Here is a 144179-nt window from a genome sequence, read left to right on the forward strand (position 1 = left end):
ACGTCATCTTACTACACCCGCACTACTACATCTGTACAGACCGCACCATCTTACTACACCCGCACTACTACATCTGTACAGACCGCACCATCTTACTACACCCGCACTACTACATCTGTACAGACCGCGCCATATTACTACACCCGCACTACTACATCTGTACAGACCGCGTCATCTTACTACACCCGCACTACTACATCTGTACAGACCGCGTCATCTTACTACACCCGCACTACTACATCTGTACAGACCGCACCATCTTACTACACCCGCACTACTACATCTGTACAGACCGCGTCATCTTACTACACCCGCACTACATCTGTACAGACCGCGTCATCTTACTACACCCGTACTACTACATCTGTACAGACCGCGCCATCTTACTACACCCGCACTACTACATCTGTACAGACCGCGTCATCTTACTACACCCGCACTACTACATCTGTACAGACCGCGCCATCTTACTACACCCGCACTACATCTGTACAGACCGTGTCATCTTACTACACCCGCACTACTACATCTGTACAGACCGCGTCATCTTACTACACCCGCACTACTACATCTGTACAGACCGCGTCATCTTACTACACCCGCACTACTACATCTGTACAGACCACGTCATCTTACTACACCCGCACTACTACATCTGTACAGACCGCACCATCTTACTACACCCGCACTACTACATCTGTACAGACCGCACCATCTTACTACACCCGCACTACTACATCTGTACAGACCGCGTCATCTTACTACACCCGTACTACTACATCTGTACAGACCGCGTCATCTTACTACACCCGCACTACTACATCTGTACAGACCGCGTCATCTTACTACACCCGTACTACTACATCTGTACAGACCGCGCCATCTTACTACACCCGCACTACTACATCTGTACAGACCGCGTCATCTTACTACACCCGCACTACTACATCTGTACAGACCGCGTCATCTTACTACACCCGCACTACTACATCTGTACAGACCGCACCATCTTACTACACCCGCACTACTACATCTGTACAGACCGCGTCATCTTACTACACCCGCACTACATCTGTACAGACCGCGTCATCTTACTACACCCGTACTACTACATCTGTACAGACCGCGCCATCTTACTACACCCGCACTACTACATCTGTACAGACCGCGTCATCTTACTACACCCGCACTACTACATCTGTACAGACCGCGCCATCTTACTACACCCGCACTACATCTGTACAGACCGCGCCATCTTACTACACCCGCACTACTACATCTGTACAGACCGCGTCATCTTACTACACCCGCACTACTACATCTGTACAGACCGCGCCATCTTACTACACCCGCACTACTACATCTGTACAGACCGCGTCATCTTACTACACCCGCACTACTATATCTGTACAGACCGCGTCATCTTACTACACCCGCACTACATCTGTACAGACCGCGTCATCTTACTACACCCGCACTACTACATCTGTACAGACCGCGTCATCTTACTACACCCGCACTACATCTGTACAGACCGCGTCATCTTACTACACCCGCACTACATCTGTACAGACCGCGTCATCTTACTACACCCGCACTACATCTGTACAGACCGCGTCATCTTACTACACCCGCACTACTACATCTGTACAGACCGCGTCATCTTACTACACCCGCACTACATCTGTACAGACCGCGTCATCTTACTACACCCGCACCACTACATCTGTACAGACCGCGTCATCTTACTACACCCGCACTACATCTGTACAGACCGCGTCATCTTACTACACCCGCACTACTACATCTGTACAGACCGCGTCATCTTACTACACCCGCACTACATCTGTACAGACCGCGTCATCTTACTACACCCGCACTACTACATCTGTACAGACCGCGCCATCTTACTACACCCGCACTACATCTGTACAGACCGCGTCATCTTACTACACCCGCACTACATCTGTACAGACCGCGCCATCTTACTACACCCGCACTACATCTGTACAGACCGCGTCATCTTACTACACCCGCACTACTACATCTGTACAGACCGCGCCATCTTACTACACCCGCACTACTACATCTGTACAGACCGCGTCATCTTACTACACCCGCACTACTACATCTGTACAGACCGCGTCATCTTACTACACCCGCACTACTACATCTGTACAGACCGCACCATCTTACTACACCCGCACTACTACATCTGTACAGACCGCGTCATCTTACTACACCCGCACTACTACATCTGTACAGACAGCGTCATCTTACTACACCCGCCCTACTACATCTGTACAGACCGCGTCATCTTACTACACCCGTACTACTACATCTGTACAGACCGCGTCATCTTACTACACCCGCACTACTACATCTGTACATACAGCGTCATCTTACTACACCCGCACTACTACATCTGTACAGACTGCATCATCTTACTACACCCACACTACTACATCTGTACAGACCGCGTCATCTTACTACACCCGCACTACTACATCTGTACAGACCGCGCCATCTTACTACACCGCACTACTACATCTGTACAGACCGCGCCATCTTACTACACCCGCACTACTACATCTGTACAGACCGCGTCATCTTACTACACCGCACTACTACATCTGTACAGACCGCGTCATCTTACTACACCCGCACTACTACATCTGTACAGACCGCGTCATCTTACTACACCCGCACTACTACATCTGTACATACAGCGTCATCTTACTACACCCGCACTACTACATCTGTACAGACTGCATCATCTTACTACACCCACACTACTACATCTGTACAGACCGCGTCATCTTACTACACCCGCACTACTACATCTGTACAGACCGCGTCATCTTACTACACCGCACTACTACATCTGTACAGACCGCGCCATCTTACTACACCCGCACTACTACATCTGTACAGACCGCGTCATCTTACTACACCCGCACTACTACATCTGTACAGACCGCGTCATCTTACTACACCGCACTACTACATCTGTACAGACCGCGTCATCTTACTACACCCGCACTACTACATCTGTACAGACCGCGTCATCTTACTACACCGCACTACTACATCTGTACAGACCGCGCCATCTTACTACACCCGCACTACTACATCTGTACAGACCGCGTCATCTTACTACACCCGCACTACTACATCTGTACAGACCGCGCCATCTTACTACACCCGCACTACTACATCTGTACAGACCGCGTCATCTTACTACACCGCACTACTACATCTGTACAGACCGCGCCATCTTACTACACCCGCACTACTACATCTGTACAGACCGCGTCATCTTACTACACCCGCACTACTACATCTGTACAGACCGCACCATCTTACTACACCCGCACTACATCTGTACAGACCGCGCCATCTTACTACACCCGCACTACTACATCTGTACAGACCGCATCATCTTACTACACCCGCACTACTACATCTGTACAGACCGCGCCATCTTACTACACCCGCACTACTACATCTGTACAGACCGCGTCATCTTACTACACCCGTACTACTACATCTGTACAGACCGCGCCATCTTACTACACCCGCACTACTACATCTGTACAGACCGCGTCATCTTACTACACCCGCACTACTACATCTGTACAGACCGCGCCATCTTACTACACCCGCACTACATCTGTACAGACCGCGCCATCTTACTACACCCGCACTACTACATCTGTACAGACCGCGTCATCTTACTACACCCGCACTACTACATCTGTACAGACCGCGCCATCTTACTACACCCGCACTACTACATCTGTACAGACCGCGTCATCTTACTACACCCGCACTACTATATCTGTACAGACCGCGTCATCTTACTACACCCGCACTACATCTGTACAGACCGCGTCATCTTACTACACCCGCACTACTACATCTGTACAGACCGCGTCATCTTACTACACCCGCACTACATCTGTACAGACCGCGTCATCTTACTACACCCGCACTACATCTGTACAGACCGCGTCATCTTACTACACCCGCACTACATCTGTACAGACCGCGTCATCTTACTACACCCGCACCACTACATCTGTACAGACCGCGCCATCTTACTACACCCGCACTACATCTGTACAGACCGCGTCATCTTACTACACCCGCACTACTACATCTGTACAGACCGCGTCATCTTACTACACCCGCACTACTACATCTGTACAGACCGCGTCATCTTACTACACCCGCACTACATCTGTACAGACCGCGTCATCTTACTACACCCGCACCACTACATCTGTACAGACCGCGTCATCTTACTACACCCGCACTACATCTGTACAGACCGCGTCATCTTACTACACCCGCACTACTACATCTGTACAGACCGCGTCATCTTACTACACCCGCACTACATCTGTACAGACCGCGTCATCTTACTACACCCGCACTACTACATCTGTACAGACCGCGCCATCTTACTACACCCGCACTACATCTGTACAGACCGCGTCATCTTACTACACCCGCACTACATCTGTACAGACCGCGCCATCTTACTACACCCGCACTACATCTGTACAGACCGCGTCATCTTACTACACCCGCACTACTACATCTGTACAGACCGCGCCATCTTACTACACCCGCACTACTACATCTGTACAGACCGCGTCATCTTACTACACCCGCACTACTACATCTGTACAGACCGCACCATCTTACTACACCCGCACTACTACATCTGTACAGACCGCGTCATCTTACTACACCCGCACTACTACATCTGTACAGACAGCGTCATCTTACTACACCCGCACTACTACATCTGTACAGACCGCGTCATCTTACTACACCGCACTACTACATCTGTACAGACCGCGCCATCTTACTACACCCGCACTACTACATCTGTACAGACCGCGTCATCTTACTACACCCGCACTACTACATCTGTACAGACCGCGTCATCTTACTACACCGCACTACTACATCTGTACAGACCGCGTCATCTTACTACACCCGCACTACTACATCTGTACAGACCGCGTCATCTTACTACACCGCACTACTACATCTGTACAGACCGCGCCATCTTACTACACCCGCACTACTACATCTGTACAGACCGCGTCATCTTACTACACCCGCACTACTACATCTGTACAGACCGCGCCATCTTACTACACCCGCAGTACTACATCTGTACAGACCGCGTCATCTTACTACACCGCACTACTACATCTGTACAGACCGCGCCATCTTACTACACCCGCACTACTACATCTGTACAGACCGCGTCATCTTACTACACCCGCACTACTACATCTGTACAGACCGCGTCATCTTACTACACCCGCACTACTACATCTGTACAGACCGCACCATCTTACTACACCCGCACTACATCTGTACAGACCGCGCCATCTTACTACACCCGCACTACTACATCTGTACAGACCGCATCATCTTACTACACCCGCACTACTACATCTGTACAGACCGCGCCATCTTACTACACCCGCACTACTACATCTGTACAGAACGCATCATCTTACTACACCCGCACTACTACATCTGTACAGACCGCGCCATCTTACTACACCCGCACTACTACATCTGTACAGACCGCATCATCTTACTACACCCGCACTACTACATCTGTACAGACCGCGCCATCTTACTACACCCGCACTACTACATCTGTACAGACCGCGTCATCTTACTACACCCGCACTACTACATCTGTACAGACCGCGTCATCTTACTACACCCGCACTACTACATCTGTACAGACCGCGTCATCTTACTACACCTGCAGTACTACATCTGTACAGACCGCGTCATCTTACTACACCCACACTACTACATCTGTACAGACCGCGTCATCTTACTACACCCGCACTACTACATCTGTACAGACCGCGTCATCTTACTACACCCGCACTACTACATCTGTACAGACCGCGTCATCTTACTACACCCGCACTACTACATCTGTACAGACCGCGTCATCTTACTACACCCGCACCACTACATCTGTACAGACCGCGCCATCTTACTACACCCGCACTACATCTGTACAGACCGCGTCATCTTACTACACCCGCACTACTACATCTGTACAGACCGCGTCATCTTACTACACCCGCACTACATCTGTACAGACCGCGCCATCTTACTACACCCGCACTACTACATCTGTACAGACCGCATCATCTTACTACACCCGCACTACTACATCTGTACAGACCGCGCCATCTTACTACACCCGCACTACTACATCTGTACAGACCGCATCATCTTACTACACCCGCACTACTACATCTGTACAGACCGCACCATCTTACTACACCCGCACTACTACATCTGTACAGACCGCGTCATCTTACTACACCCGCACTACTACATCTGTACAGACCGCGTCATCTTACTACACCCGCACTACTACATCTGTACAGACCGCGCCATCTTACTACACCCGCACCACTACATCTGTACAGACCGCATCATCTTACTACACCCGCACTACTACATCTGTACAGACCGCGCCATCTTACTACACCCGCACTACTACATCTGTACAGACCGCGTCATCTTACTACACCCGCACTACTACATCTGTACAGACCGCATCATCTTACTACACCCGCACTACTACATCTGTACAGACCGCGCCATCTTACTACACCCGCACTACTACATCTGTACAGACCGCGTCATCTTACTACACCCGCACTACTACATCTGTACAGACCGCGTCATCTTACTACACCCGCACTACTACATCTGTACAGACCGCGTCATCTTACTACACCTGCACTACTACATCTGTACAGACCGCGTCATCTTACTACACCCACACTACTACATCTGTACAGACCGCGTCATCTTACTACACCCGCACTACTACATCTGTACAGACCGCGTCATCTTACTACACCCGCACTACTACATCTGTACAGACCGCGTCATCTTACTACACCCGCACCACTACATCTGTACAGACCGCGCCATCTTACTACACCCGCACTACATCTGTACAGACCGCGTCATCTTACTACACCCGCACTACTACATCTGTACAGACCGCGTCATCTTACTACACCCGCACTACTACATCTGTACAGACCGCGTCATCTTACTACACCCGTACTACTACATCTGTACAGACCGCGTCATCTTACTACACCCGCACCACTACATCTGTACAGACCGCGCCATCTTACTACACCGCACTACATCTGTACAGACCGCGACATCTTACTACACCCGCACTACATCTGTACAGACCGCGTCATCTTACTACACCCACACTACTACATCTGTACAGACCGCACCATCTTACTACACCCGCACTACTACATCTGTACAGACCGCGTCATCTTACTACACCCGCACTACTACATCTGTACAGACCGCGCCATCTTACTACACCTGCACTACATCTGTACAGACCGCGCCATCTTACTACACCCGCACTACTACATCTGTACAGACCACGTCATCTTACTACACCCGCACTACTACATCTGTACAGACCGCGCCATCTTACTACACCCGCAGTACTACATCTGTACAGACCACGTCATCTTACTACACCCACACTACTACATCTGTACAGACCGCGTCATCTTACTACACCCACACTACTACATCTGTACAGACCGCACCATCTTACTACACCCGCACTACATCTGTACAGACCGCACCATCTTACTACACCCGCACTACTACATCTGTACAGACCGCGTCATCTTACTACACCCGCACTACTACATCTGTACAGACCACGTCATCTTACTACACCCGCACTACTACATCTGTACAGACCGCGTCATCTTACTACACCCGCACTACATCTGTACAGACCGCGTCATCTTACTACACCCGCACCACTACATCTGTACAGACCGCGTCATCTTACTACACCCGCACTACATCTGTACAGACCGCGCCATCTTACTACACCCACACTACTACATCTGTACAGACTGCGTCATCTTACTACACCCGCACCACTACATCTGTACAGACCGCGTCATCTTACTACACCCGCACTACATCTGTACAGACAGCGTCATCTTACTACACCTGCACTACTACATCTGTACAGACCGCGTCATCTTACTACACCCGCACTACTACATCTGTACAGACCGCGTCATCTTACTACACCCGCACTACTACATCTGTACAGACCGCGCCATCTTACTACACCCGCACTACTACATCTGTACAGACCGCGTCATCTTACTACACCCGCACTACTACATCTGTACAGACCGCGCCATCTTACTACACCCGCACTACTACATCTGTACAGACCGCGTCATCTTACTACACCCGCACTACATCTGTACAGACCGCGCCATCTTACTACACCCACACTACTACATCTGTACAGACTGCGTCATCTTACTACACCCGCACCACTACATCTGTACAGACCGCGTCATCTTACTACACCCGCACTACATCTGTACAGACAGCGTCATCTTACTACACCTGCACTACTACATCTGTACAGACCGCGTCATCTTACTACACCCGCACTACTACATCTGTACAGACCGCGTCATCTTACTACACCCGCACTACTACATCTGTACAGACCGCGTCATCTTACTACACCCGCACTACATCTGTACAGACCGCGTCATCTTACTACACCCGCACTACTACATCTGTACAGACCGCGTCATCTTACTACACCCGCACTACTACATCTGTACAGACCGCACCATCTTACTACACCCGCACTACTACATCTGTACAGACCGCGTCATCTTACTACACCCGCACTACTACATCTGTACAGACCACGTCATCTTACTACACCCGCACTACTACATCTGTACAGACCGCGTCATCTTACTACACCCGCACTACATCTGTACAGACCGCGTCATCTTACTACACCCGCACCACTACATCTGTACAGACCGCGTCATCTTACTACACCCGCACTACATCTGTACAGACCGCGCCATCTTACTACACCCACACTACTACATCTGTACAGACTGCGTCATCTTACTACACCCGCACCACTACATCTGTACAGACCGCGTCATCTTACTACACCAGCACTACATCTGTACAGACCGCGTCATCTTACTACACCCGCACTACTACATCTGTACAGACCGCGTCATCTTACTACACCCACACTACTACATCTGTACAGACCGCGCCATCTTACTACACCCGCACTACTACATCTGTACAGACAGCGCCATCTTACTACACCCGCACTTCTACATCTGTACAGACCGCGTCATCTTACTACACCCGCACTACTACATCTGTACAGACCGCGTCATCTTACTACACCCGCACTACATCTGTACAGACCGCGTCATCTTACTACACCCGCACTACTACATCTGTACAGACCGCGCCATCTTACTACACCCACACTACTACATCTGTACAGACCGCGCCATCTTACTACACCCGCACTACTACATCTGTACAGACAGCGCCATCTTACTACACCCGCACTACTACATCTGTACAGACCGCGTCATCTTACTACACCCGCACTACTACATCTGTACAGACCGCGTCATCTTACTACACCCACACTACTACATCTGTACAGACAGCGTCATCTTACTACACCCGCACTACTACATCTGTACAGACCGCGTCATCTTACTACACCCGCACTACTACATCTGTACAGACCGCGTCATCTTACTACACCCGCACTACTACATCTGTACAGACCGCACCATCTTACTACACCCGCACTACTACATCTGTACAGACCGCGTCATCTTACTACACCCGCACTACTACATCTGTACAGACCACGTCATCTTACTACACCCGCACTACATCTGTACAGACTGCGTCATCTTACTACACCCGCACTACTACATCTGTACAGACCGCACCATCTTACTACACCCGCACTACATCTGTACAGACCGCGTCATCTTACTACACCCGCACTACTACATCTGTACAGACCGCACCATCTTACTACACCCGCACTACTACATCTGTACAGACCGCGTCATCTTACTACACCCGCACCACTACATCTGTACAGACCGCGTCATCTTACTACACCCGCACTACTACATCTGTACAGACCGCGTCATCTTACTACACCCGCACTACTACATCTGTACAGACCGCGTCATCTTACTACACCCGTACTACTACATCTGTACAGACCGCGTCATCTTACTACACCCGCACTACTACATCTGTACAGACCGCGTCATCTTACTACACCCGCACTACTACATCTGTACAGACCGCGTCATCTTACTACACCCACACTACTACATCTGTACAGACCGCGTCATCTTACTACACCCGCACTACTACATCTGTACAGACCGCACCATCTTACTACACCCGCACTACTACATCTGTACAGACCGCGTCATCTTACTACACCCGCACTACTACATCTGTACAGACCGCGTCATCTTACTACACCCGCACTACATCTGTACAGACCGCGCCATCTTACTACACCCGCACTACTACATCTGTACAGACCGCGTCATCTTACTACATCCGCACTACTACATCTGTACAGACCGCGTCATCTTACTACACCCGCACTACTACATCTGTACAGACCGCGTCATCTTACTACACCCGCACTACTACATCTGTACAGACCGCACCATCTTACTACACCCGCACTACTACATCTGTACAGACCGCGTCATCTTACTACACCCGCACTACTACATCTGTACAGACCGCGCCATCTTACTACACCCGCACTACTACATCTGTACAGACCGCGTCATCTTACTACACCCGCACTACTACATCTGTACAGACCGCGTCATCTTACTACACCCGCACTACTACATCTGTTCAGACCGCGTCATCTTACTACACCCGCACTACTACATCTGTACAGACCGCACCATCTTACTACACCCGCACTACTACATCTGTACAGACCGCGTCATCTTACTACACCCGCACTACTACATCTGTACAGACCGCGTCATCTTACTACACCCGCACTACTACATCTGTACAGACCGCGCCATCTTACTACACCCGCACTACTACATCTGTACAGACCGCGCCATCTTACTACACCCGCACTACATCTGTACAGACCGCGCCATCTTACTACACCCGCACCACTACATCTGTACAGACCGCGTCATCTTACTACACCCACACTACATCTGTACAGACCGCGTCATCTTACTACACCCGCACTACTACATCTGTACAGACCGCGTCATCTTACTACACCCGCACTACTACATCTGTACAGACCGCACCATCTTACTACACCCGCACTACTACATCTGTACAGACCGCGTCATCTTACTACACCCGTACTACTACATCTGTACAGACCGCGTCATCTTACTACACCCGCACTACTACATCTGTACAGACCGCGTCATCTTACTACACCCGCACTACATCTGTACAGACCGCGTCATCTTACTACACCCGCACTACATCTGTACAGACCGCGTCATCTTACTACACCCGCACTACATCTGTACAGACCGCGTCATCTTACTACACCCGCACTACTACATCTCTACAGACCGCGTCATCTTACTACACCCGCACTACTACATCTGTACAGACCGCGTCATCTTACTACACCCGCACTACTACATCTGTACAGACCGCGTCATCTTACTACACCCGTACTACTACATCTGTACAGACCGCGTCATCTTACTACACCCGCACTACTACATCTGTACAGACCGCGTCATCTTACTACACCCGCACTACATCTGTACAGACCGCGTCATCTTACTACACCCACACTACATCTGTACAGACCGCGCCATCTTACTACACCCGCACTACTACATCTGTACAGACCGCGCCATCTTACTACACCCACACTACATCTGTACAGACCGCGTCATCTTACTACACCCGCACTACTACATGTGTACAGACCGCGTCATCTTACTACACCCGCACTACTACATCTGTACAGACCGCACCATCTTACTACACCCGCACTACTACATCTGTACAGACCGCGTCATCTTACTACACCCGTACTACTACATCTGTACAGACCGCGTCATCTTACTACACCCGCACTACTACATCTGTACAGACCGCGTCATCTTACTACACCCGCACTACATCTGTACAGACCGCGTCATCTTACTACACCCGCACTACATCTGTACAGACCGCGTCATCTTACTACACCCGCACTACATCTGTACAGACCGCGTCATCTTACTACACCCGCACTACTACATCTCTACAGACCGCGTCATCTTACTACACCCGCACTACTACATCTGTACAGACCGCGTCATCTTACTACACCCGCACTACTACATCTGTACAGACCGCGCCATCTTACTACACCCGCACTACTACATCTGTACAGACCGCGTCATCTTACTACACCCACACTACATCTGTACAGACCGCGCCATCTTACTACACCCGCACTACTACATCTGTACAGACCGCGCCATCTTACTACACCTGCACTACATCTGTACAGACCGCGTCATCTTACTACACCCGCACTACATCTGTACAGACCACGCCTTCTTACTACACCCGCACTACATCTGTACAGACCGCGCCATCTTACTACACCCGCACTACTACATCTGTACAGACCGCGCCATCTTACTACACCTGCACTATATCTGTACAGACCGCGTCATCTTACTACACCCGCACTACTACATCTGTACAGACCGCGTCATCTTACTACACCCGCACTACTACATCTGTACAGACCGCGCCATCTTACTACACCCGCACTACATCTGTACAGACCGCGTCATCTTACTACACCCGCACTACTACATCTGTACAGACCGCGTCATCTTACTACACCCGCACTACATCTGTACAGACCGCGTCATCTTACTACACCGCACTACTACATCTGTACAGACCGCGCCATCTTACTACACCCACACTACTACATCTGTACAGACCGCGTCATCTTACTACACCCGTACTACTACATCTGTACAGACCGCGTCATCTTACTACACCCGCACTACTACATCTGTACAGACAGCGTCATCTTACTACACCCGCACTACTACATCTGTACAGACCGCGTCATCTTACTACACCCGCACTACTACATCTGTACAGACCACGTCATCTTACTACACCCGCACTACTACATCTGTACAGACCGCGCCATCTTACTACACCCGCACTACATCTGTACAGACCGCGTCATCTTACTACACCCGCACTACATCTGTACAGACCACGCCTTCTTACTACACCCGCACTACATCTGTACAGACCGCGCCATCTTACTACACCCGCACTACTACATCTGTACAGACCGCGCCATCTTACTACACCTGCACTACTACATCTGTACAGACCGCGCCATCTTACTACACCCGCACTACATCTGTACAGACCGCGTCATCTTACTACACCCGCACTACTACATCTGTACAGACCGCGTCATCTTACTACACCCGCACTACATCTGTACAGACCGCGTCATCTTACTACACCGCACTACTACATCTGTACAGACCGCGCCATCTTACTACACCCACACTACTACATCTGTACAGACCGCGTCATCTTACTACACCCGTACTACTACATCTGTACAGACCGCGTCATCTTACTACACCCGCACTACTACATCTGTACAGACCGCGTCATCTTACTACACCCGCACTACTACATCTGTACAGACCGCATCATCTTACTACACCCGTACTACTACATCTGTACAGACCGCGTCATCTTACTACACCCGCACTACTACATCTGTACAGACAGCGTCATCTTACTACACCCGCACTACTACATCTGTACAGACCGCGTCATCTTACTACACCCGCACTACTACATCTGTACAGACCACGTCATCTTACTACACCCGCACTACTACATCTGTACAGACCGCGCCATCTTACTACACCCGCACTACATCTGTACAGACCGCGTCATCTTACTACACCCGCACTACATCTGTACAGACCACGCCTTCTTACTACACCCGCACTACATCTGTACAGACCGCGCCATCTTACTACACCCGCACTACTACATCTGTACAGACCGCGCCATCTTACTACACCTGCACTACTACATCTGTACAGACCGCGCCATCTTACTACACCCGCACTACATCTGTACAGACCGCGTCATCTTACTACACCCGCACTACTACATCTGTACAGACCGCGTCATCTTACTACACCCGCACTACATCTGTACAGACCGCGTCATCTTACTACACCGCACTACTACATCTGTACAGACCGCGCCATCTTACTACACCCACACTACTACATCTGTACAGACCGCGTCATCTTACTACACCCGTACTACTACATCTGTACAGACCGCGTCATCTTACTACACCCGCACTACTACATCTGTACAGACCGCGTCATCTTACTACACCCGCACTACTACATCTGTACAGACCGCATCATCTTACTATACCGCACTACTACATCTGTACAGACCGCGCCATCTTACTACACCCGCACTACTACATCTGTACAGACCGCGTCATCTTACTACACCCACACTACATCTGTACAGACAGCGCCATCTTACTACACCCGCACTACATCTGTACAGACCGCGTCATCTTACTACACCCGCACTACTACATCTGTACAGACCGTGTCATCTTACTACACCCGCACTACTACATCTGTACAGACCGCGTCATCTTACTACACCCGCACTACTACATCTGTACAGACCGCGTCATCTTACTACACCCGCACTACTACATCTGTACAGACAGCGTCATCTTACTACACCCGCACTACTACATCTGTACAGACCGCGTCATCTTACTACACCCGCACTACATCTGTACAGACCGCACCATCTTACTACACCCGCACTACTACATCTGTACAGACCGCGTCATCTTACTACACCCACACTACTACATCTGTACAGACCGCGTCATCTTACTACACCCGCACTACATCTGTACAGACCGCGTCATCTTACTACACCCGCACTACATCTGTACAGACCGCACCATCTTACTACACCCGCACTACTACATCTGTACAGACCGCGTCATCTTACTGCACCCGCACTACTACATCTGTACAGACCGCGTCATCTTACTACACCCGCACTACTACATCTGTACAGACCGCACCATCTTACTACACCCGCACTACATCTGTACAGACCGCACCATCTTACTACACCCGCACTACTACATCTGTACAGACCGCGTCATCTTACTACACCCGCACTACTACATCTGTACAGACCGCACCATCTTACTACACCCGCACTACTACATCTGTACAGACCGCACCATCTTACTACACCCGCACTACTACATCTGTACAGACCGCACCATCTTACTACACCCGCACTACTACATCTGTACAGACCGCACCATCTTACTACACCCGTACTACTACATCTGTACAGACCACACCATCTTACTACACCCGCACTACATCTGTACAGACCGCACCATCTTACTACACCCGCACTACTACATCTGTACAGACCGCGTCATCTTACTACACCCGCACTACTACATCTGTACAGACCGCGCCATCTTACTACACCCGCACTACATCTGTACAGACCGCGTCATCTTACTACACCCGCACTACATCTGTACAGACCGCGTCATCTTACTACACCCGCACTACATCTGTACAGACCGCACCATCTTACTACACCCGCACTACTACATCTGTACAGACCGCGTCATCTTACTACACCCGTACTACTACATCTGTACAGACCGCGTCATCTTACTACACCCGCCCTACTACATCTGTACAGACCGCGTCATCTTACTACACCCGCACTACTACATCTGTACAGACCGCGTCATCTTACTACACCTGCACTACTACATCTGTACAGACCGCGTCATCTTACTACACCCGCACTACTACATCTGTACAGACCGCGTCATCTTACTACACCCGCACTACATCTGTACAGACCGCGCCATCTTACTACACCCGCACTACATCTGTACAGACCGCGCCATCTTACTACACCCGCACTACTACATCTGTACAGACCGCGTCATCTTACTACACCCGCACTACTACATCTGTACAGACCGCGCCATCTTACTACACCGCACTACTACATCTGTACAGACCGCGCCATCTTACTACACCCGCACTACTACATCTGTACAGACCGCATCATCTTACTACACCCGCACTACTACATCTGTACAGACCGCGCCATCTTACTACACCCGCACTACTACATCTGTACAGACCGCGTCATCTTACTACACCCACACTACTACATCTGTACAGACCGCGTCATCTTACTACACCCGCACTACTACATCTGTACAGACCGCGCCATCTTACTACACCCGCACTACTACATCTGTACAGACCGCGTCATCTTACTACACCCACACTACTACATCTGTACAGACCGCGTCATCTTACTACACCCACACTACTACATCTGTACAGACCGCACCATCTTACTACACCCGCACTACTACATCTGTACAGACCGCGTCATCTTACTACACCCGTACTACTACATCTGTACAGACCGCGTCATCTTACTACACCCGCCCTACTACATCTGTACAGACCGCGTCATCTTACTACACCCGCACTACTACATCTGTACAGACCGCGTCATCTTACTACACCTGCACTACTACATCTGTACAGACCGCGTCATCTTACTACACCCGCACTACTACATCTGTACAGACCGCGTCATCTTACTACACCCACACTACTACATCTGTACAGATCGCGTCATCTTACTACACCCGCACTACTACATCTGTACAGACCGCGTCATCTTACTACACCCGTACTACTACATCTGTACAGACCGCGTCATCTTACTACACCCACACTACTACATCTGTACAGACCGCGTCATCTTACTACACCCGCACTACTACATCTGTACAGACCGCGTCATCTTACTACACCCGCACTACATCTGTACAGACCGCGCCATCTTACTACACCCGCACTACTACATCTGTACAGACCGCGTCATCTTACTACACCCGCACTACATCTGTACACACCGCGTCATCTTACTACACCCGCACTACTACATCTGTACAGACCGCATCATCTTACTACACCCGTACTACTACATCTGTACAGACCGCACCATCTTACTACACCCGCACTACATCTGTACAGACCGCGTCATCTTACTACACCCGCACTACTACATCTGTACAGACCGCACCATCTTACTACACCCGCACTACTACATCTGTACAGACCGCGTCATCTTACTACACCCGCACTACTACATCTGTACAGACCGCGTCATCTTACTACACCCGCACTACTACATCTGTACAGACCGCGTCATCTTACTACACCCGCACTACATCTGTACAGACCGCGCCATCTTACTACACCCGCACTACTACATCTGTACAGACCGCGTCATCTTACTACACCCGCACTACATCTGTACACACCGCGTCATCTTACTACACCCGCACTACTACATCTGTACAGACCGCATCATCTTACTACACCCGTACTACTACATCTGTACAGACCGCACCATCTTACTACACCCGCACTACATCTGTACAGACCGCGTCATCTTACTACACCCACACTACTACATCTGTACAGACCGCGTCATCTTACTACACCCGCACTACTACATCTGTACAGACCGCGTCATCTTACTACACCCGCACTACTACATCTGTACAGACCGCGTCATCTTACTACACCGCACTACTACATCTGTACAGACCGCGCCATCTTACTACACCCGCACTACTACATCTGTACAGACCGCACCATCTTACTACACCCGCACTACTACATCTGTACAGATCGCGTCATCTTACTACACCCGCACTACTACATCTGTACAGACCGCGTCATCTTACTACACCCGTACTACTACATCTGTACAGACCGCGTCATCTTACTACACCCACACTACTACATCTGTACAGACCGCGTCATCTTACTACACCCGCACTACTACATCTGTACAGACCGCGTCATCTTACTACACCCGCACTACATCTGTACAGACCGCGCCATCTTACTACACCCGCACTACTACATCTGTACAGACCGCGTCATCTTACTACACCCGCACTACATCTGTACACACCGCGTCATCTTACTACACCCGCACTACTACATCTGTACAGACCGCATCATCTTACTACACCCGTACTACTACATCTGTACAGACCGCGTCATCTTACTACACCCGAACTACTACATCTGTACAGACCGCGTCATCTTACTACACCCGCACTACTACATCTGTACAGACCGCGTCATCTTACTACACCCGCACTACTACATCTGTACAGATCGCGTCATCTTACTACACCCGCACCACTACATCTGTACAGACCGCGTCATCTTACTACACCCGCACTACTACATCTGTACAGATCGCGTCATCTTACTACACCCGCACTACTACATCTGTACAGACCGCGTCATCTTACTACACCCGTACTACTACATCTGTACAGACCGCGTCATCTTACTACACCCGCACTACTACATCTGTACAGACCGCGTCATCTTACTACACCCGCACTACTACATCTGTACAGATCGCGTCATCTTACTACACCCGCACCACTACATCTGTACAGACCGCACCATCTTACTACACCCGCACTACTACATCTGTACAGATCGCGTCATCTTACTACACCCGCACTACTACATCTGTACAGACCGCGTCATCTTACTACACCCGTACTACTACATCTGTACAGACCGCGTCATCTTACTACACCCACACTACTACATCTGTACAGACCGCGTCATCTTACTACACCCGCACTACTACATCTGTACAGACCGCGTCATCTTACTACACCCGCACTACATCTGTACAGACCGCGCCATCTTACTACACCCGCACTACTACATCTGTACAGACCGCGTCATCTTACTACACCCGCACTACATCTGTACACACCGCGTCATCTTACTACACCCGCACTACTACATCTGTACAGACCGCATCATCTTACTACACCCGTACTACTACATCTGTACAGACCGCGTCATCTTACTACACCCGAACTACTACATCTGTACAGACCGCGTCATCTTACTACACCCGCACTACTACATCTGTACAGACCGCGTCATCTTACTACACCCGCACTACTACATCTGTACAGATCGCGTCATCTTACTACACCCGCACTACATCTGTACAGACCGCGCCATCTTACTACACCCGCACTACATCTGTACAGACCGCGTCATCTTACTACACCCACACTACTACATCTGTACAGACCGCGTCATCTTACTACACCCGTACTACTACATCTGTACAGATCGCGTCATCTTACTACACCCGCACTACATCTGTACAGACCGCGCCATCTTACTACACCCGCACTACATCTGTACAGACCGCGTCATCTTACTACACCCACACTACTACATCTGTACAGACCGCGTCATCTTACTACACCCGCACTACTACATCTGTACAGACCGCGTCATCTTACTACACCCGCACTACTACATCTGTACAGACCGCACCATCTTACTACACCCGCACTACATCTGTACAGACCGCGTCATCTTACTACACCCACACTACTACATCTGTACAGACCGCGTCATCTTACTACACCCGCACTACTACATCTGTACAGACCGCGTCATCTTACTACACCCGCACTACTACATCTGTACAGACCGCGTCATCTTACTACACCTGCACTACTACATCTGTACAGACCGCGTCATCTTACTACACCCACACTACTACATCTGTACAGACCGCGCCATCTTACTACACCCACACTACTACATCTGTACAGACCGCATCATCTTACTACACCCGCACTACTACATCTGTACAGACCGCGTCATCTTACTACACCCGTACTACTACATCTGTACAGATCGCGTCATCTTACTACACCCGCACTACATCTGTACAGACCGCGCCATCTTACTACACCCGCACTACATCTGTACAGACCGCGTCATCTTACTACACCCACACTACTACATCTGTACAGACCGCGTCATCTTACTACACCCGCACTACTACATCTGTACAGACCGCGTCATCTTACTACACCCGTACTACTACATCTGTACAGACCGCGTCATCTTACTACACCCACACTACTACATCTGTACAGACCGCGTCATCTTACTACACCCGCACTACTACATCTGTACAGACCGCGTCATCTTACTACACCCGCACTACATCTGTACAGACCGCGTCATCTTACTACACCCGCACTACTACATCTGTACAGACCGCGTCATCTTACTACACCCGCACTACATCTGTACAGACCGCACCATCTTACTACACCCGCACTACATCTGTACAGACCGCGTCATCTTACTACACCCACACTACTACATCTGTACAGACCGCGTCATCTTACTACACCCGCACTACTACATCTGTACAGACCGCGTCATCTTACTACACCCGTACTACTACATCTGTACAGACCGCGTCATCTTACTACACCCACACTACTACATCTGTACAGACCGCGTCATCTTACTACACCCGCACTACTACATCTGTACAGACCGCGTCATCTTACTACACCCGCACTACATCTGTACAGACCGCGCCATCTTACTACACCCGCACTACTACATCTGTACAGACCGCGTCATCTTACTACACCCGCACTACATCTGTACAGACCGCACCATCTTACTACACCCGCACTACTACATCTGTACAGACCGCGTCATCTTACTACACCCGCACTACTACATCTGTACAGACCGCGCCATCTTACTACACCCGCACTACTACATCTGTACAGACCGCGTCATCTTACTACACCCGCACTACTACATCTGTACAGACCGCGCCATCTTACTACACCCGCACTACTACATCTGTACAGACCGCGTCATCTTACTACACCCGCACTACATCTGTACAGACCGCGTCATCTTACTACACCCACACTACATCTGTACAGACCGCGTCATCTTACTACACCCGCACTACTACATCTGTACAGACCGTGTCATCTTACTACACCCGCACTACTACATCTGTACAGACCGCGTCATCTTACTACACCCGCACTACATCTGTACAGACCGCGTCATCTTACTACACCCACACTACATCTGTACACACCGCGTCATCTTACTACACCCGCACTACTACATCTGTACAGACCGCGTCATCTTACTACACCCGCACTACTACATCTGTACAGACCGCGCCATCTTACTACACCCGCACTACTACATCTGTACAGACCGCGTCATCTTACTACACCCGCACTACTACATCTGTACAGACCGCGCCATCTTACTACACCCGCACTACTACATCTGTACAGACCGCGCCATCTTACTACACCCGCACTACATCTGTACAGACCGCGTCATCTTACTACACCCACACTACTACATCTGTACAGACCGCGTCATCTTACTACACCCGCACTACATCTGTACAGACCGCATCATCTTACTACACCCGCACTACTACATCTGTACAGACCGCGTCATCTTACTACACCCGCACTACTACATCTGTACAGACCGTGTCATCTTACTACACCCGCACAACTACATCTGTACAGACCGCGCCATCTTACTACACCCGCACTACATCTGTACAGACCGCGTCATCTTACTACACCCGCACTACTACATCTGTACAGACCGCACCATCTTACTACACCCGCACCACTACATCTGTACAGACCGCGCCATCTTACTACACCCGCACTACTACATCTGTACAGACCGCGTCATCTTACTACACCCGCACTACTACATCTGTACAGACCGTGTCATCTTACTACACCCGCACAACTACATCTGTACAGACCGCGCCATCTTACTACACCCGCACTACATCTGTACAGACCGCGTCATCTTACTACACCCGCACCACTACATCTGTACAGACCGCACCATCTTACTACACCCGCACCACTACATCTGTACAGACCGCGCCATCTTACTACACCCGCACTACTACATCTGTACAGACCGTGTCATCTTACTACACCCGCACAACTACATCTGTACAGACCGCGCCATCTTACTACACCCGCACTACATCTGTACAGACCGAGTCATCTTACTACACCCACACTACTACATCTGTACAGACCGCACCATCTTACTACACCCGCACCACTACATCTGTACAGACCGCGCCATCTTACTACACCCGCACTACTACATCTGTACAGACCGCGTCATCTTACTACACCCGCACTACTACATCTGTACAGACCGCGTCATCTTACTACACCCGCACTACTACATCTGTACAGACCACGCCTTCTTACTACACCCGCACTACATCTGTACAGACCGCGCCATCTTACTACACCCGCACTACTACATCTGTACAGACCGCGCCATCTTAATACACCTGCACTACTACATCTGTACAGACCGCAACATCTTACTACACCCGCACTACATCTGTACAGACCGCGTCATCTTACTACACCCGCACTACTACATCTGTACAGACCGCGTCATCTTACTACACCCGCACTACTACATCTGTACAGACCGCGTCATCTTACTACACCCGCACTACATCTGTACAGACCGCACCATCTTACTACACCCGCACTACATCTGTACAGACCGCGCCATCTTACTACACCCACACTACTACATCTGTACAGACCGCGTCATCTTACTACACCCGCACTACATCTGTACAGACCGCGTCATCTTACTACACCCACACTACTACATCTGTACAGACCGCGCCATCTTACTACACCCACACTACTACATCTGTACAGACCGCGTCATCTTACTACACCCGCACTACTACATCTGTACAGACCGCGTCATCTTACTACACCCGCACTACATCTGTACAGACCGTGTCATCTTACTACACCCACACTACTACATCTGTACAGACCGCGTCATCTTACTACACCCGCACTACATCTGTACAGACCGCGTCATCTTACTACACCCGCACTACATCTGTACAGACCGCGTCATCTTACTACACCCGCACTACATCTGTACAGACCGCACCATCTTACTACACCCGCACTACTACATCTGTACAGACCGCGTCATCTTACTGCACCCGCACTACTACATCTGTACAGACCGCGTCATCTTACTACACCCGTACTACTACATCTGTACAGACCGCACCATCTTACTACACCCGCACTACATCTGTACAGACCGCACCATCTTACTACACCCGCACTACTACATCTGTACAGACCGCGTCATCTTACTACACCCGCACTACTACATCTGTACAGACCGCACCATCTTACTACACCCGCACTACTACATCTGTACAGACCGCGTCATCTTACTACACCCGTACTACTACATCTGTACAGAAAGCACCATCTTACTACACCCGCACTACATCTGTACAGACCGCACCATCTTACTACACCCGCACTACTACATCTGTACAGACCGCGTCATCTTACTACACCCGTACTACTACATCTGTACAGACCGCGTCATCTTACTACACCCGCCCTACTACATCTGTACAGACCGCGTCATCTTACTACACCCGCACTACTACATCTGTACAGACCGCGTCATCTTACTAGACCCGCACTACTACATCTGTACAGACCGCGTCATCTTACTACACCCGCACTACATCTGTACAGACCGCATCATCTTACTACACCCGCAATACTACATCTGTACAGACCGCATCATCTTACTACACCCGCACTACTACATCTGTACAGACCGCATCATCTTACTACACCCGCACTACTACATCTGTACAGACCGCGTCATCTTACTACACCCGCACTACTACATCTGTACAGACTGCGCCATCTTACTACACCCGCACTACATCTGTACAGACCGCACCATCTTACTACACCCGCATTGCTACATCTGTACAGACCGCGTCATCTTACTACACCCGCACTACTACATCTGTACAGACCGCGTCATCTTACTACACCTGCACTACTACATCTGTACAGACCGCGTCATCTTACTACACCCGCACTACTACATCTGTACAGACCGCATCATCTTACTACACCCGCACTACTACATCTGTACAGACCGCGTCATCTTACTACACCCGCACTACATCTGTACAGACCGCGTCATCTTACTACACCCGCACTACATCTGTACAGACCGCACCATCTTACTACACCCGCACTACTACATCTGTACAGACCGCGTCATCTTACTGCACCCGCACTACTACATCTGTACAGACCGCGTCATCTTACTACACCCGTACTACTACATCTGTACAGACCGCGTCATCTTACTACACCCGTACTACTACATCTGTACAGACCGCACCATCTTACTACACCCGCACTACATCTGTACAGACCGCACCATCTTACTACACCCGCACTACTACATCTGTACAGACCGCGTCATCTTACTACACCCGCACTACTACATCTGTACAGACCGCACCATCTTACTACACCCGCACTACTACATCTGTACAGACCGCGTCATCTTACTACACCCGTACTACTACATCTGTACAGACCGCACCATCTTACTACACCCGCACTACATCTGTACAGACCGCACTATCTTACTACACCCGCACTACTACATCTGTACAGACCGCGTCATCTTACTACACCCGCACTACTACATCTGTACAGACCGTGTCATCTTACTACACCCGCACTACATCTGTACAGACCGCACCATCTTACTACACCCGCACTACTACATCTGTACAGACCGCGTCATCTTACTACACCCGTACTACTACATCTGTACAGACCGCGTCATCTTACTACACCCGCCCTACTACATCTGTACAGACCGCGTCATCTTACTACACCCGCACTACTACATCTGTACAGACCGCGTCATCTTACTACACCTGCACTACTACATCTGTACAGACCGCGTCATCTTACTACACCCGCACTACTACATCTGTACAGACCGCGTCATCTTACTACACCCGCACTACATCTGTACAGACCGCGCCATCTTACTACACCCGCACTACATCTGTACAGACCGCGCCATCTTACTACACCCGCACTACTACATCTGTACAGACCGCATCATCTTACTACACCCGCACTACTACATCTGTACAGACCGCGCCATCTTACTACACCCGCACTACTACATCTGTACAGACCGCATCATCTTACTACACCCGCACTACTACATCTGTACAGACCGCGCCATCTTACTACACCCGCACTACTACATCTGTACAGACCGCGTCATGTTACTACACCCACACTACTACATCTGTACAGACCGCGTCATCTTACTACACCCGCACTACTACATCTGTACAGACCGCGTCATCTTACTACACCCGCACTACTACATCTGTACAGACCGCGTCATCTTACTACACCCGCACTACTACATCTGTACAGACCGCGTCATCTTACTACACCCGCACTACTACATCTGTACAGACCGCGTCATCTTACTACACCCGCACTACTACATCTGTACAGACCGCGTCATCTTACTACACCCACACTACTACATCTGTACAGATCGCGTCATCTTACTACACCCGCACTACTACATCTGTACAGACTGCGCCATCTTACTACACCCGCACTACTACATCTGTACAGACCGCGTCATCTTACTACACCCGTACTACTACATCTGTACAGACCGCGTCATCTTACTACACCCGTACTACTACATCTGTACAGACCGCGTCATCTTACTACACCCACACTACTACATCTGTACAGACCGCGTCATCTTACTACACCCGCACTACTACATCTGTACAGACCGCGTCATCTTACTACACCCGCACTACATCTGTACAGACCGCGCCATCTTACTACACCCGCACTACTACATCTGTACAGACCGCGTCATCTTACTACACCCGCACTACTACATCTGTACAGACCGCGTCATCTTACTACACCCGCACTACTACATCTGTACAGACCGCACCATCTTACTACACCCGCACTACATCTGTACAGACCGCGTCATCTTACTACACCCACACTACTACATCTGTACAGACCGCGTCATCTTACTACACCCGCACTACTACATCTGTACAGACCGCGTCATCTTACTACACCCGTACTACTACATCTGTACAGACCGCGTCATCTTACTACACCCACACTACTACATCTGTACAGACCGCGTCATCTTACTACACCCGCACTACTACATCTGTACAGACCGCGTCATCTTACTACACCCGTACTACTACATCTGTACAGACCGCGTCATCTTACTACACCCGCACTACATCTGTACAGACCGCGTCATCTTACTACACCCGCACTACTACATCTGTACAGACCGCGTCATCTTACTACACCCGCACTACATCTGTACAGACCGCACCATCTTACTACACCCGCACTACATCTGTACAGACCGCGTCATCTTACTACACCCGCACTACATCTGTACAGACCGCGTCATCTTACTACACCCGCACTACTACATCTGTACAGACCACGTCATCTTACTACACCCGTACTACTACATCTGTACAGACCGCGTCATCTTACTACACCCGCACTACTACATCTGTACAGACCGCGTCATCTTACTACACCCGCACTACTACATCTGTACAGACCGCGTCATCTTACTACACCCGTACTACTACATCTGTACAGACCGCGTCATCTTACTACACCCACACTACTACATCTGTACAGACCGCGTCATCTTACTACACCCGCACTACTACATCTGTACAGACCGCGTCATCTTACTACACCCGCACTACTACATCTGTACAGACCGCGTCATCTTACTACACCCGCACTACTACATCTGTACAGACCGCGTCATCTTACTACACCCGCACTACTACATCTGTACAGACCGCGTCATCTTACTACACCCGTACTACTACATCTGTACAGACCGCGTCATGTTACTACACCCACACTACTACATCTGTACAGACCGCGTCATCTTACTACACCCGCACTACTACATCTGTACAGACCGCGTCATCTTACTACACCCGCACTACTACATCTGTACAGACCGCGTCATCTTACTACACCCGCACTACTACATCTGTACAGACCGCGTCATCTTACTACACCCGCACTACTACATCTGTACAGACCGCGTCATCTTACTACACCCGCACTACTACATCTGTACAGACCGCGTCATCTTACTACACCCACACTACTACATCTGTACAGATCGCGTCATCTTACTACACCCGCACTACTACATCTGTACAGACTGCGCCATCTTACTACACCCGCACTACTACATCTGTACAGACCGCGTCATCTTACTACACCCGTACTACTACATCTGTACAGACCGCGTCATCTTACTACACCCGTACTACTACATCTGTACAGACCGCGTCATCTTACTACACCCACACTACTACATCTGTACAGACCGCGTCATCTTACTACACCCGCACTACTACATCTGTACAGACCGCGTCATCTTACTACACCCGCACTACATCTGTACAGACCGCGCCATCTTACTACACCCGCACTACTACATCTGTACAGACCGCGTCATCTTACTACACCCGCACTACTACATCTGTACAGACCGCGTCATCTTACTACACCCGCACTACTACATCTGTACAGACCGCACCATCTTACTACACCCGCACTACATCTGTACAGACCGCGTCATCTTACTACACCCACACTACTACATCTGTACAGACCGCGTCATCTTACTACACCCGCACTACTACATCTGTACAGACCGCGTCATCTTACTACACCCGTACTACTACATCTGTACAGACCGCGTCATCTTACTACACCCACACTACTACATCTGTACAGACCGCGTCATCTTACTACACCCGCACTACTACATCTGTACAGACCGCGTCATCTTACTACACCCGTACTACTCCATCTGTACAGACCGCGTCATCTTACTACACCCGCACTACATCTGTACAGACCGCGTCATCTTACTACACCCGCACTACTACATCTGTACAGACCGCGTCATCTTACTACACCCGCACTACATCTGTACAGACCGCACCATCTTACTACACCCGCACTACATCTGTACAGACCGCGTCATCTTACTACACCCGCACTACATCTGTACAGACCGCGTCATCTTACTACACCCGCACTACTACATCTGTACAGACCACGTCATCTTACTACACCCGTACTACTACATCTGTACACACCGCGTCATCTTACTACACCCGCACTACTACATCTGTACAGACCGCGTCATCTTACTACACCCGCACTACTACATCTGTACAGACCGCGTCATCTTACTACACCCGTACTACTACATCTGTACAGACCGCGTCATCTTACTACACCCACACTACTACATCTGTACAGACCGCGTCATCTTACTACACCCGCACTACTACATCTGTACAGACCGCGTCATCTTACTACACCCGCACTACTACATCTGTACAGACCGCGCCATCTTACTACACCCGCACTACTACATCTGTACAGACCGCGTCATCTTACTACACCCGCACTACTACATCTGTACAGACCGCGTCATCTTACTACACCCGCACTACTACATCTGTACAGACCGCGCCATCTTACTACACCCGCACTACTACATCTGTACAGACCGCACCATCTTACTACACCCGCACTACTACATCTGTACAGACCGCGTCATCTTACTACACCCGCACTACTACATCTGTACAGACCGCGTCATCTTACTACACCCGCACTACTACATCTGTACAGACCGCGCCATCTTACTACACCCGCACTACTACATCTGTACAGACCGCGTCATCTTACTACACCCGCACTACATCTGTACAGACCGCGTCATCTTACTACACCCACACTACATCTGTACAGACCGCGTCATCTTACTACACCCGCACTACTACATCTGTACAGACCGCGTCATCTTACTACACCCGCACTACTACATCTGTACAGACCGCGTCATCTTACTACACCCGCACTACTACATCTGTACAGACCGCGCCATCTTACTACACCCGCACTACTACATCTGTACAGACCGCGTCATCTTACTACACCCACACTACATCTGTACAGACCGCGCCATCTTACTACACCCGCACTACTACATCTGTACAGACCGCGCCATCTTACTACACCCGCACTACATCTGTACAGACCGCGTCATCTTACTACACCCACACTACTACATCTGTACAGACCGCGTCATCTTACTACACCCGCACTACTACATCTGTACAGACCGCGTCATCTTACTACACCCGCACTACTACATCTGTACAGACCGCGCCATCTTACTACACCCGCACTACATCTGTACAGACCGCGTCATCTTACTACACCCGCACTACATCTGTACAGACCGCGTCATCTTACTACACCCGCACTACTACATCTGTACAGACCGCGTCATCTTACTACACCCGCACTACTACATCTGTACAGACCACGCCTTCTTACTACACCCGCACTACATCTGTACAGACCGCGCCATCTTACTACACCCGCACTACTACATCTGTACAGACCGCGCCATCTTACTACACCTGCACTACTACATCTGTACAGACCGCGCCATCTTACTACACCCGCACTACATCTGTACAGACCGCGTCATCTTACTACACCCGCACTACTACATCTGTACAGACCGCGTCATCTTACTACACCCGCACTACATCTGTACAGACCGCGTCATCTTACTACACCGCACTACTACATCTGTACAGACCGCGCCATCTTACTACACCCACACTACTACATCTGTACAGACCGCGTCATCTTACTACACCCGCACTACTACATCTGTACAGACCGCGTCATCTTACTACACCCGCACTACATCTGTACAGACCGTGTCATCTTACTACACCCACACTACTACATCTGTACAGACCGCGTCATCTTACTACACCCGCACTACATCTGTACAGACCGCGTCATCTTACTACACCCGCACTACATCTGTACAGACCGCGTCATCTTACTACACCCGCACTACATCTGTACAGACCGCACCATCTTACTACACCCGCACTACTACATCTGTACAGACCGCGTCATCTTACTGCACCCGCACTACTACATCTGTACAGACCGCGTCATCTTACTACACCCGTACTACTACATCTGTACAGACCGCGTCATCTTACTACACCCGTACTACTACATCTGTACAGACCGCACCATCTTACTACACCCGCACTACATCTGTACAGACCGCACCATCTTACTACACCCGCACTACATCTGTACAGACCGCGTCATCTTACTACACCCGCACTACATCTGTACAGACCGCGTCATCTTACTACACCCGCACTACTACATCTGTACAGACCGCACCATCTTACTACACCCGCACTACTACATCTGTACAGACCGCGTCATCTTACTACACCCGTACTACTACATCTGTACAGACCGCACCATCTTACTACACCCGCACTACATCTGTACAGACCGCACCATCTTACTACACCCGCACTACTACATCTGTACAGACCGCGTCATCTTACTACACCCGCACTACTACATCTGTACAGACCGTGTCATCTTACTACACCCGCACTACATCTGTACAGACCGCACCATCTTACTACACCCGCACTACTACATCTGTACAGACCGCGTCATCTTACTACACCCGTACTACTACATCTGTACAGACCGCGTCATCTTACTACACCCGCACTACTACATCTGTACAGACCGCGTCATCTTACTAGACCCGCACTACTACATCTGTACAGACCGCGTCATCTTACTACATCCGCACTACATCTGTACAGACCGCGTCATCTTACTACACCCGCACTACATCTGTACAGACCGCGTCATCTTACTACACCCGCAATACTACATCTGTACAGACCGCGTCATCTTACTACACCCGCAATACTACATCTGTACAGACCGCATCATCTTACTACACCCGCAATACTACATCTGTACAGACCGCATCATCTTACTACACCCGCAATACTACATCTGTACAGACCGCATCATCTTACTACACCCGCACTACTACATCTGTACAGACCGCGTCATCTTACTACACCCGCACTACTACATCTGTACAGACCGTGTCATCTTACTACACCCGCACTACATCTGTACAGACCGCACCATCTTACTACACCCGCATTGCTACATCTGTACAGACCGCGTCATCTTACTACACCCGCACTACTACATCTGTACAGACCGCGTCATCTTACTACACCTGCACTACTACATCTGTACAGACCGCGTCATCTTACTACACCCGCACTACTACATCTGTACAGACCGCGTCATCTTACTACACCCGCACTACTACATCTGTACAGACCGCGTCATCTTACTACACCCGCACTACATCTGTACAGACCGCGTCATCTTACTACACCCGCACTACATCTGTACAGACCGCGCCATCTTACTACACCCGCACTACTACATCTGTACAGACCGCATCATCTTACTACACCCGCACTACTACATCTGTACAGACCGCGCCATCTTACTACACCCGCACTACTACATCTGTACAGACCGCGTCATCTTACTACACCCGCACTACTACATCTGTACAGACCGCGTCATCTTACTACACCCGCACTACTACATCTGTACAGACCGCGTCATCTTACTACACCCGCACTACTACATCTGTACAGACCGCGTCATCTTACTACACCCGCACTACTACATCTGTACAGACCGCGTCATCTTACTACACCCGCACTACTACATCTGTACAGACCGCGTCATCTTACTACACCCGCACTACTACATCTGTACAGACCGCGTCATCTTACTACACCCACACTACTACATCTGTACAGACCGCGTCATCTTACTACACCCGCACTACATCTGTACAGACCGCGCCATCTTACTACACCCGCACTTCTACATCTGTACAGACCGCATCATCTTACTACACCCGCACTACTACATCTGTACAGACCGCGTCATCTTACTACACCCGCACTACTACATCTGTACAGACCGCATCATCTTACTACACCCGCACTACTACATCTGTACAGACTGCGCCATCTTACTACACCCACACTACTACATCTGTACAGACCGCGCCATCTTACTACACCCGCACTACTACATCTGTACAGACCGCGTCATCTTACTACACCCGCACTACTACATCTGTACAGACCGCGTCATCTTACTACACCCGCACTACTACATCTGTACAGACCGCGTCATCTTACTACACCCGCACTACTACATCTGTACAGACCGCGTCATCTTACTACACCCACACTACTACATCTGTACAGACCGCGTCATCTTACTACACCCGCACTACTACATCTGTACAGACCGCGTCATCTTACTACACCCGCACTACTACATCTGTACAGACCGCGTCATCTTACTACACCCGCACTACTACATCTGTACAGACCGCGTCATCTTACTACACCCGCACTACATCTGTACAGACCGCGTCATCTTACTACACCCACACTACATCTGTACAGACCGCGTCATCTTACTACACCCGCACTACTACATCTGTACAGACCGCGTCATCTTACTACACCCGCACTACTACATCTGTACAGACCGCGTCATCTTACTACACCCGTACTACTACATCTGTACAGATCGCGTCATCTTACTACACCCGCACTACATCTGTACAGACCACGCCATCTTACTACACCCGCACTACATCTGTACAGACCGCGTCATCTTACTACACCCACACTACTACATCTGTACAGACCGCGTCATCTTACTGCACCCGCACTACTACATCTGTACAGACCGCGTCATCTTACTACACCCGCACTACTACATCTGTACAGACCGCGTCATCTTACTACACCCGCACTACTACATCTGTACAGACCGCGCCATCTTACTACACCCGCACTACTACATCTGTACAGACCGCGCCATCTTACTACACCCGTACTACTACATCTGTACAGACCGCGTCATCTTACTACACCCACACTACTACATCTGTACAGACCGCGTCATCTTACTACACCCGCACTACTACATCTGTACAGACCGCGTCATCTTACTACACCCGCACTACTACATCTGTACAGACCACGCCATCTTACTACACCCGCACTACTACATCTGTACAGACCGCGTCATCTTACTACACCCGCACTACTACATCTGTACAGACCGCGTCATCTTACTACACCCGCACTACTACATCTGTACAGACCGCGCCATCTTACTACACCCGCACTACTACATCTGTACAGACCGCACCATCTTACTACACCCGCACTACTACATCTGTACAGACCGCGTCATCTTACTACACCCGTACTACTACATCTGTACAGATCGCGTCATCTTACTACACCCGCACTACATCTGTACAGACCGCGCCATCTTACTACACCCGCACTACATCTGTACAGACCGCGTCATCTTACTACACCCACACTACTACATCTGTACAGACCGCGTCATCTTACTACACCCGCACTACTACATCTGTACAGACCGCGTCATCTTACTACACCCGTACTACTACATCTGTACAGACCGCGTCATCTTACTACACCCACACTACTACATCTGTACAGACCGCGTCATCTTACTACACCCGCACTACTACATCTGTACAGACCGCGTCATCTTACTACACCCGCACTACATCTGTACAGACCGCGTCATCTTACTACACCCGCACTACTACATCTGTACAGACCGCGTCATCTTACTACACCCGCACTACATCTGTACAGACCGCACCATCTTACTACACCCGCACTACATCTGTACAGACCGCGTCATCTTACTACACCCACACTACTACATCTGTACAGACCGCGTCATCTTACTACACCCGCACTACTACATCTGTACAGACCGCGTCATCTTACTACACCCGCACTACATCTGTACAGACCGCGCCATCTTACTACACCCGCACTACTACATCTGTACAGACCGCGTCATCTTACTACACCCGCACTACTACATCTGTACAGACCGCGTCATCTTACTACACCCGCACTACTACATCTGTACAGACCGCGCCATCTTACTACACCCGCACTACTACATCTGTACAGACCGCACCATCTTACTACACCCGCACTACTACATCTGTACAGACCGCGTCATCTTACTACACCCGCACTACTACATCTGTACAGACCGCGTCATCTTACTACACCCGCACTACTACATCTGTACAGACCGCGCCATCTTACTACACCCGCACTACTACATCTGTACAGACCGCGTCATCTTACTACACCCGCACTACATCTGTACAGACCGCGTCATCTTACTACACCCACACTACATCTGTACAGACCGCGTCATCTTACTACACCCGCACTACTACATCTGTACAGACCGTGTCATCTTACTACACCCGCACTACTACATCTGTACAGACCGCGTCATCTTACTACACCCGCACTACATCTGTACAGACCGCGTCATCTTACTACACCCACACTACATCTGTACACACCGCGTCATCTTACTACACCCGCACTACTACATCTGTACAGACCGCGTCATCTTACTACACCCGCACTACTACATCTGTACAGACCGCGCCATCTTACTACACCCGCACTACTACATCTGTACAGACCGCGTCATCTTACTACACCCACACTACATCTGTACAGACCGCGCCATCTTACTACACCCGCACTACTACATCTGTACAGACCGCGCCATCTTACTACACCCGCACTACATCTGTACAGACCGCGTCATCTTACTACACCCACACTACATCTGTACAGACCGCATCATCTTACTACACCCGCACTACTACATCTGTACAGACCGCGTCATCTTACTACACCCGTACTACTACATCTGTACAGACCGCGTCATCTTACTACACCCGCACTACATCTGTACAGACCGTGTCATCTTACTACACCCGCACTACTACATCTGTACAGACCGCGTCATCTTACTACACCCGCACTACTACATCTGTACAGACCGTGTCATCTTACTACACCCGCACAACTACATCTGCACAGACCGCGCCATCTTACTACACCCGCACTACATCTGTACAGACCGCGTCATCTTACTACACCCGCACTACTACATCTGTACAGACCGCACCATCTTACTACACCCGCACCACTACATCTGTACAGACCGCGCCATCTTACTACACCCGCACTACTACATCTGTACAGACCGCGTCATCTTACTACACCCGCACTACTACATCTGTACAGACCGTGTCATCTTACTACACCCGCACAACTACATCTGTACAGACCGCGCCATCTTACTACACCCGCACTACATCTGTACAGACCGCGTCATCTTACTACACCCGCACCACTACATCTGTACAGACCGCACCATCTTACTACACCCGCACCACTACATCTGTACAGACCGCGCCATCTTACTACACCCGCACTACTACATCTGTACAGACCGTGTCATCTTACTACACCCGCACAACTACATCTGTACAGACCGCGCCATCTTACTACACCCGCACTACATCTGTACAGACCGCGTCATCTTACTACACCCACACTACTACATCTGTACAGACCGCACCATCTTACTACACCCGCACCACTACATCTGTACAGACCGCGCCATCTTACTACACCCGCACTACTACATCTGTACAGACCGCGTCATCTTACTACACCCGCACTACTACATCTGTACAGACCGCGTCATCTTACTACACCCGCACTACTACATCTGTACAGACCACGCCTTCTTACTACACCCGCACTACATCTGTACAGACCGCGCCATCTTACTACACCCGCACTACTACATCTGTACAGACCGCGCCATCTTACTACACCTGCACTACTACATCTGTACAGACCGCGCCATCTTACTACACCCGCACTACATCTGTACAGACCGCGTCATCTTACTACACCCGCACTACTACATCTGTACAGACCGCGTCATCTTACTACACCCGCACTACTACATCTGTACAGACCGCGTCATCTTACTACACCCGCACTACATCTGTACAGACCGCACCATCTTACTACACCCGCACTACTACATCTGTACAGACCGCGTCATCTTACTACACCCGCACTACTACATCTGTACAGACCGCGTCATCTTACTACACCGCACTACTACATCTGTACAGACCGCGTCATCTTACTACACCGCACTACATCTGTACAGACCGCGTCATCTTACTACACCCGCACTACATCTGTACAGACCGCGTCATCTTACTACACCCGCACTACTACATCTGTACAGACCGCGTCATCTTACTACACCCGCACTACTACATCTGTACAGACCGCGTCATCTTACTACACCCGCACTACATCTGTACAGACCGCACCATCTTACTACACCCGCACTACTACATCTGTACAGACCGCGTCATCTTACTACACCGCACTACATCTGTACAGACCGCGCCATCTTACTACACCCGCACTACATCTGTACAGACCGCGTCATCTTACTACACCCGCACTACTACATCTGTACAGACCGCGTCATCTTACTACACCCGCACTACTACATCTGTACAGACCGCGTCATCTTACTACACCCGCACTACATCTGTACAGACCGCACCATCTTACTACACCCGCACTACTACATCTGTACAGACCGCGTCATCTTACTACACCCGCACTACTACATCTGTACAGACCGCGTCATCTTACTACACCGCACTACTACATCTGTACAGACCGCGCCATCTTACTACACCCACACTACTACATCTGTACAGACCGCGTCATCTTACTACACCGCACTACTACATCTGTACAGACCGCGCCATCTTACTACACCCACACTACTACATCTGTACAGACCGCGTCATCTTACTACACCCGCACTACTACATCTGTACAGACCGCGTCATCTTACTACACCCGCACTACATCTGTACAGACCGTGTCATCTTACTACACCCACACTACTACATCTGTACAGACCGCGTCATCTTACTACACCCGCACTACATCTGTACAGACCGCGTCATCTTACTACACCCGCACTACATCTGTACAGACCGCGTCATCTTACTACACCCGCACTACATCTGTACAGACCGCACCATCTTACTACACCCGCACTACTACATCTGTACAGACCGCGTCATCTTACTGCACCCGCACTACTACATCTGTACAGACCGCGTCATCTTACTACACCCGTACTACTACATCTGTACAGACCGCACCATCTTACTACACCCGCACTACATCTGTACAGACCGCACCATCTTACTACACCCGCACTACTACATCTGTACAGACCGCGTCATCTTACTACACCCGCACTACTACATCTGTACAGACCGCACCATCTTACTACACCCGCACTACTACATCTGTACAGACCGCGTCATCTTACTACACCCGTACTACTACATCTGTACAGACCGCACCATCTTACTACACCCGCACTACATCTGTACAGACCGCACCATCTTACTACACCCGCACTACTACATCTGTACAGACCGCGTCATCTTACTACACCCGTACTACTACATCTGTACAGACCGCGTCATCTTACTACACCCGCCCTACTACATCTGTACAGACCGCGTCATCTTACTACACCCGCACTACTACATCTGTACAGACCGCGTCATCTTACTAGACCCGCACTACTACATCTGTACAGACCGCGTCATCTTACTACACCCGCACTACATCTGTACAGACCGCATCATCTTACTACACCCGCAATACTACATCTGTACAGACCGCATCATCTTACTACACCCGCACTACTACATCTGTACAGACCGCATCATCTTACTACACCCGCACTACTACATCTGTACAGACCGCGTCATCTTACTACACCCGCACTACTACATCTGTACAGACTGCGCCATCTTACTACACCCGCACTACATCTGTACAGACCGCACCATCTTACTACACCCGCATTGCTACATCTGTACAGACCGCGTCATCTTACTACACCCGCACTACTACATCTGTACAGACCGCGTCATCTTACTACACCTGCACTACTACATCTGTACAGACCGCGTCATCTTACTACACCCGCACTACTACATCTGTACAGACCGCGTCATCTTACTACACCCGCACTACTACATCTGTACAGACCGCGTCATCTTACTACACCCGCACTACATCTGTACAGACCGCGTCATCTTACTACACCCGCACTACATCTGTACAGACCGCACCATCTTACTACACCCGCACTACTACATCTGTACAGACCGCGTCATCTTACTGCACCCGCACTACTACATCTGTACAGACCGCGTCATCTTACTACACCCGTACTACTACATCTGTACAGACCGCGTCATCTTACTACACCCGTACTACTACATCTGTACAGACCGCACCATCTTACTACACCCGCACTACATCTGTACAGACCGCACCATCTTACTACACCCGCACTACTACATCTGTACAGACCGCGTCATCTTACTACACCCGCACTACTACATCTGTACAGACCGCACCATCTTACTACACCCGCACTACTACATCTGTACAGACCGCGTCATCTTACTACACCCGTACTACTACATCTGTACAGACCGCACCATCTTACTACACCCGCACTACATCTGTACAGACCGCACCATCTTACTACACCCGCACTACTACATCTGTACAGACCGCGTCATCTTACTACACCCGCACTACTACATCTGTACAGACCGTGTCATCTTACTACACCCGCACTACATCTGTACAGACCGCACCATCTTACTACACCCGCACTACTACATCTGTACAGACCGCGTCATCTTACTACACCCGTACTACTACATCTGTACAGACCGCGTCATCTTACTACACCCGCCCTACTACATCTGTACAGACCGCGTCATCTTACTACACCCGCACTACTACATCTGTACAGACCGCGTCATCTTACTACACCTGCACTACTACATCTGTACAGACCGCGTCATCTTACTACACCCGCACTACTACATCTGTACAGACCGCGTCATCTTACTACACCCGCACTACATCTGTACAGACCGCGCCATCTTACTACACCCGCACTACATCTGTACAGACCGCGCCATCTTACTACACCCGCACTACTACATCTGTACAGACCGCATCATCTTACTACACCCGCACTACTACATCTGTACAGACCGCGCCATCTTACTACACCCGCACTACTACATCTGTACAGACCGCATCATCTTACTACACCCGCACTACTACATCTGTACAGACCGCGCCATCTTACTACACCCGCACTACTACATCTGTACAGACCGCGTCATGTTACTACACCCACACTACTACATCTGTACAGACCGCGTCATCTTACTACACCCGCACTACTACATCTGTACAGACCGCGTCATCTTACTACACCCGCACTACTACATCTGTACAGACCGCGTCATCTTACTACACCCGCACTACTACATCTGTACAGACCGCGTCATCTTACTACACCCACACTACTACATCTGTACAGATCGCGTCATCTTACTACACCCGCACTACTACATCTGTACAGACTGCGCCATCTTACTACACCCGCACTACTACATCTGTACAGACCGCGTCATCTTACTACACCCGTACTACTACATCTGTACAGACCGCGTCATCTTACTACACCCGTACTACTACATCTGTACAGACCGCGTCATCTTACTACACCCACACTACTACATCTGTACAGACCGCGTCATCTTACTACACCCGCACTACTACATCTGTACAGACCGCGTCATCTTACTACACCCGCACTACATCTGTACAGACCGCGCCATCTTACTACACCCGCACTACTACATCTGTACAGACCGCGTCATCTTACTACACCCGCACTACTACATCTGTACAGACCGCGTCATCTTACTACACCCGCACTACTACATCTGTACAGACCGCACCATCTTACTACACCCGCACTACATCTGTACAGACCGCGTCATCTTACTACACCCACACTACTACATCTGTACAGACCGCGTCATCTTACTACACCCGCACTACTACATCTGTACAGACCGCGTCATCTTACTACACCCGTACTACTACATCTGTACAGACCGCGTCATCTTACTACACCCACACTACTACATCTGTACAGACCGCGTCATCTTACTACACCCGCACTACTACATCTGTACAGACCGCGTCATCTTACTACACCCGTACTACTACATCTGTACAGACCGCGTCATCTTACTACACCCGCACTACATCTGTACAGACCGCGTCATCTTACTACACCCGCAATACTACATCTGTACAGACCGCGCCATCTTACTACACCCGCACTACTACATCTGTACAGACCGCGTCATCTTACTACACCCGCACTACATCTGTACAGACCGCACCATCTTACTACACCCGCACTACATCTGTACAGACCGCGTCATCTTACTACACCCGCACTACATCTGTACAGACCGCGTCATCTTACTACACCCGCACTACTACATCTGTACAGACCACGTCATCTTACTACACCCGTACTACTACATCTGTACAGACCGCGTCATCTTACTACACCCGCACTACTACATCTGTACAGACCGCGTCATCTTACTACACCCGCACTACTACATCTGTACAGACCGCGTCATCTTACTACACCCACACTACTACATCTGTACAGACCGCGTCATCTTACTACACCCGCACTACTACATCTGTACAGACCGCGTCATCTTACTACACCCGCACTACTACATCTGTACAGACCGCGCCATCTTACTACACCCGCACTACTACATCTGTACAGACCGCGTCATCTTACTACACCCGCACTACTACATCTGTACAGACCGCGTCATCTTACTACACCCGCACTACTACATCTGTACAGACCGCGCCATCTTACTACACCCGCACTACTACATCTGTACAGACCGCACCATCTTACTACACCCGCACTACTACATCTGTACAGACCGCGTCATCTTACTACACCCGCACTACTACATCTGTACAGACCGCGTCATCTTACTACACCCGCACTACTACATCTGTACAGACCGCGCCATCTTACTACACCCGCACTACTACATCTGTACAGACCGCGTCATCTTACTACACCCGCACTACATCTGTACAGACCGCGTCATCTTACTACACCCACACTACATCTGTACAGACCGCGTCATCTTACTACACCCGCACTACTACATCTGTACAGACCGCGTCATCTTACTACACCCGCACTACTACATCTGTACAGACCGCGTCATCTTACTACACCCGCACTACTACATCTGTACAGACCGCGTCATCTTACTACACCCGCACTACTACATCTGTACAGACCGCACCATCTTACTACACCCGCACTACTACATCTGTACAGACCGCGTCATCTTACTACACCCGCACTACTACATCTGTACAGACCGTGTCATCTTACTACACCCGCACTACTACATCTGTACAGACCGCACCATCTTACTACACCCGCACTACTACATCTGTACAGACCGCGTCATCTTACTACACCCGCACTACTACATCTGTACAGACCGCGTCATCTTACTACACCCGCACTACTACATCTGTACAGACCGCGCCATCTTACTACACCCGCACTACTACATCTGTACAGACCGCGTCATCTTACTACACCCGCACTACATCTGTACAGACCGCACCATCTTACTACACCCGCACTACTACATCTGTACAGACCGCGCCATCTTACTACACCCGCACTACTACATCTGTACAGACCGCACCATCTTACTACACCCGCACTACTACATCTGTACAGACCGCGTCATCTTACTACACCCGCACTACTACATCTGTACAGACCGTGTCATCTTACTACACCCGCACTACTACATCTGTACAGACCGCACCATCTTACTACACCCGCACTGCTACATCTGTACAGACCGCGTCATCTTACTACACCCGCACTACTACATCTGTACAGACCGCGTCATCTTACTACACCCGCACTACTACATCTGTACAGACCGCGCCATCTTACTACACCCACACTACTACATCTGTACAGACCGCGTCATCTTACTACACCCGCACTACATCTGTACAGACCGCGTCATCTTACTACACCCACACTACATCTGTACAGACCGCGTCATCTTACTACACCCGCACTACTACATCTGTACAGACCGCGTCATCTTACTACACCCGCACTACTACATCTGTACAGACCGCGCCATCTTACTACACCCGCACTACTACATCTGTACAGACCGCGTCATCTTACTACACCCACACTACATCTGTACAGACCGCGCCATCTTACTACACCCGCACTACTACATCTGTACAGACCGCGCCATCTTACTACACCCGCACTACATCTGTACAGACCGCGTCATCTTACTACACCCACACTACTACATCTGTACAGACCGCGTCATCTTACTACACCCGCACTACTACATCTGTACAGACCGCGTCATCTTACTACACCCGCACTACTACATCTGTACAGACCGCGCCATCTTACTACACCCGCACTACATCTGTACAGACCGCGTCATCTTACTACACCCGCACTACATCTGTACAGACCGCGTCATCTTACTACACCCGCACTACTACATCTGTACAGACCGCGTCATCTTACTACACCCGCACTACTACATCTGTACAGACCACGCCTTCTTACTACACCCGCACTACATCTGTACAGACCGCGCCATCTTACTACACCCGCACTACTACATCTGTACAGACCGCGCCATCTTACTACACCTGCACTACTACATCTGTACAGACCGCGCCATCTTACTACACCCGCACTACATCTGTACAGACCGCGTCATCTTACTACACCCGCACTACTACATCTGTACAGACCGCGTCATCTTACTACACCCGCACTACATCTGTACAGACCGCGTCATCTTACTACACCGCACTACTACATCTGTACAGACCGCGCCATCTTACTACACCCACACTACTACATCTGTACAGACCGCGTCATCTTACTACACCCGCACTACTACATCTGTACAGACCGCGTCATCTTACTACACCCGCACTACATCTGTACAGACCGTGTCATCTTACTACACCCACACTACTACATCTGTACAGACCGCGTCATCTTACTACACCCGCACTACATCTGTACAGACCGCGTCATCTTACTACACCCGCACTACATCTGTACAGACCGCGTCATCTTACTACACCCGCACTACATCTGTACAGACCGCACCATCTTACTACACCCGCACTACTACATCTGTACAGACCGCGTCATCTTACTGCACCCGCACTACTACATCTGTACAGACCGCGTCATCTTACTACACCCGTACTACTACATCTGTACAGACCGCGTCATCTTACTACACCCGTACTACTACATCTGTACAGACCGCACCATCTTACTACACCCGCACTACATCTGTACAGACCGCACCATCTTACTACACCCGCACTACTACATCTGTACAGACCGCGTCATCTTACTACACCCGCACTACTACATCTGTACAGACCGCACCATCTTACTACACCCGCACTACTACATCTGTACAGACCGCGTCATCTTACTACACCCGTACTACTACATCTGTACAGACCGCACCATCTTACTACACCCGCACTACATCTGTACAGACCGCACCATCTTACTACACCCGCACTACTACATCTGTACAGACCGCGTCATCTTACTACACCCGCACTACTACATCTGTACAGACCGTGTCATCTTACTACACCCGCACTACATCTGTACAGACCGCACCATCTTACTACACCCGCACTACTACATCTGTACAGACCGCGTCATCTTACTACACCCGTACTACTACATCTGTACAGACCGCGTCATCTTACTACACCCGCACTACTACATCTGTACAGACCGCGTCATCTTACTAGACCCGCACTACTACATCTGTACAGACCGCGTCATCTTACTACATCCGCACTACATCTGTACAGACCGCGTCATCTTACTACACCCGCACTACATCTGTACAGACCGCATCATCTTACTACACCCGCAATACTACATCTGTACAGACCGCATCATCTTACTACACCCGCACTACTACATCTGTACAGACCGCGTCATCTTACTACACCCGCACTACTACATCTGTACAGACCGTGTCATCTTACTACACCCGCACTACATCTGTACAGACCGCACCATCTTACTACACCCGCATTGCTACATCTGTACAGACCGCGTCATCTTACTACACCCGCACTACTACATCTGTACAGACCGCGTCATCTTACTACACCTGCACTACTACATCTGTACAGACCGCGTCATCTTACTACACCCGCACTACTACATCTGTACAGACCGCGTCATCTTACTACACCCGCACTACTACATCTGTACAGACCGCGTCATCTTACTACACCCGCACTACATCTGTACAGACCGCGTCATCTTACTACACCCGCACTACATCTGTACAGACCGCGCCATCTTACTACACCCGCACTACTACATCTGTACAGACCGCATCATCTTACTACACCCGCACTACTACATCTGTACAGACCGCGCCATCTTACTACACCCGCACTACTACATCTGTACAGACCGCGTCATCTTACTACACCCGCACTACTACATCTGTACAGACCGCGTCATCTTACTACACCCGCACTACTACATCTGTACAGACCGCGTCATCTTACTACACCCGCACTACTACATCTGTACAGACCGCGTCATCTTACTACACCCGCACTACTACATCTGTACAGACCGCGTCATCTTACTACACCCGCACTACTACATCTGTACAGACCGCGTCATCTTACTACACCCACACTACTACATCTGTACAGACCGCGTCATCTTACTACACCCGCACTACATCTGTACAGACCGCGCCATCTTACTACACCCGCACTTCTACATCTGTACAGACCGCATCATCTTACTACACCCGCACTACTACATCTGTACAGACCGCGTCATCTTACTACACCCGCACTACTACATCTGTACAGACCGCATCATCTTACTACACCCGCACTACTACATCTGTACAGACTGCGCCATCTTACTACACCCACACTACTACATCTGTACAGACCGCGCCATCTTACTACACCCGCACTACTACATCTGTACAGACCGCGTCATCTTACTACACCCGCACTACTACATCTGTACAGACCGCGTCATCTTACTACACCCGCACTACTACATCTGTACAGACCGCGTCATCTTACTACACCCGCACTACTACATCTGTACAGACCGCGTCATCTTACTACAGCCGCACTACTACATCTGTACAGACCGCGTCATCTTACTACACCTGCACTACTACATCTGTACAGACCGTGTCATCTTACTACACCCGCACTACATCTGTACAGACCGCGCCATCTTACTACACCCGCACTACTACATCTGTACAGACCGCGTCATCTCACTACACCCGCAATACTACATCTGTACAGACCGCGTCATCTTACTACACCCGCACTACATCTGTACAGACCACGTCATCTTACTACACCCGCACTACTACATCTGTACAGACCGCGTCATCTTACTACACCCGCACTACATCTGTACAGACCACGTCATCTTACTACACCCGCACTACTACATCTGTACAGACCGCGTCATCTTACTACACCCGCACTACATCTGTACAGACCGCGTCATCTTACTACACCCGCACTACATCTGTACAGACCGCGTCATCTTACTACACCCGCACTACTACATCTGTACAGACCGCGCCATCTTACTACACCCGCACTACATCTGTACAGACCGCGTCATCTTACTACACCCGCACTACATCTGTACAGACCGCGTCATCTTGCTACACCCACACTACATCTGTACAGACCGCGTCATCTTACTACACCCGCACTACTACATCTGTACAGACCGCGTCATCTTACTACACCGCACTACTACATCTGTACAGACCGCGCCATCTTACTACACCCGCACTACTACATCTGTACAGACCGCGTCATCTTACTACACCCGCACTACTACATCTGTACAGACCGCGCCATCTTACTACACCCGCAGTACTACATCTGTACAGACCGCGTCATCTTACTACACCGCACTACTACATCTGTACAGACCGCGCCATCTTACTACACCCGCACTACTACATCTGTACAGACCGCGTCATCTTACTACACCCGCACTACTACATCTGTACAGACCGCGTCATCTTACTACACCCGCACTACTACATCTGTACAGACCGCACCATCTTACTACACCCGCACTACATCTGTACAGACCGCGCCATCTTACTACACCCGCACTACTACATCTGTACAGACCGCATCATCTTACTACACCCGCACTACTACATCTGTACAGACCGCGCCATCTTACTACACCCGCACTACTACATCTGTACAGAACGCATCATCTTACTACACCCGCACTACTACATCTGTACAGACCGCGCCATCTTACTACACCCGCACTACTACATCTGTACAGACCGCATCATCTTACTACACCCGCACTACTACATCTGTACAGACCGCGCCATCTTACTACACCCGCACTACTACATCTGTACAGACCGCGTCATCTTACTACACCCGCACTACTACATCTGTACAGACCGCGTCATCTTACTACACCCGCACTACTACATCTGTACAGACCGCGTCATCTTACTACACCTGCAGTACTACATCTGTACAGACCGCGTCATCTTACTACACCCACACTACTACATCTGTACAGACCGCGTCATCTTACTACACCCGCACTACTACATCTGTACAGACCGCGTCATCTTACTACACCCGCACTACTACATCTGTACAGACCGCGTCATCTTACTACACCCGCACTACTACATCTGTACAGACCGCGTCATCTTACTACACCCGCACCACTACATCTGTACAGACCGCGCCATCTTACTACACCCGCACTACATCTGTACAGACCGCGTCATCTTACTACACCCGCACTACTACATCTGTACAGACCGCGTCATCTTACTACACCCGCACTACATCTGTACAGACCGCGCCATCTTACTACACCCGCACTACTACATCTGTACAGACCGCATCATCTTACTACACCCGCACTACTACATCTGTACAGACCGCGCCATCTTACTACACCCGCACTACTACATCTGTACAGACCGCATCATCTTACTACACCCGCACTACTACATCTGTACAGACCGCGCCATCTTACTACACCCGCACTACTACATCTGTACAGACCGCGTCATCTTACTACACCCGCACTACTACATCTGTACAGACCGCGTCATCTTACTACACCCGCACTACTACATCTGTACAGACCGCGCCATCTTACTACACCCGCACCACTACATCTGTACAGACCGCATCATCTTACTACACCCGCACTACTACATCTGTACAGACCGCGCCATCTTACTACACCCGCACTACTACATCTGTACAGACCGCGTCATCTTACTACACCCGCACTACTACATCTGTACAGACCGCATCATCTTACTACACCCGCACTACTACATCTGTACAGACCGCGCCATCTTACTACACCCGCACTACTACATCTGTACAGACCGCGTCATCTTACTACACCCGCACTACTACATCTGTACAGACCGCGTCATCTTACTACACCCGCACTACTACATCTGTACAGACCGCGTCATCTTACTACACCTGCACTACTACATCTGTACAGACCGCGTCATCTTACTACACCCACACTACTACATCTGTACAGACCGCGTCATCTTACTACACCCGCACTACTACATCTGTACAGACCGCGTCATCTTACTACACCCGCACTACTACATCTGTACAGACCGCGTCATCTTACTACACCCGCACCACTACATCTGTACAGACCGCGCCATCTTACTACACCCGCACTACATCTGTACAGACCGCGTCATCTTACTACACCCGCACTACTACATCTGTACAGACCGCGTCATCTTACTACACCCGCACCACTACATCTGTACAGACCGCGCCATCTTACTACACCGCACTACATCTGTACAGACCGCGACATCTTACTACACCCGCACTACATCTGTACAGACCGCGTCATCTTACTACACCCACACTACTACATCTGTACAGACCGCACCATCTTACTACACCCGCACTACTACATCTGTACAGACCGCGTCATCTTACTACACCCGCACTACTACATCTGTACAGACCGCGCCATCTTACTACACCTGCACTACATCTGTACAGACCGCGCCATCTTACTACACCCGCACTACTACATCTGTACAGACCACGTCATCTTACTACACCCGCACTACTACATCTGTACAGACCGCGCCATCTTACTACACCCGCAGTACTACATCTGTACAGACCACGTCATCTTACTACACCCACACTACTACATCTGTACAGACCGCGTCATCTTACTACACCCACACTACTACATCTGTACAGACCGCACCATCTTACTACACCCGCACTACATCTGTACAGACCGCACCATCTTACTACACCCGCACTACTACATCTGTACAGACCGCGTCATCTTACTACACCCGCACTACTACATCTGTACAGACCACGTCATCTTACTACACCCGCACTACTACATCTGTACAGACCGCGTCATCTTACTACACCCGCACTACATCTGTACAGACCGCGTCATCTTACTACACCCGCACCACTACATCTGTACAGACCGCGTCATCTTACTACACCCGCACTACATCTGTACAGACCGCGCCATCTTACTACACCCACACTACTACATCTGTACAGACTGCGTCATCTTACTACACCCGCACCACTACATCTGTACAGACCGCGTCATCTTACTACACCCGCACTACATCTGTACAGACAGCGTCATCTTACTACACCTGCACTACTACATCTGTACAGACCGCGTCATCTTACTACACCCGCACTACTACATCTGTACAGACCGCGTCATCTTACTACACCCGCACTACTACATCTGTACAGACCGCGCCATCTTACTACACCCGCACTACTACATCTGTACAGACCGCGTCATCTTACTACACCCGCACTACTACATCTGTACAGACCGCGCCATCTTACTACACCCGCACTACTACATCTGTACAGACCGCGTCATCTTACTACACCCGCACTACATCTGTACAGACCGCGCCATCTTACTACACCCACACTACTACATCTGTACAGACTGCGTCATCTTACTACACCCGCACCACTACATCTGTACAGACCGCGTCATCTTACTACACCCGCACTACATCTGTACAGACAGCGTCATCTTACTACACCTGCACTACTACATCTGTACAGACCGCGTCATCTTACTACACCCGCACTACTACATCTGTACAGACCGCGTCATCTTACTACACCCGCACTACTACATCTGTACAGACCGCGTCATCTTACTACACCCGCACTACATCTGTACAGACCGCGTCATCTTACTACACCCGCACTACTACATCTGTACAGACCGCGTCATCTTACTACACCCGCACTACTACATCTGTACAGACCGCACCATCTTACTACACCCGCACTACTACATCTGTACAGACCGCGTCATCTTACTACACCCGCACTACTACATCTGTACAGACCACGTCATCTTACTACACCCGCACTACTACATCTGTACAGACCGCGTCATCTTACTACACCCGCACTACATCTGTACAGACCGCGTCATCTTACTACACCCGCACCACTACATCTGTACAGACCGCGTCATCTTACTACACCCGCACTACATCTGTACAGACCGCGCCATCTTACTACACCCACACTACTACATCTGTACAGACTGCGTCATCTTACTACACCCGCACCACTACATCTGTACAGACCGCGTCATCTTACTACACCAGCACTACATCTGTACAGACCGCGTCATCTTACTACACCCGCACTACTACATCTGTACAGACCGCGTCATCTTACTACACCCACACTACTACATCTGTACAGACCGCGCCATCTTACTACACCCGCACTACTACATCTGTACAGACAGCGCCATCTTACTACACCCGCACTTCTACATCTGTACAGACCGCGTCATCTTACTACACCCGCACTACTACATCTGTACAGACCGCGTCATCTTACTACACCCGCACTACATCTGTACAGACCGCGTCATCTTACTACACCCGCACTACTACATCTGTACAGACCGCGCCATCTTACTACACCCACACTACTACATCTGTACAGACCGCGCCATCTTACTACACCCGCACTACTACATCTGTACAGACAGCGCCATCTTACTACACCCGCACTACTACATCTGTACAGACCGCGTCATCTTACTACACCCGCACTACTACATCTGTACAGACCGCGTCATCTTACTACACCCACACTACTACATCTGTACAGACAGCGTCATCTTACTACACCCGCACTACTACATCTGTACAGACCGCGCCATCTTACTACACCCGCACTACTACATCTGTACAGACCACGTCATCTTACTACACCCGCACTACTACATCTGTACAGACCGCGCCATCTTACTACACCCGCACTACATCTGTACAGACCGCGTCATCTTACTACACCCGCACTACATCTGTACAGACCACGCCTTCTTACTACACCCGCACTACATCTGTACAGACCGCGCCATCTTACTACACCCGCACTACTACATCTGTACAGACCGCGCCATCTTACTACACCTGCACTACTACATCTGTACAGACCGCGCCATCTTACTACACCCGCACTACATCTGTACAGACCGCGTCATCTTACTACACCCGCACTACTACATCTGTACAGACCGCGTCATCTTACTACACCCGCACTACATCTGTACAGACCGCGTCATCTTACTACACCGCACTACTACATCTGTACAGACCGCGCCATCTTACTACACCCACACTACTACATCTGTACAGACCGCGTCATCTTACTACACCCGTACTACTACATCTGTACAGACCGCGTCATCTTACTACACCCGCACTACTACATCTGTACAGACCGCGTCATCTTACTACACCCGCACTACTACATCTGTACAGACCGCATCATCTTACTATACCGCACTACTACATCTGTACAGACCGCGCCATCTTACTACACCCGCACTACTACATCTGTACAGACCGCGTCATCTTACTACACCCACACTACATCTGTACAGACAGCGCCATCTTACTACACCCGCACTACATCTGTACAGACCGCGTCATCTTACTACACCCGCACTACTACATCTGTACAGACCGTGTCATCTTACTACACCCGCACTACTACATCTGTACAGACCGCGTCATCTTACTACACCCGCACTACTACATCTGTACAGACCGCGTCATCTTACTACACCCGCACTACTACATCTGTACAGACAGCGTCATCTTACTACACCCGCACTACTACATCTGTACAGACCGCGTCATCTTACTACACCCGCACTACATCTGTACAGACCGCACCATCTTACTACACCCGCACTACTACATCTGTACAGACCGCGTCATCTTACTACACCCACACTACTACATCTGTACAGACCGCGTCATCTTACTACACCCGCACTACATCTGTACAGACCGCGTCATCTTACTACACCCGCACTACATCTGTACAGACCGCACCATCTTACTACACCCGCACTACTACATCTGTACAGACCGCGTCATCTTACTGCACCCGCACTACTACATCTGTACAGACCGCGTCATCTTACTACACCCGCACTACTACATCTGTACAGACCGCACCATCTTACTACACCCGCACTACATCTGTACAGACCGCACCATCTTACTACACCCGCACTACTACATCTGTACAGACCGCGTCATCTTACTACACCCGCACTACTACATCTGTACAGACCGCACCATCTTACTACACCCGCACTACTACATCTGTACAGACCGCACCATCTTACTACACCCGCACTACTACATCTGTACAGACCGCACCATCTTACTACACCCGCACTACTACATCTGTACAGACCGCACCATCTTACTACACCCGTACTACTACATCTGTACAGACCACACCATCTTACTACACCCGCACTACATCTGTACAGACCGCACCATCTTACTACACCCGCACTACTACATCTGTACAGACCGCGTCATCTTACTACACCCGCACTACTACATCTGTACAGACCGCGCCATCTTACTACACCCGCACTACATCTGTACAGACCGCGTCATCTTACTACACCCGCACTACATCTGTACAGACCGCGTCATCTTACTACACCCGCACTACATCTGTACAGACCGCACCATCTTACTACACCCGCACTACTACATCTGTACAGACCGCGTCATCTTACTACACCCGTACTACTACATCTGTACAGACCGCGTCATCTTACTACACCCGCCCTACTACATCTGTACAGACCGCGTCATCTTACTACACCCGCACTACTACATCTGTACAGACCGCGTCATCTTACTACACCTGCACTACTACATCTGTACAGACCGCGTCATCTTACTACACCCGCACTACTACATCTGTACAGACCGCGTCATCTTACTACACCCGCACTACATCTGTACAGACCGCGCCATCTTACTACACCCGCACTACATCTGTACAGACCGCGCCATCTTACTACACCCGCACTACTACATCTGTACAGACCGCGTCATCTTACTACACCCGCACTACTACATCTGTACAGACCGCGCCATCTTACTACACCGCACTACTACATCTGTACAGACCGCGCCATCTTACTACACCCGCACTACTACATCTGTACAGACCGCATCATCTTACTACACCCGCACTACTACATCTGTACAGACCGCGCCATCTTACTACACCCGCACTACTACATCTGTACAGACCGCGTCATCTTACTACACCCACACTACTACATCTGTACAGACCGCGTCATCTTACTACACCCGCACTACTACATCTGTACAGACCGCGCCATCTTACTACACCCGCACTACTACATCTGTACAGACCGCGTCATCTTACTACACCCACACTACTACATCTGTACAGACCGCGTCATCTTACTACACCCACACTACTACATCTGTACAGACCGCACCATCTTACTACACCCGCACTACTACATCTGTACAGACCGCGTCATCTTACTACACCCGTACTACTACATCTGTACAGACCGCGTCATCTTACTACACCCGCCCTACTACATCTGTACAGACCGCGTCATCTTACTACACCCGCACTACTACATCTGTACAGACCGCGTCATCTTACTACACCTGCACTACTACATCTGTACAGACCGCGTCATCTTACTACACCCGCACTACTACATCTGTACAGACCGCGTCATCTTACTACACCCACACTACTACATCTGTACAGATCGCGTCATCTTACTACACCCGCACTACTACATCTGTACAGACCGCGTCATCTTACTACACCCGTACTACTACATCTGTACAGACCGCGTCATCTTACTACACCCACACTACTACATCTGTACAGACCGCGTCATCTTACTACACCCGCACTACTACATCTGTACAGACCGCGTCATCTTACTACACCCGCACTACATCTGTACAGACCGCGCCATCTTACTACACCCGCACTACTACATCTGTACAGACCGCGTCATCTTACTACACCCGCACTACATCTGTACACACCGCGTCATCTTACTACACCCGCACTACTACATCTGTACAGACCGCATCATCTTACTACACCCGTACTACTACATCTGTACAGACCGCACCATCTTACTACACCCGCACTACTACATCTGTACAGACCGCACCATCTTACTACACCCGCACTACTACATCTGTACAGACCGCACCATCTTACTACACCCGCACTACTACATCTGTACAGACCGCGCCATCTTACTACACCCGCACTACTACATCTGTACAGACCGCGTCATCTTACTACACCCGCACTACATCTGTACACACCGCGTCATCTTACTACACCCGCACTACTACATCTGTACAGACCGCATCATCTTACTACACCCGTACTACTACATCTGTACAGACCGCACCATCTTACTACACCCGCACTACTACATCTGTACAGACCGCGTCATCTTACTACACCCGCACTACTACATCTGTACAGACCGCGTCATCTTACTACACCCGCACTACTACATCTGTACAGACCGCGTCATCTTACTACACCCGCACTACATCTGTACAGACCGCGCCATCTTACTACACCCGCACTACTACATCTGTACAGACCGCGTCATCTTACTACACCCGCACTACATCTGTACACACCGCGTCATCTTACTACACCCGCACTACTACATCTGTACAGACCGCATCATCTTACTACACCCGTACTACTACATCTGTACAGACCGCACCATCTTACTACACCCGCACTACATCTGTACAGACCGCGTCATCTTACTACACCCACACTACTACATCTGTACAGACCGCGTCATCTTACTACACCCGCACTACTACATCTGTACAGACCGCGTCATCTTACTACACCCGCACTACTACATCTGTACAGACCGCGTCATCTTACTACACCGCACTACTACATCTGTACAGACCGCGCCATCTTACTACACCCGCACTACTACATCTGTACAGACCGCACCATCTTACTACACCCGCACTACTACATCTGTACAGATCGCGTCATCTTACTACACCCGCACTACTACATCTGTACAGACCGCGTCATCTTACTACACCCGTACTACTACATCTGTACAGACCGCGTCATCTTACTACACCCACACTACTACATCTGTACAGACCGCGTCATCTTACTACACCCGCACTACTACATCTGTACAGACCGCGTCATCTTACTACACCCGCACTACATCTGTACAGACCGCGCCATCTTACTACACCCGCACTACTACATCTGTACAGACCGCGTCATCTTACTACACCCGCACTACATCTGTACACACCGCGTCATCTTACTACACCCGCACTACTACATCTGTACAGACCGCATCATCTTACTACACCCGTACTACTACATCTGTACAGACCGCGTCATCTTACTACACCCGAACTACTACATCTGTACAGACCGCGTCATCTTACTACACCCGCACTACTACATCTGTACAGACCGCGTCATCTTACTACACCCGCACTACTACATCTGTACAGATCGCGTCATCTTACTACACCCGCACCACTACATCTGTACAGACCGCGTCATCTTACTACACCCGCACTACTACATCTGTACAGATCGCGTCATCTTACTACACCCGCACTACTACATCTGTACAGACCGCGTCATCTTACTACACCCGTACTACTACATCTGTACAGACCGCGTCATCTTACTACACCCGCACTACTACATCTGTACAGACCGCGTCATCTTACTACACCCGCACTACTACATCTGTACAGATCGCGTCATCTTACTACACCCGCACCACTACATCTGTACAGACCGCACCATCTTACTACACCCGCACTACTACATCTGTACAGATCGCGTCATCTTACTACACCCGCACTACTACATCTGTACAGACCGCGTCATCTTACTACACCCGTACTACTACATCTGTACAGACCGCGTCATCTTACTACACCCACACTACTACATCTGTACAGACTGCGTCATCTTACTACACCCGCACTACTACATCTGTACAGACCGCGTCATCTTACTACACCCGCACTACATCTGTACAGACCGCGCCATCTTACTACACCCGCACTACTACATCTGTACAGACCGCGTCATCTTACTACACCCGCACTACATCTGTACACACCGCGTCATCTTACTACACCCGCACTACTACATCTGTACAGACCGCATCATCTTACTACACCCGTACTACTACATCTGTACAGACCGCGTCATCTTACTACACCCGAACTACTACATCTGTACAGACCGCGTCATCTTACTACACCCGCACTACTACATCTGTACAGACCGCGTCATCTTACTACACCCGCACTACTACATCTGTACAGATCGCGTCATCTTACTACACCCGCACTACATCTGTACAGACCGCGCCATCTTACTACACCCGCACTACATCTGTACAGACCGCGTCATCTTACTACACCCACACTACTACATCTGTACAGACCGCGTCATCTTACTACACCCGTACTACTACATCTGTACAGATCGCGTCATCTTACTACACCCGCACTACATCTGTACAGACCGCGCCATCTTACTACACCCGCACTACATCTGTACAGACCGCGTCATCTTACTACACCCACACTACTACATCTGTACAGACCGCGTCATCTTACTACACCCGCACTACTACATCTGTACAGACCGCGTCATCTTACTACACCCGCACTACTACATCTGTACAGACCGCACCATCTTACTACACCCGCACTACATCTGTACAGACCGCGTCATCTTACTACACCCACACTACTACATCTGTACAGACCGCGTCATCTTACTACACCCGCACTACTACATCTGTACAGACCGCGTCATCTTACTACACCCGCACTACTACATCTGTACAGACCGCGTCATCTTACTACACCTGCACTACTACATCTGTACAGACCGCGTCATCTTACTACACCCACACTACTACATCTGTACAGACCGCGCCATCTTACTACACCCACACTACTACATCTGTACAGACCGCATCATCTTACTACACCCGCACTACTACATCTGTACAGACCGCGTCATCTTACTACACCCGTACTACTACATCTGTACAGATCGCGTCATCTTACTACACCCGCACTACATCTGTACAGACCGCGCCATCTTACTACACCCGCACTACATCTGTACAGACCGCGTCATCTTACTACACCCACACTACTACATCTGTACAGACCGCGTCATCTTACTACACCCGCACTACTACATCTGTACAGACCGCGTCATCTTACTACACCCGTACTACTACATCTGTACAGACCGCGTCATCTTACTACACCCACACTACTACATCTGTACAGACCGCGTCATCTTACTACACCCGCACTACTACATCTGTACAGACCGCGTCATCTTACTACACCCGCACTACATCTGTACAGACCGCGTCATCTTACTACACCCGCACTACTACATCTGTACAGACCGCGTCATCTTACTACACCCGCACTACATCTGTACAGACCGCACCATCTTACTACACCCGCACTACATCTGTACAGACCGCGTCATCTTACTACACCCACACTACTACATCTGTACAGACCGCGTCATCTTACTACACCCGCACTACTACATCTGTACAGACCGCGTCATCTTACTACACCCGCACTACTACATCTGTACAGACCGTGTCATCTTACTACACCCGCACTACTACATCTGTACAGACCGCGTCATCTTACTACACCCGCACCACTACATCTGTACAGACCGCGTCATCTTACTACACCCGCACCACTACATCTGTACAGACCGCGTCATCTTACTACACCCGCACTACTACATCTGTACAGACCGCGTCATCTTACTACACCCACACTACTACATCTGTACAGACCGCGTCATCTTACTACACCCGCACTACTACATCTGTACAGACCGCGTCATCTTACTACACCCGCACTACATCTGTACAGACCGCGCCATCTTACTACACCCGCACTACTACATCTGTACAGACCGCGTCATCTTACTACACCCACACTACTACATCTGTACAGACCGCGTCATCTTACTACACCCGCACTACTACATCTGTACAGACCGCGTCATCTTACTACACCCGCACTACATCTGTACAGACCGCGCCATCTTACTACACCCGCACTACTACATCTGTACAGACCGCGTCATCTTACTACACCCGCACTACATCTGTACAGACCGCACCATCTTACTACACCCGCACTACTACATCTGTACAGACCGCGTCATCTTACTACACCCGCACTACTACATCTGTACAGACCGCGCCATCTTACTACACCCGCACTACTACATCTGTACAGACCGCGTCATCTTACTACACCCGCACTACTACATCTGTACAGACCGCGCCATCTTACTACACCCGCACTACTACATCTGTACAGACCGCGTCATCTTACTACACCCGCACTACATCTGTACAGACCGCGTCATCTTACTACACCCACACTACATCTGTACAGACCGCGTCATCTTACTACACCCGCACTACTACATCTGTACAGACCGTGTCATCTTACTACACCCGCACTACTACATCTGTACAGACCGCGTCATCTTACTACACCCGCACTACATCTGTACAGACCGCGTCATCTTACTACACCCACACTACATCTGTACACACCGCGTCATCTTACTACACCCGCACTACTACATCTGTACAGACCGCGTCATCTTACTACACCCGCACTACTACATCTGTACAGACCGCGCCATCTTACTACACCCGCACTACTACATCTGTACAGACCGCGTCATCTTACTACACCCACACTACATCTGTACAGACCGCGCCATCTTACTACACCCGCACTACTACATCTGTACAGACCGCGCCATCTTACTACACCCGCACTACATCTGTACAGACCGCGTCATCTTACTACACCCACACTACTACATCTGTACAGACCGCGTCATCTTACTACACCCGCACTACATCTGTACAGACCGCATCATCTTACTACACCCGCACTACTACATCTGTACAGACCGCGTCATCTTACTACACCCGCACTACTACATCTGTACAGACCGTGTCATCTTACTACACCCGCACAACTACATCTGTACAGACCGCGCCATCTTACTACACCCGCACTACATCTGTACAGACCGCGTCATCTTACTACACCCGCACTACTACATCTGTACAGACCGCACCATCTTACTACACCCGCACCACTACATCTGTACAGACCGCGCCATCTTACTACACCCGCACTACTACATCTGTACAGACCGCGTCATCTTACTACACCCGCACTACTACATCTGTACAGACCGTGTCATCTTACTACACCCGCACAACTACATCTGTACAGACCGCGCCATCTTACTACACCCGCACTACATCTGTACAGACCGCGTCATCTTACTACACCCGCACCACTACATCTGTACAGACCGCACCATCTTACTACACCCGCACCACTACATCTGTACAGACCGCGCCATCTTACTACACCCGCACTACTACATCTGTACAGACCGTGTCATCTTACTACACCCGCACAACTACATCTGTACAGACCGCGCCATCTTACTACACCCGCACTACATCTGTACAGACCGAGTCATCTTACTACACCCACACTACTACATCTGTACAGACCGCACCATCTTACTACACCCGCACCACTACATCTGTACAGACCGCGCCATCTTACTACACCCGCACTACTACATCTGTACAGACCGCGTCATCTTACTACACCCGCACTACTACATCTGTACAGACCGCGTCATCTTACTACACCCGCACTACTACATCTGTACAGACCACGCCTTCTTACTACACCCGCACTACATCTGTACAGACCGCGCCATCTTACTACACCCGCACTACTACATCTGTACAGACCGCGCCATCTTAATACACCTGCACTACTACATCTGTACAGACCGCAACATCTTACTACACCCGCACTACATCTGTACAGACCGCGTCATCTTACTACACCCGCACTACTACATCTGTACAGACCGCGTCATCTTACTACACCCGCACTACAACATCTGTACAGACCGCGTCATCTTACTACACCCGCACTACATCTGTACAGACCGCACCATCTTACTACACCCGCACTACATCTGTACAGACCGCGCCATCTTACTACACCCACACTACTACATCTGTACAGACCGCGTCATCTTACTACACCCGCACTACATCTGTACAGACCGCGTCATCTTACTACACCCACACTACTACATCTGTACAGACCGCGCCATCTTACTACACCCACACTACTACATCTGTACAGACCGCGTCATCTTACTACACCCGCACTACTACATCTGTACAGACCGCGTCATCTTACTACACCCGCACTACATCTGTACAGACCGTGTCATCTTACTACACCCACACTACTACATCTGTACAGACCGCGTCATCTTACTACACCCGCACTACATCTGTACAGACCGCGTCATCTTACTACACCCGCACTACATCTGTACAGACCGCGTCATCTTACTACACCCGCACTACATCTGTACAGACCGCACCATCTTACTACACCCGCACTACTACATCTGTACAGACCGCGTCATCTTACTGCACCCGCACTACTACATCTGTACAGACCGCGTCATCTTACTACACCCGTACTACTACATCTGTACAGACCGCACCATCTTACTACACCCGCACTACATCTGTACAGACCGCACCATCTTACTACACCCGCACTACTACATCTGTACAGACCGCGTCATCTTACTACACCCGCACTACTACATCTGTACAGACCGCACCATCTTACTACACCCGCACTACTACATCTGTACAGACCGCGTCATCTTACTACACCCGTACTACTACATCTGTACAGAAAGCACCATCTTACTACACCCGCACTACATCTGTACAGACCGCACCATCTTACTACACCCGCACTACTACATCTGTACAGACCGCGTCATCTTACTACACCCGTACTACTACATCTGTACAGACCGCGTCATCTTACTACACCCGCCCTACTACATCTGTACAGACCGCGTCATCTTACTACACCCGCACTACTACATCTGTACAGACCGCGTCATCTTACTAGACCCGCACTACTACATCTGTACAGACCGCGTCATCTTACTACACCCGCACTACATCTGTACAGACCGCATCATCTTACTACACCCGCAATACTACATCTGTACAGACCGCATCATCTTACTACACCCGCACTACTACATCTGTACAGACCGCATCATCTTACTACACCCGCACTACTACATCTGTACAGACCGCGTCATCTTACTACACCCGCACTACTACATCTGTACAGACTGCGCCATCTTACTACACCCGCACTACATCTGTACAGACCGCACCATCTTACTACACCCGCATTGCTACATCTGTACAGACCGCGTCATCTTACTACACCCGCACTACTACATCTGTACAGACCGCGTCATCTTACTACACCTGCACTACTACATCTGTACAGACCGCGTCATCTTACTACACCCGCACTACTACATCTGTACAGACCGCGTCATCTTACTACACCCGCACTACTACATCTGTACAGACCGCGTCATCTTACTACACCCGCACTACATCTGTACAGACCGCGTCATCTTACTACACCCGCACTACATCTGTACAGACCGCACCATCTTACTACACCCGCACTACTACATCTGTACAGACCGCGTCATCTTACTGCACCCGCACTACTACATCTGTACAGACCGCGTCATCTTACTACACCCGTACTACTACATCTGTACAGACCGCGTCATCTTACTACACCCGTACTACTACATCTGTACAGACCGCACCATCTTACTACACCCGCACTACATCTGTACAGACCGCACCATCTTACTACACCCGCACTACTACATCTGTACAGACCGCGTCATCTTACTACACCCGCACTACTACATCTGTACAGACCGCACCATCTTACTACACCCGCACTACTACATCTGTACAGACCGCGTCATCTTACTACACCCGTACTACTACATCTGTACAGACCGCACCATCTTACTACACCCGCACTACATCTGTACAGACCGCACCATCTTACTACACCCGCACTACTACATCTGTACAGACCGCGTCATCTTACTACACCCGCACTACTACATCTGTACAGACCGTGTCATCTTACTACACCCGCACTACATCTGTACAGACCGCACCATCTTACTACACCCGCACTACTACATCTGTACAGACCGCGTCATCTTACTACACCCGTACTACTACATCTGTACAGACCGCGTCATCTTACTACACCCGCCCTACTACATCTGTACAGACCGCGTCATCTTACTACACCCGCACTACTACATCTGTACAGACCGCGTCATCTTACTACACCTGCACTACTACATCTGTACAGACCGCGTCATCTTACTACACCCGCACTACTACATCTGTACAGACCGCGTCATCTTACTACACCCGCACTACATCTGTACAGACCGCGCCATCTTACTACACCCGCACTACATCTGTACAGACCGCGCCATCTTACTACACCCGCACTACTACATCTGTACAGACCGCATCATCTTACTACACCCGCACTACTACATCTGTACAGACCGCGCCATCTTACTACACCCGCACTACTACATCTGTACAGACCGCATCATCTTACTACACCCGCACTACTACATCTGTACAGACCGCGCCATCTTACTACACCCGCACTACTACATCTGTACAGACCGCGTCATGTTACTACACCCACACTACTACATCTGTACAGACCGCGTCATCTTACTACACCCGCACTACTACATCTGTACAGACCGCGTCATCTTACTACACCCGCACTACTACATCTGTACAGACCGCGTCATCTTACTACACCCGCACTACTACATCTGTACAGACCGCGTCATCTTACTACACCCGCACTACTACATCTGTACAGACCGCGTCATCTTACTACACCCGCACTACTACATCTGTACAGACCGCGTCATCTTACTACACCCACACTACTACATCTGTACAGATCGCGTCATCTTACTACACCCGCACTACTACATCTGTACAGACTGCGCCATCTTACTACACCCGCACTACTACATCTGTACAGACCGCGTCATCTTACTACACCCGTACTACTACATCTGTACAGACCGCGTCATCTTACTACACCCGTACTACTACATCTGTACAGACCGCGTCATCTTACTACACCCACACTACTACATCTGTACAGACCGCGTCATCTTACTACACCCGCACTACTACATCTGTACAGACCGCGTCATCTTACTACACCCGCACTACATCTGTACAGACCGCGCCATCTTACTACACCCGCACTACTACATCTGTACAGACCGCGTCATCTTACTACACCCGCACTACTACATCTGTACAGACCGCGTCATCTTACTACACCCGCACTACTACATCTGTACAGACCGCACCATCTTACTACACCCGCACTACATCTGTACAGACCGCGTCATCTTACTACACCCACACTACTACATCTGTACAGACCGCGTCATCTTACTACACCCGCACTACTACATCTGTACAGACCGCGTCATCTTACTACACCCGTACTACTACATCTGTACAGACCGCGTCATCTTACTACACCCACACTACTACATCTGTACAGACCGCGTCATCTTACTACACCCGCACTACTACATCTGTACAGACCGCGTCATCTTACTACACCCGTACTACTACATCTGTACAGACCGCGTCATCTTACTACACCCGCACTACATCTGTACAGACCGCGTCATCTTACTACACCCGCACTACTACATCTGTACAGACCGCGTCATCTTACTACACCCGCACTACATCTGTACAGACCGCACCATCTTACTACACCCGCACTACATCTGTACAGACCGCGTCATCTTACTACACCCGCACTACATCTGTACAGACCGCGTCATCTTACTACACCCGCACTACTACATCTGTACAGACCACGTCATCTTACTACACCCGTACTACTACATCTGTACAGACCGCGTCATCTTACTACACCCGCACTACTACATCTGTACAGACCGCGTCATCTTACTACACCCGCACTACTACATCTGTACAGACCGCGTCATCTTACTACACCCGTACTACTACATCTGTACAGACCGCGTCATCTTACTACACCCACACTACTACATCTGTACAGACCGCGTCATCTTACTACACCCGCACTACTACATCTGTACAGACCGCGTCATCTTACTACACCCGCACTACTACATCTGTACAGACCGCGTCATCTTACTACACCCGCACTACTACATCTGTACAGACCGCGTCATCTTACTACACCCGCACTACTACATCTGTACAGACCGCGTCATCTTACTACACCCGTACTACTACATCTGTACAGACCGCGTCATGTTACTACACCCACACTACTACATCTGTACAGACCGCGTCATCTTACTACACCCGCACTACTACATCTGTACAGACCGCGTCATCTTACTACACCCGCACTACTACATCTGTACAGACCGCGTCATCTTACTACACCCGCACTACTACATCTGTACAGACCGCGTCATCTTACTACACCCGCACTACTACATCTGTACAGACCGCGTCATCTTACTACACCCGCACTACTACATCTGTACAGACCGCGTCATCTTACTACACCCACACTACTACATCTGTACAGATCGCGTCATCTTACTACACCCGCACTACTACATCTGTACAGACTGCGCCATCTTACTACACCCGCACTACTACATCTGTACAGACCGCGTCATCTTACTACACCCGTACTACTACATCTGTACAGACCGCGTCATCTTACTACACCCGTACTACTACATCTGTACAGACCGCGTCATCTTACTACACCCACACTACTACATCTGTACAGACCGCGTCATCTTACTACACCCGCACTACTACATCTGTACAGACCGCGTCATCTTACTACACCCGCACTACATCTGTACAGACCGCGCCATCTTACTACACCCGCACTACTACATCTGTACAGACCGCGTCATCTTACTACACCCGCACTACTACATCTGTACAGACCGCGTCATCTTACTACACCCGCACTACTACATCTGTACAGACCGCACCATCTTACTACACCCGCACTACATCTGTACAGACCGCGTCATCTTACTACACCCACACTACTACATCTGTACAGACCGCGTCATCTTACTACACCCGCACTACTACATCTGTACAGACCGCGTCATCTTACTACACCCGTACTACTACATCTGTACAGACCGCGTCATCTTACTACACCCACACTACTACATCTGTACAGACCGCGTCATCTTACTACACCCGCACTACTACATCTGTACAGACCGCGTCATCTTACTACACCCGTACTACTCCATCTGTACAGACCGCGTCATCTTACTACACCCGCACTACATCTGTACAGACCGCGTCATCTTACTACACCCGCACTACTACATCTGTACAGACCGCGTCATCTTACTACACCCGCACTACATCTGTACAGACCGCACCATCTTACTACACCCGCACTACATCTGTACAGACCGCGTCATCTTACTACACCCGCACTACATCTGTACAGACCGCGTCATCTTACTACACCCGCACTACTACATCTGTACAGACCACGTCATCTTACTACACCCGTACTACTACATCTGTACAGACCGCGTCATCTTACTACACCCGCACTACTACATCTGTACAGACCGCGTCATCTTACTACACCCGCACTACTACATCTGTACAGACCGCGTCATCTTACTACACCCGTACTACTACATCTGTACAGACCGCGTCATCTTACTACACCCACACTACTACATCTGTACAGACCGCGTCATCTTACTACACCCGCACTACTACATCTGTACAGACCGCGTCATCTTACTACACCCGCACTACTACATCTGTACAGACCGCGCCATCTTACTACACCCGCACTACTACATCTGTACAGACCGCGTCATCTTACTACACCCGCACTACTACATCTGTACAGACCGCGTCATCTTACTACACCCGCACTACTACATCTGTACAGACCGCGCCATCTTACTACACCCGCACTACTACATCTGTACAGACCGCACCATCTTACTACACCCGCACTACTACATCTGTACAGACCGCGTCATCTTACTACACCCGCACTACTACATCTGTACAGACCGCGTCATCTTACTACACCCGCACTACTACATCTGTACAGACCGCGCCATCTTACTACACCCGCACTACTACATCTGTACAGACCGCGTCATCTTACTACACCCGCACTACATCTGTACAGACCGCGTCATCTTACTACACCCACACTACATCTGTACAGACCGCGTCATCTTACTACACCCGCACTACTACATCTGTACAGACCGCGTCATCTTACTACACCCGCACTACTACATCTGTACAGACCGCGTCATCTTACTACACCCGCACTACTACATCTGTACAGACCGCGCCATCTTACTACACCCGCACTACTACATCTGTACAGACCGCGTCATCTTACTACACCCACACTACATCTGTACAGACCGCGCCATCTTACTACACCCGCACTACTACATCTGTACAGACCGCGCCATCTTACTACACCCGCACTACATCTGTACAGACCGCGTCATCTTACTACACCCACACTACTACATCTGTACAGACCGCGTCATCTTACTACACCCGCACTACTACATCTGTACAGACCGCGTCATCTTACTACACCCGCACTACTACATCTGTACAGACCGCGCCATCTTACTACACCCGCACTACATCTGTACAGACCGCGTCATCTTACTACACCCGCACTACATCTGTACAGACCGCGTCATCTTACTACACCCGCACTACTACATCTGTACAGACCGCGTCATCTTACTACACCCGCACTACTACATCTGTACAGACCACGCCTTCTTACTACACCCGCACTACATCTGTACAGACCGCGCCATCTTACTACACCCGCACTACTACATCTGTACAGACCGCGCCATCTTACTACACCTGCACTACTACATCTGTACAGACCGCGCCATCTTACTACACCCGCACTACATCTGTACAGACCGCGTCATCTTACTACACCCGCACTACTACATCTGTACAGACCGCGTCATCTTACTACACCCGCACTACATCTGTACAGACCGCGTCATCTTACTACACCGCACTACTACATCTGTACAGACCGCGCCATCTTACTACACCCACACTACTACATCTGTACAGACCGCGTCATCTTACTACACCCGCACTACTACATCTGTACAGACCGCGTCATCTTACTACACCCGCACTACATCTGTACAGACCGTGTCATCTTACTACACCCACACTACTACATCTGTACAGACCGCGTCATCTTACTACACCCGCACTACATCTGTACAGACCGCGTCATCTTACTACACCCGCACTACATCTGTACAGACCGCGTCATCTTACTACACCCGCACTACATCTGTACAGACCGCACCATCTTACTACACCCGCACTACTACATCTGTACAGACCGCGTCATCTTACTGCACCCGCACTACTACATCTGTACAGACCGCGTCATCTTACTACACCCGTACTACTACATCTGTACAGACCGCGTCATCTTACTACACCCGTACTACTACATCTGTACAGACCGCACCATCTTACTACACCCGCACTACATCTGTACAGACCGCACCATCTTACTACACCCGCACTACATCTGTACAGACCGCGTCATCTTACTACACCCGCACTACATCTGTACAGACCGCGTCATCTTACTACACCCGCACTACTACATCTGTACAGACCGCACCATCTTACTACACCCGCACTACTACATCTGTACAGACCGCGTCATCTTACTACACCCGTACTACTACATCTGTACAGACCGCACCATCTTACTACACCCGCACTACATCTGTACAGACCGCACCATCTTACTACACCCGCACTACTACATCTGTACAGACCGCGTCATCTTACTACACCCGCACTACTACATCTGTACAGACCGTGTCATCTTACTACACCCGCACTACATCTGTACAGACCGCACCATCTTACTACACCCGCACTACTACATCTGTACAGACCGCGTCATCTTACTACACCCGTACTACTACATCTGTACAGACCGCGTCATCTTACTACACCCGCACTACTACATCTGTACAGACCGCGTCATCTTACTAGACCCGCACTACTACATCTGTACAGACCGCGTCATCTTACTACATCCGCACTACATCTGTACAGACCGCGTCATCTTACTACACCCGCACTACATCTGTACAGACCGCGTCATCTTACTACACCCGCAATACTACATCTGTACAGACCGCGTCATCTTACTACACCCGCAATACTACATCTGTACAGACCGCATCATCTTACTACACCCGCAATACTACATCTGTACAGACCGCATCATCTTACTACACCCGCAATACTACATCTGTACAGACCGCATCATCTTACTACACCCGCACTACTACATCTGTACAGACCGCGTCATCTTACTACACCCGCACTACTACATCTGTACAGACCGTGTCATCTTACTACACCCGCACTACATCTGTACAGACCGCACCATCTTACTACACCCGCATTGCTACATCTGTACAGACCGCGTCATCTTACTACACCCGCACTACTACATCTGTACAGACCGCGTCATCTTACTACACCTGCACTACTACATCTGTACAGACCGCGTCATCTTACTACACCCGCACTACTACATCTGTACAGACCGCGTCATCTTACTACACCCGCACTACTACATCTGTACAGACCGCGTCATCTTACTACACCCGCACTACATCTGTACAGACCGCGTCATCTTACTACACCCGCACTACATCTGTACAGACCGCGCCATCTTACTACACCCGCACTACTACATCTGTACAGACCGCATCATCTTACTACACCCGCACTACTACATCTGTACAGACCGCGCCATCTTACTACACCCGCACTACTACATCTGTACAGACCGCGTCATCTTACTACACCCGCACTACTACATCTGTACAGACCGCGTCATCTTACTACACCCGCACTACTACATCTGTACAGACCGCGTCATCTTACTACACCCGCACTACTACATCTGTACAGACCGCGTCATCTTACTACACCCGCACTACTACATCTGTACAGACCGCGTCATCTTACTACACCCGCACTACTACATCTGTACAGACCGCGTCATCTTACTACACCCGCACTACTACATCTGTACAGACCGCGTCATCTTACTACACCCACACTACTACATCTGTACAGACCGCGTCATCTTACTACACCCGCACTACATCTGTACAGACCGCGCCATCTTACTACACCCGCACTTCTACATCTGTACAGACCGCATCATCTTACTACACCCGCACTACTACATCTGTACAGACCGCGTCATCTTACTACACCCGCACTACTACATCTGTACAGACCGCATCATCTTACTACACCCGCACTACTACATCTGTACAGACTGCGCCATCTTACTACACCCACACTACTACATCTGTACAGACCGCGCCATCTTACTACACCCGCACTACTACATCTGTACAGACCGCGTCATCTTACTACACCCGCACTACTACATCTGTACAGACCGCGTCATCTTACTACACCCGCACTACTACATCTGTACAGACCGCGTCATCTTACTACACCCGCACTACTACATCTGTACAGACCGCGTCATCTTACTACACCCACACTACTACATCTGTACAGACCGCGTCATCTTACTACACCCGCACTACTACATCTGTACAGACCGCGTCATCTTACTACACCCGCACTACTACATCTGTACAGACCGCGTCATCTTACTACACCCGCACTACTACATCTGTACAGACCGCGTCATCTTACTACACCCGCACTACATCTGTACAGACCGCGTCATCTTACTACACCCACACTACATCTGTACAGACCGCGTCATCTTACTACACCCGCACTACTACATCTGTACAGACCGCGTCATCTTACTACACCCGCACTACTACATCTGTACAGACCGCGTCATCTTACTACACCCGTACTACTACATCTGTACAGATCGCGTCATCTTACTACACCCGCACTACATCTGTACAGACCACGCCATCTTACTACACCCGCACTACATCTGTACAGACCGCGTCATCTTACTACACCCACACTACTACATCTGTACAGACCGCGTCATCTTACTACACCCGCACTACTACATCTGTACAGACCGCGTCATCTTACTACACCCGCACTACTACATCTGTACAGACCGCGTCATCTTACTACACCCGCACTACTACATCTGTACAGACCGCGCCATCTTACTACACCCGCACTACTACATCTGTACAGACCGCGCCATCTTACTACACCCGTACTACTACATCTGTACAGACCGCGTCATCTTACTACACCCACACTACTACATCTGTACAGACCGCGTCATCTTACTACACCCGCACTACTACATCTGTACAGACCGCGTCATCTTACTACACCCGCACTACTACATCTGTACAGACCACGCCATCTTACTACACCCGCACTACTACATCTGTACAGACCGCGTCATCTTACTACACCCGCACTACTACATCTGTACAGACCGCGTCATCTTACTACACCCGCACTACTACATCTGTACAGACCGCGCCATCTTACTACACCCGCACTACTACATCTGTACAGACCGCACCATCTTACTACACCCGCACTACTACATCTGTACAGACCGCGTCATCTTACTACACCCGTACTACTACATCTGTACAGATCGCGTCATCTTACTACACCCGCACTACATCTGTACAGACCGCGCCATCTTACTACACCCGCACTACATCTGTACAGACCGCGTCATCTTACTACACCCACACTACTACATCTGTACAGACCGCGTCATCTTACTACACCCGCACTACTACATCTGTACAGACCGCGTCATCTTACTACACCCGTACTACTACATCTGTACAGACCGCGTCATCTTACTACACCCACACTACTACATCTGTACAGACCGCGTCATCTTACTACACCCGCACTACTACATCTGTACAGACCGCGTCATCTTACTACACCCGCACTACATCTGTACAGACCGCGTCATCTTACTACACCCGCACTACTACATCTGTACAGACCGCGTCATCTTACTACACCCGCACTACATCTGTACAGACCGCACCATCTTACTACACCCGCACTACATCTGTACAGACCGCGTCATCTTACTACACCCACACTACTACATCTGTACAGACCGCGTCATCTTACTACACCCGCACTACTACATCTGTACAGACCGCGTCATCTTACTACACCCGCACTACATCTGTACAGACCGCGCCATCTTACTACACCCGCACTACTACATCTGTACAGACCGCGTCATCTTACTACACCCGCACTACTACATCTGTACAGACCGCGTCATCTTACTACACCCGCACTACTACATCTGTACAGACCGCGCCATCTTACTACACCCGCACTACTACATCTGTACAGACCGCACCATCTTACTACACCCGCACTACTACATCTGTACAGACCGCGTCATCTTACTACACCCGCACTACTACATCTGTACAGACCGCGTCATCTTACTACACCCGCACTACTACATCTGTACAGACCGCGCCATCTTACTACACCCGCACTACTACATCTGTACAGACCGCGTCATCTTACTACACCCGCACTACATCTGTACAGACCGCGTCATCTTACTACACCCACACTACATCTGTACAGACCGCGTCATCTTACTACACCCGCACTACTACATCTGTACAGACCGTGTCATCTTACTACACCCGCACTACTACATCTGTACAGACCGCGTCATCTTACTACACCCGCACTACATCTGTACAGACCGCGTCATCTTACTACACCCACACTACATCTGTACACACCGCGTCATCTTACTACACCCGCACTACTACATCTGTACAGACCGCGTCATCTTACTACACCCGCACTACTACATCTGTACAGACCGCGCCATCTTACTACACCCGCACTACTACATCTGTACAGACCGCGTCATCTTACTACACCCACACTACATCTGTACAGACCGCGCCATCTTACTACACCCGCACTACTACATCTGTACAGACCGCGCCATCTTACTACACCCGCACTACATCTGTACAGACCGCGTCATCTTACTACACCCACACTACATCTGTACAGACCGCATCATCTTACTACACCCGCACTACTACATCTGTACAGACCGCGTCATCTTACTACACCCGCACTACATCTGTACAGACCGCATCATCTTACTACACCCGCACTACTACATCTGTACAGACCGCGTCATCTTACTACACCCGCACTACTACATCTGTACAGACCGTGTCATCTTACTACACCCGCACAACTACATCTGCACAGACCGCGCCATCTTACTACACCCGCACTACATCTGTACAGACCGCGTCATCTTACTACACCCGCACTACTACATCTGTACAGACCGCACCATCTTACTACACCCGCACCACTACATCTGTACAGACCGCGCCATCTTACTACACCCGCACTACTACATCTGTACAGACCGCGTCATCTTACTACACCCGCACTACTACATCTGTACAGACCGTGTCATCTTACTACACCCGCACAACTACATCTGTACAGACCGCGCCATCTTACTACACCCGCACTACATCTGTACAGACCGCGTCATCTTACTACACCCGCACCACTACATCTGTACAGACCGCACCATCTTACTACACCCGCACCACTACATCTGTACAGACCGCGCCATCTTACTACACCCGCACTACTACATCTGTACAGACCGTGTCATCTTACTACACCCGCACAACTACATCTGTACAGACCGCGCCATCTTACTACACCCGCACTACATCTGTACAGACCGCGTCATCTTACTACACCCACACTACTACATCTGTACAGACCGCACCATCTTACTACACCCGCACCACTACATCTGTACAGACCGCGCCATCTTACTACACCCGCACTACTACATCTGTACAGACCGCGTCATCTTACTACACCCGCACTACTACATCTGTACAGACCGCGTCATCTTACTACACCCGCACTACTACATCTGTACAGACCACGCCTTCTTACTACACCCGCACTACATCTGTACAGACCGCGCCATCTTACTACACCCGCACTACTACATCTGTACAGACCGCGCCATCTTACTACACCTGCACTACTACATCTGTACAGACCGCGCCATCTTACTACACCCGCACTACATCTGTACAGACCGCGTCATCTTACTACACCCGCACTACTACATCTGTACAGACCGCGTCATCTTACTACACCCGCACTACTACATCTGTACAGACCGCGTCATCTTACTACACCCGCACTACATCTGTACAGACCGCACCATCTTACTACACCCGCACTACTACATCTGTACAGACCGCGTCATCTTACTACACCCGCACTACTACATCTGTACAGACCGCGTCATCTTACTACACCGCACTACTACATCTGTACAGACCGCGTCATCTTACTACACCGCACTACATCTGTACAGACCGCGTCATCTTACTACACCCGCACTACATCTGTACAGACCGCGTCATCTTACTACACCCGCACTACTACATCTGTACAGACCGCGTCATCTTACTACACCCGCACTACTACATCTGTACAGACCGCGTCATCTTACTACACCCGCACTACATCTGTACAGACCGCACCATCTTACTACACCCGCACTACTACATCTGTACAGACCGCGTCATCTTACTACACCGCACTACATCTGTACAGACCGCGCCATCTTACTACACCCGCACTACATCTGTACAGACCGCGTCATCTTACTACACCCGCACTACTACATCTGTACAGACCGCGTCATCTTACTACACCCGCACTACTACATCTGTACAGACCGCGTCATCTTACTACACCCGCACTACATCTGTACAGACCGCACCATCTTACTACACCCGCACTACTACATCTGTACAGACCGCGTCATCTTACTACACCCGCACTACTACATCTGTACAGACCGCGTCATCTTACTACACCGCACTACTACATCTGTACAGACCGCGCCATCTTACTACACCCACACTACTACATCTGTACAGACCGCGTCATCTTACTACACCGCACTACTACATCTGTACAGACCGCGCCATCTTACTACACCCACACTACTACATCTGTACAGACCGCGTCATCTTACTACACCCGCACTACTACATCTGTACAGACCGCGTCATCTTACTACACCCGCACTACATCTGTACAGACCGTGTCATCTTACTACACCCACACTACTACATCTGTACAGACCGCGTCATCTTACTACACCCGCACTACATCTGTACAGACCGCGTCATCTTACTACACCCGCACTACATCTGTACAGACCGCGTCATCTTACTACACCCGCACTACATCTGTACAGACCGCACCATCTTACTACACCCGCACTACTACATCTGTACAGACCGCGTCATCTTACTGCACCCGCACTACTACATCTGTACAGACCGCGTCATCTTACTACACCCGTACTACTACATCTGTACAGACCGCACCATCTTACTACACCCGCACTACATCTGTACAGACCGCACCATCTTACTACACCCGCACTACTACATCTGTACAGACCGCGTCATCTTACTACACCCGCACTACTACATCTGTACAGACCGCACCATCTTACTACACCCGCACTACTACATCTGTACAGACCGCGTCATCTTACTACACCCGTACTACTACATCTGTACAGACCGCACCATCTTACTACACCCGCACTACATCTGTACAGACCGCACCATCTTACTACACCCGCACTACTACATCTGTACAGACCGCGTCATCTTACTACACCCGTACTACTACATCTGTACAGACCGCGTCATCTTACTACACCCGCCCTACTACATCTGTACAGACCGCGTCATCTTACTACACCCGCACTACTACATCTGTACAGACCGCGTCATCTTACTAGACCCGCACTACTACATCTGTACAGACCGCGTCATCTTACTACACCCGCACTACATCTGTACAGACCGCATCATCTTACTACACCCGCAATACTACATCTGTACAGACCGCATCATCTTACTACACCCGCACTACTACATCTGTACAGACCGCATCATCTTACTACACCCGCACTACTACATCTGTACAGACCGCGTCATCTTACTACACCCGCACTACTACATCTGTACAGACTGCGCCATCTTACTACACCCGCACTACATCTGTACAGACCGCACCATCTTACTACACCCGCATTGCTACATCTGTACAGACCGCGTCATCTTACTACACCCGCACTACTACATCTGTACAGACCGCGTCATCTTACTACACCTGCACTACTACATCTGTACAGACCGCGTCATCTTACTACACCCGCACTACTACATCTGTACAGACCGCGTCATCTTACTACACCCGCACTACTACATCTGTACAGACCGCGTCATCTTACTACACCCGCACTACATCTGTACAGACCGCGTCATCTTACTACACCCGCACTACATCTGTACAGACCGCACCATCTTACTACACCCGCACTACTACATCTGTACAGACCGCGTCATCTTACTGCACCCGCACTACTACATCTGTAGAGACCGCGTCATCTTACTACACCCGTACTACTACATCTGTACAGACCGCGTCATCTTACTACACCCGTACTACTACATCTGTACAGACCGCACCATCTTACTACACCCGCACTACATCTGTACAGACCGCACCATCTTACTACACCCGCACTACTACATCTGTACAGACCGCGTCATCTTACTACACCCGCACTACTACATCTGTACAGACCGCACCATCTTACTACACCCGCACTACTACATCTGTACAGACCGCGTCATCTTACTACACCCGTACTACTACATCTGTACAGACCGCACCATCTTACTACACCCGCACTACATCTGTACAGACCGCACCATCTTACTACACCCGCACTACTACATCTGTACAGACCGCGTCATCTTACTACACCCGCACTACTACATCTGTACAGACCGTGTCATCTTACTACACCCGCACTACATCTGTACAGACCGCACCATCTTACTACACCCGCACTACTACATCTGTACAGACCGCGTCATCTTACTACACCCGTACTACTACATCTGTACAGACCGCGTCATCTTACTACACCCGCCCTACTACATCTGTACAGACCGCGTCATCTTACTACACCCGCACTACTACATCTGTACAGACCGCGTCATCTTACTACACCTGCACTACTACATCTGTACAGACCGCGTCATCTTACTACACCCGCACTACTACATCTGTACAGACCGCGTCATCTTACTACACCCGCACTACATCTGTACAGACCGCGCCATCTTACTACACCCGCACTACATCTGTACAGACCGCGCCATCTTACTACACCCGCACTACTACATCTGTACAGACCGCATCATCTTACTACACCCGCACTACTACATCTGTACAGACCGCGCCATCTTACTACACCCGCACTACTACATCTGTACAGACCGCATCATCTTACTACACCCGCACTACTACATCTGTACAGACCGCGCCATCTTACTACACCCGCACTACTACATCTGTACAGACCGCGTCATGTTACTACACCCACACTACTACATCTGTACAGACCGCGTCATCTTACTACACCCGCACTACTACATCTGTACAGACCGCGTCATCTTACTACACCCGCACTACTACATCTGTACAGACCGCGTCATCTTACTACACCCGCACTACTACATCTGTACAGACCGCGTCATCTTACTACACCCACACTACTACATCTGTACAGATCGCGTCATCTTACTACACCCGCACTACTACATCTGTACAGACTGCGCCATCTTACTACACCCGCACTACTACATCTGTACAGACCGCGTCATCTTACTACACCCGTACTACTACATCTGTACAGACCGCGTCATCTTACTACACCCGTACTACTACATCTGTACAGACCGCGTCATCTTACTACACCCACACTACTACATCTGTACAGACCGCGTCATCTTACTACACCCGCACTACTACATCTGTACAGACCGCGTCATCTTACTACACCCGCACTACATCTGTACAGACCGCGCCATCTTACTACACCCGCACTACTACATCTGTACAGACCGCGTCATCTTACTACACCCGCACTACTACATCTGTACAGACCGCGTCATCTTACTACACCCGCACTACTACATCTGTACAGACCGCACCATCTTACTACACCCGCACTACATCTGTACAGACCGCGTCATCTTACTACACCCACACTACTACATCTGTACAGACCGCGTCATCTTACTACACCCGCACTACTACATCTGTACAGACCGCGTCATCTTACTACACCCGTACTACTACATCTGTACAGACCGCGTCATCTTACTACACCCACACTACTACATCTGTACAGACCGCGTCATCTTACTACACCCGCACTACTACATCTGTACAGACCGCGTCATCTTACTACACCCGTACTACTACATCTGTACAGACCGCGTCATCTTACTACACCCGCACTACATCTGTACAGACCGCGTCATCTTACTACACCCGCAATACTACATCTGTACAGACCGCGCCATCTTACTACACCCGCACTACTACATCTGTACAGACCGCGTCATCTTACTACACCCGCACTACATCTGTACAGACCGCACCATCTTACTACACCCGCACTACATCTGTACAGACCGCGTCATCTTACTACACCCGCACTACATCTGTACAGACCGCGTCATCTTACTACACCCGCACTACTACATCTGTACAGACCACGTCATCTTACTACACCCGTACTACTACATCTGTACAGACCGCGTCATCTTACTACACCCGCACTACTACATCTGTACAGACCGCGTCATCTTACTACACCCGCACTACTACATCTGTACAGACCGCGTCATCTTACTACACCCACACTACTACATCTGTACAGACCGCGTCATCTTACTACACCCGCACTACTACATCTGTACAGACCGCGTCATCTTACTACACCCGCACTACTACATCTGTACAGACCGCGCCATCTTACTACACCCGCACTACTACATCTGTACAGACCGCGTCATCTTACTACACCCGCACTACTACATCTGTACAGACCGCGTCATCTTACTACACCCGCACTACTACATCTGTACAGACCGCGCCATCTTACTACACCCGCACTACTACATCTGTACAGACCGCACCATCTTACTACACCCGCACTACTACATCTGTACAGACCGCGTCATCTTACTACACCCGCACTACTACATCTGTACAGACCGCGTCATCTTACTACACCCGCACTACTACATCTGTACAGACCGCGCCATCTTACTACACCCGCACTACTACATCTGTACAGACCGCGTCATCTTACTACACCCGCACTACATCTGTACAGACCGCGTCATCTTACTACACCCACACTACATCTGTACAGACCGCGTCATCTTACTACACCCGCACTACTACATCTGTACAGACCGCGTCATCTTACTACACCCGCACTACTACATCTGTACAGACCGCGTCATCTTACTACACCCGCACTACTACATCTGTACAGACCGCGTCATCTTACTACACCCGCACTACTACATCTGTACAGACCGCACCATCTTACTACACCCGCACTACTACATCTGTACAGACCGCGTCATCTTACTACACCCGCACTACTACATCTGTACAGACCGTGTCATCTTACTACACCCGCACTACTACATCTGTACAGACCGCACCATCTTACTACACCCGCACTACTACATCTGTACAGACCGCGTCATCTTACTACACCCGCACTACTACATCTGTACAGACCGCGTCATCTTACTACACCCGCACTACTACATCTGTACAGACCGCGCCATCTTACTACACCCGCACTACTACATCTGTACAGACCGCGTCATCTTACTACACCCGCACTACATCTGTACAGACCGCACCATCTTACTACACCCGCACTACTACATCTGTACAGACCGCGCCATCTTACTACACCCGCACTACTACATCTGTACAGACCGCACCATCTTACTACACCCGCACTACTACATCTGTACAGACCGCGTCATCTTACTACACCCGCACTACTACATCTGTACAGACCGTGTCATCTTACTACACCCGCACTACTACATCTGTACAGACCGCACCATCTTACTACACCCGCACTGCTACATCTGTACAGACCGCGTCATCTTACTACACCCGCACTACTACATCTGTACAGACCGCGTCATCTTACTACACCCGCACTACTACATCTGTACAGACCGCGCCATCTTACTACACCCACACTACTACATCTGTACAGACCGCGTCATCTTACTACACCCGCACTACATCTGTACAGACCGCGTCATCTTACTACACCCACACTACATCTGTACAGACCGCGTCATCTTACTACACCCGCACTACTACATCTGTACAGACCGCGTCATCTTACTACACCCGCACTACTACATCTGTACAGACCGCGCCATCTTACTACACCCGCACTACTACATCTGTACAGACCGCGTCATCTTACTACACCCACACTACATCTGTACAGACCGCGCCATCTTACTACACCCGCACTACTACATCTGTACAGACCGCGCCATCTTACTACACCCGCACTACATCTGTACAGACCGCGTCATCTTACTACACCCACACTACTACATCTGTACAGACCGCGTCATCTTACTACACCCGCACTACTACATCTGTACAGACCGCGTCATCTTACTACACCCGCACTACTACATCTGTACAGACCGCGCCATCTTACTACACCCGCACTACATCTGTACAGACCGCGTCATCTTACTACACCCGCACTACATCTGTACAGACCGCGTCATCTTACTACACCCGCACTACTACATCTGTACAGACCGCGTCATCTTACTACACCCGCACTACTACATCTGTACAGACCACGCCTTCTTACTACACCCGCACTACATCTGTACAGACCGCGCCATCTTACTACACCCGCACTACTACATCTGTACAGACCGCGCCATCTTACTACACCTGCACTACTACATCTGTACAGACCGCGCCATCTTACTACACCCGCACTACATCTGTACAGACCGCGTCATCTTACTACACCCGCACTACTACATCTGTACAGACCGCGTCATCTTACTACACCCGCACTACATCTGTACAGACCGCGTCATCTTACTACACCGCACTACTACATCTGTACAGACCGCGCCATCTTACTACACCCACACTACTACATCTGTACAGACCGCGTCATCTTACTACACCCGCACTACTACATCTGTACAGACCGCGTCATCTTACTACACCCGCACTACATCTGTACAGACCGTGTCATCTTACTACACCCACACTACTACATCTGTACAGACCGCGTCATCTTACTACACCCGCACTACATCTGTACAGACCGCGTCATCTTACTACACCCGCACTACATCTGTACAGACCGCGTCATCTTACTACACCCGCACTACATCTGTACAGACCGCACCATCTTACTACACCCGCACTACTACATCTGTACAGACCGCGTCATCTTACTGCACCCGCACTACTACATCTGTACAGACCGCGTCATCTTACTACACCCGTACTACTACATCTGTACAGACCGCGTCATCTTACTACACCCGTACTACTACATCTGTACAGACCGCACCATCTTACTACACCCGCACTACATCTGTACAGACCGCACCATCTTACTACACCCGCACTACTACATCTGTACAGACCGCGTCATCTTACTACACCCGCACTACTACATCTGTACAGACCGCACCATCTTACTACACCCGCACTACTACATCTGTACAGACCGCGTCATCTTACTACACCCGTACTACTACATCTGTACAGACCGCACCATCTTACTACACCCGCACTACATCTGTACAGACCGCACCATCTTACTACACCCGCACTACTACATCTGTACAGACCGCGTCATCTTACTACACCCGCACTACTACATCTGTACAGACCGTGTCATCTTACTACACCCGCACTACATCTGTACAGACCGCACCATCTTACTACACCCGCACTACTACATCTGTACAGACCGCGTCATCTTACTACACCCGTACTACTACATCTGTACAGACCGCGTCATCTTACTACACCCGCACTACTACATCTGTACAGACCGCGTCATCTTACTAGACCCGCACTACTACATCTGTACAGACCGCGTCATCTTACTACATCCGCACTACATCTGTACAGACCGCGTCATCTTACTACACCCGCACTACATCTGTACAGACCGCATCATCTTACTACACCCGCAATACTACATCTGTACAGACCGCATCATCTTACTACACCCGCACTACTACATCTGTACAGACCGCGTCATCTTACTACACCCGCACTACTACATCTGTACAGACCGTGTCATCTTACTACACCCGCACTACATCTGTACAGACCGCACCATCTTACTACACCCGCATTGCTACATCTGTACAGACCGCGTCATCTTACTACACCCGCACTACTACATCTGTACAGACCGCGTCATCTTACTACACCTGCACTACTACATCTGTACAGACCGCGTCATCTTACTACACCCGCACTACTACATCTGTACAGACCGCGTCATCTTACTACACCCGCACTACTACATCTGTACAGACCGCGTCATCTTACTACACCCGCACTACATCTGTACAGACCACGTCATCTTACTACACCCGCACTACATCTGTACAGACCGCGCCATCTTACTACACCCGCACTACTACATCTGTACAGACCGCATCATCTTACTACACCCGCACTACTACATCTGTACAGACCGCGCCATCTTACTACACCCGCACTACTACATCTGTACAGACCGCGTCATCTTACTACACCCGCACTACTACATCTGTACAGACCGCGTCATCTTACTACACCCGCACTACTACATCTGTACAGACCGCGTCATCTTACTACACCCGCACTACTACATCTGTACAGACCGCGTCATCTTACTACACCCGCACTACTACATCTGTACAGACCGCGTCATCTTACTACACCCGCACTACTACATCTGTACAGACCGCGTCATCTTACTACACCCGCACTACTACATCTGTACAGACCGCGTCATCTTACTACACCCACACTACTACATCTGTACAGACCGCGTCATCTTACTACACCCGCACTACATCTGTACAGACCGCGCCATCTTACTACACCCGCACTTCTACATCTGTACAGACCGCATCATCTTACTACACCCGCACTACTACATCTGTACAGACCGCGTCATCTTACTACACCCGCACTACTACATCTGTACAGACCGCATCATCTTACTACACCCGCACTACTACATCTGTACAGACTGCGCCATCTTACTACACCCACACTACTACATCTGTACAGACCGCGCCATCTTACTACACCCGCACTACTACATCTGTACAGACCGCGTCATCTTACTACACCCGCACTACTACATCTGTACAGACCGCGTCATCTTACTACACCCGCACTACTACATCTGTACAGACCGCGTCATCTTACTACACCCGCACTACTACATCTGTACAGACCGCGTCATCTTACTACAGCCGCACTACTACATCTGTACAGACCGCGTCATCTTACTACACCTGCACTACTACATCTGTACAGACCGTGTCATCTTACTACACCCGCACTACATCTGTACAGACCGCGCCATCTTACTACACCCGCACTACTACATCTGTACAGACCGCGTCATCTCACTACACCCGCAATACTACATCTGTACAGACCGCGTCATCTTACTACACCCGCACTACATCTGTACAGACCACGTCATCTTACTACACCCGCACTACTACATCTGTACAGACCGCGTCATCTTACTACACCCGCACTACATCTGTACAGACCACGTCATCTTACTACACCCGCACTACTACATCTGTACAGACCGCGTCATCTTACTACACCCGCACTACATCTGTACAGACCGCGTCATCTTACTACACCCGCACTACATCTGTACAGACCGCGTCATCTTACTACACCCGCACTACTACATCTGTACAGACCGCGCCATCTTACTACACCCGCACTACATCTGTACAGACCGCGTCATCTTACTACACCCGCACTACATCTGTACAGACCGCGTCATCTTGCTACACCCACACTACATCTGTACAGACCGCGTCATCTTACTACACCCGCACTACTACATCTGTACAGACCGCGCCATCTTACTACACCCGCACTACTACATCTGTACAGACCGCGTCATCTTACTACACCCGCACTACTACATCTGTACAGACCGCGTCATCTTACTACACCCACACTACTACATCTGTACAGACCGCGTCATCTTACTACACCCGCACTACTACATCTGTACAGACCGCGTCATCTTACTACACCCGTACTACTACATCTGTACAGACCGCGTCATCTTACTACACCCACACTACTACATCTGTACAGATCGTGTCATCTTACTACACCCGCACTACTACATCTGTACAGACCGCGTCATCTTACTACACCCGTACTACTACATCTGTACAGACCGCGTCATCTTACTACACCCACACTACTACATCTGTACAGACCGCGTCATCTTACTACACCCGCACTACTACATCTGTACAGACCGCGTCATCTTACTACACCCGCACTACTACATCTGTACAGACCGCGTCATCTTACTACACCCGCACTACTACATCTGTACAGACCGCGTCATCTTACTACACCCGCACTACATCTGTACAGACCGCGTCATCTTACTACACCCACACTACATCTGTACAGACCGCGTCATCTTACTACACCCGCACTACTACATCTGTACAGACCGCGTCATCTTACTACACCCGCACTACTACATCTGTACAGACCGCGTCATCTTACTACACCCGTACTACTACATCTGTACAGACCGCGTCATCTTACTACACCCACACTACATCTGTACAGACCACGCCATCTTACTACACCCGCACTACATCTGTACAGACCGCGTCATCTTACTACACCCACACTACTACATCTGTACAGACCGCGTCATCTTACTACACCCGCACTACTACATCTGTACAGACCGCGTCATCTTACTACACCCGTACTACTACATCTGTACAGACCGCGTCATCTTACTACACCCACACTACTACATCTGTACAGACCGCGTCATCTTACTACACCCGCACTACTACATCTGTACAGACCGCGTCATCTTACTACACCCGCACTACTACATCTGTACAGACCGCGCCATCTTACTACACCCGCACTACTACATCTGTACAGACCGCGTCATCTTACTACACCCGCACTACTACATCTGTACAGACCGCGTCATCTTACTACACCCGCACTACTACATCTGTACAGACCGCGCCATCTTACTACACCCGCACTACTACATCTGTACAGACCGCACCATCTTACTACACCCGCACTACTACATCTGTACAGACCGCGTCATCTTACTACACCCGCACTACTACATCTGTACAGACCGCGTCATCTTACTACACCCGCACTACTACATCTGTACAGACCGCGCCATCTTACTACACCCGCACTACTACATCTGTACAGACCGCGTCATCTTACTACACCCGCACTACATCTGTACAGACCGCGTCATCTTACTACACCCACACTACATCTGTACAGACCGCGTCATCTTACTACACCCGCACTACTACATCTGTACAGACCGCGTCATCTTACTACACCCGCACTACTACATCTGTACAGACCGCGTCATCTTACTACACCCGCACTACTACATCTGTACAGACCGCGCCATCTTACTACACCCGCCCTACTACATCTGTACAGACCGCGTCATCTTACTACACCCGCACTACTACATCTGTACAGACCGCGTCATCTTACTAGACCCGCACTACTACATCTGTACAGACCGCGTCATCTCACTACACCCGCACTACATCTGTACAGACCGCGTCATCTTACTACACCCGCACTACATCTGTACAGACCGCATCATCTTACTACACCCGCAATACTACATCTGTACAGACCGCATCATCTTACTACACCCGCACTACTACATCTGTACAGACCGCGTCATCTTACTACACCCGCACTACTACATCTGTACAGACCGCGTCATCTTACTACACCCGCACTACATCTGTACAGACCGCACCATCTTACTACACCCGCATTGCTACATCTGTACAGACCGCGTCATCTTACTACACCCGCACTACTACATCTGTACAGACCGCGTCATCTTACTACACCTGCACTACTACATCTGTACAGACCGCGTCATCTTACTACACCCGCACTACTACATCTGTACAGACCGCGTCATCTTACTACACCCGCACTACTACATCTGTACAGACCGCGTCATCTTACTACACCCGCACTACATCTGTACAGACCGCGTCATCTTACTACACCCGCACTACATCTGTACAGACCGCGCCATCTTACTACACCCGCACTACTACATCTGTACAGACCGCATCATCTTACTACACCCGCACTACTACATCTGTACAGACCGCGCCATCTTACTACACCCGCACTACTACATCTGTACAGACCGCGTCATCTTACTACACCCGCACTACTACATCTGTACAGACCGCGTCATCTTACTACACCCGCACTACTACATCTGTACAGACCGCGTCATCTTACTACACCCGCACTACTACATCTGTACAGACCGCGTCATCTTACTACACCCGCACTACTACATCTGTACAGACCGCGTCATCTTACTACACCCGCACTACTACATCTGTACAGACCGCGTCATCTTACTACACCCGCACTACTACATCTGTACAGACCGCGTCATCTTACTACACCCACACTACTACATCTGTACAGACCGCGTCATCTTACTACACCCGCACTACATCTGTACAGACCGCGCCATCTTACTACACCCGCACTACTACATCTGTACAGACCGCATCATCTTACTACACCCGCACTACTACATCTGTACAGACCGCGCCATCTTACTACACCCGCACTACTACATCTGTACAGACCGCGTCATCTTACTACACCCGCACTACTACATCTGTACAGACCGCGTCATCTTACTACACCCGCACTACTACATCTGTACAGACCGCGTCATCTTACTACACCCGCACTACTACATCTGTACAGACCGCGTCATCTTACTACACCCGCACTACTACATCTGTACAGACCGCGTCATCTTACTACACCTGCACTACTACATCTGTACAGACCGTGTCATCTTACTACACCCGCACTACATCTGTACAGACCGCGCCATCTTACTACACCCGCACTACTACATCTGTACAGACCGCGTCATCTCACTACACCCGCACTACTACATCTGTACAGACCGCGTCATCTTACTACACCCGCACTACATCTGTACAGACCACGTCATCTTACTACACCCGCACTACTACATCTGTACAGACCGCGTCATCTTACTACACCCGCACTACTACATCTGTACAGACCGCGTCATCTTACTACACCCGCACTACATCTGTACAGACCGCGTCATCTTACTACACCCGCACTACATCTGTACAGACCGCGTCATCTTACTACACCCGCACTACTACATCTGTACAGACCGCGCCATCTTACTACACCCGCACTACATCTGTACAGACCGCGTCATCTTACTACACCCGCACTACATCTGTACAGACCGCGTCATCTTGCTACACCCACACTACATCTGTACAGACCGCGTCATCTTACTACACCCGCACTACTACATCTGTACAGACCGCGCCATCTTACTACACCCGCACTACTACATCTGTACAGACCGCGTCATCTTACTACACCCGCACTACTACATCTGTACAGACCGCGTCATCTTACTACACCCACACTACTACATCTGTACAGACCGCGTCATCTTACTACACCCGCACTACTACATCTGTACAGACCGCGTCATCTTACTACACCCGTACTACTACATCTGTACAGACCGCGTCATCTTACTACACCCACACTACTACATCTGTACAGATCGCGTCATCTTACTACACCCGCACTACTACATCTGTACAGACCGCGTCATCTTACTACACCCGTACTACTACATCTGTACAGACCGCGTCATCTTACTACACCCACACTACTACATCTGTACAGACCGCGTCATCTTACTACACCCGCACTACTACATCTGTACAGACCGCGTCATCTTACTACACCCGCACTACTACATCTGTACAGACCGCGTCATCTTACTACACCCGCACTACTACATCTGTACAGACCGCGTCATCTTACTACACCCGCACTACATCTGTACAGACCGCGTCATCTTACTACACCCACACTACATCTGTACAGACCGCGTCATCTTACTACACCCGCACTACTACATCTGTACAGACCGCGTCATCTTACTACACCCGCACTACTACATCTGTACAGACCGCGTCATCTTACTACACCCGTACTACTACATCTGTACAGATCGCGTCATCTTACTACACCCGCACTACATCTGTACAGACCGCGCCATCTTACTACACCCGCACTACATCTGTACAGACCGCGTCATCTTACTACACCCACACTACTACATCTGTACAGACCGCGTCATCTTACTACACCCGCACTACTACATCTGTACAGACCGCGTCATCTTACTACACCCGTACTACTACATCTGTACAGACCGCGTCATCTTACTACACCCACACTACTACATCTGTACAGACCGCGTCATCTTACTACACCCGCACTACTACATCTGTACAGACCGCGTCATCTTACTACACCCGTACTACTACATCTGTACAGACCGCGTCATCTTACTACACCCACACTACTACATCTGTACAGACCGCGTCATCTTACTACACCCGCACTACTACATCTGTACAGACCGCGTCATCTTACTACACCCGCACTACATCTGTACAGACCACGTCATCTTACTACACCCGCACTACTACATCTGTACAGACCGCGTCATCTTACTACACCCGCACTACTACATCTGTACAGACCGCGTCATCTTACTACACCCGCACTACATCTGTACAGACCGCGTCATCTTACTACACCCGCACTACATCTGTACAGACCGCGTCATCTTACTACACCCGCACTACTACATCTGTACAGACCGCGCCATCTTACTACACCCGCACTACATCTGTACAGACCGCGTCATCTTACTACACCCGCACTACATCTGTACAGACCGCGTCATCTTGCTACACCCACACTACATCTGTACAGACCGCGTCATCTTACTACACCCGCACTACTACATCTGTACAGACCGCGCCATCTTACTACACCCGCACTACTACATCTGTACAGACCGCGTCATCTTACTACACCCGCACTACTACATCTGTACAGACCGCGTCATCTTACTACACCCACACTACTACATCTGTACAGACCGCGTCATCTTACTACACCCGCACTACTACATCTGTACAGACCGCGTCATCTTACTACACCCGTACTACTACATCTGTACAGACCGCGTCATCTTACTACACCCACACTACTACATCTGTACAGATCGCGTCATCTTACTACACCCGCACTACTACATCTGTACAGACCGCGTCATCTTACTACACCCGTACTACTACATCTGTACAGACCGCGTCATCTTACTACACCCACACTACTACATCTGTACAGACCGCGTCATCTTACTACACCCGCACTACTACATCTGTACAGACCGCGTCATCTTACTACACCCGCACTACTACATCTGTACAGACCGCGTCATCTTACTACACCCGCACTACTACATCTGTACAGACCGCGTCATCTTACTACACCCGCACTACATCTGTACAGACCGCGTCATCTTACTACACCCACACTACATCTGTACAGACCGCGTCATCTTACTACACCCGCACTACTACATCTGTACAGACCGCGTCATCTTACTACACCCGCACTACTACATCTGTACAGACCGCGTCATCTTACTACACCCGTACTACTACATCTGTACAGATCGCGTCATCTTACTACACCCGCACTACATCTGTACAGACCGCGCCATCTTACTACACCCGCACTACATCTGTACAGACCGCGTCATCTTACTACACCCACACTACTACATCTGTACAGACCGCGTCATCTTACTACACCCGCACTACTACATCTGTACAGACCGCGTCATCTTACTACACCCGTACTACTACATCTGTACAGACCGCGTCATCTTACTACACCCACACTACTACATCTGTACAGACCGCGTCATCTTACTACACCCGCACTACTACATCTGTACAGACCGCGTCATCTTACTACACCCGCACTACATCTGTACAGACCGCGTCATCTTACTACACCCACACTACTACATCTGTACAGACCGCGTCATCTTACTACACCCGCACTACTACATCTGTACAGACCGCGTCATCTTACTACACCCGTACTACTACATCTGTACAGACCGCGTCATCTTACTACACCCACACTACTACATCTGTACAGACCGCGTCATCTTACTACACCCGCACTACTACATCTGTACAGACCGCGTCATCTTACTACACCCGCACTACTACATCTGTACAGACCGCGTCATCTTACTACACCCGCACTACTACATCTGTACAGACCGCGTCATCTTACTACACCCGCACTACTACATCTGTACAGACCGCGTCATCTTACTACACCCGCACTACTACATCTGTACAGACCGCGTCATCTTACTACACCCGCACTACTACATCTGTACAGACCGCGTCATCTTACTACACCCGCACTACTACATCTGTACAGACCGCGTCATCTTACTACACCTGCACTACTACATCTGTACAGACCGTGTCATCTTACTACACCCGCACTACATCTGTACAGACCGCGCCATCTTACTACACCCGCACTACTACATCTGTACAGACCGCGTCATCTCACTACACCCGCACTACTACATCTGTACAGACCGCGTCATCTTACTACACCCGCACTACATCTGTACAGACCACGTCATCTTACTACACCCGCACTACTACATCTGTACAGACCGCGTCATCTTACTACACCCGCACTACATCTGTACAGACCACGTCATCTTACTACACCCGCACTACTACATCTGTACAGACCGCGTCATCTTACTACACCCGCACTACATCTGTACAGACCGCGTCATCTTACTACACCCGCACTACATCTGTACAGACCGCGTCATCTTACTACACCCGCACTACTACATCTGTACAGACCGCGCCATCTTACTACACCCGCACTACATCTGTACAGACCGCGTCATCTTACTACACCCGCACTACATCTGTACAGACCGCGTCATCTTGCTACACCCACACTACATCTGTACAGACCGCGTCATCTTACTACACCCGCACTACTACATCTGTACAGACCGCGCCATCTTACTACACCCGCACTACTACATCTGTACAGACCGCGTCATCTTACTACACCCGCACTACTACATCTGTACAGACCGCGTCATCTTACTACACCCACACTACTACATCTGTACAGACCGCGTCATCTTACTACACCCGTACTACTACATCTGTACAGACCGCGTCATCTTACTACACCCACACTACTACATCTGTACAGATCGCGTCATCTTACTACACCCGCACTACTACATCTGTACAGACCGCGTCATCTTACTACACCCGTACTACTACATCTGTACAGACCGCGTCATCTTACTACACCCACACTACTACATCTGTACAGACCGCGTCATCTTACTACACCCGCACTACTACATCTGTACAGACCGCGTCATCTTACTACACCCGCACTACTACATCTGTACAGACCGCGTCATCTTACTACACCCGCACTACTACATCTGTACAGACCGCGTCATCTTACTACACCCGCACTACATCTGTACAGACCGCGTCATCTTACTACACCCACACTACATCTGTACAGACCGCGTCATCTTACTACACCCGCACTACTACATCTGTACAGACCGCGTCATCTTACTACACCCGCACTACTACATCTGTACAGACCGCGTCATCTTACTACACCCGTACTACTACATCTGTACAGATCGCGTCATCTTACTACACCCGCACTACATCTGTACAGACCGCGCCATCTTACTACACCCGCACTACATCTGTACAGACCGCGTCATCTTACTACACCCACACTACTACATCTGTACAGACCGCGTCATCTTACTACACCCGCACTACTATATCTGTACAGACCGCGTCATCTTACTACACCCGTACTACTACATCTGTACAGACCGCGTCATCTTACTACACCCACACTACTACATCTGTACAGACCGCGTCATCTTACTACACCCGCACTACTACATCTGTACAGACCGCGTCATCTTACTACACCCGCACTACATCTGTACAGACCGCGTCATCTTACTACACCCGCACTACTACATCTGTACAGACCGCGTCATCTTACTACACCCGCACTACATCTGTACAGACCGCACCATCTTACTACACCCGCACTACATCTGTACAGACCGCGTCATCTTACTACACCCACACTACTACATCTGTACAGACCGCGTCATCTTACTACACCCGCACTACTACATCTGTACAGACCGCGTCATCTTACTACACCCGTACTACTACATCTGTACAGACCGCGTCATCTTACTACACCCACACTACTACATCTGTACAGACCGCGTCATCTTACTACACCCGCACTACTACATCTGTACAGACCGCGTCATCTTACTACACCCGCACTACTACATCTGTACAGACCGCGCCATCTTACTACACCCGCACTACTACATCTGTACAGACCGCGTCATCTTACTACACCCGCACTACTACATCTGTACAGACCGCGTCATCTTACTACACCCGCACTACTACATCTGTACAGACCGCGCCATCTTACTACACCCGCACTACTACATCTGTACAGACCGCACCATCTTACTACACCCGCACTACTACATCTGTACAGACCGCGTCATCTTACTACACCCGCACTACTACATCTGTACAGACCGCGTCATCTTACTACACCCGCACTACTACATCTGTACAGACCGCGCCATCTTACTACACCCGCACTACTACATCTGTACAGACCGCGTCATCTTACTACACCCGCACTACATCTGTACAGACCGCGTCATCTTACTACACCCACACTACATCTGTACAGACCGCGTCATCTTACTACACCCGCACTACTACATCTGTACAGACCGCGTCATCTTACTACACCCGCACTACTACATCTGTACAGACCGCGTCATCTTACTACACCCGCACTACTACATCTGTACAGACCGCGCCATCTTACTACACCCGCACTACTACATCTGTACAGACCGCGTCATCTTACTACACCCACACTACATCTGTACAGACCGCGCCATCTTACTACACCCGCACTACTACATCTGTACAGACCGCGCCATCTTACTACACCCGCACTACATCTGTACAGACCGCGTCATCTTACTACACCCACACTACTACATCTGTACAGACCGCGTCATCTTACTACACCCGCACTACTACATCTGTACAGACCGCGTCATCTTACTACACCCGCACTACTACATCTGTACAGACCGCGCCATCTTACTACACCCGCACTACATCTGTACAGACCGCGTCATCTTACTACACCCGCACTACATCTGTACAGACCGCGTCATCTTACTACACCCGCACTACTACATCTGTACAGACCGCGTCATCTTACTACACCCGCACTACTACATCTGTACAGACCACGCCTTCTTACTACACCCGCACTACATCTGTACAGACCGCGCCATCTTACTACACCCGCACTACTACATCTGTACAGACCGCGCCATCTTACTACACCTGCACTACTACATCTGTACAGACCGCGCCATCTTACTACACCCGCACTACATCTGTACAGACCGCGTCATCTTACTACACCCGCACTACTACATCTGTACAGACCGCGTCATCTTACTACACCCGCACTACATCTGTACAGACCGCGTCATCTTACTACACCGCACTACTACATCTGTACAGACCGCGCCATCTTACTACACCCACACTACTACATCTGTACAGACCGCGTCATCTTACTACACCCGCACTACTACATCTGTACAGACCGCGTCATCTTACTACACCCGCACTACATCTGTACAGACCGCGTCATCTTACTACACCCGCACTACATCTGTACAGACCGCGTCATCTTACTACACCCGCACTACATCTGTACAGACCGCACCATCTTACTACACCCGCACTACTACATCTGTACAGACCGCGTCATCTTACTGCACCCGCACTACTACATCTGTACAGACCGCGTCATCTTACTACACCCGTACTACTACATCTGTACAGACCGCGTCATCTTACTACACCCGTACTACTACATCTGTACAGACCGCACCATCTTACTACACCCGCACTACATCTGTACAGACCGCACCATCTTACTACACCCGCACTACTACATCTGTACAGACCGCGTCATCTTACTACACCCGCACTACTACATCTGTACAGACCGCACCATCTTACTACACCCGCACTACTACATCTGTACAGACTGCGTCATCTTACTACACCCGCACTACTACATCTGTACACACCGCGCCATCTTACTACACCCGCACTACATCTGTACAGACCGCGTCATCTTACTACACCCGTACTACTACATCTGTACAGACCGCACCATCTTACTACACCCGCACTACATCTGTACAGACCGCACCATCTTACTACACCCGCACTACTACATCTGTACAGACCGCGTCATCTTACTACACCCGCACTACTACATCTGTACAGACCGTGTCATCTTACTACACCCGCACTACATCTGTACAGACCGCACCATCTTACTACACCCGCACTACTACATCTGTACAGACCGCGTCATCTTACTACACCCGTACTACTACATCTGTACAGACCGCGTCATCTTACTACACCCGCCCTACTACATCTGTACAGACCGCGTCATCTTACTACACCCGCACTACTACATCTGTACAGACCGCGTCATCTTACTAGACCCGCACTACTACATCTGTACAGACCGCGTCATCTTACTACACCCGCACTACATCTGTACAGACCGCGTCATCTTACTACACCCGCACTACATCTGTACAGACCGCATCATCTTACTACACCCGCAATACTACATCTGTACAGACCGCATCATCTTACTACACCCGCACTACTACATCTGTACAGACCGCGTCATCTTACTACACCCGCACTACTACATCTGTACAGACCGCGTCATCTTACTACACCCGCACTACATCTGTACAGACCGCACCATCTTACTACACCCGCATTGCTACATCTGTACAGACCGCGTCATCTTACTACACCCGCACTACTACATCTGTACAGACCGCGTCATCTTACTACACCTGCACTACTACATCTGTACAGACCGCGTCATCTTACTACACCCGCACTACTACATCTGTACAGACCGCGTCATCTTACTACACCCGCAATACTACATCTGTACAGACCGCGTCATCTTACTACACCCGCACTACATCTGTACAGACCGAGTCATCTTACTACACCCGCACTACATCTGTACAGACCGCGCCATCTTACTACACCCGCACTACTACATCTGTACAGACCGCATCATCTTACTACACCCGCACTACTACATCTGTACAGACCGCGCCATCTTACTACACCCGCACTACTACATCTGTACAGACCGCGTCATCTTACTACACCCGCACTACTACATCTGTACAGACCGCGTCATCTTACTACACCCGCACTACTACATCTGTACAGACCGCGTCATCTTACTACACCCGCACTACTACATCTGTACAGACCGCGTCATCTTACTACACCCGCACTACTACATCTGTACAGACCGCGTCATCTTACTACACCCGCACTACTACATCTGTACAGACCGCGTCATCTTCCTACACCCGCACTACTACATCTGTACAGACCGCGTCATCTTACTACACCCGCACTACTACATCTGTACAGACCGCGTCATCTTACTACACCTGCACTACTACATCTGTACAGACCGTGTCATCTTACTACACCCGCACTACATCTGTACAGACCGCGCCATCTTACTACACCCGCACTACTACATCTGTACAGACCGCGTCATCTTACTACACCCGCACTACTACATCTGTACAGACCGCGTCATCTTACTACACCCGCACTACATCTGTACAGACCACGTCATCTTACTACACCCGCACTACTACATCTGTACAGACCGCGTCATCTTACTACACCCGCACTACATCTGTACAGACCACGTCATCTTACTACACCCGCACTACTACATCTGTACAGACCGCGTCATCTTACTACACCCGCACTACATCTGTACAGACCGCGTCATCTTACTACACCCGCACTACATCTGTACAGACCGCGTCATTTTACTACACCCGCACTACTACATCTGTACAGACCGCGCCATCTTACTACACCCGCACTACATCTGTACAGACCGCGCCATCTTACTACACCCACACTACTACATCTGTACAGACCGCGTCATCTTACTACACCTGCACTACTACATCTGTACAGACCGCATCATCTTACTACACCCGCACTACATCTGTACAGACCGCGTCATCTTGCTACACCCACACTACATCTGTACAGACCGCGTCATCTTACTACACCCGCACTACTACATCTGTACAGACCGCGCCATCTTACTACACCCGCACTACTACATCTGTACAGACCGCGTCATCTTACTACACCCGCACTACTACATCTGTACAGACCGCACCATCTTACTACACCCGCACTACTACATCTGTACAGACCGCGCCATCTTACTACACCCGCACTACTACATCTGTACAGACCGCGTCATCTTACTACACCCGCACTACTACATCTGTACAGACCGCGTCATCTTACTACACCCGCACTACTACATCTGTACAGACCGCGTCATCTTACTACACCCACACTACTACATCTGTACAGATCGCGTCATCTTACTACACCCGCACTACTACATCTGTACAGACCGCGTCATCTTACTACACCCACACTACTACATCTGTACAGACCGCGTCATCTTACTACACCTGCACTACTACATCTGTACAGACCGCGTCATCTTACTACACCCGCACTACATCTGTACAGACCGCGTCATCTTGCTACACCCACACTACATCTGTACAGACCGCGTCATCTTACTACACCCGCACTACTACATCTGTACAGACCGCGCCATCTTACTACACCCGCACTACTACATCTGTACAGACCGCGTCATCTTACTACACCCGCACTACTACATCTGTACAGACCGCACCATCTTACTACACCCGCACTACTACATCTGTACAGACCGCGCCATCTTACTACACCCGCACTACTACATCTGTACAGACCGCGTCATCTTACTACACCCGCACTACTACATCTGTACAGACCGCGTCATCTTACTACACCCACACTACTACATCTGTACAGATCGCGTCATCTTACTACACCCGCACTACTACATCTGTACAGACCGCGTCATCTTACTACACCCGTACTACTACATCTGTACAGACCGCGTCATCTTACTACACCCACACTACTACATCTGTACAGACCGCGTCATCTTACTACACCCGCACTACTACATCTGTACAGACCGCGTCATCTTACTACACCCGCACTACTACATCTGTACAGACCGCGTCATCTTACTACACCCGTACTACTACATCTGTACAGACCGCGTCATCTTACTACACCCACACTACTACATCTGTACAGACCGCGTCATCTTACTACACCCGCACTACTACATCTGTACAGACCGCGTCATCTTACTACACCCGCACTACATCTGTACAGACCGCGCCATCTTACTACACCCGCACTACTACATCTGTACAGACCGCGTCATCTTACTACACCCGCACTACTACATCTGTACAGACCGCGTCATCTTACTACACCCGCACTACTACATCTGTACAGACCGCGCCATCTTACTACACCCGCACTACTACATCTGTACAGACCGCACCATCTTACTACACCCGCACTACTACATCTGTACAGACCGCGTCATCTTACTACACCCGCACTACTACATCTGTACAGACCGCGTCATCTTACTACACCCGCACTACTACATCTGTACAGACCGCGCCATCTTACTACACCCGCACTACTACATCTGTACAGACCGCGTCATCTTACTACACCCGCACTACATCTGTACAGACCGCGTCATCTTACTACACCCACACTACATCTGTACAGACCGCGTCATCTTACTACACCCGCACTACTACATCTGTACAGACCGCGTCATCTTACTACACCCGCACTACTACATCTGTACAGACCGCGTCATCTTACTACACCCGCACTACTACATCTGTACAGACCGCGCCATCTTACTACACCCGCACTACTACATCTGTACAGACCGCGCCATCTTACTACACCCGCACTACATCTGTACAGACCGCGTCATCTTACTACACCCACACTACTACATCTGTACAGACCGCGCCATCTTACTACACCCGCACTACTACATCTGTACAGACCGCGTCATCTTACTACACCCGCACTACATCTGTATAGACCGCGTCATCTTACTACACCCGCACTACTACATCTGTACAGACCGCGTCATCTTACTACACCCGCACTACTACATCTGTACAGACCGCGTCATCTTACTACACCCGCACTACATCTGTACAGACCGCGCCATCTTACTACACCCGCACTACTACATCTGTACAGACCGCGCCATCTTACTACACCCGCACTACATCTGTACAGACCGCGTCATCTTACTACACCCACACTACTACATCTGTACAGACCGCGCCATCTTACTACACCCGCACTACTACATCTGTACAGACCGCGTCATCTTACTACACCCGCACTACATCTGTACAGACCGCGTCATCTTTCTACACCCGCACTACTACATCTGTACAGACCGCGCCATCTTACTACACCCGCACTACATCTGTACAGACCGCGTCATCTTACTACACCCGCACTACATCTGTACAGACCGCGTCATCTTACTACACCCGCACTACTACATCTGTACAGACCGCGTCATCTTACTACACCCGCACTACATCTGTACAGACCGCGTCATCTTACTACACCCACACTACTACATCTGTACAGACCGCGTCATCTTACTACACCCGCACTACTACATCTGTACAGACCACGCCTTCTTACTACACCCGCACTACATCTGTACAGACCGCGCCATCTTACTACACCCGCACTACTACATCTGTACAGACCGCGCCATCTTACTACACCTGCACTACTACATCTGTACAGACCGCGCCATCTTACTACACCCACACTACTACATCTGTACAGACCGCGTCATCTTACTACACCCGCACTACTACATCTGTACAGACCGCGTCATCTTACTACACCCGCACTACTACATCTGTACAGACCGCGTCATCTTACTACACCCACACTACATCTGTACAGACCGCGTCATCTTACTACACCCGCACTACTACATCTGTACAGACCGCGTCATCTTACTACACCCGCACTACATCTGTACAGACCGCGTCATCTTACTACACCGCACTACTACATCTGTACAAACCGCGTCATCTTACTACACCGCACTACTACATCTGTACAGACCGCGTCATCTTACTACACCCGCACTACTACATCTGTACAGACCGCGCCATCTTACTACACCTGCACTACTACATCTGTACAGACCGCGCCATCTTACTACACCCACACTACTACATCTGTACAGACCGCGTCATCTTACTACACCCGCACTACTACATCTGTACAGACCGCGTCATCTTACTACACCCGCACTACATCTGTACAGACCGTGTCATCTTACTACACCCACACTACTACATCTGTACAGACCGCGTCATCTTACTACACCCGCACTACATCTGTACAGACCGCGTCATCTTACTACACCCGCACTACATCTGTACAGACCGCGTCATCTTACTACACCCGCACTACATCTGTACAGACCGCACCATCTTACTACACCCGCACTACTACATCTGTACAGACCGCGTCATCTTACTGCACCCGCACTACTACATCTGTACAGACCGCGTCATCTTACTACACCCGTACTACTACATCTGTACAGACCGCGTCATCTTACTACACCCGTACTACTACATCTGTACAGACCGCACCATCTTACTACACCCGCACTACATCTGTACAGACCGCACCATCTTACTACACCCGCACTACTACATCTGTACAGACCGCGTCATCTTACTACACCCGCACTACTACATCTGTACAGACCGCACCATCTTACTACACCCGCACTACTACATCTGTACAGACCGCGTCATCTTACTACACCCGTACTACTACATCTGTACAGACCGCACCATCTTACTACACCCGCACTACATCTGTACAGACCGCACCATCTTACTACACCCGCACTACTACATCTGTACAGACCGCGTCATCTTACTACACCCGCACTACTACATCTGTACAGACCGTGTCATCTTACTACACCCGCACTACATCTGTACAGACCGCACCATCTTACTACACCCGCACTACTACATCTGTACAGACCGCGTCATCTTACTACACCCGTACTACTACATCTGTACAGACCGCGTCATCTTACTACACCCGCCCTACTACATCTGTACAGACCGCGTCATCTTACTACACCCGCACTACTACATCTGTACAGACCGCGTCATCTTACTACACCCGCACTACATCTGTACAGACCGCGTCATCTTACTACACCCGCACTACATCTGTACAGACCGCATCATCTTACTACACCCGCACTACTAGATCTGTACAGACCGCGTCATCTTACTACACCCGCACCACTACATCTGTACAGACCGCGTCATCTTACTACACCCGCACTACATCTGTACAGACCGCGTCATCTTACTACACCCGCACTACATCTGTACAGACCGCATCATCTTACTACACCCGCACTACTACATCTGTACAGACTGCGCCATCTTACTACACCCGCACTACTACATCTGTACAGACCGCATCATCTTACTACACCCGCACTACTACATCTGTACAGACCGCGTCATCTTACTACACCCGCACTACTACATCTGTACAGACCGCGTCATCTTACTACACCCGCACTACTACATCTGTACAGACCGCATCATCTTACTACACCCGCACTACTACATCTGTACAGACCGCGTCATCTTACTACACCCGCACTACTACATCTGTACAGACCGCGTCATCTTACTACACCCGCACTACTACATCTGTACAGACCGCGTCATCTTACTACACCCGCACTACTATATCTGTACAGACTGCGCCATCTTACTACACCCGCACTACATCTGTACAGACCGCGTCATCTTACTACACCCGCACTACATCTGTACAGACCGCGTCATCTTACTACACCCGCACTACATCTGTACAGACCGCGTCATCTTACTACACCCGCACTACTACATCTGTACAGACCGCGTCATCTTACTACACCCGCACTACTACATCTGTACAGACCGCGTCATCTTACTACACCCGCACTACTACATCTGTACAGACCGCGCCATCTTACTACACCCGCACTACTACATCTGTACAGACCGCGTCATCTTACTACACCCGCACTACTACATCTGTACAGACCGCGTCATCTTACTACACCCGCACTACTATATCTGTACAGACCGCGTCATCTTACTACACCCGCACTACATCTGTACAGACCGCGTCATCTTACTACACCCGCACTACTACATCTGTACAGACCGCGTCATCTTACTACACCCGCACTACTACATCTGTACAGACCGCGCCATCTTACTACACCCGCACTACTACATCTGTACAGACCGCGTCATCTTACTACACCCGCACTACATCTGTACAGACCGCGCCATCTTACTACACCCGCACTACATCTGTACAGACCGCGTCATCTTACTACACCCGCACTACATCTGTACAGACCGCGTCATCTTACTACACCCGCACTACTACATCTGTACAGACCGCGCCATCTTACTACACCCGCACTACTACATCTGTACAGACCGCGTCATCTTACTACACCCGCACTACTACATCTGTACAGACCGCGTCATCTTACTACACCCGCACTACTACATCTGTACAGACCGCGCCATCTTACTACACCCGCACTACATCTGTACAGACCGCGTCATCTTACTACACCCGCACTACATCTGTACAGACCACGTCATCTTACTACACCCGCACTACATCTGTACAGACCGCATCATCTTACTACACCCGCACTACATCTGTACAGACCGCGTCATCTTACTACACCTGCACTACATCTGTACAGACCGCGTCATCTTACTACACCCGTACTACTACATCTGTACAGACCGCGCCATCTTACTACACCCGCACTACATCTGTACAGACCGCGTCATCTTACTACACCTGCACTACATCTGTACAGACCGCGTCATCTTACTACACCCGTACTACTACATCTGTACAGACCGCGTCATCTTACTACACCCGCACTACTACATCTGTACAGACCGCGTCATCTTACTACACCCGCACCACTACATCCGTACAGACCGTGTCATCTTACTACACCCGCACTACTACATCTGTACAGACCGCGTCATCTTACTACACCCGAACTACTACATCTGTACAGACCGCGTCATCTTACTACACCCGCACTACTACATCTGTACAGACCGCGTCATCTTACTACACCCGAACTACTACATCTGTACAGACCGCGTCATCTTACTACACCCGCACCACTACATCCGTACAGACCGCGTCATCTTACTACACCCGAACTACTACATCTGTACAGACCGCATCATCTTACTACACCCGCACTACATCTGTACAGACCGCGTCATCTTACTACACCTGCACTACATCTGTACAGACCGCGTCATCTTACTACACCCGTACTACTACATCTGTACAGACCGCGTCATCTTACTACACCCGCACTACTACATCTGTACAGACCGCGTCATCTTACTACACCCGCACCACTACATCCGTACAGACCGTGTCATCTTACTACACCCGCACTACTACATCTGTACAGACCGCGTCATCTTACTACACCCGCACTACATCTGTACAGACCGTGTCATCTTACTACACCCGCACTACTACATCTGTACAGACCGCGTCATCTTACTACACCCGCACTACTACATCTGTACAGACCGCGTCATCTTACTACACCCGCACTACTACATCTGTACAGACCGCGTCATCTTACTACACCCGCACTACTACATCTATACAGACCGTGTCATCTTACTACACCCGCACTACTACATCTGTACAGACCGCGTCATCTTACTACACCCGCACTACTACATCTGTACAGACCGCGCCATCTTACTACACCCGTACTACTACAGCTGTACAGACCGCATCATCTTACTACACCCGCACTACATCTGTACAGACCGCGCCATCTTACTACACCCGCACTACTACAGCTGTACAGACCGCATCATCTTACTACACCCGCACTACATCTGTACAGACCGCATCATCTTACTACACCCGCTCTACATCTGTACAGACCGCGCCATCTTACTACACCCGCACTACTACATCTGTACAGACCGCGCCATCTTACTACACCCGCACTACTACATCTGTACAGACCGCGTCATCTTACTACACCCGCACTACTACATCTGTACAGACCGCGTCATCTTACTACACCCGCACTACTACATCTGTACAGACCGCGCCATCTTACTACACCCGCACTACATCTGTACAGACCGCGTCATCTTACTACACCCGCACCACTACATCTGTACAGACCGCGCCATCTTACTACACCCGCACCAATACATCTGTACAGACAGCGTCATCTTACTACACCCGCACTACATCTGTACAGACCGCGTCATCTTACTACACCCGCACTACTACATCTGTACAGACTGCGTCATCTTACTACACCCGCACTACTACATCTGTACAGACCGCGTCATCTTACTACACCCGCACTACTACATCTGTACAGACCGCACCATCTTACTACACCCGCACTACTACATCTGTACAGACCGCGTCATCTTACTACACCCGCACTACTACATCTGTACAGACCGCGTCATCTTACTACACCCGCACTACTACATCTGTACAGACCGCGCCATCTTACTACACCCGCACTACTACATCTGTACAGACCGCGTCATCTTACTACACCCGCACTACATCTGTACAGACCGCGTCATCTTACTACACCCACACTACATCTGTACAGACCGCGTCATCTTACTACACCCGCACTACTACATCTGTACAGACCGCGTCATCTTACTACACCCGCACTACTACATCTGTACAGACCGCGTCATCTTACTACACCCGCACTACTACATCTGTACAGACCACGCCATCTTACTACACCCGCACTACTACATCTGTACAGACCGCGTCATCTTACTACACCCACACTACATCTGTACAGACCGCGCCATCTTACTACACCCGCACTACTACATCTGTACAGACCGCGCCATCTTACTACACCCGCACTACATCTGTACAGACCGCGTCATCTTACTACACCCACACTACTACATCTGTACAGACCGCGCCATCTTACTACACCCGCACTACTACATCTGTACAGACCGCGTCATCTTACTACACCCGCACTACATCTGTACAGACCGCGTCATCTTACTACACCCGCACTACTACATCTGTACAGACCGCGTCATCTTACTACACCCGCACTACTACATCTGTACAGACCGCGTCATCTTACTACACCCGCACTACTACATCTGTACAGACCGCGCCATCTTACTACACCCGCACTACATCTGTACAGACCGCGTCATCTTACTACACCCGCACTACATCTGTACAGACCGCGTCATCTTACTACACCCGCACTACTACATCTGTACAGACCGCGTCATCTTACTACACCCGCACTACTACATCTGTACAGACCGCGCCATCTTACTACACCTGCACTACTACATCTGTACAGACCGCGCCATCTTACTACACCCACACTACTACATCTGTACAGACCGCGTCATCTTACTACACCCGCACTACTACATCTGTACAGACCGCGTCATCTTACTACACCCGCACTACTACATCTGTACAGACCGCGTCATCTTACTACACCCGCACTACTACATCTGTACAGACCGCACCATCTTACTACACCGCACTACTACATCTGTACAAACCGCGCCATCTTACTACACCCACACTACTACATCTGTACAGACCGCGTCATCTTACTACACCCGCACTACTACATCTGTACAGACCGCGTCATCTTACTACACCCGCACTACATCTGTACAGACCGTGTCATCTTACTACACCCACACTACTACATCTGTACAGACCGCGTCATCTTACTACACCCGCACTACATCTGTACAGACCGCGTCATCTTACTACACCCGCACTACATCTGTACAGACCGCGTCATCTTACTACACCCGCACTACATCTGTACAGACCGCACCATCTTACTACACCCGCACTACTACATCTGTACAGACCGCGTCATCTTACTGCACCCGCACTACTACATCTGTACAGACTGCGTCATCTTACTACACCCGTACTACTACATCTGTACAGACCGCGTCATCTTACTACACCCGTACTACTACATCTGTACAGACCGCACCATCTTACTACACCCGCACTACATCTGTACAGACCGCACCATCTTACTACACCCACACTACTACATCTGTACAGACCGCGTCATCTTACTACACCCGCACTACTACATCTGTACAGAATGCACCATCTTACTACACCCGCACTACTACATCTGTACAGACCGCGTCATCTTACTACACCCGTACTACTACATCTGTACAGACCGCACCATCCTACTACACCCGCACTACATCTGTACAGACCGCACCATCTTACTACACCCGCACTACTACATCTGTACAGACCGCGTCATCTTACTACACCCGCACTACTACATCTGTACAGACCGTGTCATCTTACTACACCCGCACTACATCTGTACAGACCGCACCATCTTACTACACCCGCACTACTACATCTGTACAGACCGCGTCATCTTACTACACCCGTACTACTACATCTGTACAGACCGCGTCATCTTACTACACCCACCCTACTACATCTGTACAGACCGCGTCATCTTACTACACCCGCACTACTACATCTGTACAGACCGCACCATCTTACTACACCCGTACTACTACATCTGTACAGACCGCGTCATCTTACTAGACCCGCACTACTACATCTGTACAGACCGCGTCATCTTACTACACCCGCACTACATCTGTACAGACCGCATCATCTTACTACACCCGCAATACTACATCTGTACAGACCGCATCATCTTACTACACCCGCACTACTACATCTGTACAGACCGCGTCATCTTACTACACCCGCACTACTACATCTGTACAGACCGCGTCATCTTACTACACCCGCACTACTACATCTGTACAGACTGCGCCATCTTACTACACCCGCACTACATCTGTACAGACCGCACCATCTTACTACACCCGCATTGCTACATCTGTACAGACCGCGTCATCTTACTACACCCGCACTACTACATCTGTACAGACCGCGTCATCTTACTACACCCGCACTACATCTGTACAGACCGCGTCATCTTACTACACCCGCACTACTACATCTGTACAGACCGCGTCATCTTACTACACCCGCACTACATCTGTACAGACCGCGTTATCTTACTACACCCGCACTACTACATCTGTACAGACCGCGTCATCTTACTACACCCGCACTACTACATCTGTACAGACCGCGTCATCTTACTACACCCGCACTACTACATCTGTACAGACCGCATCATCTTACTACACCCGCACTACTACATCTGTACAGACCGCGCCATCTTACTACACCCGTACTACTACATCTGTACAGACCGCGTCATCTTACTACACCCGCACTACTACATCTGTACAGACCGCGTCATCTTACTACACCCGCACTACTACATCTGTACAGACCGCGTCATCTTACTACACCCGCACTACTACATCTGTACAGACCGCGTCATCTTACTTCACCCGCACTACTACATCTGTACAGACCGCGTCATCTTACTACACCCGCACTACTACATCTGTACAGACCGCGTCATCTTACTACACCCGCACTACTACATCTGTACAGACCGCGTCATCCTACTACACCCGCACTACTACATCTGTACAGACCGCATCATCTTACTACACCCGCACTACTACATCTGTACAGACCGCGTCATCTTACTACACCCGCACTACATCTGTACAGACCGCGTCATCTTACTACACCCGCACTGCTACATCTGTACAGACCGCGTTATCTTACTACACCCGCACTACTACATCTATACAGACCGTGTCATCTTACTACACCCGCACTACTACATCTGTACAGACCGCGTCATCTTACTACACCCGCACTACATCTGTACAGACCGCGTCATCTTACTACACCCGCACTACTACATCTGTACAGACCGCGCCATCTTACTACACCCACACTACTACATCTGTACAGACCGCGTCATCTTACTACACCCGCACTACATCTGTACAGACCGCGTCATCTTACTACACCCGCACTACATCTGTACAGACCGCGCCATCTTACTACACCCGCACTACTACATCTGTACAGACCGCGTCATCTTACTACACCCGCACTACTACATCTGTACAGACCGCGTCATCTTACTACACCCGCACTACTACATCTGTACAGACCGCGCCATCTTACTACACCCGCACTACTACATCTGTACAGACCGCGTCATCTTACTACACCCGCACTACTACATCTGTACAGACCGCATCATCTTACTACACCCGCACTACTACATCTGTACAGACCGCGTCATCTTACTACACCCGCACTACTACATCTGTACAGACCGCGTCATCTTACTACACCCACACTACTACATCTGTACAGACCGCGTCATCTTACTACACCCACACTACTACATCTGTACAGACCGCGTCATCTTACTACACCCGCACTACTACATCTGTACAGACCGCGTCATCTTACTACACCCGCACTACTACATCTGTACAGACCGCACCATCTTACTACACCCGCACTACTACATCTGTACAGACCGCGTCATCTTACTACACCCGCACTACTACATCTGTACAGACCGCGTCATCTTACTACACACGCACTACTACATCTGTACAGACCGCGCCATCTTACTACACCCGCACTACTACATCTGTACAGACCGCGTCATCTTACTACACCCGCCCTACTACATCTGTACAGACCGCGTCATCTTACTACACCCGCACTACTACATCTGTACAGACCGCGCCATCTTACTACACCCGTACTACTACATCTGTACAGACCGCGCCATCTTACTACACCCGCACTCCTACATCTGTACAGACCGCGTCATCTTACTACACCCGCACTACTACATCTGTACAGACCGTGTCATCTTACTACACCCGCACTCCTACATCTGTACAGACCGCGTCATCTTACTACACCCGCCCTACTACATCTGTACAGACCGCGTCATCTTACTACACCCGCACTACTACATCTGTACAGACCGCGCCATCTTACTACACCCGCACTACTACATCTGTACAGACCGCGTCATCTTACTACACCCGCACTACTACATCTGTACAGACCGCACCATCTTACTACACCGCACTACTACATCTGTACAAACCGCGCCATCTTACTACACCCACACTACTACATCTGTACAGACCGCGTCATCTTACTACACCCGCACTACTACATCTGTACAGACCGCGTCATCTTACTACACCCGCACTACATCTGTACAGACCGTGTCATCTTACTACACCCACACTACTACATCTGTACAGACCGCGTCATCTTACTACACCCGCACTACATCTGTACAGACCGCGTCATCTTACTACACCCGCACTACATCTGTACAGACCGCGTCATCTTACTACACCCGCACTACATCTGTACAGACCGCACCATCTTACTACACCCGCACTACTACATCTGTACAGACCGCGTCATCTTACTGCACCCGCACTACTACATCTGTACAGACTGCGTCATCTTACTACACCCGTACTACTACATCTGTACAGACCGCGTCATCTTACTACACCCGTACTACTACATCTGTACAGACCGCACCATCTTACTACACCCGCACTACATCTGTACAGACCGCACCATCTTACTACACCCACACTACTACATCTGTACAGACCGCGTCATCTTACTACACCCGCACTACTACATCTGTACAGACCGCACCATCTTACTACACCCGCACTACTACATCTGTACAGACCGCGTCATCTTACTACACCCGTACTACTACATCTGTACAGACCGCACCATCCTACTACACCCGCACTACATCTGTACAGACCGCACCATCTTACTACACCCGCACTACTACATCTGTACAGACCGCGTCATCTTACTACACCCGCACTACTACATCTGTACAGACCGTGTCATCTTACTACACCCGCACTACATCTGTACAGACCGCACCATCTTACTACACCCGCACTACTACATCTGTACAGACCGCGTCATCTTACTACACCCGTACTACTACATCTGTACAGACCGCGTCATCTTACTACACCCACCCTACTACATCTGTACAGACCGCGTCATCTTACTACACCCGCACTACTACATCTGTACAGACCGCACCATCTTACTACACCCGTACTACTACATCTGTACAGACCGCGTCATCTTACTAGACCCGCACTACTACATCTGTACAGACCGCGTCATCTTACTACACCCGCACTACATCTGTACAGACCGCATCATCTTACTACACCCGCAATACTACATCTGTACAGACCGCATCATCTTACTACACCCGCACTACTACATCTGTACAGACCGCGTCATCTTACTACACCCGCACTACTACATCTGTACAGACCGCGTCATCTTACTACACCCGCACTACTACATCTGTACAGACTGCGCCATCTTACTACACCCGCACTACATCTGTACAGACCGCACCATCTTACTACACCCGCATTGCTACATCTGTACAGACCGCGTCATCTTACTACACCCGCACTACTACATCTGTACAGACCGCGTCATCTTACTACACCCGCACTACATCTGTACAGACCGCGTCATCTTACTACACCCGCACTACTACATCTGTACAGACCGCGTCATCTTACTACACCCGCACTACATCTGTACAGACCGCGTTATCTTACTACACCCGCACTACTACATCTGTACAGACCGCGTCATCTTACTACACCCGCACTACTACATCTGTACAGACCGCGTCATCTTACTACACCCGCACTACTACATCTGTACAGACCGCATCATCTTACTACACCCGCACTACTACATCTGTACAGACCGCGCCATCTTACTACACCCGTACTACTACATCTGTACAGACCGCGTCATCTTACTACACCCGCACTACTACATCTGTACAGACCGCGTCATCTTACTACACCCGCACTACTACATCTGTACAGACCGCGTCATCTTACTACACCCGCACTACTACATCTGTACAGACCGCGTCATCTTACTTCACCCGCACTACTACATCTGTACAGACCGCGTCATCTTACTACACCCGCACTACTACATCTGTACAGACCGCGTCATCTTACTACACCCGCACTACTACATCTGTACAGACCGCGTCATCCTACTACACCCGCACTACTACATCTGTACAGACCGCATCATCTTACTACACCCGCACTACTACATCTGTACAGACCGCGTCATCTTACTACACCCGCACTACATCTGTACAGACCGCGTCATCTTACTACACCCGCACTGCTACATCTGTACAGACCGCGTCATCTTACTACACCCGCACTACTACATCTATACAGACCGTGTCATCTTACTACACCCGCACTACTACATCTGTACAGACCGCGTCATCTTACTACACCCGCACTACATCTGTACAGACCGCGTCATCTTACTACACCCGCACTACTACATCTGTACAGACCGCGCCATCTTACTACACCCACACTACTACATCTGTACAGACCGCGTCATCTTACTACACCCGCACTACATCTGTACAGACCGCGTCATCTTACTACACCCGCACTACATCTGTACAGACCGCGCCATCTTACTACACCCGCACTACTACATCTGTACAGACCGCGTCATCTTACTACACCCGCACTACTACATCTGTACAGACCGCGTCATCTTACTACACCCGCACTACTACATCTGTACAGACCGCGCCATCTTACTACACCCGCACTACTACATCTGTACAGACCGCGTCATCTTACTACACCCGCACTACTACATCTGTACAGACCGCATCATCTTACTACACCCGCACTACTACATCTGTACAGACCGCGTCATCTTACTACACCCGCACTACTACATCTGTACAGACCGCGTCATCTTACTACACCCACACTACTACATCTGTACAGACCGCGTCATCTTACTACACCCACACTACTACATCTGTACAGACCGCGTCATCTTACTACACCCGCACTACTACATCTGTACAGACCGCGTCATCTTACTACACCCGCACTACTACATCTGTACAGACCGCACCATCTTACTACACCCGCACTACTACATCTGTACAGACCGCGTCATCTTACTACACCCGCACTACTACATCTGTACAGACCGCGTCATCTTACTACACACGCACTACTACATCTGTACAGACCGCGCCATCTTACTACACCCGCACTACTACATCTGTACAGACCGCGTCATCTTACTACACCCGCCCTACTACATCTGTACAGACCGCGTCATCTTACTACACCCGCACTACTACATCTGTACAGACCGCGCCATCTTACTACACCCGTACTACTACATCTGTACAGACCGCGCCATCTTACTACACCCGCACTCCTACATCTGTACAGACCGCGTCATCTTACTACACCCGCACTACTACATCTGTACAGACCGTGTCATCTTACTACACCCGCACTCCTACATCTGTACAGACCGCGTCATCTTACTACACCCGCCCTACTACATCTGTACAGACCGCGTCATCTTACTACACCCGCACTACTACATCTGTACAGACCGCGCCATCTTACTACACCCGCACTACTACATCTGTACAGACCGCGTCATCTTACTACACCCGCACTACTACATCTGTACAGACCACGTCATCTTACTACACCCGCACTACTACATCTGTACAGACCGCGCCATCTTACTACACCCGCACTACTACATCTGTACAGACCGCGTCATCTTACTACACCCGCACTACTACATCTGTACAGACCGCGTCATCTTACTACACCCGCACTACTACATCTGTACAGACCGCGTCATCTTACTACACCCGCAATACTACATCTGTACAGACCGCGTCATCTTACTACACCCGCACTACTACATCTGTACAGACCGCGTCATCTTACTACACCCGCACTACTACATCTGTACAGACCGCGTCATCTTACTACACCCGCACTACTATATCTGTACAGACCGCGTCATCTTACTACACCCGCACTACATCTGTACAGACCGCGTCATCTTACTACACCCGCACTACTACATCTGTACAGACCGCGTCATCTTACTACACCCGCACTACTACATCTGTACAGACCGCGCCATCTTACTACACCCGCACTACTACATCTGTACAGACCGCGTCATCTTACTACACCCGCACTACATCTGTACAGACCGCGCCATCTTACTACACCCGCACTACATCTGTACAGACCGCGTCATCTTACTACACCCGCACTACTACATCTGTACAGACCGCGCCATCTTACTACACCCGCACTACTACATCTGTACAGACCGCGTCATCTTACTACACCCGCACTACTACATCTGTACAGACCGCGTCATCTTACTACACCCGCACTACTACATCTGTACAGACCGCGCCATCTTACTACACCCGTGCTACTACATCTGTACAGACCGCGTCATCTTACTACACCCGCACTACATCTGTACAGACCGCGTCATCTTACTACACCCGCACTACTACATCTGTACAGACCGCGTCATCTTACTACACCCGCACTACTACATCTGTACAGACCGCGCCATCTTACTACACCCGCACTACTACATCTGTACAGACCGCGTCATCTTACTACACCCGCACTACTACATCTGTACAGACCGCACCATCTTACTACACCCGTACTACTACATCTGTACAGACTGCGTCATCTTACTACACCCGCACTACTACATCTGTACAGACCGCGCCATCTTACTACACCCGCACTACTACATCTGTACAGACCGCGTCATCTTACTACACCCGCACTACTACATCTGTACAGACCGCACCATCTTACTACACCCGTACTACTACATCTGTACAGACTGCGTCATCTTACTACACCCGGACTACTACATCTGTACAGACCGCGTCATCTTACTACACCCGCACTACTACATCTGTACAGACCGCGCCATCTTACTACACCCGCACTACTACATCTGTACAGACCGCGTCATCTTACTACACCCGCACTACTACATCTGTACAGACCGCACCATCTTACTACACCCGTACTACTACATCTGTACAGACCGCGTCATCTTACTACACCCGCACTACTACATCTGTACAGACCGCGTCATCTTACTACACCCGCACTACTATATCTGTAAAGACCGCGTCATCTTACTACACCCGCACTACATCTGTACAGACCGCGTCATCTTACTACACCCGCACTACTACATCTGTACAGACCGCGCCACCTTACTACACCCGCACTACTACATCTGTACAGACCGCGTCATCTTACTACACCCGCACTACTACATCTGTACAGACCGCGCCATCTTACTACACCCGCACTACATCTGTACAGACCGCGTCATCTTACTACACCCGTACTACTACATCTGTACAGACCGCGTCATCTTACTACACCCGCACTACATCTGTACAGACCGCATCATCTTACTACACCCGCACTACATCTGTACAGACCGCGTCATCTTACTACACCTGCACTACATCTGTACAGACCGCGTCATCTTACTACACCCGTACTACTACATCTGTACAGACCGCGCCATCTTACTACACCCGCACTACATCTGTACAGACCGCATCATCTTACTACACCCGCACTACATCTGTACAGACCGCGTCATCTTACTACACCTGCACTACATCTGTACAGACCGCGTCATCTTACTACACCCGTACTACTACATCTGTACAGACCGCGTCATCTTACTACACCCGCACTACTACATCTGTACAGACCGCGTCATCTTACTACACCCGCACCACTACATCCGTACAGACCGTGTCATCTTACTACACCCGCACTACTACATCTGTACAGACCGCGTCATCTTACTACACCCGCACTACATCTGTACAGACCGTGTCATCTTACTACACCCGCACTACTACATCTGTACAGACCGCGTCATCTTACTACACCCGCACTACTACATCTGTACAGACCGCGTCATCTTACTACACCCGCACTACTACATCTGTACAGACCGCGTCATCTTACTACACCCGCACTACTACATCTATACAGACCGTGTCATCTTACTACACCCGCACTACTACATCTGTACAGACCGCGTCATCTTACTACACCCGCACTACTACATCTGTACAGACCGCGCCATCTTACTACACCCGTACTACTACAGCTGTACAGACCGCATCATCTTACTACACCCACACTACATCTGTACAGACCGCATCATCTTACTACACCCGCACTACATCTGTACAGACCGCGCCATCTTACTACACCCGCACTACTACATCTGTACAGACCGCGCCATCTTACTACACCCGCACTACTACATCTGTACAGACCGCGTCATCTTACTACACCCGCACTACTACATCTGTACAGACCGCGTCATCTTACTACACCCGCACTACTACATCTGTACAGACCGCGCCATCTTACTACACCCGCACTACATCTGTACAGACCGCGTCATCTTACTACACCCGCACCACTACATCTGTACAGACCGCGCCATCTTACTACGCCCGCACCAATACATCTGTACAGACAGCGTCATCTTACTACACCCGCACTACATCTGTACAGACCGTGTCATCTTACTACACCCGCACTACTACATCTGTACAGACTGCGTCATCTTACTACACCCGCACTACTACATCTGTACAGACCGCGTCATCTTACTACACCCGCACTACTACATGTGTACAGACCGCGTCATCTTACTACACCCGTACTACTACATCTGTACAGACTGCGCCATCTTACTACACCCGCACTACTACATCTGTACAGACCGCGTCATCTTACTACACCCGCAATACTACATCTGTACAGACCGCGTCATCTTACTACACCCGCACTACTACATCTGTACAGACCGCGCCATCTTACTACACCCGCACTACATCTGTACAGACCGCGCCATCTTACTACACCCACACTACTACATCTGTACAGACCGCGTCATCTTACTACACCCGTACTACTACATCTGTACAGACCGCGCCATCTTACTACACCCGCACTACATCTGTACAGACCGCGCCATCTTACTACACCCGCACTACTACATCAGTACAGACCGCGTCATCTTACTACACCCACACTACTACATCTGTACAGACCGCGTCATCTTACTACACCCGCACTACATCTGTACAGACCACGTCATCTTACTACACCCGCACTACTACATCTGTACAGACCGCGCCATCTTACTACACCCGCACTACATCTGTACAGACCGCGTCATCTTACTACACCCGCACTACTACATCTGTACAGACCACGTCATCTTACTACACCCGCACTACATCTGTACAGACCACGTCATCTTACTACACCCGCACCACTACATCTGTACAGACCGCGTCATCTTACTACACCCGCACTACTACATCTGTACAGACCGTGTCATCTTACTACACCCACACTACTACATCTGTACAGACCGCGTCATCTTACTACACCCGTACTACTACATCTGTACAGACCGCGCCATCTTACTACACCCGCACTACATCTGTACAGACCGCGCCATCTTACTACACCCGCACTACTACATCAGTACAGACCGCGTCATCTTACTACACCCACACTACTACATCTGTACAGACCGCGTCATCTTACTACACCCGCACCACTACATCTGTACAGACCGCGTCATCTTACTACACCCACACTACTACATCTGTACAGACCGCGTCATCTTACTACACCCGCACCACTACATCTGTACAGACCGCGTCATCTTACTACACCCACACTACTACATCTGTACAGACCACGTCATCTTACTACACCCGTACTACTACATCTGTACAGACCGCGTCATCTTACTACACCCACACTACTACATCTGTACAGACCGCGTCATCTTACTACACCCGTACTACTACATCTGTACAGACCGCGCCATCTTACTACACCCGCACTACATCTGTACAGACCGCGCCATCTTACTACACCCGCACTACTACATCAGTACAGACCGCGTCATCTTACTACACCCACACTACTACATCTGTACAGACCGCGTCATCTTACTACACCCGCACCACTACATCTGTACAGACCGCGTCATCTTACTACACCCGCACTACTACATCTGTACAGACCGCGTCATCTTACTACACCCGCACTACTACATCTGTACAGACCGTGTCATCTTACTACACCCACACTACTACATCTGTACAGACCGCGTCATCTTACTACACCCGTACTACTACATCTGTACAGACCGCGTCATCTTACTATACCCGCACTACTACATCTGTACAGACCGCGTCATGTTACTACACCCGCACTACTACATCTGTACAGACCGCGTCATCTTACTACACCCGCACTACATCTGTACAGACTGCGTCATCTTACTACACCCGCACTACATCTGTACAGACCGCGCCATCTTACTACACCCGCACTACTACATCTGTACAGACCGCGTCATCTTACTACACCCGCACTACTACATCTGTACAGACCGCGTCATCTTACTACACCCGCACTACTACATCTGTACAGACCGCGTCATCTTACTACACCCGCACTACATCTGTACAGACCGCGCCATCTTACTACACCCGCACTACTACATCTGTACAGACCGCGTCATCTTACTACACCCGCACTACATCTGTACAGACCGCGTCATCATACTACACCCACACTACATCTGTACAGACCGCGTCATGTTACTACACCCGCACTACTACATCTGTACAGACCGCGTCATCTTACTACACCCGCACTACTACATCTGTACAGACCGCACCATCTTACTACACCCGCACTACTACATCTGTACAGACCGCGTCATCTTACTACACCCGCACTACTACATCTGTACAGACCGCGTCATCTTACTACACCCGCACTACTACATCTGTACAGACCGCACCATCTTACTACACCCGCACTACTACATCTGTACAGACCGCGTCATCTTACTACACCCGCACTACTACATCTGTACAGACCGCGTCATCTTACTACACCCGCACTACTACATCTGTACAGACCGCGTCATCTTACTACACCCGCACTACATCTGTACAGACCGCGCCATCTTACTACACCCGCACTTCTACATCTGTACAGACCGCGTCATCTTACTACACCCGCACTACATCTGTACAGACCGCGCCATCTTACTACACCCGCACTACTACATCTGTACAGACCGCGTCATCTTACTACACCCGCAATACTACATCTGTACAGACCGTGTCATCTTACTACACCCGCACTACTACATCTGTACAGACCGCGCCATCTTACTACACCCGCACTACATCTGTACAGACCGCGTCATCTTACTACACCCGCACTACTACATCTGTACAGACCGCGCCATCTTACTACACCCGCACTACATCTGTACAGACCGCGCCATCTTACTACACCCGCACTACTACATCTGTACAGACCACGTCATCTTACTACACCCGCACTACTACATCTGTACAGACCGCGTCATCTTACTACACCCACCCTACTACATCTGTACAGACCGCGTCATCTTACTACACCCGTACTACTACATCTGTACAGACCGCGCCATCTTACTACACCCGCACTACATCTGTACAGACCGCGTCATCTTACTACACCCGCACTACATCTGTACAGACCGCGTCATCTTACTACACCCACACCACTACATCTGTACAGACCACGTCATCTTACTACACCCGCACTACTACATCTGTACAGACCGCGTCATCTTACTACACCCGCACTACTACATCTGTACAGACCGTGTCATCTTACTACACCCGCACTACATCTGTACAGACCGCGTCATCTTACTACACCCGCACTACTACATCTGTACAGACCACGTCATCTTACTACACCCGCACTACTACATCTGTACAGACCGTGTCATCTTACTACACCCGCACTACTACATCTGTACAGACCGCGTCATCTTACTACACCCGCACTACTACATCTGTACAGACTGCGTCATCTTACTACACCCGCACTACATCTGTACAGACCGCGTCATCTTACTACACCCGCACTACATCTGTACAGACCGCATCATCTTACTACACCCGCACTACTACATCTGTACAGACTGCACCATCTTACTACACCCGCACTACTACATCTGTACAGACCGCGTCATCTTACTACACCCGCACTACTACATCTGTACAGACCGCGTCATCTTACTACACCCGCACTACATCTGTACAGACCGTGTCATCTTACTACACCCGCACTACATCTGTACAGACCGCGTCATCTTACTACACCCGCACTACTACATCTGTACAGACCGTGTCATCTTACTACACCCGCACTACATCTGTACAGACCGCGTCATCTTACTACACCCGCACTACTACATCTGTACAGACCGCGTCATCTTACTACACCCGCACTACATCTGTACAGACTGCGTCATCTTACTACACCCGCACTACATCTGTACAGACCGCGTCATCTTACTACACCCGCACTACATCTGTACAGACCGCATCATCTTACTACACCCGCACTACTACATCTGTACAGACCGCACCATCTTACTACACCCGCACTACTACATCTGTACAGACCGCGTCATCTTACTACACCCGCACTACTACATCTGTACAGACCGCGTCATCTTACTACACCCGCACTACATCTGTACAGACCGCGTCATCTTACTACACCCGCACTACATCTGTACAGACCGCGCCATCTTACTACACCCGCACTACTACATCTGTACAGACCGCGTCATGTTACTACACCCGCACTACTACATCTGTACAGACCGCGTCATCTTACTACACCCGCACTACATCTGTACAGACTGCGTCATCTTACTACACCCGCACTACATCTGTACAGACCGCGTCATCTTACTACACCCGCACTACATCTGTACAGACCGCATCATCTTACTACACCCGCACTACTACATCTGTACAGACCGCACCATCTTACTACACCCGCACTACTACATCTGTACAGACCGCGTCATCTTACTACACCCGCACTACTACATCTGTACAGACCGCGTCATCTTACTACACCCGCACTACATCTGTACAGACCGCGTCATCTTACTACACCCGCACTACATCTGTACAGACCGCGCCATCTTACTACACCCGCACTACTACATCTGTACAGACCGCGCCATCTTACTACACCCGCACTACATCTGTACAGGCCGCGTCATCTTACTACACCCGCACTACATCTGTACACACCGCGCCATCTTACTACACCCGCACTACTACATCTGTACACACCGCGCCATCTTACTACACCCGCACTACATCTGTACAGACCGCGCCATCTTACTACACCCGCACTACTACATCTGTACAGACCGCGTCATCTTACTACACCCGCACTACTACATCTGTACAGACCGCGTCATCTTACTACACCCACACTACTACATCTGTACAGACCGCGTCATCTTACTACACCCGCACTACATCTGTACAGACCGCGTCATCTTACTACACCCGCACTACTACATCTGTACAGACCGCATCATCTTACTACACCCGCACTACTACATCTGTACAGACCGCGCCATCTTACTACACCCGCACTACTACATCTGTACAGACTGCGCCATCTTACTACACCCGCACCACTACATCTGTACAGACCGCGTCATCTTACTACACCCGCACTACATCTGTACAGACCGCGTCATCTTACTACACCGCACTACTACATCTGTACAGACCGCGTCATCTTACTACACCCGCACTACATCTGTACAGACCGCGTCATCTTACTACACCCGCACTACTACATCTGTACAGACCGCGCCATCTTACTACACCCGCACTACTACATCTGTACAGACCGCGTCATCTTACTGCACCCGCACTACTACATCTGTACAGACCGCGTCATCTTACTACACCCGCACTACTACATCTGTACAGACCGCGTCATCTTACTGCACCCGCACTACTACATCTGTACAGACCGCGTCATCTTACTGCACCCGCACTACTACATCTGTACAGACCGCGTCATCTTACTACACCCGCACTACTACATCTGTACAGACCGCGTCATCTTACTACACCCGCACTACATCTGTACAGACCGCGTCATCTTACTACACCCGCACTACTACATCTGTACAGACCGCGCCATCTTACTACACCCGCACTACTACATCTGTACAGACCGCGTCATCTTACTGCACCCGCACTACTACATCTGTACAGACCGCGTCATCTTACTACACCCGCACTACATCTGTACAGACCGCGTCATCTTACTACACCCGCACTACATCTGTACACACCGCGCCATCTTACTACACCCGCACTACTACATCTGTACACACCGCGCCATCTTACTACACCCGCACTACATCTGTACAGACCGCGTCATCTTACTACACCCGCACTACTACATCTGTACAGACCGCGTCATCTTACTACACCCACACTACTACATCTGTACAGACCGCGTCATCTTACTACACCCGCACTACTACATCTGTACAGACCGCGCCATCTTACTACACCCGCACTACTACATCTGTACACACCGCGTCATCTTACTACACCCGCACTACATCTGTACAGACCGCGCCATCTTACTACACCCGCACTACTACATCTGTACAGACCGCGCCATCTTACTACACCCGCACTACATCTGTACAGACCACGTCATCTTACTACACCCGCACTACTACATCTGTACAGACAGCGTCATCTTACTACACCCGCACTACATCTGTACACACCGCGCCATCTTACTACACCCGCACTACTACATCTGTACACACCGCGCCATCTTACTACACCCGCACTACATCTGTACAGACCGCGTCATCTTACTACACCCGCACTACTACATCTGTACAGACCGCGTCATCTTACTACACCCACACTACTACATCTGTACAGACCGCGTCATCTTACTACACCCGCACTACTACATCTGTACAGACCGCGCCATCTTACTACACCCGCACTACTACATCTGTACAGACCGCGTCATCTTACTACACCCGCACTACATCTGTACAGACCGCGCCATCTTACTACACCCGCACTACTACATCTGTACAGACCGCGCCATCTTACTACACCCGCACTACATCTGTACAGACCACGTCATCTTACTACACCCGCACTACTACATCTGTACAGACCGCGTCATCTTACTACACCCGTACTACTACATCTGTACACACCGCGCCATCTTACTACACCCGCACTACTACATCTGTACACATCGCGCCATCTTACTACACCCGCACTACATCTGTACAGACCGCGTCATCTTACTACACCCGCACTACTACATCTGTACAGACCGCGCCATCTTACTACACCCGCAATACTACATCTGTACAGACCGCGTCATCTTACTACACCCGCACTACATCTGTACAGACCGCGCCATCTTACTACACCCGCACTACTACATCTGTACAGACCGCGTCATCTTACTACACCCACACTACTACATCTGTACAGACCGCGTCATCTTACTACACCCGCACTACTACATCTGTACAGACCGCGTCATCTTACTACACCCGCACTACTACATCTGTACAGACCGCGTCATCTTACTACACCCGCACTACATCTGTACAGACCGCGCCATCTTACTACACCCGCACTACTACATCTGTACAGACCGCGCCATCTTACTACACCCGCACTACATCTGTACAGACCACGTCATCTTACTACACCCGCACTACTACATCTGTACAGACCGCGTCATCTTACTACACCCGTACTACTACATCTGTACAGACCGCGTCATGTTACTACACCCGCACTACTACATCTGTACAGACCGCGTCATCTTACTACACCCGCACTACATCTGTACAGACTGCGTCATCTTACTACACCCGCACTACATCTGTACAGACCGCGTCATCTTACTACACCCGCACTACTACATCTGTACAGACCGCACCATCTTACTACACCCGCACTACTACATCTGTACAGACCGCGTCATCTTACTACACCCGCACTACTACATCTGTACAGACCGCGTCATCTTACTACACCCGCACTACATCTGTACAGACCGCGTCATCTTACTACACCCGCACTACATCTGTACAGACCGCGCCATCTTACTACACCCGCACTACTACATCTGTACAGACAGCGTCATCTTACTACACCCGCACTACTACATCTGTACAGACCGCGCCATCTTACTACACCCGCACTACATCTGTACAGACCGCGTCATCTTACTACACCCGCACTACATCTGTACACACCGCGCCATCTTACTACACCCGCACTACATCTGTACAGACCGCGTCATCTTACTACACCCGCACTACTACATCTGTACAGACCGCGTCATCTTACTACACCCACACTACTACATCTGTACAGACCGCGTCATCTTACTACACCCGCACTACATCTGTACAGACCGCGCCATCTTACTACACCCGCACTACTACATCTGTACAGACCGCGCCATCTTACTACACCCGCACTACATCTGTACAGACCGCGTCATCTTACTACACCCGCACTACTACATCTGTACAGACCGCGCCATCTTACTACACCCGCACTACTACATCTGTACAGACCGCGCCATCTTACTACACCCGCACTACTACATCTGTACAGACTGCGCCATCTTACTACACCCGCACCACTACATCTGTACAGACCGCGTCATCTTACTACACCCGCACTACATCTGTACAGACTGCGTCATCTTACTACACCCGCACTACTACATCTGTACAGACCGCGTCATCTTACTACACCCGCACTACATCTGTACAGACCGCGTCATCTTACTACCCCCGCACTACTACATCTGTACAGACCGCGCCATCTTACTACACCCGCACTACTACATCTGTACAGACCGCGCCATCTTACTACACCCGCACTACTACATCTGTACAGACCGCGTCATCTTACTGCACCCGCACTACTACATCTGTACAGACCGCGTCATCTTACTACACCCGCACTACATCTGTACAGACCGCGCCATCTTACTACACCCGCACTACTACATCTGTACAGACCGCGTCATCTTACTACACCCGCACTACTACATCTGTACAGACCGCGCCATCTTACTACACCCGCACTACATCTGTACAGACCGCGTCATCTTACTACACCCGCACTACATCTGTACACACCGCGCCATCTTTCTACACCCGCACTACTACATCTGTACACACCGCGCCATCTTACTACACCCGCACTACATCTGTACAGACCGCGTCATCTTACTACACCCGCACTACTACATCTGTACAGACCGCGCCATCTTACTACACCCGCACTACATCTGTACAGACCGCGTCATCTTACTACACCCGCACTACATCTGTACACACCGCGCCATCTTTCTACACCCGCACTACTACATCTGTACACACCGCGCCATCTTACTACACCCGCACTACATCTGTACAGACCGCGCCATCTTACTACACCCGCACTACTACATCTGTACAGACCGCGCCATCTTACTACACCCGCACTACTACATCTGTACAGACCGCGCCATCTTACTACACCCGCACTACTACATCTGTACAGACCGCGTCATCTTACTACACCCGCACTACTACATCTGTACAGACCGCGTCATCTTACTACACCCACACTACTACATCTGTACAGACCGCACCATCTTACTACACCCGCACTACATCTGTACAGACCGCGTCATCTTACTACACCCGCAATACTACATCTGTACAGACCGCGTCATCTTACTACACCCGCTCTACTACATCTGTACAGACCGCGCCATCTTACTACACCCGCAATACTACATCTGTACAGACCGTGTCATCTTACTACACCCGCAATACTACATCTGTACAGACCGCGTCATCTTACTACACCCGCTCTACTACATCTGTACAGACCGCGCCATCTTACTACACCCGCACTACTACATCTGTACAGACCGCGCCATCTTACTACACCCGCACTACTACATCTGTACAGACCGCGCCATCTTACTACACCCGCACTACTACATCTGTACAGACCGCGCCATCTTACTACACCCGCAATACTACATCTGTACAGACCGCGTCATCTTACTACACCCGCACTACTACATCTGTACAGACCGCGCCATCTTACTACACCCGCAATACTACATCTGTACAGACCGCGTCATCTTACTACACCCGCACTACTACATCTGTACAGACCGCGTCATCTTACTACACCCGCACTACTACATCTGTACAGATCGCGTCATCTTACTACACCCGCACTACATCTGTACAGACCGCGTCATCTTACTACACCCGAACTACTACATCTGTACAGACCGCGCCATCTTACTACACCCGCACCACTACATCTGTACAGACCGCGCCATCTTACTACACCCGCACTACTACATCTGTACAGACCGCGTCATCTTACTACACCCGCACTACTACATCTGTACAGACCGCACCATCTTACTACACCCACACTACTACATCTGTACAGACCGCGTCATCTTACTACACCCGCACTACTACATCTGTACAGACCGCGTCATCTTACTACACCCGCACTACTACATCTGTACAGACCGCACCATCTTACTACACCCACACTACTACATCTGTACAGACCGCGTCATCTTACTACACCCGCAATACTACATCTGTACAGACCGCGTCATCTTACTACACCCGCAATACTACATCTGTACAGACCGTGTCATCTTACTACACCCGCACTACTACATCTGTACAGACCGCGTCATCTTACCACACCCGCACTACATCTGTACAGACCGCGCCATCTTACTACACCCGCACTACTACATCTGTACAGACCGCGCCATCTTACTACACCCGCAATACTACATCTGTACAGACCGCGTCATCTTACTACACCCGCACTACTACATCTGTACAGACCGCGCCATCTTACTACACCCGCACTACATCTGTACAGACCGCGTCATCTTACTACACCCGCACTACATCTGTACAGACCGCGTCATCTTACTACACCCGCACTACTACATTTGTACAGATCGCGTCATCTTACTACACCCACACTACTACATCTGTACAGACCGCGTCATCTTACTACACCCACACTACATCTGTACAGACCGCATCATCTTACTACACCCGCAATACTACATCTGTACAGACCGTGTCATCTTACTACACCCGCACTACTACATCTGTACAGACCGCGTCATCTTACTACACCCGCACTACTACATCTGTACAGACCGCGCCATCTTACTACACCCGCACTACTACATCTGTACAGACCGCGCCATCTTACTACACCCGCACTACTACATCTGTACAGACCGCGTCATCTTACTACACCCGCACTACTACATCTGTACAGATCGCGTCATCTTACTACACCCACACTACTACATCTGTACAGACCGCGTCATCTTACTACACCCACACTACTACATCTGTACAGACCGCGCCATCTTACTACACCCGCACTACTACATCTGTACAGACCGCGTCATCTTACTACACCCGCACTACTACATCTGTACAGACCGCGTCATCTTACTACACCCGCACTACTACATCTGTACAGACCGCGTCATCTTACTACACCCGCACTACTACATCTGTACAGACCGCGTCATCTTACTACACCCGCACTACTACATCTGTACAGACCGCGTCATCTTACTACACCCGCACTACTACATCTGTACAGACCGCGTCATCTTACTACACCCGCACTACTACATCTGTACACACCGCGCCATCTTACTACACCCGCACTACATCTGTACAGACCGCGTCATCTTACTACACCCGCACTACTACATCTGTACAGACCGCACCATCTTACTACACCGCACTACTACATCTGTACAGACCGCGTCATCTTACTACACCCACATGTCATGATCTCCATGGCCAGAGAACTAGCATAAGCCTCAATAGGAACAAGCTCTTGGAAGATGTAACTGTACTGACCATGAACTAAACCTACCGCACAACTAGAAGTAGCCAGGTAGCATGTCCTACTTTTTATCCCTATATGCCCAGCGCCGGCCGGAGAACTAAATAATGCTAGCAGAGGGAAATATAAGACCTGACTCACCTCTAGAGCGATGCCCCAAAAGGAGACAGAAGCCCCCCACATATATTGGCGGTGATATGAGATGAAACAACAAACGCAGCAGGAAAATAGTTTTAGCAAATTTGAGGTCCGCTTTCTAGATAGCAGAAGACAGAAAGCATACTTTCATGGTCAGTAGAAAACCCTAACAAAACACATCCAGAAATTACTTTAGGACTCTGGCATTAACTCATAATACCAGAGTGGCAATTCCTGATCAACAAGAGCTTTCCAGACACAGTAACGAAACTGCAGCTGTGAACTGGAACCAAAATACAAAAACAAAACATGGACGAAAGTCCAACTTATCTAGTAGATGTCTGGGAGCAGGAACAAGCACAGAGAGGCTTCTGATAACATTGTTGACCGGCAAGCATCTAACAGAGAAGCCAGGTTATATAGCGACACCCAGATCTAATCAGAACAGGTGAACAGGGAAGATGATGTCACAAGTTCAATTCCACCAGTAGCCACCGGGGGAGCCCAGAATCCAAATTCACAACACCCACACTACTACATCTGTACAGACCGCGTCATCTTACTACACCCGCACTACTACATCTGTACAGACCGCGCCATCTTACTACACCCGCACTACTACATCTGTACAGACCGCGTCATCTTACTACACCCGCACTACTACATCTGTACAGACCGCGTCATCTTACTACACCCGTACTACTACATCTGTACAGACCGCGTCATCTTACTACACCCGCACTACATCTGTACAGACCGCGCCATCTTACTACACCCGCACTACTACATCTGTACAGACCGCGCCATCTTACTACACCCGCACTACATCTGTACAGACCACGTCATCTTACTACACCCGCACTACTACATCTGTACAGACCGCGTCATCTTACTACACCCGTACTACTACATCTGTACACACCGCGCCATCTTACTACACCCGCACTACTACATCTGTACACACCGCGCCATCTTACTACACCCGCACTACATCTGTACAGACCGCGTCATCTTACTACACCCGCACTACTACATCTGTACAGACCGCGTCATCTTACTACACCCACACTACTACATCTGTACAGACCGCGTCATCTTACTACACCCGCACTACTACATCTGTACAGACCGCGCCATCTTACTACACCCGCACTACTACATCTGTACAGACCGCGTCATCTTACTACACCCGCACTACATCTGTACAGACCGCGCCATCTTACTACACCCGCACTACTACATCTGTACAGACCGCGCCATCTTACTACACCCGCACTACATCTGTACAGACCACGTCATCTTACTACACCCGCACTACATCTGTACAGACGGCGTCATCTTACTACACCCGCACTACTACATCTGTACAGACCGCGTCATCTTACTACACCCGTACTACTACATCTGTACAGACCGCGTCATCTTACTATACCCGCACTACTACATCTGTACAGACCGCGTCATGTTACTACACCCGCACTACTACATCTGTACAGACCGCGTCATCTTACTACACCCGCACTACATCTGTACAGACTGCGTCATCTTACTACACCCGCACTACATCTGTACAGACCGCGTCATCTTACTACACCCGCACTACTACATCTGTACAGACCGCACCATCTTACTACACCCGCACTACTACATCTGTACAGACCGCGTCATCTTACTACACCCGCACTACTACATCTGTACAGACCGCGTCATCTTACTACACCCGCACTACATCTGTACAGACCGCGTCATCTTACTACACCCGCACTACATCTGTACAGACCGCGCCATCTTACTACACCCGCACTACATCTGTACAGACCGCGTCATCTTACTACACCCGCACTACTACATCTGTACAGACCGCGCCATCTTACTACACCCGCACTACATCTGTACAGACCGCGTCATCTTACTACACCCGCACTACATCTGTACACACCGCGCCATCTTACTACACCCGCACTACATCTGTACAGACCGCGTCATCTTACTACACCCGCACTACTACATCTGTACAGACCGCGTCATCTTACTACACCCACACTACTACATCTGTACAGACCGCGTCATCTTACTACACCCGTACTACATCTGTACAGACCGCGTCATCTTACTACACCCGCACTACTACATCTGTACAGACCGCATCATCTTACTACACCCGCACTACTACATCTGTACAGACCGCGCCATCTTACTACACCCGCACTACTACATCTGTACAGACTGCGCCATCTTACTACACCCGCACCACTACATCTGTACAGACCGCGTCATCTTACTACACCCGCACTACATCTGTACAGACTGCGTCATCTTACTACACCCGCACTACTACATCTGTACAGACCGCGTCATCTTACTACACCCGCACTACATCTGTACAGACCGCGTCATCTTACTACACCCGCACTACTACATCTGTACAGACCGCGTCATCTTACTGCACCCGCACTACTACATCTGTACAGACCGCGTCATCTTACTACACCCGCACTACATCTGTACAGACCGCGCCATCTTACTACACCCGCACTACTACATCTGTACAGACCGCGTCATCTTACTACACCCGCACTACTACATCTGTACAGACCGCGCCATCTTACTACACCCGCACTACATCTGTACAGACCGCGTCATCTTACTACACCCGCACTACATCTGTACACACCGCGCCATCTTACTACACCCGCACTACTACATCTGTACACACCGCGCCATCTTACTACACCCGCACTACATCTGTACAGACCGCGTCATCTTACTACACCCGCACTACTACATCTGTACAGACCGCGTCATCTTACTACACCCGCACCACATCTGTACAGACCGCGTCATCTTACTACACCCGCACTACTACATCTGTACAGACCGCGTCATCTTACTACACCCGCACTACTACATCTGTACAGACCGCGCCATCTTACTACACCCGCACTACTACATCTGTACAGACAGCGTCATCTTACTACACCTGCACTACTACATCTGTACAGACCGCGTCATCTTACTGCACCCGCACTACTACATCTGTACAGACAGCGTCATCTTACTACACCCGCACTACTACATCTGTACAGACCGCGCCATCTTACTACACCCGCACTACTACATCTGTACAGACCGCGTCATCTTACTACACCCGCACTACTACATCTGTACAGACCGCGTCATCTTACTACACCCACACTACTACATCTGTACAGACCGCACCATCTTACTACACCCGCACTACATCTGTACAGACCGCGTCATCTTACTACACCCGCAATACTACATCTGTACAGACCGCGTCATCTTACTACACCCGCTCTACTACATCTGTACAGACCGCGCCATCTTACTACACCCGCAATACTACATCTGTACAGACCGTGTCATCTTACTACACCCGCACTACATCTGTACAGACCGCGTCATCTTACTACACCCGCAATACTACATCTGTACAGACCGTGTCATCTTACTACACCCGCTCTACTACATCTGTACAGACCGCGCCATCTTACTACACCCGCACTACTACATCTGTACAGACCGCGCCATCTTACTACACCCGCACTACTACATCTGTACAGACCGCGCCATCTTACTACACCCGCACTACTACATCTGTACAGACCGCGCCATCTTACTACACCCGCAATACTACATCTGTACAGACCGCGTCATCTTACTACACCCGCACTACTACATCTGTACAGACCGCGCCATCTTACTACACCCGCAATACTACATCTGTACAGACCGCGTCATCTTACTACACCCGCACTACTACATCTGTACAGACCGCGTCATCTTACTACACCCGCACTACTACATCTGTACAGATCGCGTCATCTTACTACACCCACACTACTACATCTGTACAGACCGCACCATCTTACTACACCCGCACTACATCTGTACAGACCGCGTCATCTTACTACACCCGCAATACTACATCTGTACAGACCGCGTCATCTTACTACACCCGCAATACTACATCTGTACAGACCGTGTCATCTTACTACACCCGCACTACTACATCTGTACAGACCGCGTCATCTTACCACACCCGCACTACATCTGTACAGACCGCGCCATCTTACTACACCCGCACTACTACATCTGTACAGACTGCGCCATCTTACTACACCCGCAATACTACATCTGTACAGACCGCGTCATCTTACTACACCCGCACTACTACATCTGTACAGACCGCGCCATCTTACTACACCCGCACTACATCTGTACAGACCGCGTCATCTTACTACACCCGCACTACATCTGTACAGACCGCGTCATCTTACTACACCCGCACTACTACATCTGTACAGACCGCGCCATCTTACTACACCCGCACTACTACATCTGTACAGACCGCGTCATCTTACTACACCCGCACTACTACATTTGTACAGATCGCGTCATCTTACTACACCCGCAATACTACATCTGTACAGACCGTGTCATCTTACTACACCCGCACTACTACATCTGTACAGACCGCACCATCTTACTACACCCGCACTACTACATCTGTACAGACCGCGTCATCTTACTACACCCACACTACTACATCTGTACAGACCGCGTCATCTTACTACACCCGCACTACTACATCTGTACAGACCGCGTCATCTTACTACACCCGTACTACTACATCTGTACAGACCGCGCCATCTTACTACACCCACACTACTACATCTGTACAGACCGCGTCATCTTACTACACCCGCACTACATCTGTACAGACCGCGCCATCTTACTACACCCACACTACATCTGTACAGACCGCGTCATCTTACTACACCCGCACTACTACATCTGTACAGACCGCGCCATCTTACTACACCCGCACTACTACATCTGTACAGACCGCGTCATCTTACTACACCCGCACTACTACATCTGTACAGACCGCGCCATCTTACTACACCCGCACTGCTACATCTGTACAGACCGCGCCATCTTACTACACCCGCACTACTACATCTGTACAGACCGCGTCATCTTACTACACCCGCACTACTACATCTGTACAGATCGCGTCATCTTACTACACCCACACTACTACATCTGTACAGACCGCGTCATCTTACTACACCCACACTACTACATCTGTACAGACCGTGTCATCTTACTACACCCGCACTACTACATCTGTACAGACCGCGTCATCTTACTACACCCGCACCACTACATCTGTACAGACCGCGTCATCTTACTACACCCACACTACTACATGTGTACAGACCGCGCCATCTTACTACACCCGCACTACTACATCTGTACAGACCGCGTCATCTTACTACACCCGCACTACATCTGTACAGACCGCGTCATCTTACTACACCCGCACTACTACATCTGTACAGACCGCGTCATCTTACTACACCCGCACTACTACATCTGTACAGACCGCGTCATCTTACTACACCCGCACTACTACATCTGTACAGACCGCGTCATCTTACTACACCCGCACTACATCTATACAGACCGCGCCATCTTACTACACCCGCACTACTACATCTGTACAGACCGCGCCATCTTACTACACCCGCACTACTACATCTGTACAGACCGCGTCATCTTACTACACCCGCACTACTACATCTGTACAGACCGCGTCATCTTACTACACCCGCACTACTACATCTGTACAGACCGCGTCATCTTACTACACCCGTACTACTACATCTGTACAGACCGCGTCATCTTACTACACCCGCACTACTACATCTGTACAGACCGCGTCATCTTACTACACCCGCACTACATCTGTACAGACCGCGTCATCTTACTACACCCGCACTACTACATCTGTACAGACCGCGTCATCTTGCTACACCCGCACTACTACATCTGTACAGACCGCGTCATCTTACTACACCCACACTACTACATCTGTACAGACCGCGTCATCTTACTACACCCGTACTACTACATCTGTACAGACCGCGCCATCTTACTACACCCGCACTACATCTGTACAGACCGCGCCATCTTACTACACCCGCACTACTACATCTGTACAGACCGCGTCATCTTACTACACCCACACTACTACATCTGTACAGTCCGCGTCATCTTACTACACCCGCACCACTACATCTGTACAGACCGCGTCATCTTACTACACCCGCACTACTACATCTGTACAGACCGTGTCATCTTACTACACCCACACTACTACATCTGTACAGACCGCGTCATCTTACTACACCCGCACTACATCTGTACAGACTGCGTCATCTTACTACACCCGCACTACATCTGTACAGACCGCGTCATCTTACTACACCCGCACTACTACATCTGTACAGACCGCACCATCTTACTACACCCGCACTACTACATCTGTACAGACCGCGTCATCTTACTACACCCGCACTACTACATCTGTACAGACCGCGTCATCTTACTACACCCGCACTACATCTGTACAGACCGCGTCATCTTACTACACCCGCACTACTACATCTGTACAGACCGCACCATCTTACTACACCCGCACTACTACATCTGTACAGACCGCGTCATCTTACTACACCCGCACTACTACATCTGTACAGACCGCGTCATCTTACTACACCCGCACTACATCTGTACAGACCGCGTCATCTTACTACACCCGCACTACATCTGTACAGACCGCGCCATCTTACTACACCCGCACTACTACATCTGTACAGACCGCGTCATCTTACTACACCCGCACTACTACATCTGTACAGACCGCGCCATCTTACTACACCCGCACTACATCTGTACAGACCGCGTCATCTTACTACACCCGCACTACATCTGTACACACCGCGCCATCTTACTACACCCGCACTACTACATCTGTACACACCGCGCCATCTTACTACACCCGCACTACATCTGTACAGACCGCGTCATCTTACTACACCCACACTACTACATCTGTACAGACCGCGTCATCTTACTACACCCGCACCACTACATCTGTACAGACCGTGTCATCTTACTACACCCGCACTGCATCTGTACAGACCGCGTCATCTTACTGCACCCGCACTACTACATCTGTACAGACCGCGTCATCTTACTACACCCGCACTACATCTGTACAGACCGCGTCATCTTACTACACCCGCACTGCATCTGTACAGACCGCGTCATCTTACTACACCCGCACTACTACATCTGTACAGACCGCGCCATCTTACTACACCCGTACTACTACATCTGTACAGACCGCGTCATCTTACTACACCCGCACTGCATCTGTACAGACCGCGTCATCTTACTACACCCGCACTACTACATCTGTACAGACCGCGTCATCTTACTACACCCGTACTACTACATCTGTACAGACCGCGTCATCTTACTACACCCGCACTGCATCTGTACAGACCGCGTCATCTTACTACACCCGCACTACTACATCTGTACAGACCGCGTCATCTTACTACACCCGCACTACTACATCTGTACAGACCGTGTCATCTTACTACACCCGCACTACTACATCTGTACAGACCGCGCCATCTTACTACACCCGCACTACTACATCTGTACAGACCGCGTCATCTTACTACACCCGCACTACTACATCTGTACAGACCGCGCCATCTTACTACACCCGCACTACTACATCTGTACAGACCGCATCATCTTACTACACCCGCACTTCTACATCTGTACAGACTGCGCCATCTTACTACACCCGCACTACTACATCTGTACAGACCGCATCATCTTACTACACCCGCACTACTACATCTGTACAGACCGCGTCATCTTACTACACCCGTACTACTACATCTGTACAGACCACGTCATCTTACTACACCCGCACTACATCTGTACAGACTGCGTCATCTTACTACACCCGCACTACATCTGTACAGACCGCGTCATCTTACTACACCCGCACTACTACATCTGTACAGACCGCACCATCTTACTACACCCGCACTACTACATCTGTACAGACCGCGTCATCTTACTACACCCGCACTACTACATCTGTACAGACCGCACCATCTTACTACACCCGCACTACATCTGTACAGACCGCGTCATCTTACTACACCCGCACTACTACATCTGTACACACCGCGCCATCTTACTACACCCGCACTACATCTGTACAGACCGCGTCATCTTACTACACCCGCACTACATCTGTACACACCGCGCCATCTTACTACACCCGCACTACTACATCTGTACACACCGCGCCATCTTACTACACCCGCACTACATCTGTACAGACCGCGTCATCTTACTACACCCGCACTACTACATCTGTACAGACCGCGTCATCTTACTACACCCACACTACTACATCTGTACAGACCGCGTCATCTTACTACACCCGCACTACTACATCTGTACAGACCGCGCCATCTTACTACACCCGCACTACTACATCTGTACAGACTGCGCCATCTTACTACACCCGCACTACTACATCTGTACAGACTGCACCATCTTACTACACCCGCACCACTACATCTGTACTGACCGCGCCATCTTACTACACCCGCACTACATCTATACAGACCGCGTCATCTTACTACACCCGCACTACATCTGTACAGACCGCGCCATCTTACTACACCCGCACTACTACATCTGTACAGACCGTGTCATCTTACTACACCCGCAATACTACATCTGTACAGATCGCGTCATCTTACTACACCCGCACTACTACATCTGTACAGACCGCGTCATCTTACTACACCCGCAATACTACATCTGTACAGACCGCGCCATCTTACTACACCCGCACTACTACATCTGTACAGACCGCGTCATCTTACTACACCCGCACTACTACATCTGTACAGACCGCGTCATCTTACTACACCCGCACTACTACATCTGTACAGACCGCGTCATCTTACTACACCCGCACTACTACATCTGTACAGACCGCGTCATCTTACTACACCCGCACTACATCTGTACAGACCGCGTCATCTTACTACACCCGCACTACTACATCTGTACAGACCGCGTCATCTTACTACACCCGCACTACATCTGTACAGACCGCGCCATCTTACTACACCCGCACTACATCTGTACAGACCGCGTCATCTTACTACACCCGCACTGCTACATCTGTACAGACCGCGCCATCTTACTACACCCGCACTACTACATCTTTACAGACCGCGTCATCTTACTACACCCGCACTACTACATCTGTACAGACCGCGCCATCTTACTACACCCGCACTACTACATCTGTACAGACCGCGCCATCTTACTACACCCGCACTACTACATCTGTACAGACCGCGCCATCTTACTACACCCGCACTACATCTGTACAGACCGCGTCATCTTACTACACCCGCACTACTACATCTGTACAGACAGTGTCATCTTACTACACCCACACTACTACATCTGTACAGACCGTGTCATCTTACTACACCCGCACTACTACATCTGTACAGACCGCGTCATCTTACTACACCGCACTACTACATCTGTACAGACCACGCCATCTTACTACACCCGCACTACATCTGTACAGACCGCGTCATCTTACTACACCCGCACTACTACATCTGTACAGACCGTGTCATCTTACTACACCCACACTACTACATCTGTACAGACCGCGCCATCTTACTACACCCGCACTACATCTGTACAGACCGTGTCATCTTACTACACCCGCACTACTACATCTGTACAGACAGCGCCATCTTACTACACCCGCACTACATCTGTACAGACCGTGTCATCTTACTACACCCACACTACTACATCTGTACAGACCGTGTCATCTTACTACACCCGCACTACTACATCTGTACAGACCGCGCCATCTTACTACACCCGCACTACTACATCTGTACAGACCGCGTCATCTTACTACACCCACACTACTACATCTGTACAGACCGCACCATCTTACTACACCCGCACTACATCTGTACAGACCGCGTCATCTTACTACACCCGCACTGCTACATCTGTACAGACCGCGTCATCTTACTACACCCGCACTACTACATCTGTACAGACCGCGTCATCTTACTACACCCGCACTACTACATCTGTACAGACAGTGTCATCTTACTACACCCACACTACTACATCTGTACAGACCGTGTCATCTTACTACACCCGCACTACTACATCTGTACAGACCGTGTCATCTTACTACACCCGCACCACTACATCTGTACAGACCGTGTCATCTTACTACACCCACACTACTACATCTGTACAGACCGTGTCATCTTACTACACCCGCACTACATCTGTACAGACCGCGTCATCTTACTACACCCGCACTACTACATCTGTACAGACCGCGCCATCTTACTACACCCGCACTACATCTGTACAGACCGCGCCATCTTACTACACCCGCACTACTACATCTGTACACACCGCGCCATCTTACTACACCCGCACTACATCTGTACAGACCGCGTCATCTTACTACACCCGCACTACTACATCTGTACAGACCGCGTCATCTTACTACACCCGCACTACTACATCTGTACAGACCGCGTCATCTTACTACACCCGCACTACATCTGTACAGACCGCGTCATCTTACTACACCCGCACCACTACATCTGTACAGACCGCGTCATCTTACTACACCCGTACTACATCTGTACAGACCGCGTCATCTTACTACACCCGCACTACTACATCTGTACAGACCGCGTCATCTTACTACACCCACACTACTAAATCTGTACAGACCGCGTCATCTTACTACACCCGCACTACTACATCTGTACAGACCGCGTCATCTTACTACACCCGCACTACATCTGTACAGACCGCGTCATCTTACTACACCCGCACTACTACATCTGTACAGACCGCGCCATCTTACTACACCCGCACTACATCTGTACAGACCGCGTCATCTTACTACACCCGCACTACATCTGTACACACCGCGCCATCTTACTACACCCGCACTACTACATCTGTACAGACCGCGTCATCTTACTACACCCGCACTACTACATCTGTACAGACCGCGCCATCTTACTACACCCGCACTACTACATCTGTACAGACCGCGTCATCTTACTACACCCGCACTACTACATCTGTACAGACCGCGTCATCTTACTACACCCACACTACTACATCTGTACAGACCGCGTCATCTTACTACACCCGCACTACTACATCTGTACAGACCGCATCATCTTACTACACCCGCACTACTACATCTGTACAGACCGCACCATCTTACTACACCCGCACTACATCTGTACAGACCGCGTCATCTTACTACACCCGCACTACTACATCTGTACAGACCGCGTCATCTTACTACACCCGCACTACTACATCTGTACAGACCGCGTCATCTTACTACACCCGTACTACTACATCTGTACAGACCGCGTCATCTTACTACACCCGCACTACATCTGTACAGACCGCGTCATCTTACTACACCCGCACTACTACATCTGTACAGACCGCGCCATCTTACTACACCCGCACTACTACATCTGTACAGACCGCGCCATCTTACTACACCCGCACTACATCTGTACAGACCGCGTCATCTTACTACACCCGCACTACATCTGTACACACCGCGCCATCTTACTACACCCGCACTACTACATCTGTACACACCGCGCCATCTTACTACACCCGCACTACATCTGTACAGACCGCGTCATCTTACTACACCCGCACTACTACATCTGTACAGACCGCGTCATCTTACTACACCCACACTACTACATCTGTACAGACCGCGTCATCTTACTACACCCGCACTACATCTGTACAGACCGCGTCATCTTACTACACCCGCACTACTACATCTGTACAGACCGCGTCATCTTACTACACCCGCACTACTACATCTGTACAGACCGCGTCATCTTACTACACCCACACTACTACATCTGTACAGACCGCGTCATCTTACTACACCCGCACTACATCTGTACAGACCGCGCCATCTTACTACACCCGCACTACTACATCTGTACAGACCGCGCCATCTTACTACACCCGCACTACTACATCTGTACAGACCGCGTCATCTTACTACACCTGCACAACATCTGTACAGACCGCGCCATCTTACTACACCCGCACTACTACATCTGTACAGACCGCGTCATCTTACTACACCCGCACTACATCTGTACAGACCGCGCCATCTTACTACACCCGCACTACTACATCTGTACAGACCGCGCCATCTTACTACACCCGCACTACTACATCTGTACAGACCGCGTCATCTTACTACACCCGCACTACATCTGTACAGACCGCGTCATCTTACTACACCCGCACTTCTACATCTGTACAGACCGCGTCATCTTACTACACCCGCACTACTACATCTGTACAGACCGCGCCATCTTACTACACCCGCACTACTACATCTGTACAGACCGCGTCATCTTACTGCACCCGCACCACTACATCTGTACAGACCGCGTCATCTTACTACACCCGCACTACATCTGTACAGACCGCGCCATCTTACTACACCCGCACCACTACATCTGTACAGACCGCGTCATCTTACTACACCCGTACTGCTACATCTGTACAGACCGCGTCATCTTACTACACCCGCACTACTACATCTGTACACACCGCGCCATCTTACTACACCCACACTACATCTGTACAGACCACGTCATCTTACTACACCCGCACTACTACATCTGTACAGACCGCGCCATCTTACTACACCCGCACTACTACATCTGTACAGACCGCGTCATCTTACTACACCCGCACTACATCTGTACAGACCGCGTCATCTTACTACACCCGCACTACTACATCTGTACAGACCGCGTCATCTTACTACACCCGCACTACTACATCTGTACAGACCGCGCCATCTTACTACACCTGCACTACATCTGTACACACCGCGCCATCTTACTACACCCGCACTACTACATCTGTACACACCGCGCCATCTTACTACACCCGCACTACATCTGTACAGACCGCGTCATCTTACTACACCCGCACTACTACATCTGTACAGACCGCGTCATCTTACTACACCCGCACTACTACATCTGTACAGACCGCGTCATCTTACTACACCCGCACTACATCTGTACAGACCGCGTCATCTTACTACACCCGCACTACATCTGTACAGACCGTGTCATCTTACTACACCCGCTCTACTACATCTGTACAGACTGCGTCATCTTACTACACCCGTACTACATCTGTACAGACAGCGTCATCTTACTACACCCGCACTACTACATCTGTACAGACCGCGTCATCTTACTACACCCGCACTACATCTGTACAGACCGCGTCATCTTACTACACCCGCACTACATCTGTACAGACCGTGTCATCTTACTACACCCGCTCTACTACATCTGTACAGACTGCGTCATCTTACTACACCCGTACTACATCTGTACAGACTGCGTCATCTTACTACACCCGTACTACATCTGTACAGACAGCGTCATCTTACTACACCCGCTCTACTACATCTGTACAGACTGCGTCATCTTACTACACCCGCACTACATCTGTACAGACCGCATCATCTTACTACACCCACACTACTACATCTGTACAGACCGCGTCATCTTACTACACCCGCACTACTACATCTGTACAGACCGCGTCATCTTACTACACCCGCACTACTACATCTGTACAGACCGCGTCATCTTACTACACCCGCACTACTACATCTGTACAGACCGCGCCATCTTACTACACCCGCACTACATCTGTACAGACCGCGTCATCTTACTACACCCGCACTACATCTGTACAGACCGCGCCATCTTACTACACCCGCACTACTACATCTGTACAGACCGCGTCATCTTACTACACCCGCACTACTACATCTGTACAGACCGCGCCATCTTACTACACCCGCACTACTACATCTGTACAGACCGCGCCATCTTACTACACCCGCACTACTACATCTGTACAGACCGCGCCATCTTACTACACCCACACTACTACATCTGTACAGACCGCGTCATCTTACTACACCCGCACTACTACATCTGTACAGACCGCGTCATCTTACTACACCCGCACTACTACATCTGTACAGACCGCGCCATCTTACTACACCCGCACTACATCTGTACAGACCGCGTCATCTTACTACACCCGCACTACATCTGTACAGACCGCGTCATCTTACTACACCCGCACTACTACATCTGTACAGACCGCGTCATCTTACTACACCCGCACTACTACATCTGTACAGACCGCACCATCTTACTACACCCGCACTACATCTGTACAGACCGCGTCATCTTACTACACCCGCACTACTACATCTGTACAGACCGCGTCATCTTACTACACCCACACTACTACATCTGTACAGACCGCGTCATCTTACTACACCCGCACTACTACATCTGTACAGACCGCGTCATCTTACTACACCCACACTACTACATCTGTACACACCGCGCCATCTTACTACACCCGCACTACTACATCTGTACAGACCGCGTCATCTTACTACACCCGCACTACTACATCTGTATAGACCGCGCCATCTTACTACACCCGCACTACATCTGTACAGACCGCGCCATCTTACTACACCCGCACTACTACATCTGTACAGACCGCGCCATCTTACTACACCCGCACTACTACATCTGTACAGACCGCGTCATCTTACTACACCCGCACTACATCTGTACAGACCGCGCCATCTTACTACACCCGCACTACTACATCTGTACAGACCGCGTCATCTTACTACACCCGCAATACTACATCTGTTCAGACCGCGTCACCTTACTACACCCGCACTACTACATCTGTACAGACCGCGCCATCTTACTACACCCGCACTACATCTGTACAGACCGCGTCATCTTACTACACCCGCACCACTACATCTGTACAGACCGTGTCATCTTACTACACCCGCACTACTACATCTGTACAGACCGCGTCATCTTACTACACCCGCACTACTACATCTGTACAGACCGTGTCATCTTACTACACCCACACTACTACATCTGTACAGACCGCGTCATCTTACTACACCCGTACTACTACATCTGTACAGACCGCGTCATCTTACTACACCCACACTACTACATGTGTACAGACCGCGCCATTTTACTACACCCGCACTACTACATCTGTACAGACCACGTCATCTTACTACACCCGCACTACATCTGTACAGACTGCATCATCTTACTACACCCGCACTACATCTGTACAGACCGCGTCATCTTACTACACCCGCACTACATCTGTACAGACCGCGTCATCTTACTACACCCGCACTACTACATCTGTACAGACCGCACCATCTTACTACACCCGCACTACTACATCTGTACAGACCGCGTCATCTTACTACACCCGCACTACTACATCTGTACAGACCGCGTCATCTTACTACACCCGCACTACTACATCTGTACAGACCGCGTCATCTTACTACACCCGTTCTACTACATCTGTACAGACCGCGTCATCTTACTACACCCGCACTACATCTGTACAGACCGCACCATCTTACTACACCCGCACTACTACATCTGTACAGACCGCGTCATCTTACTACACCCGCACTACTACATCTGTACAGACCGTGTCAGCTTACTACACCCGCACTACATCTGTACAGACCGCGTCATCTTACTACACCCGCACTACATCTGTACAGACGGCGTCATCTTACTACACCCGTACTACTACATCTGTACAGACCGTGTCATCTTACTACACCCGCACTACTACATCTGTACAGACCGCGTCATCTTACTACACCCGCACTACTACATCTGTACAGACCGCTCCATCTTACTACACCCGCACTACTACATCTGTACAGACCGCACCATCTTACTACACCCGCACTACATCTGTACAGACCGCGTCATCTTACTACACCCGCACTACTACATCTGTACACACCGCGTCATCTTACTACACCCGCACTACATCTGTACAGACCGCGTCATCTTACTACACCCGCACTACTACATCTGTACAGACCACGCCATCTTACTACACCCGCACTACTACATCTGTACACACCGCGCCATCTTACTACACCCGCACTACTACATCTGTACACACCGCGCCATCTTACTACACCCGCACTACATCTGTACAGACCGCGTCATCTTACTACACCCACACTACTACATCTGTACAGACCGCGTCATCTTACTACACCCGCACTACTACATCTGTACAGACCGCATCATCTTACTACACCCGCACTACTACATCTGTACAGACCGCGCCATCTTACTACACCCGCACTACTACATTTGTACAGACTGCGCCATCTTACTACACCCGCACCACTACATCTGTACAGACCGCGTCATCTTACTACACCCGCACTACATCTGTACAGACCGTGTCATCTTACTACACCCGCACTACTACATCTGTACAGACCGCGTCATCTTACTACACCCGCACTACATCTGTACAGACCGCGCCATCTTACTACACCCGCACTACTACATCTGTACAGACCGCATCATCTTACTACACCCGCACTACTACATCTGTACAGACCGCGCCATCTTACTACACCCGCACTACTACATCTGTACAGACCGCGTCATCTTACTGCACCCGCACCACTACATCTGTACAGACCGCGTCATCTTACTACATCCGCACTACTACATCTGTACAGACCGCGTCATCTTACTACACCCGCACTACATCTGTACAGACCGCGTCATCTTACTACACCCGCACTACTACATCTGTACAGACCGCGTCATCTTACTACACCCGCACTACTACATCTGTACAGACCGCGCCATCTTACTACACCCGCACTACTACATCTGTACAGACTGCGCCATCTTACTACACCCGCACCACTACATCTGTACAGACCGCGTCATCTTACTACACCTGCACTACATCTGTACAGACCGCGTCATCTTACTACACCCGCACTACTACATCTGTACAGACCGCGTCATCTTACTACACCCGCAATACTACATCTGTACAGACCGCGTCATCTTACTACACCCGCACTACTACATCTGTACAGACCGCGCCATCTTACTACACCCGCACTACATCTGTACAGACCGCGTCATCTTACTACACCCGCAATACTACATCTGTACAGACCGTGTCATCTTACTACACCCGCACTACATCTGTACAGACCGCGTCATCTTACTACACCCGCACTACTACATCTGTACAGACCGCGCCATCTTACTACACCCGCACTACTACATCTGTACAGACCGCGTCATCTTACTGCACCCGCACCACTACATCTGTACAGACCGCGCCATCTTACTACACCCGCACTACTACATCTGTACAGACCGCGCCATCTTACTACACCCGCACTAATACATCTGTACAGACCGCGTCATCTTACTACACCCGCACTACTACATCTGTACAGACCGCATCATCTTACTACACCCGCACTACTACATCTGTACAGACCGTGTCATCTTACTACACCCGCACTACTACATCTGTACAGACCGTGTCATCTTACTACACCCACACTACATCTGTACAGACCGCGTCATCTTACTACACCCGTACTACATCTGTACAGACCGTGTCATCTTACTACACCCGCACTACATCTGTACAGACCGCGTCATCTTACTACACCTGTACTACATCTGTACAGACCGTGTCATCTTACTACACCCGCACTACTACATCTGTACAGACCGTGTCATCTTACTACACCCGCACTACTACATCTGTACAGACCGCGTCATCTTACTACACCCGCACTACTACATCTGTACAGACCGTGTCATCTTACTACACCCACACTACTACATCTGTACAGACCGCGCCATCTTACTACACCCACACTACATCTGTACAGACCGCGTCATCTTACTACACCCGCACTACTACATCTGTACAGACCGCGTCATCTTACTACACCCGCACTACATCTGTACAGACCGCGTCATCTTACTACACCCGCACTACATCTGTACAGACCGTGTCATCTTACTACACCCGCTCTACTACATCTGTACAGACTGCGTCATCTTACTACACCCGTACTACATCTGTACAGACAGCGTCATCTTACTACACCCGCACTACTACATCTGTACAGACCGCGTCATCTTACTACACCCGCACTACATCTGTACAGACCGCGTCATCTTACTACACCCGCACTACATCTGTACAGACCGTGTCATCTTACTACACCCGCTCTACTACATCTGTACAGACTGCGTCATCTTACTACACCCGTACTACATCTGTACAGACTGCGTCATCTTACTACACCCGTACTACATCTGTACAGACAGCGTCATCTTACTACACCCGCTCTACTACATCTGTACAGACTGCGTCATCTTACTACACCCGCACTACATCTGTACAGACCGCATCATCTTACTACACCCACACTACTACATCTGTACAGACCGCGTCATCTTACTACACCCGCACTACTACATCTGTACAGACCGCGTCATCTTACTACACCCGCACTACTACATCTGTACAGACCGCGTCATCTTACTACACCCGCACTACTACATCTGTACAGACCGCGCCATCTTACTACACCCGCACTACATCTGTACAGACCGCGTCATCTTACTACACCCGCACTACATCTGTACAGACCGCGCCATCTTACTACACCCGCACTACTACATCTGTACAGACCGCGTCATCTTACTACACCCGCACTACTACATCTGTACAGACCGCGCCATCTTACTACACCCGCACTACTACATCTGTACAGACCGCGCCATCTTACTACACCCGCACTACTACATCTGTACAGACCGCGCCATCTTACTACACCCACACTACTACATCTGTACAGACCGCGTCATCTTACTACACCCGCACTACTACATCTGTA

The sequence above is a fragment of the Ranitomeya variabilis genome, chromosome 2 (assembly GCF_051348905.1).
Source record: "Ranitomeya variabilis isolate aRanVar5 chromosome 2, aRanVar5.hap1, whole genome shotgun sequence".
Taxonomy (NCBI): domain Eukaryota; kingdom Metazoa; phylum Chordata; class Amphibia; order Anura; family Dendrobatidae; genus Ranitomeya; species Ranitomeya variabilis.